The sequence below is a fragment of the Macaca mulatta genome, chromosome 7 (assembly GCF_049350105.2).
Source record: "Macaca mulatta isolate MMU2019108-1 chromosome 7, T2T-MMU8v2.0, whole genome shotgun sequence".
Taxonomy (NCBI): domain Eukaryota; kingdom Metazoa; phylum Chordata; class Mammalia; order Primates; family Cercopithecidae; genus Macaca; species Macaca mulatta.
This window is the reverse complement of record NC_133412.1, coordinates 146672954-146812994: the sequence shown is the minus strand read 5'-3', so window position 1 is coordinate 146812994 and position 140041 is coordinate 146672954. Positions and strand designations below refer to the sequence as shown.

At 46.8% G+C, this 140041-nt stretch overlaps 6 protein-coding genes, 1 long non-coding RNA gene and 2 pseudogenes across 11 annotated transcripts; 3 read left to right on the top strand and 6 right to left on the bottom strand.

Moving 5' to 3' along the window:
• Nucleotides 1–12643: 12643 nt before the first annotated feature.
• Nucleotides 12644–20160, bottom strand: ACOT6 (acyl-CoA thioesterase 6). Of its 2 annotated transcripts, XM_028850216.2 has the most exons (3): nt 19515–20160; nt 15647–15849; nt 12647–13301 (listed from the first exon to the last, which is right to left on the bottom strand). In XM_028850216.2, the coding sequence occupies exons 1-3, from the start codon at nt 19969–19971 to the stop codon at nt 12696–12698; spliced, it is 1266 nt and encodes a 421-aa protein (XP_028706049.2). In that variant the 5' UTR covers nt 19972–20160; the 3' UTR covers nt 12647–12695. The 2 variants fall into 2 exon arrangements, with proteins under 2 accessions (NP_001165423.1, XP_028706049.2); NM_001171952.1 differs by lacking the exon at nt 19515–20160 and having other exon boundaries at nt 12644–13301; nt 15647–15664.
• An 11269-nt stretch (nt 20161–31429) lies between these two features.
• Nucleotides 31430–36106, bottom strand: ACOT4 (acyl-CoA thioesterase 4). Its single transcript, XM_001091182.5, has 3 exons — nt 35346–36106; nt 33870–34072; nt 31430–32143 (listed from the first exon to the last, which is right to left on the bottom strand). The coding sequence occupies exons 1-3, from the start codon at nt 35800–35802 to the stop codon at nt 31538–31540; spliced, it is 1266 nt and encodes a 421-aa protein (XP_001091182.1). The 5' UTR covers nt 35803–36106; the 3' UTR covers nt 31430–31537.
• Nucleotides 36107–49550: 13444 nt separating this feature from the next.
• On the bottom strand, nt 49551–56901 carry ACOT2 (acyl-CoA thioesterase 2). The gene is made up of 4 exons (XM_015144070.3): nt 56524–56901; nt 55826–56420; nt 51944–52146; nt 49551–50295 (listed from the first exon to the last, which is right to left on the bottom strand). Exons 2-4 carry the CDS (start codon nt 56406–56408, stop codon nt 49690–49692), a joined length of 1392 nt encoding a protein of 463 aa, XP_014999556.2. The 5' UTR covers nt 56409–56420; nt 56524–56901; the 3' UTR covers nt 49551–49689.
• Nucleotides 55807–59042, top strand: LOC144330363 (uncharacterized). The gene is made up of 2 exons (XR_013396442.1): nt 55807–56727; nt 57881–59042. It is a non-coding gene; the product is annotated as an uncharacterized LOC144330363 (long non-coding RNA).
• Nucleotides 59043–62653: 3611 nt separating this feature from the next.
• On the top strand, nt 62654–69517 carry LOC106995266 (protein SET-like; annotated as a pseudogene).
• A 13885-nt stretch (nt 69518–83402) lies between these two features.
• LOC144329420 (acyl-coenzyme A thioesterase 1) lies at nt 83403–90495 on the bottom strand. Its single transcript, XM_077941391.1, has 3 exons — nt 89383–90495; nt 85128–85330; nt 83403–84153 (listed from the first exon to the last, which is right to left on the bottom strand). Exons 1-3 carry the CDS (start codon nt 89837–89839, stop codon nt 83548–83550), a joined length of 1266 nt encoding a protein of 421 aa, XP_077797517.1. The 5' UTR covers nt 89840–90495; the 3' UTR covers nt 83403–83547.
• On the top strand, nt 90445–134973 carry HEATR4 (HEAT repeat containing 4). 3 transcript variants are annotated; one of them, XM_077941388.1, is made up of 16 exons: nt 90445–90574; nt 90755–90948; nt 106206–107158; nt 108385–108572; nt 110238–110378; nt 114666–114869; nt 116711–116854; nt 119350–119511; nt 120518–120678; nt 122240–122344; nt 125916–126034; nt 128756–128936; nt 130024–130093; nt 130825–131014; nt 132179–132257; nt 134443–134973. In XM_077941388.1, exons 3-16 carry the CDS (start codon nt 106278–106280, stop codon nt 134827–134829), a joined length of 3012 nt encoding a protein of 1003 aa, XP_077797514.1. In that variant the 5' UTR covers nt 90445–90574; nt 90755–90948; nt 106206–106277; the 3' UTR covers nt 134830–134973. The 3 variants fall into 3 exon arrangements, 2 of the variants coding, with proteins under 2 accessions (XP_077797514.1, XP_077797515.1); XR_013396440.1 differs by lacking the exons at nt 90445–90574; nt 130825–131014 and having other exon boundaries at nt 90633–90948; nt 134443–134602; XM_077941389.1 differs by lacking the exons at nt 90445–90574; nt 130825–131014; nt 134443–134973 and having other exon boundaries at nt 90633–90948; nt 132179–132327.
• LOC100423316 (nucleophosmin pseudogene) lies at nt 92279–93422 on the bottom strand (annotated as a pseudogene).
• RIOX1 (ribosomal oxygenase 1) lies at nt 123532–138850 on the bottom strand. 2 transcript variants are annotated; one of them, XM_077941390.1, is made up of 4 exons: nt 136449–138850; nt 135474–135650; nt 128754–128915; nt 123532–123857 (listed from the first exon to the last, which is right to left on the bottom strand). In XM_077941390.1, the coding sequence occupies exon 1, from the start codon at nt 138763–138765 to the stop codon at nt 136837–136839; it is 1929 nt and encodes a 642-aa protein (XP_077797516.1). In that variant the 5' UTR covers nt 138766–138850; the 3' UTR covers nt 123532–123857; nt 128754–128915; nt 135474–135650; nt 136449–136836. The 2 variants fall into 2 exon arrangements, with proteins under 2 accessions (XP_077797516.1, XP_001090820.1); XM_001090820.5 differs by lacking the exon at nt 123532–123857 and having other exon boundaries at nt 128492–128915.
• Between the last annotated feature and the right edge of the window lie 1191 nt (nt 138851–140041).

Here is a 140041-nt window from a genome sequence, read left to right as displayed (position 1 = left end):
AATAAAATACCTAGGAATCCGACTTACAAGCCATGTGAAGGACCTCTTCAAGTAGAACTACAAACCACTGCTCAATGAAATAAAAGAGGACACAAACAAATGGAAGAACATTCCATGCCCATGGATAGGAAGAATCAGTATTGTGAAAATGGCCATACTTCCCAAGGTAATTTATAGATTCAATGTCATCCCCATCAAGCTACCAATGACTTTCTTCACAGAATTGGAAAAAACTACTTTAAAGTTCATATGGAACCAAAAAAGAGCCCGCATTGCCAAGGCAATCCTAACCCAAAAGAGCAAAGCTGGAGGCGTCATGCTACCTGACTTCAAACTATACTACAAGGCTACAGTAACCAAAACAGCATGGTACTGGTACCAAAACAGAGATATAGACCAAAGGAACAGAACAGAGCCCTCAGAAATAATACCATACATCTACAACCATCTGATCTTTGACAAACCTGACAAAAACAAGAAATGGGGAAAGGATTCCCTATTTAATAAATGGTGCTGGGAAAACTGGCTAACCATATGCAGAAAGCTGAAACTGGATCCCTTTCTTACACCTTATACAAAAATTAATTCAAGATGGATTAAAGACTTAAATGTTAGACCTAAAACCATAAAAACACTAGAAGAAAACCTAGGCAATACCATTCAGGACATAGGCATGGGCAAGGACTTCATGTCTAAAACACCAAAAGCAATGGCAAAAAAAGCCAAAATTGACAAAGGGATCTAATTAAACTAAAGAGCTTCTGCACAGCAAAAGAAACTACTATCAGAGTGAACAGGCAACCTACAGAATGGGAGAAAATTTTTGCAATCTACTCATCTGACAAAAGGCTAATATCCAGAATCTACAAAGAACTCAAAACAAATTTACAAGAAAAATAACAAACAACCACATCAAAAAGTGGGCAAGGCCAGGCGCGGTGGCTCAAGCCTGTAATCCCAGCACTTTGGGAGGCCGAGACGGGCGGATCACGAGGTCAGGAGATCGAGACCATCCTGGCTAACACGGTGAAACCCCGTCTCTACTAAAAAATACAAAAAACTAGCCGGGAGAGGTGGCGGGCGCTTGTAGTCCCAGCTACTCGGGAGGCTGAGGCAGGAGAATGGCGTGAACCCGGGAGGCGGAGCTTGCAGTGAGCTGAGGTCCGGCCACTGCACTCCAGCCTGGGTGACAGAGCGAGACTCCGTCTCAAAAAAAAAAAAAAAAAAAAGTGGGCAAAGGGTATGAACAGACACTTCTAAAAAGAAGATATTTATGCAGCCAACAGACACGTGAAAAAGTGCTCATCATCACTGGCCATCAGAGAAATGCAAATCAAAACCACAATGAGATACCATTTCACAACCGTTAGAATGGCGATCATTAAAAGTCAGGAAACAACAGGTGCTGGAGAGGATGCGGAGAAATATGAACACTTTTACACTGTTGGTGGGACTGTAAACTAGTTCAACCATTGTGGAAGACAGTGTGGCAATTCCTCAAGGAGCTAGAACTAGAAATACCATTTGACTCAGCCATTCCATTACTGGTTATATACCCAAAGGATTACAAATCATGCTGCTATAAAGACACATGCACACATATGTTTATTGCAGCACTATTCACAATAGCAAAGACTTGGAACCAACCCAAATGTCTATCAATGATAGACTGGATTAAGAAAATGTGGCACATATACACCATGGAATACTATGCAGCCATAAAAAAGGATAAGTTCGTGTCCTTTGTAGGGACATGGATGAAGCTGGAAACCATCATTCTCAGCAAACTATTGCAAGAACAGAAAACCAAACACCGCATGTTCTCACTCATAGGTGGGAATTGAACAATGAGAACACTTGGACACAGGAAGGGGAACATCACACACCGGGGCCTGTTGTGGGGTGGTGGGAGAGGGGAGGGATAGCATTAGGAGATATACCTAACATAAATGTCGAGTTAATGGGTGCAGCACACCAACATGGCACACGTATACATATGTAACAAACCTGCACATTGTGCACATGTACCCTAGAACTTAAAGTACAATAAAAAAAATTCAGTATTGCATGTTAACAAAGATTATTTATTTCTTTTTTTGAAATGGAGTCTTGCTCTGTCACCCAGGCTGGAGTTCAGTGGCATGATCTCGGCTCACTGCAACCTCTGCCTCCCAGGTTCAAGTGATTCTCCTGCCTCAGCCTCTTGAGTAACTGGCATTACAGGTGTGCGACACCATACGCAGCTAATTTTTTTTTTTTTGTATTCTTTTAGTAGAGATGGGGTTTCACCATGTTGCTCAGCCTGGTGTCAAACTCCTGACCTCACGTGATCCACCGGCCTTAGCCTCCCAAAGGGCTGGGATTACAGGCATGAGCGACCGTGCCTGGCCAGATTACTTATTCCTTTTTTTTTTTTTTTGAGACCGAATCTCGCTCTATTGCCCAGGCTGGAGTGCAGTGGCGCCATCTCGGCTCGCTGCAACCTCCGCCTCCTGGATTCACACCATTCTCCTGCCTAAGCCTCCCCAGTAGCTGGGACTACAGGTGCCTGCAACCACACCTGGCTAATTTTTTGTATTTTTGTCTTTTTTTTTTTTTTCCTCTTTGTGGAGAACGGGGTCTCGCTATATTACCCAGGCAGGTCTTGAACTCCTGGGCTCAAGCTATCCTCCCGCCTCTGCCTCCCTGAGAGCTGGGATTATAGGCGTGAGCCACCGTGCCCGGCCAATTTTTTGTATTTTTAGTAGAGACAGGGTTTCACTGTGTTAGCCAGGCTGGTCTCGATCTCCTGACCTTGTGATCCCCCCACCTCGGCCTCCCAAAGTGCTGATATTACAGGTGTGAGCCGCCGTGCTTGGCCCCAGATTACTTATTTCTTATCACTTTAAATCTAAACTTTCCACCTTGGGTTATGAAACCTCCATCATGTGACCCTGACATACCATTAACTTTCTTGTAGTCCCTTTCATGCAGCTCTGCACTCTTCCAGTCTCTCCTCAGGTTGGAAGGCACTAGAGCCAAATGGTCAGTGAAGGCATGGGCTTTGGCCTTGGACTGACTTAGCTCTCCCACTAAGCAGGCATGTTTCTTAATTCTCTTGGATCTCCATTTTCTCATCTGAAATAATAATTGTTAATACAGGCATACCTGGGAGATATTGCAGATTTGCTTCCAGACCACTACAATAAAGCACATATCGCAATAAAGTGAGTCACATGAATTTTTGGTTTCCTAGTGCATATAAAGGTTTATAATATACTGTAGTCTATTAAGTTGCAATAGCATTATGTCTAAAAAAAGTACGTACCTTAATGAAAAAACACACCTCTGCTAAATAATGCTGATGATTCTCTGAGACTTCAGTGGGTCGTAATCTTTTTGCTGATAGTTTTGCCTCCATGTTGAAGGCCACAGACTCACTAGGGTGGTGTGGTGGTTGCAGAAGGCTGGTGTGGCTGTGGCAATTTTTTTTTCTTTTTTTTTTGGAAACAGTCTCGCTCTTGTTGCTCAGGCTGGAGTGCAGTGGCGTGATCTCGGCTCACTGCACTCTCCGCTTCCCGGGTACAAGGAATTCTCCTGCCTCAGCCTCCCAAGTAGCTGGGATTACAGGCGCCCACCACCATGCCCGGGTAACATTTTTGTATTTTTAGTAGAGACGGGGTTTCACCATGTTGGCCAGGCTGGTCTCAAACTCCTGACCTCAGGTGATCCACCAGCCTCGGCTTCCCAAAGTGCTGGGATTACAGGCATGAGCCACCACTGTAGAATTTTTTTTTTTTTTTGAGATAGAGTTTCACTCTTGTTGCCCATACGGGAGTGCCATGGCCTGATCTCAGCTCACTGAACCTCCACCTCCTGGGTTCAAGTGATTCTCCTGCCCCAGCCTCCCAAGTAGGTGGGATTACAGGCATGTGCCACCATGCCTGGCTAATTTTGTATTTTTAGTAGAGACAGGGTTTCTCCATGTTGGTCAGGCTGGTCTCGAACTCCTGACCTCAGGTGATCCGCCTGCCTTGGCCTCCCAAAGTGCTGGGATTACAGGTGTGAGCCACCACACCCAGTGGCTGTGGCTATTTTTAAAAATAAGACTATGGGCTGGGCACACTGGCTCATGCCTGTAACCCTAGTATTTTGGGAGGCTGAGGTAGGAGGATTGCTTGAGGCTGAGTTCAAGACCAACCTGGCCAACCTAGCAATATCCCATCTCTATCAATTTTGTTTAAATTTTAAAAAAGACTATGTGATATTGCGAAATATATATTTGGTCGTAATCTTGTTTTGTGACATACGACTCCTAAAAGCTTTAGAATCTCCAACGTATTATCTTTCCTGTGTTAATGAGTTGATTGATGGCTGGTAGCCCCTAGGTAGCTTCAGGATGAGGGCTGGTCACCAGAAACACCAAGGCAGGATTAAAGAGTTGAAGGTCAGACACAGTGGCTCACGCCTATAATCCCAGCACTTTGGGAGGCCAAGGTGGGCAGATCACTTGAGGTCAGGAGTTCGAGACTAGCCTGGCTAACATAGCGAGACTCCGTCTCTACTAAAAATACAGAAATTAACCAGGCTTGGTGGCACCCACCTGTAATCCCAGCTACTCGGGAGGCTGAGGCAGGAGAATCGCTTGAACCCAGGAGACGGAGGTTGCAGTGAGCTGAGATCACAACACTGCCCTCCAGCCTAGGCAATGGAGAGTAAGATTCCGTCTCAAAAAAAAAAAAAAAAAAATTGTTGGGACTTTCAGCCCCATTGTAATCCTCCCAAACCTTGGAGAGGAGGGAAAGTGTTACAGTTAAGCTGATCACCAATGGCCAATGATATAATCAATCATGCCTAGATGATGAGGCTTCCATAAAAATCCAGAAATGGGTTCAGAGATCTTCTGGATAGCTGAACACATGGAGGTTCCTGGAGAGTGACATGCCCAGGGAGGAGACATGGAAGCTCTGTGTCCCTTCTCCCCATACATCTCTTTATAGGTATCACTTGTAATATCCTTTATCGTAAACCAGTAAGTGGAAGTGTTTCCCAAGTTCTGTGAGTCACTCCAGCAAATCAAACCCAACGAGGGGGTCATTGGAACCCCAGTGTGAAGCCAGTTGGTCAGAAGTTCCAAAAACCTAGACTTAAGACTGGTGGGAAGAGACTGGTCTTGTGGGACCTACCCCTCAACCTATGGGATCTGATGTTATTTCCAGGTAGACTGTGTCAGAATTGAATTGGAGGACACCCAGCTGCTGTCTACTGCAGAACTGTTTGCTTGCGTGGTGTGTGGGGAGACACCTCCTACATTTGGTCACAGAAGTATTCTGTGTTGATTGTTGTGTTGAGTGAGAGAATTGCACCAGGGATAGACTTCTCACTAACTATGAAAGTCTGTTTTGGCCAGGCGCGGTGGTTCACACTTGTAATCCCAGCACTTTGGGAGGCTAAGGCGGGTGGATCACCTGAGGTCAGGAGTTCAAGACTAGCCTGACCAACATGGCTAAACCCTGTCTCTACTAAAAATATAAAAATTAACGAGGTGTGGTGGCGCATGTCTGTAATCCCAGCTACTCAGGAGGCTGAGGCAGGAGAATCACTTGAATCTGGGAGGCAGAGGTTGCTGTGAACTAAGATCGCACCATTGCACTCCAGCCTGCGCAACAATAGCAAAACTCCATCTCAAAAAAAAAAAAAGGCTATTTGTTGTTAGTGGTTTAGTGTAGCCACCTTCATCAGTTATCTCAGCTAGATCTTCTGGATAACTTGCTGCAGCTTCTACATCAGCGTTTGCTGCTTCACCTTGAACTTTTTTTTAAAGACAGGGTCTTACTACGTTGCCCAGGCTGGTTTTGAACCTCTGGGCTCAAGTGATCCTTCTTCCTCAGCCTCCAGAGCCGCTGTGACTGCAGGCATGCACCATCACACCTGGCCAACTTGCACTTTAATGTTATGGAGATGGCTTCTTTCCTTAAATTTCATAAGCCAACATATGCTAGCTTCAAACTTTTCTTCTGCAGCTTCCTAGCTTCTCCCAGCCTTCATAGAATTGAAGAGAGAGTTAAGGCCTTGCTCTGGATTGGGCTTTAGCTTAAGCTTGCCCAACCTACAGCCTGTGGGCTGCATGCAGCCCAGGATGGCTTTGAATGTGGCCCAACACAAATTTGTAAACTTTCTTAAAACATTATGAGATTTTTGTGCGATGTTTTTTAAAGCTCATCAGCTATTATTAGCGTTGTTGTATATTATGTGTGACCTGAGACAATTCTTCTTCCAATGTGGCCCAGGAAAGACAAAAGATTGGACACCCCTGCTGTTTAGCTGAGGGGAATGTTGTGGCTACTTTGATCTTCTATCCAGACCACTAAAACTGTCTCCAAATCAGCCATAAGGATGTTTTACTGTGTTCACTTAAGTAGGACTTTCAATTGCCTTCAAGAACTTTTCCTTTGCACTCACAACTTGGCTAACTGCTTAGGGGAAGAGGCCTGGCTTTCAGCCTATCTTGGCTTTCCATACGCTTCATCATTTCTAGCTTTTGATTTAAGTTGAGAGACCTGAGACTCTTCCTTTCAGTTGAACACTTAGAGGCCATTGTAGGGTTATTAATTGGCCTAATTCCAATATTGTTTTGTCTCAGGGAATAGGGAAGCCTGAGGAGAGGGAAACAGATGGGAAAGTCCAGTTGGTGGAACAGTCAGAACACACACAACATTTATTAAGTTCACCATCTTATGTGGGTGCAGTTTTTGGAGCCCCCAAACAATTACAGGAGTAACATCAAAGATCACCGTAACAGATATAATAATAATGAAAAAGGCTGGACATGGTCGCTCATGCCTGTAATCCCAGCACTTTGGGAGGCCAAGGCTGGCAGATCACCTGAGGTCAGGAGTTCGAGACCAGACTGGCCAACATGGTGAAACTCTGTCTCTACTAAAAATACAAAAATTAGCTGAGCATGGTGGCATGAACCTGTAATCCCAGCTACTCAGGAAGCTGAGGCAGCCTCAGCCTTGAACCCAGGAGACGGAGGTTGCAGTGAGCCGAGATCGTGCCACTGCACTCCTGCCTGGGTGACAAGAGTCCATCTAAAAAATAAAATAAATAAAATAGGCCTGGCGCAGTGGCTCACACCTGTAATCCCAGCACTTTGAGAGGCCAAGGCGGGCAGATCACAAGGTCAAGAGATTGAGACCATCCTGGCCAACATGTTGAAACCCCACCTCTACTAAAAATACAAAAATTAGCTGGGTGTGGTGGTGGGCGCCTGTAAGTCCCAGCTACTTGGGATGCTAAGGTAGGAGAATCGTTGCATCCAGGAGACGGAGGTTGCAGTGAGCCGAGATCACACCACTGCACTCCAGCCTGGCAACAGACCAAGACTCCATCTCAAATATAAATAAATAAGTAAACAATAATGAAAAGACCGAAGTATTGTGAGAATTACCAAATGTGACAAAGAGACACAAAGTGAGCACAAGTTGTTGAAAATGGTGCTGATAGACTTTCTTGACACAGGGTTGTCACAGACCTTTAACTTGTGGAAAATGTAATAAAGCAAAGCCCAATAAAACAAAGTCTACCTGTATTTGAAAAGTAAAGTATGTTAAGTACCTTACATGGATTGTCTAATTTAATCACAACAGCCCCATGAAGTAGCTACTATTATTATGCCCTTTTCATAGATGAGGCATATAGACAGAAACCCCAGGCTGCACTCCTTTCTAAACTGTGTGAGCCCGGATTCGGCTGGAATTTACGTCTACTGTAGAAGCATCCTCGAAGATATTACCTGTCTTAGTGCATTTGTGTTGCTATAAAGAAGAGTTAGTTTAAAAAGAGGTTTTTTGTTGGGGTGGCGGGGAGCAGTCTTGCTCTTGTCACCTAGGCTGGATGGAGTGCAGTGGTGTGATCATGGTTCACTGTAGCCTTGTCCTCCTACACTAAAGTTGTTCTCCCACCTCAGCATCCTGAGTACATGGGACTACAAGTGGGTACCACTGCACCTGGCTAATTTTTGTTAAAAAAAATTTGGGGGGGCAGGGCGTGTTGGCTCACGCCTGTAATCCCAGCAATTTGGGAGGCCGAGGCAGGTGGATCACCTGAAGTCAGGAGTTTGAGACCAGCCTGGGCAACATGGTGAAACCCCCATCTCTACTAAAAATACAAAAATTAGCCAGGCGTGGTGACGGGCGCCTGTAGTCCCAGCTCCTCAGGAGGCTGAGGCAGGACAATCGCTTGAATCTGGGAGACAGAGGTTGCAGTGAGCCAAGATTGCGCCACTGCACTCCAGCCTGGGCAACAGAGCAAGATGCAGTATCAAAAAAAAAAAATTGTAGAAATGGGGTTTCACTATGTTGTCTGGGCTGGTCTTAAACTCCTGGTCCCAAGCAATCGTCCCGCCTCAACCTCCCAAAATGTTGGGATTACAGGCACGAGCCACTGGCCCTGGTCACAAAGAGGTTTATTTGGCTCACGGTTCTGCAGGCTGTACAAGAAGCGCAGTGCCCGCATCTGCTTCTGGTAAGGGCCTGAGACTGCTTCCACTCACCACAGAAGGGACAGAGCCCTAGTGTGTGCAGATCACATGGCGAGAGAGAAGCAGGAAAGAGGGGAAGGAAGTGCCAGGCTCTTTTTCACAATCAGCTCTCAGGGGAACTCTTGTGGGAACTCACAGAGAGGACTGCACCAAGACATTCCTGCGGGGTTGGCCCTCATGACCCAAACACCACCCATTAGGCCCCACCTCCAACACTGGGATTCAAATTTCTCTTTATTGTTTAGAGATAGGATCTTGCTCTGTCACCTAGGCTGGAATGCAGTGGCATCATCATAGCTAGAATTCCTGGGCTCAACCAATCCTCCTGCCTCAGCCTCCCAAGTAGCTGGGACTACAAGTGTTTGCTACCATGCCTGGTTAATTTTAAAAACATTTTTAGTAGAAACAGGGTCTTGCTACTTTGCTCAAGCTGGTCTCAAACTCCTGGCCTTGAGCAATCCTCCTACCTGGGCCTCTCAAAGTGTTGGGATTACAGGCATGAGCCACCATGCCCACCTGTGGATCAAATTCCAACATAGGATTTGGAGAGGACAACATCTAAACTATAGCACCACCCTTTATATCACTTAATGTTTCTTAGTACAACTATCTTTGGAAGAAACTGATTTCTAAGTTTGGCTTTTATTTTATGAAAGTTGTAAATTTTGCATAACTAATTAGGTTTCCTTCTTTGCATAAACCACTATAAGGCTGGGCATGGTGGCTCATGCCTGTAATCCCAGCACTTTGGGAGGCTGAGGCGAGCGGATCACCTGAGGTCAGGAGTTCGAGATCAGCCTGACCAACATGGTGAAACTCAGTATCTACTGAAAAAATACAAAATTAGCCAGGCATGGTGATGCATGCCTGTAATCCCAGCTACAGGGAGGCTGAGGCAGGAGAATCGCTTGAACCTGGGAGGCAGAGGTTGCAGTGAGCCGAAGTTGCACCACTGCACTCCAGCCTGGGCAACAAGAGTGAAACTCTGTCTCAAAAAAAGCAAAAAACAAACAAACAAACAAAAAACCCACTATAAAATACATGACTGAATGAGTTGTCAATCCAGGCAAGGGCGTAGGATTCCATAATAAGCACTGTTATTGTTAAGCCTCATTTCCAGCTTAACTTTATGGATAACTTTTCTCTTTCTCCCTTCTACTTCATATTGCTTTACTCCATTTTGAATGGCTTGATAACAACCTGAGATTCTTTTGAAATAAAAATCTCAAACCAGGCGCGGTGGCTCATGGCTGTAATCCCAGCCAAGGCGGGCAGATCACCTGAGGTCAGGAGTTCGAGACCAGCCTGACCAACATGGAGAAACCCTGTCTCTACTAAAAATACAAAATTAGACAGGTATGGTGGTGCATGCCTGTAATCCCAGCTACTAGGGAGGCTGAGGCAGGAGAATCACTTGAACCCGGGAGGCAGAAGTTGCGGTGAGCTGAGATTGCACCACTGCACTCCAGGCTGGGCAACAACAGCGAAACTCCATCTCAAAAAAAAAAAAAAATCTTGGAGACAGGTGGCCACATACAGTCACCTCTCAGGGAAAAGCAAGCAAATATCTTTAGTCAGTGTATGCCATTTCTAGGTTGCTTTATCTGTAAGGAAGAAATTGAGGTCTAGGGCTGTCCTGCCCTAGTGCTTTAATACATATAGATGTAGAGTCATCATCCTCCTGCATGACTTCTGGGACTACCTTTTTGGCCTTTGCTTTCTTATCCTCCCTGCCACTTTCCTCCTATCTTCCTCCTGTGATCTCACACCCCAAGAGCATCTCTACAGTAGCAGATCCACCTGGGAGTGAGTTAAAGCACAGGCTCCCAGAATTCACATCATAGAAAATTAAGACTACACAGTCCAGGGGCAGTGGCTCATGCCTGTAATCCCAGCACTTTGGGAGGCCTAGGGGGGCAGTTCGCTTGAGCCCAGGAGTTGGAGACCAGCCTGGGCAACATAAGGAGACCTCATCTCTACAAAAAATAAAAAAAGGTGTGGTGGTGCTTGCCTGTAGTCCCAGCCACTCGGGAAGTTGAGGTGAGAGGATCATTTGAGCCCAGGAGGTTGAGGCTGCAGTGAGCCGTGATCATGCCACTATACTCCAGCCTGGATGACAGAGTGAGACTGAAGAAAGAAAAGAAAAGAAAAGAAAAGAAAAGAAAAGAAAAGAAAAGAAAAGAAAAGAAAAGGGAAGGAAAAGGAAAGGAAAATTATACTACATGGTGAATGACTATACTCAACACAGAGTTTAACAACTGATCAAAATTAAGTTACCTCTAAGGAACTTTTCTTTTCATCGTTAAGATCTAATGGGCATTTGCTTGGATAGACTCAAATTGGTGAAGGATTTTGTACGTACTCAGAAAATCATGGGATGTGCCGTGAAATCACAGGAAAACTTTCTTATGCTCAAAGAAGACTCTCTGCTCTGGTCTGTTATGACTCTAGATAGTTTCCAGTATATTGCAGTGGGTTGAGGCAGACAGGTCCCAGTCCTTCTCAGGAGGAGGGTAATTGGACTAGATGGTTGTGGGATGAAGTCCGATTTGGTAGGTATAACATGACATCAAAGATGAAGGCCATTGCCTGCAAAGTATTGTCCTGAAAATCTTGGCAGCAAGGAATTCCTCCAGGCAAGCAATGCCCATATAGTGACTGGGAATCCCCTGGCAAACATAAAGGAAGTATATCCACAGGTATAATGCTCCTGGTCTTCAGATTAGGGTTCAGAGACAAGGGTTTTTTGTTTTTTGAGACAGAGTTTTGCTCTTGTTGCCCAGGCTGGAGTGCAGTGGCGTGATCTCGGCTCACTGCAACCTCCACCTCCTGAGTTCAAGCGATTCTCCTGCCTCAGCCTCCCAAGTAGCTGGGATTACAGACGCCCGCCACCTTGCCCGGCTAATTTTTTGTATTTTCAGTAGACACTAGGTTTCATCATTTCATCATGTTGGCCAGGCTGGTCTTGAAATCCTGACCTCAGGTGATCCACATGCCTTGGCCTCCCAAAGTGCTGGGACTACAGGCATGAGCCACCACGCCTAGCCCAGGGAGAAGTCTTGAGTAAACATTCAGCCATGTGTATGGGCAAGAATGAGGTAGAGCCGGGCGTTGTGGTTCAGACCCGTAATCCCAGCACTTTGGGAGGCTGAGGTAGGTGGATCACCTGACATCAGGAGTTCGAGACTAGCCTGGCCAACATGGTGAAATCCCATCTCTACTGAAAATACAAAAATTAGCTGGGCATGGTGGCATGAGCCTGTAGTCCCAACTACTTGGGAGGCTGAGGCAGGAGAATCGCTTGAACCTGGGAGGCAGAGGTTGCAGTGAGCCAAGCTCATACCATTGCACTCCAGCCTGGGCAACAAAAGCGAGACTCCATCTTAAAAAAAAAAAAAAAAAGAGAGAGAGAGAGAATGAGGCAGAGTCCATTCCTTAAGGCACTCGTGTGGGCAGGTTCCCAAGACTCAGACATGGTCAGTTAGGGCCAAAGGGGATATGAGACTCCAGAGCAATACCAAAGGTCAGTCCTCAGAAAGGGGACACGAGGCCAAAGCTGGGCCAGCAACTGGGAATTGGGAAAGCACTTCTTACATTTCTCTTGCTTAAGGTGAAGACCGGTCCTACAAATAAGATCAAGGTTAAGCCTATGTGGACCCAGCGGTGAAGGAAGGCAGGTTGCAAAGGTTGAGAATCAGGGAGAACCAGACAAAGAAGCTGAGATGGTTGCTTCGTCACAAAAAAGGTTGCTACGGGCTCTGGGAAACCCAACACAGGCTGGGTGTGGTGGCTTACACCTGTAACCCCAGCACTTTGGGAGGCTGAGGTGGGCAGATCACCTGAAGCCAGGAGTTCAAAACCAGCCTGGCCAACATGGCGAAACCTTGTCTCTACTAAAAATACAAAAATTAGCTGGGTGCCGTGGCATGCGCCTGTAATCCCAGCTACTCGGGAGGCTGAGGTCAGAGAATAGCTTGGACCTGGGAGGTGGAGGTTACAGTGAGCCGAGATGACGCCACTGTACTCCAGCCTATGTGACACAGTGAGACTTGAAGGAAGGAAGGAAGGAAGGAAGGAAGGAAGGAAGGAAGGAAGGAAGGAAGGAAGCCCGCCCAACACTAGTTGTATGAACAGGATTTTTATTAATGGTATCTGGTCTGTGGCTACAATGTTATATTTTGCTGTGCTTGACACATTTTTTACCATTGAGATGTTTATGGAAGAAAGTTTGAATTTGCTGCCAGGCATCTACCTGTGCCTTTGAGTGAGCCTTTGGCTCACCTCCATAGAATACTGCCTCACCCAAAACGGCATGCACAGAGGCTCTAGAAGGAGGAAAATAAGGTGGGTCAATACAGTGACCTGTTTCTGGGTAACAGATTATCTGGGGTCTTTCTTTCCCGTGAGCTTGTAGCCTTTCAGAGGCTATCTGAGCGTAGAATTCACTCTTCCAGTTTTGATCATCCATGCCAACAATAAACAGGAAGGGCCCCTGGGCCTTTTCCAATGGAATAAGACTTTGGTGATTGCGTTCCTCCAGGGGATTGCTCCAAGTGTCCATAAAAGTGAGAAATCCTGACTTAGTGATTTTTACTTTTCCTAGATCATCGACAAGTTTAGGAATAATCATATCCTTGTAATGTAGAGGAGTTATTGTGTTGGCTACACAGGCATTGATAAGAACAGTGGCTGTGATGCCCTTCAAGAAAGAAGCCATTGAGAGACACAGGTCACCTCCTTTGGAAAATCCAAGAAGCCCAATACTAGGACCTTTCACCTGTTGAGGAAAAAGAGAAGGAAACAAGCTTAGAGTTCACAAATGGAGGACACAGACAGTGATTTTACATTCTCCAAGTAGCTTTCTTTCTTTTTTTTTTTTTTCTTTTTTGAGATGGAGTCTCGCTCTGTCCCCCAGGCTGGAGTGCAGTGGTGCAATCTTGGCTCACTGCAACTTCCGCCTCCCGGGTTCAAGCGATTCTCCTGCCTTAGCCTCCCGAGTAGCTGGGATTACAGGTGCCCGCCATCACGCCTGGCTAATTTTTGTATTTTTAGTAGAGACAGGGTTTCACCATGTTGATCAGGCTGGTCTCAAACTTCTGACCTCAAGTGATCCACCCGCCTGGGCCTCCCAAAGTGCTGGGATTATAGGCATGAGCCACCATGCCCTGACAGTAGCTTTCTTAACTATTATTTGCTTTCCTTCCTTATCCAACAATCTGCAAAGTTCAAATATGTCTTCTAATAAGCAAATCAACTGATTTCCTAGTAATGGATCATCCCCTAATATTTATGAGGACTGGGTCAGGAGTATACACAGAGGCCCAGACACCCGATACCTAAATATTTCAAAATTATAAATCAAATGAACAAACTGTTAAATACAGTATATTATTTTCTTCTGCCTTGATAAATATACCACCATAACAATTCATAAGGTCAGGCTCAAATTTAAAATCCTGGAATCCACTGGAGTTCTGTACTGGAATGTGACACACAGGAGAGGCCTGCCCCTGGGCCCTGCACCACACTCCTTCTCTTCCATCACTGGCTCCTTCATGGACCTTAAGGGGCCTCTCACACATGTGTGTGGACACCCCAACCTGCATGTTTAAGGCCTAGGTATATACACATTGACGAACCCAGAAAAGAGGCTTAGGGCCTGGAAGCAGGATCAGAGCTGTTTGGCAGAGAATTCTGGGGTGCCAGATCCCAAGAGCATTGGGGGTTATAGGGGAAAGAACCCTGAAGAACATCTTATATCTTAACATTAGAATGTCTGGGTCTCTTTAAACTTGGATGATAACAAAGAGTATATATCATTCAATTTTTAGTTATACCAAAATTTTTTGTTGCTGTGGTTTTTGTTTTGTTTTTTTTTTTGAGATGGGGTTTAACTCTTGTTGCCCAGTCTGGAGTACAATGGTGTAATCTCGACTCACTGCAACCTCTGCCTCCTGGGTTCAAGCAATTATCCTGCCTCAGCCTCCCGAGTAGCTGGGATTACAGGTGTGCACCACCATGCCCAACTAATTTTTGTATTTTTAGTAGAGATGGGGTTTCACCATGTTGGCCAGGTTGGTCTCAAACTCCTGACCTCAGTGATCTGCCTGCCTTAGCCTCCCAAAGTGCTGGGATTACAGACGTGAGCCACCACACCTGGCCAAAATGTTTTTTTTTTTTTTTGAGACAGAGTCTTGCTCTGTCGCCCAGGCTGGAGTGCAGTGGCGTGATCTCGGCTCGCTGCAAGCTCCGCTTCCTGGGTTCAAGCGATTCTCCTGCCTCAGCCTCCCAAGTAGCTGGGACTACAGGTGCCCGCCACCATGCCAGGCTAATTTTTGTATTTTTAGTAGAGATGGGGTTTCATCATGTTGGCCAGGCTGGTCTCGATCTCCTGACCTCAAGTGATCTGCTCGCCTCTGCCTCCCAAAGTGCTGGGATTACAGGCGTGAGCCACCGCACCCGGCCCAAAATGTTTTAATTAATTGATTATTTCTGTTATCAGATAAGGACTTTCTGTACAAAACCATAATACCATTATCATACCCAACAAAATTAATAACGATTATTTCATATAATCAAATATACCATTCTTATTCAAATGTCTCCAGTTGTCTCAAAAAATATCTCTTTATGGTCATTTTCTCTATATACATTTATGTTAATCTTATTAAGGAGGAAAATTGAACTCCAGAGAGAGTAACTGCTTTATTCAGAATCATAAGGCCACTCTGTGGTAGACACAGAGCCAGAACTCTTTTTAGTCCTGTGCTCTTTGAATTTTGGTACACAATTACAAAGACAACTAAATAGTCAAGTCTTAAGGGATTAGAGATGGGAGAAAATGGAAATAATAATCCTAGTATAAAAACTTCTTTTGAGACAGGGGTCTCACTAAATGTTGCCCAGGCTGGTCTTGAACTCCTGGAGTCAAGCAATCCCTCAGCCTCAGCCTCCCAGGTAGCTGGGACTACAGGTGCACATCACCATGCCCAGCTTCCATCCTAGTAGTTTTTGAAGGAGACTTGGTGTCTCCTGGCATGTTTCTAGTTCCCAGTGTTGGGATTCCGCCCTGCGTCAGCTCTGCCCCCTCTCTTCTACACTCAGGTGGCCACCAGAACGCACCTCTGGATGCTGCAGCATCAAGTCCACGGCTTCTTCAAAGTACTCCAGACGTACATCATTCAGATCTGCAGGGAGGTCTTCAAATCGGAAATAAGCCAGGGCAAGCACAGCAAAACCGTGTCCGGCCAGGAGGCTGGCCCTGTATTCACAAAGGCCACCGCCACTCCCAAACAGATCAATGACCCCAGGAAAGGGCCCCTTGCCTGGAGAACATCACAAATCACAAGGAGCTTTAGAGTCTCAAAAGACAGCAAGCAAACAAGTTTTTGAAGCCAAGGAGATTGGGGGTAGACAGATTGGCAGAAAAAGAACAAAATGTCTTATGTTCTCAAACAATAATAATAATATAGAGGGATAAAAAACTGCATATCGGGTACAATGTACACTACTCAGGTGACAGGTGCACTAAAATCTCAGTGCTCATCACTGTACAGTTCGTCCATGTAACCCCAAACCACTTGTACACCAAAAGGTATTGAAATTAATTTTTTTTTTGACAGTCTCACTCTGTCGCCCAGGCTGAAGTGCAGTGGCGCAATCTTGGCTCACTGCAACCTCTGCCTCCTGGGTTCAAGCAATTCTCCTGCCTCAGCCTCCCAAGTAGCTGGAATTACAGGCATGCACCAGACACCCAGCTAATTTTTTTGTATTTTCAGTAGAGATGGGTTTTGCCATGTTGGCCAGGTTGGTCTTGAACTCCTGACCTCAGGTGATCTGCCCACCTTGGCCTCCCAAAGTGCTGGGATTACAGGCATGAGCCACCGCAACTGGCCTAAAAATTTTTAATGATATAAATTATTATCACACCACTGCACTCCAGCCTGGGCGACAGAGCAAGACTCTGTCTCAATAATAATAATAATAATAATGATAATAATAGAAATTATTTTCACAAACAAAGATAAACCAAGTTAGAAATAACATAATGAGGCCAGGCGTGGTGGTTCATGCCTATAATCTCAGTGCTCTGGGAGGTCAAGATAAGAGGATCACTTGAGGCTGGGAATTCAAGACCAGCCTGGGCAACATAACAAGACCCCTGTCTCTACAAAAAATTTTAAAAAACTAGTTGGACATGATGGCACATGCCTATAATCTTAGCTACTCAGGAGGCAGAGGCGGGAGGATCATCTGAGCCTAAGAGTTCTAGTTTGTGGTGAGCTATGATCACACCACTGCACTGTAGCCTGTAGATCACTGTAACCTTGAATCCCTGGGCTCGAGTGACCCTCCAGCCTCAAGTAGCTACCCTCCCAAATAGCTAGGCCCCATTTTTAATTTTTTGTAGAAACAGGGTCTCACTATGCTGCCTGGGCTAGTCTCGAACTCCTGGCCTCAAGCAATCCTCCCATCGCAATGCTCCCACCTTGGCCTCTTCAAGTTCTGGGATTTTAAGTGTGAGCCACTGCACTCAGCCTGTTTTTTTTTTGCTTGTTTGTTTTTTTGTTTTTTTTTTTCTTGAGACAGGGTTTCACTCTTGCTGCCCAGGCTGCAGTGCAATGGTGCGATCTCACCTCACTGCAACCTCTGTCTCCCCCCAGGTTCAAGCGATTCTCCTGCCTCAGCCTCCCAAGTAGTTGGGATTACAGGTATGAGCCACCACACCAGGCAAATTTTGTATTTTTAGTAGAGATGGGGTTTCACCATGTTGGTCAGGCTGGTCTCAAACTCCCGACCTCAGGTGATCTGCCTACCTCAGCCTCCCGAAGTGTTGGGATTACAGGCGTGAGCCACTGCGCCCAGCCTTGTTTGTTTCTTTTTGTTTCGTTTGTTTTTTGTTTTCTATCAGACAGAGTCTCTCTCCGTTGCCCAGGCTGGAGTGATGTGGTATGATCTCGGCTCACTGCAACCTCTGCCTCCTGAGTTCAAGTAATTCTCCTGCCTCAGCCTCCCAAGTAGCTGGGATTACAGGCGCCCGCCACCATGCCCGGCTAATTTTTTGTATTTTTAGTAGAGACGAGGTTTCACCATCTTCTCCAGGCTGGTCTTGAACTCCTGACCTCATGATCCACCCACCTCAGCCTCCCAAAGTGCTGGGATTAGAGGCATTAGCCACTACGCCTGGCCGCCTTGTTTGTTTTTAATGAAAGGTTTTAGTTGATTCTTAGTATGTGTTGTTTTTCTTTTTTTTGTTTTGTTTTGTTTTTTTTGAGACAGGGCCTCGCTCTGTTGCCTAGGCTGAAGTCTAGTGGCGTGATCTTGGCTCACTGCAACCTCGGCCTCTCAGGTTCAAGCAATTCTCTCACCTCAGCCTCCCTAGTAGCTGGGACTACATGTGTGAGCCACTATGCCTGGCTAATTTTTTTTGTATTATATTATTAGTAGAGGTGGGGTTTTGCCATGTTGCCCAGGCTGGTCTTGAACTCCTGGCCTCAAGTGATCCACCCACCTCAGCCTCCCAAAGTGCTAGGATTACAGGTGTAAGCCACTGTGCCTGGCCCAGACACTATGATTTATTGAACTCTTACTATAACCTTGCAAAAGCCTCTAGGAACATGGATATTTAGAAACCTGTAAGACCCAATTCCAGCCCCAGGAATTCACAGTGTAGTGGGCAGCCACGAGTTAAGGCTAAGAATTGCTGAAGAGCCGTAAAAATAAAGCAAGTTTTCTTGTTTTTGGAGAATCATCACAGAATTCAGTTTAAGGATTCTGTGTGCTGTTGCAACTCTAGAATTTTTTGTTGTTGTTGCTGTTTGAGGCAGGGTTTCACTCTGGTGTCCAGGCTGGAATGCAGTGGCGTGATCTCGGCTCACTGCAACCTCTACTTCCTGATATCAAACAATCCTCCCACCTCAGCCTCCCAAGCAGCTGAGACTACAGGCGTGCACCACCATGCCTGCCTCAATTTTTTTTTTTTTTTTTTGTAGAGACAGAATTTCACCATGTTACCCAGGCTGGTCTTGAACTCCTGGGCTCAAGTGATCTGCCCACCTCAGCCTCCCAAAGTGCTGGGATTACAGGCCTGAGCCACTGTGCCCGGCTCAGCATTTTTATATGGTAGAGGTTTAAATCAGGAATTTAGTTAGAAGGGATTAATCAGGAGCCTTCTTTCTGGGTTACCTTTACCTAGCAAATATCTTGTGTTTACTTAGACTAGGGTTCCTCAACCTCAGTAGTACAGACACTTTGAGCAAGACAATTCTTTGTTCTGGCGGTTGTCCCGTGCATTGTGGAATGTTTAGCAGCATCCCTGGCCTCTGCCTGCTAGATGCCAATAGCACCTCTCCCTTCAGGAATGACAACCACAAATGTCTCCAGATATTGCCAAATTTCCCCCAGGGAAGGCGGCAAAATCACTGCAGGTTGAGAACCAAGTACAACAATGTTTATGATAGAAGGGAGAGGACTGTCAGGCAGTTTTGTGTGTGTTTTTAAACAATTAAAGGGTATTGCCACTATTGTGGATTTTAGCTTCTTTGGAAGTTTGATGTGAACTGAGGCAAAAATCATTCTTGCACATCAGCTTAAGGTTTTGCCCATATCGTATTCAAACAAAACCACACGGCTGGCACATAGTGGCTCTCAATAAATATATAATAAGTTGAATGCACTATTCAGCACAGAGCGAAAGTGGCAGTGCCTCCAGGGAGGGACGTGAAACTTAAAAAAGAAAGACTGGAGCAGCTACTCAGGAGGCTGAGGCGAGAAGACTTGAGCCCAGGAGTTCGAGGCTGCAGTGTGAGCTACGATCCAGCCACGGCACTCCAGCCTGGGCAACAGTGGGAGCCCAGAGACTCAGAATCCATGACAGACTCTGGAGCGAAGGAAAAAGTTCAGGGATGTTCCACAATCACGTGATTCCCAGGACAGGAAAAGGGCAGGTGGGGGTCGCAGAGCTCGACCAAGTTTTGGGCAGACTACTCACCCGGCGGCAGGAAGAGCGCGGCGCGCACCCGGCCCGCGCGCACCGGCTCGCGCCGCACCCCCGGCTGGAGAAAGTCGCGCTTGTTCTGCGCCCTGCACAGCAGCCGCCCGGGCTCAGGGCCGTGGCCGTCCAGCACTTCCAGCTCCACGGCGAAGGGCGTCCGCACGTCGCGCTTCACCAGCCGCACCAAGGCTTTCTCGGGCTCCAACGCCCAGAGCAGCCCCATGGGCTCGAGCCCCGCGAAGCTGCCGCCCAGCGCGGGCGCGCGCTCCAGGTCCAGCTCGCCGCGGGCGTCGGCGCGGTAGCGCGCGTGGGCCCGGAAGAGCGCGCCCTTCTCGTCGTGCAGGGACGCGCGCAGCGTCACCCGCTGCTCCGGGGCCAGGCCGCGCACGGTGATGAGCACGGGCTCGTCCCAGCAGCAGCGGCCCGCGGGCTCCAGGATCAGCGTCGCTGCCATCCTGACCTGGGTAGAAGAGGGACGACTCAGCTCCCCGGCGTCAGTGGGCGGGCCTGGCGGCTTTGCCCAGTGCTTGAAAGGAGTCGAGGGCGGAACCCTTAACACTACTCCCAGTGGTTGGACTTGGGGACAGGCTCCAGGCCGCTGCGTGGAGCGCTAGAATTTGTGCAAATACACCAGTGTCCCAAATGAAGGAGTATCTGTTGAAATAAGAGTTAATGACCAATCCGGCCGGGCGCGGTGGCTCATGCCTGTAATCCTAGAATTTTGGGAGGCCCAGGTGGGCGGATCACACTGGAGGTTAGGAGTTCGAGACCAGCCTGACCAACACAATGAAACCCCATCTCTACTAAAAATACAGAATAGCCAGGTGTGGTGGCGCATGCCTGTAATCCCGGCTACTTGGGAGGCTGAGGCAGGAGAATTGCTTGAACCCAGGAGGCAAAGGTTGCACTGAGCCAAGATCGCACCATTGTACTCCAGCCTGGGCAACCAGGGCAAAACTCCGTCTGGGGAAAAAAAAAAAAAAAAAAAAAGAGAGCGAGTTAGTGGCTATTCCTTATTCCTGCAATCCAATGTGGTGAGTGTCGAAATAGAGGCACAAAAACCACTGAGAACTAAAGGACTGAGAGAGATACAGTTTAAGAATCTAGATTTTGAAAAAGCATCCCAGGTGATTGTTCTCAGGTGACCCCTTGGAGAAACATGTTCGTAATCCATCCTTTACCCCTCAGTCCCTTACCAAGCCTTTTTTCCAGAGCTAATGGTACCTGGAGCAAAGCTGATGTTTAGGGAGGCAGACCTAGCCGAGTTCCGGTCTGACCCTGATCCTTAGTATTAATACCTGGTGATCTTTAGCAAGAAACATAACCCTCTAAATATCAGTTTTCTTATCTGAAAAGGCTTATTGTGACCATTAAATGCGCTAATGTGTAAAAACACTACACTGACACACCTGTAGGGTTAGTACCCAGTGAAAGTTTTGTTTCTTATCTCACAAATCTAATCACTGGCAGAGTCCCTTTTGGGTTGTGTGCATACAGAGTTCTGGCAATAAGCAAGTGGCACTCTCAGCCTGTGTAACTGAGGAGAGTTTTATAAAGGTACTATCTACAAAGGCATGGGCAAGATTCAGAAACAAAAACAATGAAACAAGATTCGGTGTAGAACCCTGAATCTGAAGGTTCAAGGGAAGGGGGCAGTCTGATAGGAGATGTAGCTTTTCTAGAAGAAACCTATGGTTTGTGGCAGGAAGGAGGAGACTATAATACCCCTTGACTCTCCTCTTGTTTTTCATTATCTTGCTAATGCCTCTCTTTGGCCAAACCCAACCACACAGCTCAGCCTAGCTGGGAACATAGCAGGGTGGAGAAGGAAGAAGAGCATATAGTGATGGCCAGCTCAGTAAACATGTATACACTGAGCAAAAAGGTATTAGACTATATGAAGCAAGTTCACTGTATGCTGGTTACCAACTTGTCTGAGTCCAGTGAGAAAACACATTCATATATTTAATACAACAATTTACATGAACCGGATTTCTTACTTACAGATAGGCAGCAAAGAATGACAGAAGCCTAAGAATCATTGGAAAGCAGTCCCCCAAGACTCAGGAATGCTGCCTAGGTGATGGAGTCTCATGTGCGTGTGCCCCATTTGCACTGCAGCTGCCCTGAGTTTTGTACTCTGGGGTCATGTGACTGCTGGGCTAAAGCATTGAAAGACATCCTATTTGTAGGGAGGGGCTGAAATAGAGCCAGGGCCATTCTAGTCAGTCCGTCCCTATCTCAGGATGTTACATTCCCAGCACATTCTATGCTTGAAAACTACTAGTGAGAAAGGGGAGAACTGAGTCAGTCCAAGGCCAACCAGAGAACTGCCCGGCAGTCCATCCCCAACCCAGATACCTGCTTTAGCAAACCTAGTACATTTCATATGCCCTCCAGACCCCCAGGATCTGGAGGCAGAGGTTTGCTCATATTAATATGGCACCTTGGTTGGGCATGGTGGCTTATGCCTGTAATCCCAGCACTTTGGGAGGCCGTGGGGGGCGGATGACTGGGGGTCAGGAGTTTGAGACCAGCCTGGCCAACATGGTGAAACCCTGTCTCTACTAAAAATACAAACATTAGCTGAATGTGCCGGCATGCACCTGTAATCCCAGCTATTCAGGAGGCCGAGGCAGGAGAAATGCTTGAACCCAGGAGGTGGCAATTACAGTGAGCCGAGATCTCGCCACTGCTCTCCAGCCTGAGCGATAGAGCAAGACTCTGTCTAAAAAAAAAAAAAAAAAAAAAAGCGACACCTTGACTGACACAATCTCAGTGCAACATTATTAAGCCATGGCCAGAATACATTGCACTAGGCCCAGGAGACTACTATAATAAGCGGGATGATCAGGCTTGTTTGGAGCTGTGGCCTACGCCCAAGTCCTAGTGATCCAGGTAAGAAGTTGTTAAAGAGGTCCAAGAAAGATTCTTTAGGTAGCCACTCTGACTGCAACCAGTAGGCCTGCTTCCAGATCTCCTCTACCTATGTCTCCACCATGCCTGAGGTGTTTATCCAGGTATGCCAGGAGATGTTGGCAGTGGCACACACTTCTCCCAGTTAGTCTAAAAAAAAAAAGGCTAGAGGAATTCTGTTGTTTAAAACAACACAGCCGGGTGCGGTGGCTCATGCCTGTAATTCCAGCACTTTGGGACGCTAAGGCGGGTGGATCACGAGGTCAGGAGTTCGAGACCAGTCTGGCCAACATGGTGAAACCCCGTCTCTACTAAAAATACAAAAAAATTAGCCTGGAGTGGTGATGCGTGCCTGTAGTCCCAGCTACTCAGGAGGCTGAGGCAGGAGAATCGCTTGAACCCGGGAGGCAGAGGTTGTGGTGAGCCGAGACCGCACCACTGTATTCCAGCCTGGGCAACAGAGTGACTCCGTCTCAAAAATAAATAAATAAATAATAAAAAATAAAAATAAATAATAAAACAACCTTCCGAAGGGAGTTGAAGGATGTCCCTGGGCTGCCAAGGCAGTGGCACTGGAAGCAGCAATATCAAGCAGTTTTCCTATCATTTTCTTCATGAGCACTGACTCCTGTGTATGGTACCAAAAATGTCATAGAGGACCTAAACCTAGAATCAGCCATGACCTGACAGGTTCCTAATAAGCATGGCGCAAACTTTTAGGCTACTGGCCCAATAATGTATCTTGTACACAGGGGTAATATGCAGGAGCACCCCCAGCATGCCCCATGTCCAGGATCCCATCATCTGCCAACTTTCCAGGTATGACATTGTCCATCCCATGTTTGGCTCACTCCCAGATCACCCACAGAGAAAGAGGCAGCTTTCAGATGCACACTGAATTATTTTATTCAGCGACCCAGTCATGGCTATGGAGGATTGGCATTCACCAGCCAGTTCTCACTGATGGCATAGTGACATGAGCTCAGTCTCCCCCATACAATCAATATCGTTCATGAAACCTGTCACAGAGGGCTAGCATTACACCTGATATGACTTGGCTGTGTCCCCACCCAAATCTCATCTTGAATTATAGTTCCCATAATCCCCACATGTCCTGGGAGGGACCTGGTGGGAGGAAATTGAATCATGGGGGTGGTTAATCTCACGTTGTTCTGGTGATAGTGAGTGAGTTCTCCTGTGATCTGATGGTTTTATAAAGGCTTTCCCCCTTTTGCTCAGCACTTTTTGTTGCCACCATGTGAAGAAGGACATATTTGCTTCCCCTTCTGCCATGACTGTAAGTTTCCTGAGGCCTCCTCAGCCATGCTGAACTGTGAGTCAATTAAATCTCTTTCCTTTGTAAATTATCCCATCTCAGGTATGTCTTTATTAGCAGCGTGAGAACACACTAATACAGTAAGTTGGTACCACAGAGAGTGGGGCACTGCTGTAAAGATACCCAAAAATGTGGAAGCGACTTTGGAACTGGGTAACAGGCAGAGGCTGGCACCGTTTGCAGGGCTCAGAAGAAGACAGGAAAGCTTGGGAAAGTCTGGAACTGCCTAGAGACTTGGAGTGCTCAGAAGTAAGAAAGATGTGAGATGGCTTTCACCAAAATGCTGATACTGATATGAATAATGAAGTCCAGGCTGAGGTGGTCTCAGATGGAGATGGGGAACTTGCTGGGAACTGAAGTAAAGGTCACTCTTGCTATGCAAAGAGACTGGTGGCATTTTGCCCCTGCCCCAAAGATCTGTGGAACTTTTAACTTGAGAGAGATGATTTAGGGTAACTGGCAGAAGAAATATGTAAGCAGCAAAGCGTTCAAGAGGAAGCAGAGCATAAAAGTTTGGAAAATTTGCAGACTGACTATGCTGTGGAAAAGAAAAACCCTGACTGGGCACAGTGGCTCATGCCTGTAATCCCAGCACTTTGGGAGGCCAAGGCAGGTGGATCACGAGGTCAGGAGTTCAAGATCAGCCTGGCCAAGATGGTGAAACCTCGTCTCTACTAAAAATACAAAAATTAGCCAGGTGTGGTGGCGGGCGCCTGTAATCCCAGCTACTCGGGAGGCTGAGACAGGTGAATTGCTTGAACCTGGGAGGCGGAGGTTGCAGTGAGCCGATATCGCACCACTGTACTCCAGCCTGGGCAACAGAGTGAGACTCTGTCTCAAAAGAAAAAAAGAAAAAAGAAAACCTCGCCGGGCATGGTGGCTCACGCCTATAATCCCAGCACTTTGGGAGGCCGAGGCAGGTGGATCACCTGAGTTCAGGAGTTTGAGACCAGCCTGGCAAACATGGTGAAACCCCGTCTCTACTAATAATACAAAAATTAGCCAGGCATGGTGGTGCATGCCTGTAATCCTAGCCACTTGGGAGGCTGAGGCAGAATTGCTTGAACCCGGGAGGCAGAAGTTGCAGTGAGCCCAGATCGCAACATTGCACTCCAGCCTGGGTGACAAGAGCGAAACTCTGTCTCCAAAAAAAAAAAGAAAGAAAGAAAAGAAAAGAAAACCCTATTTTCTGGGGAGAAAATCAAGCTGGCTGCAGAAACTTGCATAAGTAATGAGGAGCCTAATGATAATCACCAAGACAATGGGGAAAATGTCTCCAGGGCATGTCACAGAACTTCATGGCAGCCCCTCCCATCACAGGCCTGGAGGCCTAGAAGTGAAAAATGATTTCTTGGTCTGGGTCTAGAGTTCCCCTGCTGTGTGCAGCCTTGTGACTTGGTGCCCTGTGTCCCAGTCACTCCACCTCTGGCTAAAAGGGGCCAAGGTACAGAGATTGAGCCACTGCAGTCCAGCCTGGGTTACAGAGCGAGACTCCATCTCAAAAAAAAAAAAAAGGAAACTAGCAAATGAAAAATCTTACAACTACTGGATTTTCTTCTGTCTGTGTAGTTGTATATATGTGTTATGTGTGTGACGTTTGCATAAAAGGACTCTAATTAATTGGCTTAAAGAAAAATAAGTACCTGCTGGGCACGGTGGCTCCTGCCTGTAATCCCAGCACTTTGGGAGGCCAAGGCAGGCACATCACGAGGTCAAGAGATCCAGACCATCCTGGCCAAAATGGCGAAACCCCATCTCTACTAAAAATACAAAAGTTAGCTGGATGTGGTGCTGCGGACCTGTAGTCCCAGCTACTCAGGAGACTGAGGCAGGAGAATCGCTTGAACCCAGGAGGCAGAGGTTGCAGTGAGCTGAGATCAGGCCATTGCACTCCAGCCTGGGTGACAGAGCAAGACTCCGTTTCAAACAAACAAACAAACAAACAAAAAACAAGGATCAAGACTGTCTCAAAAAAAATGAAATAAGATTTTTTAAAAAGCATAATTATATTGTTATTGTAGCACAGAAATAACCAGATCTCCTTGTTAAAAGTGTTTTAACTATTACTATTTAAAGTCATTTGAATTCCATGGTCTAAGACAAATTACCTGTAAAAACCCGTTGGTTATCAGTGCTATGCACCTAAATTAGAGAAATAGCTGGTATTCAAGAGGACATAAGTCCAGTGTTAAGCATGGACTCATGGAGAACCAGGACGGCTGCCTTGTCCTTCTTGAGTCCCTAAAGATTTTGTTCTTAAAAGTTATGCTTTCTATGATTCATCATGGAAAAGACAAAATGATCCAATTTAAATATATATTGGTGTGCTGACTTATAAATTGCTAAAATAGTTCTTTTTTGAGACAGAGTCTCACTCTGTTGCCCAGGTTGGAGTGCAGTGGCACAATCTCAGTTCATGCAACCTCCGCCTCCCAGGTTCCAGTAATTCTCCTGCTTTAGCCTCCCAAGTAGTGGGGATTACAGGCATGCACCACCATGCCCGGCTAATTTGTGTATTTTTAGTAGAGATGGGGTTTCACCATGTTGGCCAGTCTCGAACTCCTGACCTCAACTGATCTGTCCGCCTCAGCCTCCCAGAGTGCTGGGATTACAGGCCTGAGCCACTACACCTGACCTGCTAAAGTAGTTTATAACCAATGTTTGGTTTGTCACATCCATATTTTTGGGAAGACAGTCAAAGCTTCAGGTACATTTACCTGATGGGTCATTTAAACATTTACAGAAAGATTGCATTTAATTGTCATTTTCTTTTTTTTGGAGAAGAGTCTCGCTCTGTCATCCAGGCTGGAGTGCAGTGGTGCAATCTCGGCTCACTGCAATTTCCACCTCCTGGGTTCAAGCAATTCTCCTGCCTCAGCCTCCTAAGTAGCTGGGATTATAGGCACGCACCACCACACCCGGCTAATTTTTGTATTTTTAGTAGAGAAGGGGTTTCGTCATGTTGGCCAGGCTGGTCTCGAACTCCTGACCTCAGGTGATCTGCCACCTTGACCTCTCAAAGTGCTGGGACTACAGGCGTGAGCCAGCACGCCTGGCTGAGAAGTTCTTAAACAGATTTCTAGAGGTGTATTTTGTCTAGTGGAGTGAAACCCACTGAGATTTTTAGAAAACTCCACAAAGTTTTTAAGAAAATTGTTCTGGCTGGCTGGGCGCAGTAGCTCATGCCTGTAATCCCAGCATTTTAGGAGGCCTAGGCAGATAGATCACCTGAGGTCAGGAGTTCGACACCAGATTGGCCAACACGGTGAAACCCTGTCTCTACTAAAAATACAAAAATTAGCCGGGCGTGGTGGTGGGTGCCTGTAATCCCAGCTACTTGGGAGGCTGAGGCAGGAGAATCGCTTGAACCCGGAAGGCAGAGGTTGCAGTGAGCTGAGATTACATCATTGCACTCCAGCCTGGGAAACAACAGCAAAACTCAGTCTCAGAAAAAAAAAAAAAGAAAATTGTTCTGGCTGAAGAATAACTCCAGTTCCACTGTGAGCTGGAACTTAAAAGGTAGAGAATACAAAATTAAAAGAGAAATTTGAACTCCCCTTTTCCATGTAGGAGGCAGGTTAATTTAATCGCTAATTCATTTTCTTATGAAAAATAAAGGTTTCGACTCAGGAGGCAGAACCAAATGCTACAGAGAGCAACTCACAGAGAGTAAATTGAACGCTAATGAAGGAATTGGCAGCATGTTCTCAGGTGTGTTTCAGAGTCGCTACAGGCTAGTGACAGCTGTGTGCCACATTTTCCCCATTTTTGAACAGAAGTGTCTATAGGAGTTATCTTACACTTCTCCCACCGTTATATTATGAACATGCTTCTGCGAGGATAGCTAACTTGTTTGTTTCAAAGCTGTTCAGATTGAGAAGAATGATATTCAAGGAGCTATACCCAAGGGACTGTTCTGAGCCTCATCTATACCTGGACCTGATATAAATGATGAAATCTTGGACCTTCAGCCCGAGTGTGATGCTATAATGAAATGAGGGATTTTGCAGGGAGAGGGTTTAGAAGAGAGATGGGTGTATTTTACACGTGGAGGAATGTATGGCCAGAAGGCAGACTTATTTTCCAAAGATGGTTACAATTATTTCCCATTCCACATGCTCTTCTCCAGAACCTTTCCACTCTTCTTTCAAAAGGCAGACTATGTTCTCCTTGAACTTTGGTTAGCCTTTGACTGCCTTGTTCAATAGAGCATGGCAGACTGATAGTATGTATAATAGCTTCCAAGACAAAGCTGAACAAAGGTCAATGCAAGTCTGCCTTACTTGGTGTGCTCACTCTTGGAGACTCTACTTTTATGGCAGGGAGGTTGGTGCTGGCTGTCAATTGGGAACTCAGGAAGGGATATGATTTAGGGGGTTCTTAAATTCTCTCCATCTGGGCCTTCTTGCTAATTACTTGGGCTGACTTTCAACCCCTCAGTCAAATTGCCCCAGCCCGTGCCACTTGGAACAGTGGTGATCCATTCCTACCAAGTCCTGTCCCATTTGCAGACTCCTGAGAAAAATACATGGTTAGTGTTTTAAGCTGCTGTTTTAGGGTGGTTTGCTACACAACAATAGATAACTGAAACACACCTGAAAACAGTCACATAAAACAAAAACGATCTATTTTGCTCACAAATCTGCAGTTTGGACAGGGCTTGAGAGGGACATCACTGCTCAGTGGAGGTTATGTGAAGTCTCCACTGAGATTTAAATGGCTGGGGGCTAGAATGATCTGGAGGTGTTTTTCACTCATATGTTTGGCACTTGGGCTGAGATAACTGAGATGCTGACCACAACTGAGACTGTCACAGGAGTGCCTGTGGTTGACTTATACATATATTTTAAGCTTCCTCACAGCATCACAGCATCACATCCTCAAGGTTGTCAAACTTCTTTTAGTTTTTTTTTGAGACAGAGTCTCGCTGTGTTGCCCATGCTGGAGTGCAGTGGTGTGATCTTGACTCATTGCAACCTCTGCCTCTCAGGTTCAAGAGATTCTCCTGCCTCAGCCTCCTGAGTAGCTGAGATTACAGGTACCCGACACCACACCTGGTTAATTTTTTGTATTTTTAGTAGAGATAGGGTTTCACCATGTTGGTCAGGCTGGTGTCGAACTCTAGACCTCAGGTGATCTGCCCTCCTCGGCCTCTCAAAGTGCTGGGATTATAGGCATGAGCCACGGCGCCTGGCCCAAACTTCTTACATAGTGGCTCAAGCTCCAAAGGCAGGTGTTCCTGGCAAACAAGGTGGAATCCTCATGGCCTTATATGACCTCGCCTGCAAAGTCAGGTAGCATCACTGCCGCTCTGCTCTACTGACTGAAACAGTCACAAGTTCATCCAGATTTGAAGGGAGGGGACATAGGTCTCCCATCTCTTGATGAGGGAAATGCCAATGAATTTACAGCTATGTTTTAAAATTACCATAAACAAGCCTGGTGCAGTGGCTAACACCTGTAATCCCAGCACTTTGGGAGGCTGAGGCAGGTGGATCACTTGAGGTCAGGAGTTCAAGACCAGCCTGGCCAATATGGCGAAACCCCATCTCTACTAAAGAAATACAAGGCCAGGTGTGGTAGCTCATGCCTGTAATCCCAGCACTTTGGGAAGCTGAGGCGGATGGATCACGAGGTCAGGAATTTGAGACCAGCCTGGCCAATATGGTAAAACTCTGTCTCTACTAAAAATAGAAAAATTAGCCAGGCATGGTGGCAGGCACCTGTAGTTCCAGCTACTCGAGAGGCTAAGGCAGGAGAATTGCTTGAACCCAGGAGGTGGAGGTTGTGGTGAGCTGAGATCGCACCATTGCACTCCAGCCTGGGCTACCGAGTGAGACTTCGTCTCCAAAAAAAAAAAAAAAAAAGAAAGAAAGAAAGAAAGAAAAAGAAATACAAAAATTAGCTGGGCGTGCTGGCACATGCCTATAGTCTGAGCTACTTGGGAGGCTGAGGCAGGAGGATCACTTGAACCCAGGAGACAGAGGTTGCAGTGAGCTGAGATTGTGCCACTGCACTCCAGCCTGGCCAACACAGCAGGACTCTGTCTCAAATAAATAAATATATAATGGCTGGTCATGGTGGCTCACGCCTGTAATCCCAGCACTTTGGGATGCCCAGGCGGGCAGATCACGAGGTCAGGAGATCGAGACCATCCTGGCTAACATGGCAAAACCCTGTCTCTACTAAAAATACAAAAAATTAGCCGGGCGTGGTGGCGGGTGCCACCAGCTACTCGGGAGGCAGAGGCAGGAGAATGGCATGAACCCGGGAGGCGGAGCTTGCAGTGAGCCGAGATTGTGCCACTGCACTCCAGCCTGGGCGACAGAGCGAGACTCCGTCTCAAAAAATAATAATAATAAATAAATAAATAATAAAATTACCATAAACAGTTTTACTGTGATAAGCATGGTTTTTCTTTGTATTTATTCTGCCCGGCATTTACAGTTCTTCTTGAATGTCTTTTATATCAGTTTTGGAAATTTCTCAGTCATTATCTTTTCAAATACACTTATATTAATAAATGCTAGGTAAGCCGGGCGAGTGGCTCATGCCTGTAATCCCAGTAATTTGGGAGACTGAGGCAGGTGGATCACTTGAGGTCAGGAGTTAGAGACCAGCCCGGCCAGCATAGTGAAACCCCATCTCTACTAAAAATACAAAAATTAGCCAGGCATGGTGGCATATGCCTGTAGTCCCAGCTACTCAGGAGGATGAGGCAGGAGAATTGCTTGAACCCAGGAGGCAGAGGTTGCAGTGAGCTGAGATCGTGTCACTGCACTCCAGCCTGGGCAACAGAGTGATTTTGTCTCAAAAAATAATAATAATAATAATAAATGCTACGTAGTGTTGATATCAAGGAGAGAAAGGAATGATTCCTCCAGGATTACCGCAGTATGATTTTCCAAGGTCTATTTTTTTGAAACAAGGTCTCACTCTGTTGCCCAGGCTAGAGTACAGAGATGCAATCACGGCTCACTGCACCAAACTTGACCTCCTGGGCTCAAGCAATCCTACCACCTCAGTCTCTCGAGTAGCTGGGACTACAGGTGTGCACCATGTTTGGCTAATTTTTGTAGGGATTGGGTTTTGCCATGTTGCCTAGGCTGGTCATGAAATCCTGAGCTCAAGCGATCTGCCCCCTTTGACTTCCCAAAGTACTGGGATTATAGGTGTGAGCCACTGTACTCTGCCCCAAGGTCTGCTCTTAGAAAAAGGAAGTGAGAGGGAAAATAGATCGTAGTCATTCACCCTTGGAAGAGAGTATAGACTTAACTATTCTAGAGACAGGTCTCATCTCCTCCTGTCAAAGGATTCTTCTCCGACCTTTATAATGAAAAGGTCAGCTGCCTTTCCTCATATTAACACCCCTCTGTATGTTTCTGGCCAAAGAAAATTCTACCCTGCTACTGAAGGTTGAACAGCAAACATTAGGTGACCATTCTTTCACAGTGATGGAAAAAGTCACCAGCTTTAAAGCTCACCTATGACTTAAAACATTAACTAAAAGAAATCTAGAAGGAAACACAAATGTTAACTGGTGGGAATGCTTTTCACTTATATGTGTCATATGCCTCTTAATCTTCTACAACAAGCAAGTTACATTAGTAAAACTAATGACAAAGCTTATTCAACAGAGTTACGTAAAATACACCACTAATGACAAGGACATGGCTTTAATGTTATCCAGGAGACAGCTGATTCACATAGGGTTACTGAACACTAGAACCTGATCTTGAATCTCTCATGTCAACAATAGACAAATGCATTACAATTTAGGGAAAGCTGTTTTCTGGGTACCTCCCAGGTGTTTGCAGAAGAAGGCTAGAATCTGCTTCCAGGCATCTACCTGGGCCTTAGAATGAGCCGTGGGCTCCCCACCCCACATCACATGTTTGTTTACTAATTCGTGAAGGGAAGCTGGGCACAGGGGGAAGTAAGGAGGCTCGATGTAATGCCCAGTCCCAGGGTAACAGATGATCTGGGGTTTTTCCTTTCCATGGGCCTGTAACCGTTCAGAGACTTTTTGGGCATACAACTCACTCCTCCAGTTATGGTCATCCTGACCGACGATGAGCAGGATGGGCCCCTGGGCCTTCTCTACTGGAATCATGCTGGAGTTCTCATACCCTCCTACGAGATCATTCCTTATATCCACGATGTCCATGAGGCCCGAGAAAGCTACCTTGATTCTCCTCAGGTCATAGCCCAATGGTGGAATGCTACTGAGCTTATAGTTGATGGCTTTGTTCCCACTGATCCCAGATCCATTGATGGAAACCGTGGCTGAGACATTCTTCAAGAATGAGGCCATTGAGAGACAAATATCAGCTCCTAAAGAAATGCCCAAAAGCCCAATGCCTGGGCCTTTTACCTGGAAGAAAAGAAGAGAGAAGAATCGAGTCAATAACTTATCCAGACTGGGCGCGGTGGCTCACACCTGTAATCCCAACACCTTGGGAGGCGGAGGTGGGCGGATCACTTGAGGTCAGGAGTTTGAGAACAGCCTGGCCAACATGGTAGAACCCTGTCTCTATTAAAAATACAAAAAAAAAAAAAAAAAAAAAAAAATTAGCAGAGTGTGGTGGCATACACCTCTAATCCCAGTTACCCAGGAGGCTGAGGCAGGAGAATTGCTTGAGCCTGAGAGGCAGAGGTTGCAGTGAGCTGAGATCGCGCCAGTGCGCTCCAGCTCGGGTGACAGAGCGAGACTCTGTCTTTTAAAAAAAAAAAAAAAAAGGCCGGGCGCGGTGGCTCAAGCCTGTAATCCCAGCACTTTGGGAGGCCGAGACGGGCGGATCACGAGGTCGGGAGATCGAGACCATCCTGGCTAACATGGTGAAACCCCGTCTCTACTAAAAAAATACAAAAAAAACTAGCCGGGCGAGGTGGCGGGTGCCTGTAGTCCCAGCTACTGGGGAGGCTGAGGCAGGAGAATGGCGGGAACCCGGGAGGTGGAGCTTGCAGTGAGCTGAGATCCGGCCACTGCACTCCAGCCTGGGCGGCAGAGCGAGACTCCGTCTCAAAAAAAAAAAAAAAAAAAAAAAACTTATCCAATTCAAAAACATTTTCCTAAAATGCAAACAGAGATGCTGCTAGCTTTAATCTGGGAATCATCCACAAGAAAATCAACCTCAGCTGACAAGTGAGTTTCTTCTCATGTGCAGACTATCTGGCTGAACACATGGTAAACAAATCTTAAAATCACTGAAAACCTTGGAAACTGATTTATAAACATTTCAGAGAATTATCCGCTAGAGAATGCTGAGCCACGGAGCCCATCAAGTTCAGGACCACATTCAGGTAGGTCTGACTGAAGTCTTCATGTGGCAATGCATCCAATAGTGTGGAACCAAGTTCTGTTCCAAGATGTGAGTCATTTATCAAATGATTACAAAGCCAGACTTCAGAGTAAGTAATTAAGTTCATTCTTGGCTTCTGAAAGGGGTGGACAAGTTCTGACCAAAATCTGAGAACATACTCTGACATCAGGAAATTAAAATTAAAAAACAAGCATGCGGCCAGGTGCGGTGGCTCAAGCCTGTAATCCCAGCACTTTGGGAGGCCGAGATGGGCCGATCATGAGGTCAGGAGATCAAGACCATCCTGGCTAACACGGTGAAACCCCGTCTCTACTAAAAAATACAAAAAACTAGCCGGGCGAGGTGGCGGGCGCCTGTAGTCCCAGCTACTCGGGAGGCTGAGGCAGGAGAATAGCGTAAACCTGGGACGTGGAGCTTGCAGTGAGCTGAGATCCGGCTACTGCACTCCAGTCTGGGTGACAGAGCGAGACTCGATCTCAAAAACAAACAAACAAACAAAAAAACAAGCATGCAAAGACAATGGATTAGAAATTCAATTTGCAATATACAGATAATATTTAATATTACTAAATAAAATCTCATGTGGATTTTACAATTAATTCTATACCACAAATTCATCTGACAGAAAAAGTGGAAATAGGCACCTTAAGCCAAGGAAGTCTCCAGAAGAAATCTTTGTGAAAGAGAACAGAGCAGCATTTCTGCACGTGGTACAGGTTATACTCTCTATGGAGATATTTCTAGAAAGACTGATTAAATAAATGACATGAGGAGAACCTGGGGATGTTGAAGCATGTAGCACAGGGCTTCTTCGAAGTACTCCAGGGATATGTTGTCCATGTTCTTGGGGAGATCTTCAAAGTTATAATAAGCTAGAGCCAACGTAGCAAAGCCATGGCCAGCAAGGAGGCTGGCTCGATATTCCAACAGGCCCCCTCCAATACCAAAGATGTCAATGATCCCTGGGAAGGGTCCAGGTCCTAGAGAACAAAATATTATAGATGTAAGCCATTATACAATTTACAAAATGTGCTTTCCTGGCTGGACACAGTGGTTCATGCTTGTAATCTCAGCACTTTAGGAGGCCAAGGCAGGAGGATCGCTTGAGGCCAGGATTTCAAGACCAGCCTGGACAATGTAGTGAGACCCTTTTTAAGAAAAAAAAAATTAGTCGAGTATGGTGGTGCATGCCTGTAGTCCTGCCTACTTGGGAGGCAATGGAGGGAGGATCACTTGAGTCCTGGAGGTCGAGGCTGCAGTGAGCTATGACCGCACCACTGCACTCCAGCCTGGGCAACAGAGACAGACACTGTCTCAGGAAAAAAAAGAAAGAAAAGAAAAGAAAACAATTGAAACGAAATTTTATGTTCTGTTGCATCAGCCCTCTGGTTTTTAGTGTACTGATATTTCAGATGTCTATGTAGAAAGGGAGGAAAGAAAAAGAAATACCCAGAGATGGTTTTAGGTGAGAAAGGCAGTGGAGTCTGAAGTATGACCTGTGATAAAGCAGGACATGAAGAAGTGGAGAAGAGACTCAGTGTGCCTAGAACACTAAAGAAGGCGACATTGGTAATAGCCTCATTCACTGTCATCATTCTGCCTTAGACAAGTCAGGCTGATGCCTGTAGAGATCTGTAGGGTAGTGATTAATAGCAAAGTGGATAATGTACCTGACGACCTGAACCGCTTTTTCAAATGCAGAATAACAATACCAACTTCATTGGAATATTATAGAGACCAATATAATGCAAGTAAAAGCCGTAGTACCCAGCCTAACAAAAAATTCTTTTTTTTCTTTTTTCTCTTCTTTTTTTTTGTGAGAGTCTGGCTCTGTCACCCAGGCTGGAGTGCAGTGGTGCGATCTCGGCTCACTGCAACCTCTGTCTCTCAGGTTCAAGTGATTCTCGTGCCTCAGCCTCCCCAGTGGCTGGGACTACAGGCGTGTGCCACCATGCCGTACTAATTTTTGTATTTTCAGTAGAGTCGGGGTTTCACCATGTTGGCCAGGCTGGTCTCGAACTCCTGATCTCAAGTGATCCGCCCATCTCGGCCTCCAAAGTGCTGGGATTACAGGCGTGAGACACCACGCCCAGTACCAAATCCTCTATTTTGGTAGAGTGGCCACCGACATAGTCAATGCTAGCTTCTCTGACCTTGCTCCGAAACCAAATCAGTGCTAAATCAGCCCTGGAAAGAAAGCAACGGAGACTCAGGCCACCGACGCTCACATCTCCCGCCAGCATCCCAGCTCACCTGGCGGCAGGAAGAGCGTGGCGCGCACCCGGCCCGCGCGCACCGACTCGCGCCGCACCCCCGGCGGGAGGAAGAGGCGCTCGTGCCGCGCCTGGCACAGCAGCCGTCCGGGTTCGGGGTCGTGGCCGTCCAGTACCTCCAACTCCACGACAAAGGGAATCTCTACGTCCCGCTTCAGGAAGCGCCAAAAAGGCTTCTCGGGTTCCAGGGCCCAGAGCAGCCCCATGGGCTCGAGTCCCGCGAAGCTGCCGCCCAGTGCGGGCGCGTGCTCCAGGTCCAGTTCGCCGCGGGCGTCGGCGCAGTAGCGCGCGTGGGCCCGGAAGAGCGCGCCCTTCTCGTCGCGCAGGGACGCGCGCAGCGTGACCCGCTGCTCCGGGGCCAGGCCGCGCACTGCAATGCGCACCGGCTCGTTCCAGCAGCAGCGGCCCGGGGGCTCCAGGATCAGCGTTGCTGACATCTTGGAGCCGGAGCGGGGAATCCAAAGGTCGAGGCCCGAGGCCTGTCCAAGATCGTGGCAAGCGCGCCGAATGTCCAGAGGGCGTCTGGCGTCCCTTGGTGCCGGGACCTGCCGGTGGCTGGCTGAGCAGTCCCAGAAAGCGCTTGGGACTTCAGACCGGTTAACCCGGCGCTCCAGACTCGTCTGAGGCAAAAGTAGCCAGGCTCTTCTCCAGGATCGTCTCCTCGGGCCCCGGGGCGCGCAAGGTGTGGCGCCCAACCCACCCCTTAGAAAGCCTCTCTGCCTCACAGCACCCTCGGTTGTTGGAATGAAAGTTGTTGGTTGATCGATTTGTGGTGAAACCAGAGGCGAATGAGATCAAGCCAAATTCCAGCCTTTCATGGGTTCCATGGAAGGTTTTGTTTGTTTTTAACTTTTTTTTTTTTTGAAACGGGAGTCTCACTCTGTCGCCCAGGCTGGAGTGCAGTGGCGCTTCGGCTCACTGCAACCTCTGCCTCCCGGGTTCAGGCTATTTTCCTGCCTCAGCCTCCTGAGTAGCTGGGATTACAGGCACGCGCCACCACGCCCGGCTTATTTTTGTATTTTTGGCAGAGACGGCGTTACACCATGTTGGCCAGGCTGGTCTTGAACTCCTGACTTCAACTGATCTTCCCGCCTCAGCCTCCCAAAGTGCTAGGGATTACAGGCGTGAGCCGCTGCGCCCTGCCTGCTTTTTGTTGTTGTTGTTGTTTTTATTTGAGACAGGGTCGCTGTCATCCAGGCTGCAAAGCGGTGGCTCGATCTCGGGTCACTGCAGCCTCGACCTCCCAGGCTCAACTGATCCTCCTGTCTCAGCTTTTGGAGTATCTGTGACTACAGACAGCGCGCCACCAATGCGGCGCTAATTTTTAAATGTTTATTTTTAGAGAGGAGGTGTCACCATGATTCCCAGGCTGGTCTCAAACTCCTGAGCACAATCTATCCTCCCGCCTCTGTAATCTCAAAGTGCTAGGACTGTAGGTGTGAGCTACCTACCGTGCCTGGCCCTCCATGTCAGTTTATTTAAAAAGCTTTTTAATGAAATATAATATAGGCCGGGCACAGTGGCTCATGCCTGTAATCCCAGCAGTTTGGGAGGCTGAGGCGGGCAGATCACTTGAGGTCAGGAGATCAAGACCAGCCTGGCCAACATGGTGAAACCCTGTCTCTACTAAAAATACAAAAATGAGCGGGGCGTGATGGTGCACACCTGTGGTCTCAGCTACAGGGGAGGCTAAGGCAGGAGAATTGCTTGAACCTGGCAGGCAGAGGTTGCAGTGAGCTGAGATCACACACCACTGCACTCCAGCCTGGGTGACAGAGCGAAACTCTGTCTCAAAAAAAAAAAAAAAGAAAGAAAGAAAAGGAAAGAGAAGAAAGGAAGGAAGGAAAAAGAAAGAAAAGAAAAGAGAAAAGAAGGAAAGAAAAAGGAAGGAAGGAGGAAGGAAAGAGAAAGAAAAGAAAGAGAAACAAAGACAGGGAAAGAGAGAAAAAAGAGGGAAGGAAGGGAAAGAAAGAGAAAGAAAGGAAAAAAGCAAGCAAGCAAGCAAAACTATTGGAGATAGTAAAAAGATAAGTAGTTGCCAGGGGTTGTGGGAAGGGAGGGATGAATAGTTGGAACACAGACAATTTTGAGGGCAGTGAAACTATTCTATATGATACTATAATGGTGGATATATGTCATTATATGTTTGTCCAAAACTATAGATGTAGAACAATCACCAAGAGTGAACCTTAAAGCAAACTAGAGATTTGGGGTGATAATGATATGTCAGTGATGGTTAATCAGTTGTAACAGGTGGACCATTCTGGTGGGGGATGTTCATAGTGGAGGTGAGGGAACTATGCATGTCTTGGGGGGCACAGGGAGTGTATGGGAAATCTCTACCTTCTGCTCAATTTTGCTATGAACCTAAAACTGCTTTAAAATATAAGATGTAAAAAAAAATAAGTAAACCACCCAGATAGCTCAGTTGGTAGAGCATCGGACTTTTATTTTTTATTTATTAATTTTTTTTGAGAAGGAGTCTCACTTTGTCGCCCAGGCTGGAGTGCGGTGGCGCGATCCCGGCTCACTGCAAGCTCCGCCTCCCGGGTTCACGCCATTCTCCTGCCTCAGCCTCCCGAGTAGCTGCTGGGACTACAGGCGCCCGCCACCGTGCCCGGCTAGTTTTTTGTATTTTTTAGTAGAGACGGGGTTTCACCATGTTAGCCAAGATGGTCTTGATCTCCTGACCTCGTGATCCGCCCGCCTCGGCCTCCCAAAGTGCTGGGATTACAGGCGTGAGCCACCGCGCCTGGCCCCTGAGCATCGGACTTTTAATCTGAGGGCCCAGGGTTCATGTTCCTGTTCCTTAATTTTTTTTTTTTTTTTTTTTTGAGACGGAGTCTCGCTCTGTCACCCAGGCTGGAGTGCAGTGGCCGGATCTCAGCTCACTGCAAGCTCCGCCTCGCGGGTTTACGCCATTCTCCTGCCTCAGCCTCCCGAGTAGCTGGGACTACAGGCGCCCGCCACCTCGCCCGGCTAGTTTTTTGTATTTTTTAGTAGAGACGGGGTTTCACCGGGTTAGCCAGGATAGTCTCGATCTCCTGACCTCGTGATCCGCCCGTCTCGGCCTCCCAAAGTGCTGGGATTACAGGCGTGAGCCACCGTGCCCGGCCTCCTTAATTTTTTTTTAACTTTTTAATTAAACACAAAAAAGAAAAGTAAATTTATTGGATGGAAAATCAAGAGTAGGTGTGGCTTAACATTTGATTGATCCAATGGCTAAATGATGATGACACCAGGAACCTCTTCTTTCTGTCTTCTCTGCCATTAATAACATCATAAGGTGGCTGTCAGCTAATTGTGGCCTCATCCTTTTTTGCTCATATTGAGTAGGAGGGAGAAGATTCAGATTTCTAAGAAAGGTCTAAGTCACATATTTTCTCCTGTCATGGAATGTTGAAATTGGCTTAAACCAAATGGAGATTGCCACCATTGCCCCTGGGATCAGAGTGGAGTTAGCATTCCCCGGAACCCACAGCTGCAGGGGGAGGGGCAATAAAATCAGCAATTCTCCTAAAAGAGAGAAGTGTAATATATGCTGAGCAGGTACCTGACAATATGAGTGTGGCGGAGGAACTTCTCATGATGGTACTGATGGCTTTTTGAAATCCAGGGCAAGAAAGGATGCTTTTAATATTTAGAGAAATAGGCTGGGCTCGGTGGCTCACGCCTGTAATCCTAGCACCTTGGGAGGCTGAAGCAGGTGGATCACTTGAGGTCAGGAGTTCGAGACCAGCCTGGCCAACATGGTGAAACCCCGTCTCTACTAAATATACAAAAATTAGCCAGCGTGGTGGTGTGCACCTGTAATCCCAGCTACTCGAGAGGCTGAGGCAGGAGAATCGCTTGAACCCAGGAGGCAGAGGTTGCAGTGAGCCAAGATCACACCATTGTACTCCAGCCTGGGCGACAAAAATGAAACTCCATCTCAAAACAAAAACAAAAACAAAAAATATTAGATAAATAAAATATGGGTCTAATAGGAGTTATGATTATTAATGGGGCAAATTAAGGAATTTGGAAGTTGGAGACTGACTTTGACAAGACGGGTGTATTTAGATTTGAACACAGAATTTGACATAAAATATATGTTGGAAAACAAGAAAATAATTAAGCACATTAGCAGTATTTTGCTGCTAGATAATTCTCCCCCAGTTTATCTTCAATCCTCAAAATCAAGTGGCAATGGGAGGTCCCGTGGAAACAAGTCAGGGGAGATAAGGTAAATCCACTGGTGTTCCTAGCAGAAATTTTACTGATAATCAGAATAGTAATAAGTATTGAAATAAAGCAAAAACAAGTGGATGGGCCAGGTGTGGTGGCTCATTCCTGTAATCCTAGCACTTTGGGAGGCCAAGGCGGGCAGATCACTTGAGGCCAGGAGTTTGAGACCAACCTGGCCAATGTGGCAAAACCCCGTCTCTACTAAAAATGCAAAAAGTAACCGGGTGTGGTAGCCCACGCCTGTAGTCCCAGCAATGTCCCGGGAGGCTAAGGCAGGAAGATTCCTTGAACCCAGGAGGCAGAGGTGGCAGTGAACTAAGATGGCATCACTACACTCCAGCTAGGGTGACAGAGCAAGATTCTGTCTCAAAAAAAAAAAAAAAAAAAGTGGATGTTGCCAAAAGGGGAGCGGGGGGAGCAAGAAGTCTGTGTCAAAATATATCTTATTTTTGATAAATCTCCAAACAAGTGTGCAAATACTCCTGTCAGTAGGCTTAATCAACAGTCTATCTTGACACCCTGAAGCTAATGCAGAGAAAAAATGCCCAAGAATAACTGGCAGCTGATCTATTTGTTTTTTTTTACACCAGGCAGAGAATCATCTAATTTTTCTATATTAGGGAGGAAATTGAGTAAACTCAATATTCTGTGGTAATATCACCATAAAACTGAGACAAAAATTGAAACAAATAATTGAACACTCATGGACTTCAGTATGGAACTAAAAAACAAAATGTTTTGCCAGGCATGGTGGCTCACACTTGTAATCCCAGCACTTTGGGAGACCCAGGTGGGAAGACTGCTTGAGGCCAGAAGTTTGAAACCAGCCTGGGCAACAGAGCAAGATTCCAGCTCTACAAAAAATTAGGCAGGTGTAGTAGTGCATACCTGCAGTCTCAGCTACTCAGGAAGGCTGGGATGGGAAGATGGCTTAAGCCCAGAAGTTTGAGGCTGCCATTGAGCTATGATCACACCAATGCACTGCAGCTCTGGGCATCAGAACAAGATTCTGTCCCTAAAACACTTTTTTTTTTTTTTTTTTTTTTTTGAGACAGCATCTCACTGTGTCGCCCAGGTTGGAGTGCAGTGGTACAACTTGGGTCACTGCAACCTCCACCTCCTGGGTTGAAGCAATTCTCATATCTCAGCCTCCCAAGTAGCTGGGACTACAGGCGCATGCCACCTCGCCCAGCTAATTTTTTGTATTTTTAGTAGAGGCAGGGTTTTACCATGTTGGCTGGTCTGGTCTCCAACTCCCGACCTCGGATGATCCGCCTGCCTCGGCCTCCCAAAGTGCTGCGATTACAGGCATGAACCACTGAGCCTGGCCTCTAAAAAAAATTTTTTTTTCTTTTTGAGACGGAGTTTCGCTCTTATTACCCAGGCTAGAGTGCAATGGCGCGATCTCGGCTCACCGCAACCTCTGCCCCCGGGTTCAAGTGATTCTCCTGCCTCAGCCTTCCTGAGTAGCTGGGATTACAGGCATGTGCCACCACACCCAGCTAATTTCGTATGTTTAGTACAGACAGGGCTTCTCCATGTTGGTCAGGCTGGTTTCCAACTCCCAACCTCAGATGATCCATCTGCCTCGGCCTCCCAAAGTGCTGAGATTACAGGAGTGAGCCAATGTGCCCGGCCTAAAAAAATTATTTTAAGTAAAAATAAAAACTAAATGTTTTCCTTGAGAAAAGAAGAAATCACACTGGTTTGGCAGTTTACATGTTGGTTTTTTTTTTTGAGACAGAGCCTCACTGTGTCGCCCAGGCCGGAATGCAGTGGCACAATCTCGGCTCACTGCAACTTCTGCCTCCTGAGTTCAAGCAATTCTCCTGCCTTAGCCTCCCAAGTAGCTAGGATTACAGGCACCCACCACCACACCCATCTAATTTTTGTATTTTTAGTAAAGGCGGGTTTCACCATGTTGGCCAGGCTGGTTTCAAACTCCTGACCTCAGGTGATCCACCTCTCTCGGCCTCCCAAACATTATAATAAAAGTAATCTTTTTACTATCGATAAAAAGCCTTTGGGCTGGGTGCCGTGGCTCACACCTAGAATCCCAGCACTTTGGGACTCAGAGGTGGACAGATTGCTTGAGGTCAGGAGTTTCAGACCAGCCTGGCCAACAGGATGAAATCCCATCTCTACTAAAAATATAAAACTTAGCCAGATGTGGTGGTGGGCGCCTGTGATCCCAGCTGCTTGGGAGGCTGACACAGGAGAATCGCTTGAACCCGGAAGGTGAAGGTTGCAGTGAGCCGAGATCGCGCCACAGCATTCCAGCCTGGGTCATAGAGTGAGACTCCGTCTCAAAAACAAACAAAAAACAAGGCCTATAAACTAAAGCTGACCTCTTGCCTGTGTAACTGGAGTTGATTATGTATTTCACTGACAGGTACTGGTCATAAACCTGTTTATCAGTGTTTTCAGATGTAGAACAGAGTAGAATGAATGATCCTCTATCAGACCCTAAAACGCCTAACCTTTGTCCCCACCTCATAGTCATCTTAGCTTAGCTACAGCCTCACTGAACAGCAATGAGAATCTTAAGAATGTAACTGCTGCTTCCCCAACTGCTTCTCCCACCTTTTGTGCCACACGTATCCCCGTTAGAAAATGGTGCCTCACTGAACCTCCTTCACGACATATTCTTGGTCTATGTGGAGTCTGTGTTCCTCAGCTTAAGTCCTGAAACTTGGCTCAGAATAAATCTAACTATGATTTCTCTAAGTTCTAATGCTGTTATTTTACTTTTCAATCAACATTATAAAAGTTGTTTGTCAGAGGCCGGGCATGGTGGCTTACACCTGTAATCCCAGCACTTTAGGAAGCTGAGGTGGGATCACTTGAGCCCAGGAGTTCAAGACTAGCCTGCGTAACATAGGGAGACCCCATATCAACAAAAAATACACACACACACACACACACACACACATATTAGCTGGGCATGGTGGTACACGTGTAATCCCAGTTACTAGGCAGGCTGAGGTGAGAGGATCGTCTGACCCGGGTAGTTCAAGACTGCAGTGAACTGTGATGGCACCACTCCACTCCAGCCTGGGCAACAGTGAGACCCTGTCGCAAAAAGAAGAAGAAAAAAAAAAAAAAAAAAAAGGCCGGGTGCAGTGGCTCACGCCTGTAATCACTTCAGGAGGCTGAGGCGGGTGGATCATGAGGTCAGGAGATCGAGAACATCCTGGCTAACACGATGAAACCCGGTCTCTACTAAAAATACAAAAATTAGCTGGATGTGGTGGCCCACTCCTGTAGTCCTAGCTACTTGGGAGGCTGAGGCAGGAGAATTGCTCCAACCTGGGAGGCGGAGGTTGCAGTGAGCTGAGATCACACCACTACACTCCAGTCTGGGCGACAGAGTGAAACTCCATCTAAAAAACAAACAAACAAACAAACAAAAATTAGCAGGGCGTGGTAGTGGGCGCCTGTAATCCCAGATACTTGGGAGGCTGAGGCAGGAGAATAGCTTGAATCTGGAAGGCAGAGGTTGCAGTGAGCCAAGACCACACCAACACTGTACCATTGCACTCCAGCCTGGACAACAGAGCCAGACTCCGTCTCAAAAAAAAAAAAAAAAGAAAAAGAAGTTGTTTGTCAGGAATTCTCATTGGTTTAGAGATATAACATCATTTAGTGATTGGCTATATACTGTTTAACTCTAGGGTGTATGGCATTTCTCTCTTTTCTTGAGAAGGAGTCTCACTCTGTCACCCAGGCTGAAATGCAGTGGTGCGGTCTCAGTTCACTGCAACTTCAGCCTCCCAGGTTCAAGTGATTTTCGTGCCTCAGCCTCCCGAGTAGCTGGGACTACAGGCATGCACCACTATGCCCAGCTAATTTTTTTTCTTTTTTTCTTCAAGATGGAGTTGGGATTATAGGCATGAGCCACTGCGCCCGGCCAAAACTGCATTCTTTAGTGAGTTCCTGTGGGGTCCTTCTGACAAGCTGGCATCAGCAGTTTCGTTGGTGGCTGATGTGACACCTCAGTTCTTGTCTTCTTGATTTAAAAGAATTTAAATGAGACACACAGCGAAAGAAGTGCAGCATAATTTGTTGCAAAGGAAAAAGAATATTTTGAAAGTTACGTGCAGAATGGACGGTATACCATGAGAGAGAGAGGATTCAAGGCAGGCTGCTCATAAGGGTGAGCCAGCAGACACTGGCAGTAGGGAGACTCCCTATATGGGAGTCTTACATGATTATTCATAAGGTGGTGGGAAGAGGTGTTGCTAGTAGGCATGTTCTGGGTGCACATGCGCAGTAGCGGTACATGCTTGTTCATATGTCACATGCCTCACTAGCATATTACATCTCCACGTAGGGCTGTCTTCTACTATTATAATGAGCAAAATATCCGTTTGAGGACAGGTAACATCAAAATGCTCATGCTGTCTATGGGGGAAATTCCCTACTGAAGATAGCTTTGCTTGAATGAGCGCAATTACAATGCGAATGCTGAGGCTCACTGTGTTGACTGTGCGGGTGCCATGGTCGCTGCATCCCGAGAACACGGTCACTTCCTTAACTACCTATCCTGCTTCAGTTTCACTGGTGCGCAGGACCTGAAAGAATATCTAGAATGGAAAAGTTAACGTTTTATAATGTTCAAGCTGGCCGGGCGCGGAGGCTCAAGCCTGTAATCCCAGCACTTTGGGAGGCCGAGACGGGCGGATCACGAGGTCAGGAGATCGAGACCATCCTGGCTAACACGGTGAAACCCCGTCTCTACTAAAAAATACAAAAAAACTAGCCGGGCGAAGTGGCGGGCGCCTGTGGTCCCAGCTACTCGGGAGGCTGAGGCAGGAGAATGGCGTAAACCCGGGAGGTGGAGCTTGCAGTGAGCTGAGATCCGGCCACTGCACTCCAGCCTGGGCGACAGAGCCAGACTCAGTCTCAAAAAAAAAAAAAAAAAAAAAATAATGTTCAAGCTGTTATCTATAGAGCAGTGAAGGGGAACTATGACCTCATGACAGGGTCTATGTGACTCTGGAGCAACAGGCAGTAAACAACTCTGAGCAAGTGGGTCAGAGAGCAGTTGACCCCATGACCAATGCTGTGTGTGAGACAAGCTGGGCTGATTTGCATGTTGCCCCCTCCCTTCTTCCCTGAGTAATTTTATAAAGTTGATAGGGAAGGTTTCAGTGGGATCTTGGCCAGTCTCATAAAGGAGGCTGTTCTGAGGGGCTGGGAAGGAGGCCTCATGAGAGGAGGAAGGGCTCCCAGGGAAGGGCTTGGGCCAGGGTGCCTGATGCTGGGGTGGAGTGGAGGGCACTACTAGCTTCAGCATGTGCAAAGAAGAAGGCTTGGGGATTCTGAGTGGTTGGGGTGGTACTGTGGGAGGGGGATCACCTGCAGAGAAGGGGCAACAGGAGGTGGGAGGCCCTGGTAAAGATTCAATTCCCCAAGTGGCCCAGATGCTCTCAAAATGGCTTGCCTCAGGCACTGTCCACCACCAAAAAAATCTCAGCACTCTCTCTTGCTATTTAATCAGATAAAGCCCCAGGATCTGAAGCCCCAGGTTCAGATCCTGCCTTGCCATTGGCTTGCAGGCTCTATGACCTTGGCAAATGGCTTTGCCCCCTGCTTCAATTTCTTTTTTTTTTTTTTTTTTTTTTTTTTTTTGACGCGGAGTCTTGCTCTGTGCCCCAGGCTGGAGTGCAGTGGCGCGATCTCAGCTCACTGCAAGCTCTGCCTCCCGGGTTCACGCCATTCTCCTGCCTCAGCCTCCCGAGTAGCTGGGACTACAGGTGCCCGCCACCACACCCAGCTAATTTTCTTGTATTTTTAGTAGAGACGGGGTTTCACCGTGTTAGCCAGGATGGTCTCGATCTCCTGACCTCATGATCCGCCCGTCTCGGCCTCCCAAAGTGCTGGGATTACAGGCTTGAGCCACCGCGCCTGGCCATCAATTTCTTTTTCTGCAGAATGTGACAGGAATGTTCGCTACTTCCCGGGGATGTTTAAAACATTAAATAATAATCAGCTCTCCATGTGGTACACTTGAAATATGCCTTTAAAAACCATGCCCATTGGACTTGGGTATTGGTTACGTGATGTTTCCCTCTAAAATTATTCATGATGGTCAGGTGCAGTGGTGCATGCCTGTAATCCCAGCACTTTGGGAGAGGCCACGGTGGGAAGATTGCCTGAGCCCAGGAGTTTAAGAACAGCAGGGGCAACATAAGGAGACACCATCTCTTTTTTTCTGAGACGGAGTTTTGCCCTTTCGCCCGGGCTATAGTGCGGTGGCATGATCTCGGCTCACCACAACCTCCACCTTCCGGTTTCAAGTCATTCGCCCACCACAGCATCCCGAGTAGCTGGGATTACAGGTGCCCGGCACTGCGCCCAGCACCACGCCTGGCTATTGTTTGTATTTTTAGTAGAAATGGGGTTTTACCATGTTGGCCAAGTTGGTCTCAAACTCCCGACCTCATGATCCGCTCGCCTGGGCCTCTCAAAGGGTTGGGATTACAGGTGTGAGCCACTGCACCCGGCCTTTTCATTTTTATTTTTTGAGATGGTGTTTCGCTCTTGTTGCCTAGGCTGGAGTGCAATGGTGTGATCTCGGCTCACTGCAACCTCCGCCTCCTGGGTTCAAGAGATTCTCCTGTCTTAGCCTCCCAAGTAGCTGGGATTACAGGCGCGTGCCACCACACCTGGATTTTTTTTTTTTTTTTTTTTTTTTGAGACGGAGTATCACTCTGTCGCCCAGCCTAGAGTGCAGTGACACGATCTCGGCTTGCTGCAAGCTCCGCCTCCCAGGTTCATGCCATTCTCTTGTCTCAGTCTCCCGAGTAGCTGGGACTACAGGAGCCTGCCACCACGCCCCGCTAATTTTTTGTATCTTTAGTAGAGACGGAGTTTCATCATATTGGTCAGGCTGGTCTCCAACTCTTGACCTCAGGTGATCTGCCCGCCTTGGCCTCCCAAAGCGCCGGGATTACGGGCATAAGCGACCGCACCCGACCTCTATTTTAAAATAAATGAATCATTGTGGAGCATGTGAGTTTAATGAACTTTTCTGTATATTTTACAAAGTTCACAGTGTGCATGGGTTGAAAATGAAAAGAAAGATGCCTGTCAAATAACTAATAAAGACTAACTAGGCTGGGCCCGGTTGCTCATGCCTGTAATCCAAGCAGTTTGGTAGGCCAAGATGGGCGGATTGCTTGAGCCCAGAAGTTGAGACCAGCCTGGGCAACATGGTGAAACCCTGTCTCTGCAAAAATACAAAAATGAGCTGGGCATGGTGGCATGTGTCTGCAGTCCCAGCTGCTCAGGGGGCTGAGGTGGGAAGACCACTTGAGTCTTAGAGATCGAGACTGTAGTGAGCCGCGATCATGTCACTGCCACTGCACTCTAGCCTGGGTGACAGAGTTAGATCCTGTCTCAAAAAAAAAAAAAAAAAAAGAAGACGACGAAATGTCAAGAGGCTGATAGGTAATGTGAACCCCCGTGGTGCTTAAAAAATTTTTTCATGTTATTAAAACATTTTTTTGCCAGGTACAGTGGATCACGCCTATAATTCCAGCACTTTGGGAGGCCAAGCCGGGTGGATCACCTGAGGTCAGGAGTTCAAGACCAGCCTGACCAACATGGCAAAACACCATCTCTACTAAAAACAAAAAATTTAGCTGGGTGTGGTGGTGGGCGCCTATAATCTCAGCTACTTGGGAGACTGAGACAGGAGAATCACTTGAACCTAGGAGACAGAGGATGCAGTGAGCCAAGATCAAGTCATTGTAGTGTAACCTGGGCAACACAGTGAGACTCCATCTCAAAAAAAAATTGTTTTTATAAGATGGTGTCCCACTATGTTACCCAGGCTGGTCTTGAACTGCACTCAAGCAATCCTACTGCCTCAGCCTCCCATGTAGCTGGGATTACAGGCATGTGCTTCTACACCCATCAACTCATCTGTGGTGCTTCTGAATCTAAAATTCACGAGCCCGAATTTCTAAGAATGGGCAACAGGGTCCCTAAGGTCTCAAAAGGGCTTCAGCAGACTCAGGTTTGGGATCCAGCATCTACTAATAAACTTTTGCACTTTTCTAAGAGAGTCACATATAATTGCAAGAGAAAAGATAAAACAGTATGAACTGAAATTTTGTGTTGTGCCCTGGCATCTTGGGGTGGAACTTGGCCAGGCCAGCTATGAGCACTGTCCCAGATTGCATCATCTCTAAGAGTTCTCAGAGCCTCGGGTCGTGTGTACTCTAAATGGGGCTCCGTGCCCTGCACTGGCTTTCTTGTGGAAGTTTGGACAGACGTGGCACCAGCTGCATTGGTGGGTTGCAGAGTACCACAGGAGGTAGCTTCATCTCAGGATATCAGCTCTCTACTGTAGATCTGGTTATATTCTACTGCTACAAAACCATTAATTCCTTCAGAAAAAAGGTGCCTGAAGCTGGCAGCGGTGGCTCACACCTGTAATTTCAGCACTTTGGGAGGCTGAGGCAGGAGGATTGTTTGAGCTCAGTAATTCAAGACTAGCCTGGGTAACACTGGGAGACCCCATCTGTACAAAAAATTAAAAATTAGCCAGGCATGGTAGTGTATGCCTGTGATCTCAGCTGCTAGGGAGGCTGAGGTGGGAGGATTGCTTAAACCTACAAGGTTGAGGCTGCAGTGAGCCGTGACTGTGCCACCGCACTCCAGCCTGGGCAACAGAATGAGACCCTGCCTCCAAAAAAAAAAAAAAAGGAAAGAAAAGAAAATAAAGGGTTTTTTTCCTTTAAATACAACTAAGGTTTAAGAAAACCAAGTTTATTGTGGAACTATTTATATCAAGTGTTATAAAGATTGTCTTTTCTTTTCTTTTTTTTTTTTTTGAGACAGTGTCTTGCTGTCGCCTGGGCTGGAGCGCAGTAGCACGATCTCGGCTCACTGCAATCTCTGACTCCCGGGTTCAAGCAGTTCTCCCATCTCAGCCTCCCAAGTAGCTGGGACTATAGGCATGCGCCACCGTGTCTGGCTATTTGTTTGTTGAGACAGGGTTTCGCCATGTTGCCCAGGCTTGTCTTGAACTCTTGAGCTCAAGCAATCCACCGGTCTTGGCTTCCCAAAGTGCTGGCATTACAAGTGTGAGCCACCACGCCAAGCCTGAATTGTTTTCACGTGTCATTATTAAAATCACTTATGTAATTCATCTAAATAATGTTTTATCAGCTTTTGAAACAATTAAATCCTGAAGGTCTTTATGTATAAACAGGAACGTAGAATTTATTTGCACTAGGAGAATCCTTATTAATTGAAGGAGAAGATATCAAAGAACTAAATATGTATTTGTTTTGAAAATTTTTTAGTGGTTTTATATCAAACTAGTAATCAGGTTATAGGCAGGATGTTAACTTCCGTTCTTAAAGGAGAAACTCAAACCTGATATACTTTTTATATTATGTGCTTTTCTTCAACAGTAGGTAATCATTAAATTAATTAATTAATTTATTTGTGAGGCAGAGTCTTGCTCCGTTGCCCAGGCTGGAGGGTAGTAGTGCAATCTCTTCTCACTATAACCTCCACCTCCTAGGTTCAAGCAATTCTCCTGCCTCAGCCTCCCGAGTACCTAGGACTACAGGTGCGTACCACCACGCCCGGCTCATTTTTTGTATTTTAGTAGAGACAGGGTTTCACCTCATTGGCCAGGCTGGTCTCAAACTCCTGACCTCAAGTGATCCGCCCACCTCGGCCTCCCAAAGTGCTAGGATTACAGGTGTGAGCCACCATGCCTGGCTCATTTGTACACATTCAGCAAATAACTATTGAACTCCATTTATGTACCAGACACTGTTAATTGATGTTACTCACTTTTCCTTTCAGAACTAAAGCTTTATCAGTTGTGTGTTCAGATAGGGAGACTTTTTCCATTTCTTGTGTTTTCTACAGTTACTCCCTTCCCAAACTGATCAAGTGTACAGTTTATAAAAATCTTCAAAACTCATTCTTACTGGTAAATTCATTTTAATAATGAGGGGGAGAAACTTTAAGTAGTTATTAAAAAGAAAAGAATGAATACACATACACACACTAAATGTGGCAGATGTTTCCAGGAGAGATTAGCAACAGAGAGGATCAAATAAAAATTACAGTTTTGCTGGGATTGTCCCCTCTTGGCCACCCAAGTGTTTGTGGAAGAAAGTCTGGAGTTGTTTCCAAGCATCCACCTGAGCCATGGCATGAGCCCTGGGCTCCCCTCCGAAGATAATAGCACTGCCCACCAAGGCATGCAGGGAAGCCCGGCACAGCGGGAAGTAAGGAGGCTCAATATAGTGTCCCGCCCCTGCGTAACAGATGATCTGGGGCTTTCTCCTCCCATGGGCCTGCAAGCGTTTACAGGCCTCATTAGCATAGAACTCACTCTTCCAGTTGTGGTCATCCTGACCTACCAGGAACAGGAAGGTGCTCTCTGCCCTTTCCACAGGAATGAAGCTCTTCTGGTCAGGTCCTTCCAAAGGGCTGTTCAGGACATCCACAATGTCTGCATAGCCATCTTTGGTCACCTTGATGCGATTTCTGTTGACGCCCACCGGGGGCAGGGTCTCACCCTTGTAGTGTAAGGTTCCCCCAACATTGGCCACAGAGCCATTGATGATGACAGCAGCCGTGATGCCCTTCAGGAAAGAGGCCATGGAAAGGCAGAGCTCACCCCCTTTGGAAACTCCAAGCAGCCCAACTCCTGGACCTTTTACCTGAGAAAGGGACAAGGAAAAAGAAGAATGACTCCACAAACAGTGAAACACAGTGAGTTGTGCCCACCCTGGAAGTTACTTGAACCTGAGTCTGAATCTGGGTTCTACCATTTACCCAGATTTGCAGCTTTGGGAATTTACCCCCACTCTATCTCTTCCTTTCCATAATTTCTCCATCACCACTCTTGGTGATAACCATGTGGAAGATCTATCAACCACTCCGGTTTCTCAGTTCCTTAATCTCGTATCTCCCATGATGTTTTTCTCTCTCCCACCTGAGCCACCCATTCCCACTGTCATAACTAAACTGAGTCATCATCAACAAGTACATCATCTCATGACCGGGTGTGGTGGCTCACGCCTGTAATCCCAACACTTTGGGAGGCTGAGGCGGGTGGATCACTTGAGGTCAGGAGTTTGAGACCAGCCTGGCCAACATGGTGAAACCCCGTCTCTACTACAAATACAAAAATTAGCCAGGCAGTAGTGGCATGCACCTGTAGTCCCAGCTACTCGGGAGCCTGCGGCAGGAGAATCAATTGAACCCGGGAGGTGCAGGTTGCAGTAAGCCTAGATCATGCCATTGCACTCCAGCCTAGGTGACATAGCAAGACTCCATCTCAAAAAAAAAAAAAAAAAGAAAAAAAAACATACTGGAATTTAAAATTGTGTAATACCAACTATGAGTATATTCATTAGCAGAAAATATAGTAACATAGAATTGCATAGAAACTGTCTTTAAGAGGCCAAGTGTGGTGGCTCACACCTGTAATTCCAGCACTCTGGGAGGCCGAGGTGGGCAGATCACTTGAGGTCAGGAGTTTGAGACCAGCCTGGCCAACACGGCAAAATCCCATCTCTACTAAAAAAAAAAAAAAATACAAAAATTAGGCCAGGCATAGGGGCTCATGCCTGTAATCCAGCACTTTGGGAGGCCAAGGCGGGTGGATCATTTGAAGTCAGGAGTTCAAGACCAGCCTGACCAACATTGTGAAACCCCACTTCTACTAACAACACAAAAATTAGCTGGGATGGTGGCAGGTGCCTGTAATCCCAGCTACTCGGGAAGCTGAGGCACAAGAATCACTTGAACTTGGGATGTGGAGGCTGCAGTAAGCCAAGATCACAACACTGGACTCCAGTCTGGCAACAGAGTGAGACTCCATCTCAAAAAAAAAAAAGAAAGAAACTGTAAGAAGTGACTTAAGGCCGGGCGCGGTGGCTCAAGTCTGTAATCCCAGCACTTTGGGAGGCCGAGACGGGCGGCGCACAAGGTCGGGAGATTGAGACCATCCTGGCTAACACGGTGAAACCCCGTCTCTACTAAAAAACATACAAAAAACTAGCCAGGTGAGGTGGCGGGCGCCTGTAGTCCCAGCTACTCGGGAGGCTGAGGCAGGAGAATGGCGTGAACCTGGGAGGCGGAGCTTGCAGTGAGCTGGGATCCGGCCACTGCACTCCAGCCTGGGCTACAGAGCGAGACTCCGTCTCAAAAAAAAAAAAAAAAAAAAAAAGAAGTGACTTAAAAAGGTAGTGTGTGTTGGGGTAGGGAATGGCTGCCATGAATGGGCCAACTTCTGTGAACACGCAGACCATTCAAGAAGAGACCTGATACATCATAGCCCGTAAATCTGAGAGAAGAACTAACCTCAGGATGACTGAGCAAGTAGTTCACGGCTTCTTCAAAGTACTCCAGATGGAGGATGTCCATGGTCTTGGGGAGGTCTTCATAGTTATAATAAGCCAGAGCCAGCACAGCAAAACCCTTCCCAGCCAGCAGACTAGCCCGATACTCCAGCAGGCCACCTCCAGTTCCGAACATGTCCACAATCCCAGGAAAGGGCCCAGGTTCTTGGGAAGAAACAAAACAAAACGCAAAGCTAAGCTATTCCTGAAACAGCTGGATGGTTTCTTATCAAGTTAAATACACACTTACCATACATGTGACCCAGCAATCCCACTCCTAGGTTATATTCCCACGAGAAATGAAAACCTGTGTTCGTCCAGAAACTTCTGGCAAGTGTTGATAGTGACTTTACTCATTATAGCCAAAGACCGGAAACAACCCATATGTCCTTTGACTGGTGAATGAATCCATTTAATGGTGCGCCACCAAGAAACAGCAAGAAAGACTGCTACGTACAAGACACAAATGCCTCTCCAGTGCACTCAACAGAATGCACTTATTCAACGGAGACAGACTCAAAACGGTACTCATTCCAAATGACTCCACCCACTGAATATTTTTACCATTTAAAGGTTTGTATTTCACACAAGAAAAATAAATAATGCAGGCCGGGTGCAGTGGCTCACTCCTGTAATCCCAGCCCTTTGGAAGGCTGAGACGGGTGGGTCACCTGAGATCAGGAATTCGAGACCAGCCTGGCCAACATGATGAAACCGTCTCTACTAGAAATACAAAAATTAACCGGGTGTGGTGGCGGGCACCTGTAATCCCAGCTACTCGGGAGGCTGAGGGAGGAGAATCACTTGAACCCGGGAGGCAGAGGTTGCAGTGAGCTAAGATTGCACCACTGCACTCCAGCCTGGGGGAAAGAGCCAGATGCTGTCTCAAGAGAAAAAAAAAAAAAAAGAATGTAAACACCTTATGGGCAACACTTCAAGAAACAGTTCAGTGCTGATACCCTCAAGCCATCAAAGTCCCACAGACCCCCTACCCCCTGTGCCCTTTCCTCACTTTCCAGTATCCTGGACTTTCTGTGTATCACTCTCTTGGTTTTTATAGTATTAACACTTAGATATGTACCTTAATATTTTATTTTGCCTATTTTTTGAATTTTATCTAAATGGAATGACACTGAATGTGTTCTCCTAGGGTTTGACTGTTTCACTCAACAGTGGTTTGGAGATTCATCCATGTTCTTTTTTTCCTTTTATTTTGTATATCTTGATAGATGTTGATTCTTGTAGCTGTAGTTCAATCACTTTGACTGCTGGAAATATACTTCAGTTTATTAATCTGTTCTATTGTTGATGGACATTTGGGCTGCTTCCAGTTGGCTTTGCTCTTTTTTTAAATTAACCCAGACTGCTCATCTGCAATGGCTTTCCTCTCATAAGGAATATGCCTCCTGGTGCACATGTACCAGTAGAATAAGATACTTAACTGTGTAAGTTAAGACACATTGTTTCCCAGAGTAGATGAACATGTTCACTCCTTCTAGCAGCGTGGAGTTTCCTTTCCTCCACACACTGGTCAGCAATTGGTAATGCTGGCTTCTAAAAGTCTGCCACCTCTGAGGGTGTGAAATGTACTCTGTTGTTTTATTTTGCATTTCTTTGATTATTAATAAGGATAAGCATCATTTCATTTCTACATTGGCTGATTGCTCTTTATGTAATAAAAGTATCCAGTAACCTCAAATTTCCATTGGACAGCAAGAGGCCTTCCTGTTGTAAATGCTAATTTACATAAACCTGAACATACTGTGGGAGTTGAAAGAAAAGTTGCAAAAATGAGAAACTTTTAAAAGAGCATTTGTGGGCCCCATGTCCCTAGGATCCCGAGAAACCCCAGTGCCCCAGCAGCCATGAGCACAGCCCAGGCGTGTGCTGATGGACAGGGACCGCGTGCTGGCAGCTTCCAGACGGCCTCCTGCGGGGCTTCAGCCGTCCCTCCTCAGGGAGCTGCCTGTGACACTGCAGCAGCGCCGCAGCTTCCTGGTCTGGAAGCAGTACCGCACCCTGCTGCCCGACCTGGTGGATAAAGAGGCCCATGGGTGTGAAGCCCTAGGCTTTTCCCTAGACGCGGAGCCCAATCACGGAGGGCCTTGCGAGAGATGAAGCACATGCAAAACACAGAGGTCTACATACTGCACCAGCCCCTGCCCAAGTATGACCACTGTGTGCGTGAGAAGCACCGCTGGGTAGAGCAGCACCTGGAGCCCCAGCTTGTGGAGCAAATCATCCTGACAACGGACAAGACCGTGGTCTTTGGGGACTTGCTCACTGATGACAACCATACCATTCGAGGCCAAGAGGAGAGGCCACAATCAGTACCTGGTCCTACCCTGCACAAGGTGGTGGCTGCCCTCCTGGAGTGACAACAGTGGGGAGATCATAGACAGGCAGCGGGGAGCTAGGCAGCAGGAACGAACAGGCCCTGCAGGGGGCAGCATCTGCAGCTGGAGCAAGGGCAGGCAGGCAGGCACCGTAACCTCCGTGCCCTCACAGGCCCAGCCACCTGGCACCTCCTGGCTGCCATGGAAATACAGTGAGAAAACCAGTCGGAATTTTTTGTTTAAAAAAAAAAAAAAAGTGGCTTCCTGGTCAATACATAAGAACATTAAAAAATTGAAACTACCCTTTTTTTTGGTGGTTGTGGTTGTTTTTGTTTTTTTTTAGATGGAGATTCACTCTTTGTCCCCCAGGCTGGAGTACAATGGTGTGATCTTGGTTCACTGCAACCTCTGCCTCCCGGGTTCCAGCGATTCTCCCGCCTCAGTCTCCTGACTGGCTGGGACTACAGGTGTTGCACTACCACGCCTGGCTAATTTTTGTATTTTTAGTAAAGACAGGGTTTTCACCACGTTGGCCAGGCTGGTCTTGAACTCCTGACCTCAGGTGATCCGCCTGCCTCAGCCTCCCAAAGTGCTACAGGTGTTAGCCACCAGGCACGGCCTGGTTTTTTTGTTTGTTTGTTTTCTTGTTTGTTTTTAATATTGTAAGTGTCTTTTCCCTTTCCTTACAATTTTTGTTGTTGTTGTTGTTTTTTGTTTGTTTTTTGAGACAGAGTCTTGCTCTGCCACCCAGGCTGGAGTACAGTGGCGCGATCTCGGCTCACTGCAAACTCTGCCTCCCGGGTTCAAGTCATTCTCCTGCCTCAGCCTCCTGAGTAGCTGGGACTACAGGCTCCCGCTACCACGCCCGGCTAATTTTTTGTATTTTCAGTAAAGACCGGGTTTCACGGTGGTAGCCAGGATGGCCTCTTCATCTCATGACCCGCCCACCTGGGCCTCCCAAAGTGCTGGGATTATAGGCCTGAGCCACCGCGCCCCGCCCTTACAATGTCTTTTAACTGAACACTAGGTTGAGGGACCTCTCAGTTTTGGAGTGGCAGAGGCACGTCCCCAACCAGCCTTCCATTCCATTCCTGTCTCCTCACACTAACCTTCGGAATGTTGGAAGCCACATCCTTTCTCCGTGTGAAAAGCGCAGGCACGAAAAAATAAAAAATAAAAAAGTAAGTGTAACTCCCCTCAGAGGGCCGGGCGCGGTGGCTCACCCTGTAATCCCAGCTCTTAGGGAGGCAGAGGTGGGAGGATAGCTTGAGACCAAGACCAAGAGTTCAAGACCCGCCTGGGCAATATAGTCCGAGGGTGTGTGGGGGAGGTGAGAGACACAAACAAAGTGAAAAGAGCGAACACACACACACACACACACGGTGTGTGGGGGAGGGGAGAGACACAAAGTGAAAAGAGCGAACACACACACACACACACACACACACACAGTGAAAAGCACAGGAACAGGGTTGGGCAGACGGGAAGTATTAGCAGAGGTGACTCACCTGGCGGTAGGAAAAGAGTCCCGCGCACCCGGCCCGCGCGCACCGACTCGCGCCGCACCCCTGGCGGGAGGAAGTCGCGCTCGTGCCGCGCCCGGCACAGCAGCCGCCCAGGCTCGGGGTCGTGGCCCTCCAGCACCTCCAGCTCCACCGCCAAGGGCGTTCGCACGTCGCGCTTGACCAGCCGCAGCAAGGGTTTCTCGGGCTCCAAGGCCCAGAGCAGCCCCATGGGCTCAAGCCCCGCGAAGCTGCCGCCCAGTGCGGGCGCGCGCTCCAGGTCCAGCTCGCCGTGGGCGTCGGCGCGGTAGCGCGCGTGGGCCTGGAAAAGCGCGCCCTTCTCGTCTCGCAGGGACGCGCGCAGCGTGACCGGCTGCTCCGGAGCTAGGCCGCGCACCGCGATTCGCACCGGCTCGTCCCAGCAGCAGCGGCCGGCGGGCTCCAGGATCAGCGTCGCCGCCATCCGAGCAGGAACCCTAATGATCCGGCCAACCTGCTTCATCTGTGGAGACCTCAGCAACTGCGCCCAACTCTTCAGGCTCCATGGGTACAGCCGGGACGCTCGAAGGACAGCAGGAGATGAGGCCATTTTGAATTTGACCTGGCAACAAGTGAACGGAGGTGGGGAGAAAGAAGCTTGTTAGAGATCATCTAAGGCTACCGTCGCAAGCTAAGCGCCCACTAGGGCACAGGAGTCTGCTAACCTGAGCTGGGAAGGCCGGAGTCCAGCCTATCAGCCCGAACAAATACAGACACACTTGAACTTGCTTAAAGTCGGCTGTGTTGAAACCTCCACTTTATGTTGGAAAGCAACTTCCTAGTTTTGCTTTTCAGAAGCTTGCTGGCCGGCGGAATGGGCAGTCTCGAGGCGCCAAACTCCTGATGGCGAAGAGGAATGCAGGACTGAAGTTGGTTTTGATCACTTTGTTGAATAATTCACACTCATTACTAATCATAGAGCTTTTCTGTCAAAATCTGCACCATGGTGTTTTGCTTGTGTGTTCTCTGTATATGCCTATCCTCCACATCAATCCCACACCGAAGGGTGCTGGCTTCTTCCTGTGTGACCTCTGAGCTTCATTCCTTACAGGTGTAAAAATAGTCAAATGAGGTAATAGTTATTTCTCGAACTCCTGACTTTGTGATCCGCCCACCTCAGCCTCCCAAAGTGCTGGGATTTTCAGGCGTGAGCCACTGCGCTCGGCCAGTAGTTATTATCTTCTTACACTGGTTTCTCATTTTTGTTCCAATCAGTCAACTTTTTTTAAAAAAAAGAAAGGAAAAAAAAAAAAAAAAAAAAAAAACCAGGGTCGGCCGGGCGCGGTGGCACACGCCTGTAATCCCAGCACTTTGGGAGGCCGAGGCAGGCGGATCACGGGGTCAGGAGATCGAGACCATCCTGGCTAACACGGTGAAACCCCATCTCTAATAAAAACACAAAAAAATTAGCCGGGCGTGGTGGCGGGCGCCTGTAGTCCCAACTACTCGGGAGGCTGAGGCAGGAGAATGGCGTGAACCCAGGAGGCGGGGCTTGCAGTGAGCCAAGGTCGCGTCACCGCACTCCAACCTGGGCGACAGAGAGAGACTCCGTCTCAAAAAAAAAAAAAAAAAAAAAAAAGACAGAGTCTCACTACTTTGCCAGCCTGGAGTACAGCGGCGGTTTACCATCACTGCACACTTACAAGCCCCAAACTCCTGGGCTCAAGCCATCTTCCTGCCTCAGCCTCTCAAATACCTCAAGGGATTACTGGCGCTCCCCATGCATCGGGCTTTTTTCTACTTTTTCATAAGCTATTGGTTCCAACCAGAGGGTTGTTTGGTTTTTTTTCCATCAAACTTAGCTTTAGACCCCTCCCAAGCCCTTGTACCTGATTTTATAATTTCCCATCTTTGTAATTAGAGAAACCTATAAATGCATAAGCTTCACACCCACAAAACCTGTTTGCCTCTGCTTCTAATACAGCTGTCCTCAAGTTAAGCCTTTTATATCTCATTCCAAATGCTCATGTCCCATGTCATTAATCTTACAATTTCCTGTTTGTTCTAATTACCTTTGTATAGGTTCTGTGGCACACCAAGTATATTCGGTGCACAGAAGTCTCAGGAACTAAAGAAAGTAAATAATAGTGTGTCCGGAATTGGTTCCTTCCAGTGGGTTCCTGGTCTCGCTGACTTCAAGAATGAAGTTGCAAACCCTCGCAGTGAATGTTACAGTTCTTAAAGATGGTGTGTCCGGAGCTTGTTCCTTCCGATGTTCAGATGTGTCCCGAGTTTCTTCCTTCTAGTGGGTTGGTGATCTCGCTGACTTCAGGAGTAAAGCCACAGACCTTCACAGTGAGTGTTAAGAGCTCATAAAGGCAGGGCACTCCAGAGTTGTTTGTTCCTCCCAGTGGGTTCGTAGTCTCACTGGCTTCAGGAATGAAGCTGCAGACCTTCGTGGTGTTACAGCTTTTAAACGCAGTACGAACCCAAGAGTGAGCAAGAGCAAGATTTACCGTGTAAGAGCAAAAGGACCCCACAGCAAAGAAGAAAACCCACTCTGTTTGGCACTGCTAGCTGGGCAAACCAATGGTGGTGACAGGGCAAGCTTTTATTCCCTTATTTGGCCCTGCCCACATCCTGCTGATTGGCCCGTTTTCCAGAGCGCTGACTGGTCCGTTTTACAGAGTTCTTATTGGTCCATTTTACAGAGTGCTGATTGGTCCGTTTTTTACCAAGTGCTGATTGGTGTGTTTACAAACCTTTAGCTAGAGACAGAGTGCTGATTGGTGCATTTACAATCCTTTAGCTAGACAGCGAAGTTCTCCAAGTCCTCCCAACCCAGAGGCCCACCTTCTTCACCTGTCAATAGTAACTAATTGTTAATACTTACAAGAACCCTATTAGTAAATTAAGGCCCAGATAATATAACTAATTTTCTGAAGATAACACAGCTAGAAAGTGGAAATTGGCCGGCGGGGTGGCTCAAGCCTGTAATCCCAGCACTTTGGGAGGCCGAGACGGGCAGATCACGAGGTCAGGAGATCGAGACCATCCTGGCTAACACAGTGAAACCCCGTCTCTACTAAAACATACAAAAAACTAGCCAGGCGAGGTGGTGGGTGCCTGTAATCCCAGCTACTCGGGAGGCTGAGGCAGGAAAATGGCGTAAACCCGGGAGCGTTGCAGTGAGCTGAGATCTGGCCACTGCACTCCAGCCTGGGTGACAGAGCGAGACTCCGTCTCAAAAAAAAAAAAAAAAAGAAAAAGAAAGTGGAAATTGGGCAAGGTGGCTCCTGCCTGCAATTCCAGTTTACTTGGAGGCTGAGGTGGCAGGATTGCTTAAGGCCAGGAGTTTGAGACCAACCTGGACAACACAGCAAGACCCTGTCTCTAAAAAGCAAAAGGGGCCAGGCGGGGTGGCTCACGCCTGTAAACCCAGCACTTTGGGAGGCCGAGGCAGGCGGATCATGAGGTCAGGAGATCAACATCATTCTGGCTAACACGGTGAAACCCCATCTCTATTGAAAAAAAAGAAATACAAAAAATTAGCCGGGCGTGGTGGCAGGCACCTGTAGTCCCAGCTACTCGGGAGGGTGAGGCAGGAGAACGGCGTGAACCCGGGAGGCAGAGCTTGCAGTGAGCCAAGATCGCGCCAATGCACTCCAGCCTGGGCGACAGAGCGAGACTCCATCTCAAAAAAAAAAAAAAGAAAGAAAGGATAAAGAAAAACGGAGAGGATTCATACCTTTGAAATCTGATTCTCAAGCCTGGGCTCTGAACAGCTATGCTTTGACTGTCTCTCACAGGATGTTGAAGAAGATTTGGAAAAGAAACTCATATATTGGTGGATGTATAAACTGGTATGACCTTTTCATGGCAATCTATGCAAAAATATATAAAAGATCCATTCTCTCTGACTCACAGTTCCATGTCTAGGAATTTCTTTTAAGTAAAGCTTCATGAATTGTGTAAATATTTGGCTACAAGGATGCTTATCATATCATTTTAATAGAGAAAAATTAGAAACAAGTTAGCAATATGAATTTGGTTTAACCGGTTTAATTGTGATGTCATAAAGGAAAGCAGCGTAACCGTTTAAAGTTATATAGCAGAAGAATATATGATGAGCATTTTACCATGAAACTGATGAAAAAAGGTTAGAGAACAGTATAAATATACTTTTTGCCAAGATATTAACATATTTTTTAAAAAGACTAGTCAAACACTACCCCAGTTGCTGGGTGCAGTGGTGCATGCCTGTAGTTCCAGCTGTTCAGAGAGAGGCCTAGGCAGGAGATTGCTTGAGCCCAGGAGGAGCCCAATACCAGCTTGGGCAACAGAGCAATACCTCATCTCTTAAAAAAAAAAACAAAACAAAAAAAAACAGAATAGATGAGACATGAAAATCAAAGAACACACACATCTAACTACTTCAAACTGTTGTTTCTTGAGCCTTGCAGTTTTATGCATAGTATTTGTTTGTTTGTTTGTTTAAGACGGGTGTCTCACTGTGTTATCCAGGCTGGAGTGCAGTGGTGCAATCATAGCTCACTACAGCCTCAACCTCCCAGGCTTAGGCAGTCCTCCCACCTCAGCCTCCCGAGTACCTGGGACCACAGGCATGCACCACCACACCTGGCTAATTTTTTAGACTGTTTGTACAGACGGGGTCTCCCTATGTTGCCTGGTCTCAAACTCCTGGCTTAAGCAATCCTCCCACCTTGGCCTCCCTGAGTATTGGGATTATAGGCGTGAGCCACCCCACACTCAGCCACCTTTCTTTTTTTAATTTTTTTTTTTCTTCAAGACAGAGTCTTGCTCTGTTGCCCAGACTGGAGTGCAGTGGTCTGATCTCAGCTCACTGCAACCTCTGGCTCCCGGGTTCCAGCTATTCTCCTGCCTCATCCTCTTGAGTAGCTGGGATTATAGTCACGCACCACCATGGCCAGTGATTTTTGTATTTTTAGTAGAGTCAGGGTTTCACCACGGCGGCGCATCACTTGAGGTTAGGAGTTCAAGAACAGCTTGGCCAAAGTGCTGAAACCCCATCTCTACTAAAAGTACAAAAATTAGTGGAGTGTGGTGGTGTGACCTGTAATGGGAGGCTGAGACAGGAGAATTGCTTGAACCCGGGAGGCAGAGGTTGCAGTGAGCCGAGATCACACCACTGCACTCCAGCCTGGGAGACAAAGTGAGACTCTGTCTCAAAAAAAAAAAAAAAGACCAAAAAATCCATGAAACCACCATAAATAAGATGCAATTTCACAAAGCTCAGTTTACAAAGAAGGAAATTTAATAAATAGTTGAAGATACCCCTGTGAACGCACAAGTTCTCTGAGTAGACTCATGGAATTCTAAAGAGTTGGTTGCTTGGAGACTGATAGAAACAGCTTTGGAGCCTAAGAAACCAAGGAAGGCTTAAGATGCAGAACCTTGCTTCTGTCTGAGGACTGCCTTGTAGGAGGCCATTTGGAAAGTAATTTTGAAACACTGCTCCTTTGCCAGTGTCTGAAAGGTGCTGGATGGCGTCCGCTGGAAGATGAGAGGCAACCTGAGGTAGCTGAAAAACCTTTGGATTAGGTGTGAAAAGAGTCAGTATTACTTCAGATACTAACCAGTATGGTGATCTTAATTTTGTCTCTTCTCTCTGGGCCCTAGTTTTGGGATTTATAAAATCAGGACATTAGGCCTGGTGCAGTGGCTCATGCCTATATTCTCAGCATTTTGGGAGGCCAAGGTGGGAGGATCGTTTGAGTCCAGGAGTTCAAGACCAGCCTGAGCAACATAGCGAGACTCTATCTCTACAAAAAAACAAAAAAAAATTTAACCGAGAGTGGTGCTGTGTGCCTATAATCTCAGCTATGTGGGAGGATCACTTGATCCCAGGAGGTCAAGGCTGCAGTGAGCCCTGATTGTGCCACTGTACTCCAGGAGAGTGAGACCCTGTCTCAAAAAAAAAAAAAAAAAAAAAAAAATCAAGGCATTAGACCAGGTCATCTTTATAGCAGAGTTTCCAGAGCAATCTCTGGAGACAGCCGTATAGCTGTGTGAGTGCGTGGTGAGAAATTAGAAAGTAGAGGGGAAAAATGAGGGGAACTTTTTGAGGGCAAAAAGGGATTAAGGGGGATTTGAAACAAGCCAGGTTAAGCAGCTGTTCCCTAATCCCACTCTCTCCACTAACCAGGCTTCCTTCATACACCCCACTGACATCCTTTGGGCTGTGCTTTCTTTAAATGTAATGTGTATTACACCTGAGAGCTTGTGAAAATGCAGATTTCTAGGTCTCACTTGCAGCGTACTGAATCAACATTCTGGGAGCAGGACACAAGCGTCTGATGCAAAAGGTTCTTTACCCATGTCTATTCCAGGCGCAGTCCCAGCATTTTGGGAGGCTAAGGCAGGAAGATCGCTTGAGTCCAGGAGTTTGAAACCAGCCTGGACAACATAGTAAGATCCTGTCTCTACGAAAAAAAGTTTTAAAACATTAGCCAGGCATGGTGGTGGGCACCTGTTGTCCCAGCTACTAAGGACGCTGAGGCAGGAGGATTGCTTGACACTGGGAGGCAAGGCTACAGTGAACCATGATTGTGCCACCGCACTCCAGCTTGGGTGACAGAGTGAGGCCCTGTCTCAAAAATAAATAAATAAACAAAAAACTATATCTAACAAACACCACCCCAGAAGCTGACTGCACATTCCTGGACTCCACCTCAGAACTTCAGAATTAAAATCTGTTGGTAGAGATGAAACTATTTTTTTTAAAAAAGCTTTCAGAAGATACTGATACTAAGGCTTACTTCTTTTTAGTCTTTTCTTTCAAGGCAGTTTCCTCTATTTTAATAACAAGGGAGAATGCAAGATATTACTCCTTTTAGCATACATTACTCAACCTACTTTGACCACTTGTACGGGATAAAGGTATCAGACCAGAGGGTGAGGGTAAGGGACTGATGAGCAAACAGAAAAGTAGAAAGAAATTTGGAATCTCTGAGATACTACCCATTTGAGTTGAGTTCTGCATTCATAAAATATTAGAGGCAGGAGAGGAATTTAGTCCAACTCCTCCGTTTTCCAGTTTGGGGATCTAGGAAGTTCATCAGGTTTTAACTAGAGGCATGTGGCCTAACCCTTCCAACCCCATTCCTACCCTTCTAGCCCAAGTGCCTAGAAATGCAGATAATGCTGGTGGGTTGCTCATTCCATGGCCTGGTCTGCAGTTATGCCAGGATTGACTTATTCTATTTTTTCTGCTGTCTGTGTCCAAAAGGACCCAGGACCAGGCACTCTGCTTTTGGTTCTAGAGGGCTATTTATTGGGAGTGGGGTGCTGCCTCATAATGCTGGTCACGTAATGTGTAAGTTTAGATAATAAGGAGCCTCCAAACTCCATTAATAAGTCCTTTCTTCCTTCTCTAAGCACCCTCTCTTTTAATTACTGAGTGCCCCATACCCCTAAATTCTTCCGGAAGCGCCCAGTGCATCTAACTGTGGGACCCAGAGACTTGCCTTCTAAGGACAACAGTCCATCCTCTAAACTAATAATAACAATTCCTCACACATATAATTTAGTTTGCAAAGAACTTTCATACGTGCTTCTAATTTTGAGCTTCATATCAATCAACAGTAAATTAGAACAGGTATCAGACTCAATTTTCAGATTGGCAAACTACAGATATTAAATTATTTGCCCGAGGTAACATGACTGGGAAGTGCAGAATTTGGCCTTACACCCGTCCCGTGACTCAAAGACAGACAAAGACAAGCCGGAACAAGCCTCTTTTGATCAGACCCTCGTAACATTTTGTTCTGTCCCCATTCCTTTTCAAAACAGACCTATCATGTGTTCCCTTCCTTCTTAATAAGCCATCATATCAGATGATATAATAACTATTCCTTAAGGTTTTTTTGTTTTGTTTTGTTTTGTTTTTTTGAGATGAAGTTTTGCTCTTGTCGCTCAGGCTAGAGTGCAGGGGTGCGGTCTTGGCTCACTGCAACCTCTGCCTCCCGGGTTCAAATGATTCTGCCTCAGCCTCCTGAGTAGCTGGGATTACAGGCGCCCGCCACCACACCCAGCTAATTTTTTGTATTTTTAGTAGAGATGGGTTTCGCCATGTTGGCCATGCTGGTCTTGAACTCCTGACCTCAGGTGATCTGCCCACCTCAGCCTCCCAAAGTGTTGGGTTTACAGGCATGAGCCACCACGCCCAGCCTCCTTAAGAATTTATAATAATTGATAATGGTAATATTGTATTTTTTCTGGGATGTTTGCATTGTAACTAAAGATTCTTTGTGTCACAGGCTAAAGGACATTTATCTGGGGACATCCTAAATCACTCCTTTTTTTTTTTGAGATGGAGTTTCGCTCTTGTTACCCAGGCTGGAGTGCAGTGGCATGATCTCAGCTCACTACAACCTCTGCTTGTCAGGTTCAAGCAACTCTCCTGCCTCAGCCTCCCAAGTAGCTGGGATTACAGGCGTGTGCCACCATGCCTGGCTAATTTTGTATTTTTAGTAGAGATGGGGTTTCACCATGTTAATCAGGCTGGCTGGTCTCGAACTCCTGACCTTGGGTGATCCGCCCGCCTCAGCCTCCCAAAGTGCTGGGATTATAGGCCTGAGCCACCGCACCTAGCCAATCACTCCTTATAGGTAGTCATCTGGGGATTAAACCAGTCCTCATCCCACTTTTCAAGTGTTTAGGATCAAATTGCCCCCTGCCTTAGAAGCAAAATGTGGACACACTGATGTGTTAGGAATGTAAAATGTTTCAGAAGAATATGCAAGGCAGGAGAATATTAATGTTGTTTTCATTTGACTATTCATATTCAACCAGTGAGGAACTCCTCTTAACAAGAATCTTATAGGACAGGTCTGGTGTTGACAAAATCTCTCACTTTTTTTTTTTTTTAACTAAAAATATCCTTATTTCTCCTTCATGTTTGAAGGCTGTTTTTGCTGTATATAATATTCTAGATTGGAAGTTTTTTTCCTTCAGCACTTTGTCACCCCGGTCTCTCCTGGCCTGTAAAGTTTCTGCTGAGAAGTCTGCGACCGGCCATATTGGAGCTCGTTTATGATGTTACTAACATGTCCTTCTTTTCTCTTGCTGCTTTTAGGATCCTTTTTTAGACTTGACCTTTGAGAGTTTGATTATTATATGCCTTGAGGTAGTCTTATTAAGGCTGAGTTGGCTTGGTGTTTTATGACCTTCTTATACCTGAATATTCATATCTTTCTCTAGTTTTAGAAAGTTCTCTGTTACTATTTCTTTAAATAAACTTTTTACATTGCTCTCTCCCTCTACATTCTTTTAAAGACCTGTAACTTCAACTTGCCCTTCTGAGGCTATTTTCTAGTTCTTGTAGGCATACTTTCTTTTTTATTCTTTTTTTCCTTTTACTCCTCGGACTGGGTATTTCCTTTTTTATTTTTTATTTATTTATTATTTTTTTTGAGACAGAGTTTCACTCTTGTCGCCCAGGTTGGAGTGCAGTGGCATGATCTCGGCTCACTGCAACCTCCCCCTCCTGGCTTCAAGCAGTTCTCCTGCCTCAGCCTCCTGGGTAGCTGGGACTGCAGGCGCCCACCACCACGCCTGCCTAATTTTTTGTATTATTTAGTACAGATTGGGTTTCACCGTGTTAGCCAGGATGGTCTCCATCTCCTGACCTCGTGATCTGCCCGTCTCGGCCTCCCAAAGTGCTGGGATTACAGGCCTCAGCCACTGTACCCGGCCGGAACACACACAATTTTTAGAGCAGTGAACTATTCTATATGATACTATAATGGTGGATACATGTCATTATACATTTGTCCAAAATTATAGATGTAGAACAATCACCAAGAGGGAACTCTAAAGCAAACTAGAGATTTGGGGTGATAATGATATGTCAGTGAAGGTTAATCAGTTGTAACAGGTGGACCATTCTGGTGGGGGATGTTCATAGTGGAGGTGAGGGAACTATGCATGTCTTGGGGGGCACAGGGAGTATATGGGAAATCTCTGTACCTTCTGCTCAATTTTGCTATGAACCTGAAACTGCTTTAAAATATAAGATGTAAGAAAAAAATAAGTAAACCACCCAGATAGCTCAGTTGGTAGAGCATCGGACTTAATCTGAGGGTCCGGGGTTCATGTCCGTGTTCCTTAATCTTTTTTAAAACTTTTTAATTAAATTAAACACAAAAAAGAAAAGGAAATTTATTGGATGGAAAATCAAGAGTAGGTGTGGCTTAACATTTGATTGATCCAATGGCTAAATGATGACACCAGGAACCTCTTCTTTCTGTCTTCTCTGCCATTAATAGCATCATAAGGTGGCTGTCAGCTAATTGTGGCCTCATCCTTTTTTGCTCATATTGAGTAGGAGGGAGAAGATTCAGATTTCTAAGAAAGGTCTAAGTCACATATTTTCTCCTGTCATGGAATGTTGAAATTGGCTTAAACCAAATGGAGATTGCCACCATTGCCCCTGGGATCAGGGTGGAGTTAGCATTCCCCGGAACCCACAGCTGCAGGGGGAGGAGCAATAAAATCAGCAATTCTCCTAAAAGAGAGAAGTGTAATATATGCTGAGCAGGTACCTGACAATATGAGTGTGGCGGAGGAACTTCTCATGATGGTACTGATGGCTTTTTGAAATCCAGGGCAAGAAAAGACATTTTAAAATTTAGAGAAATAGGCCGGGCTCGGTGGCTCATGCCTGTAATCCCAGCACCTTGGGAAGCTGAAGCAGGTGGATCACTTGAGGCCAGGAGTTCCAGACCAACCTGGCCAATGTGGCAAAACCCCGTCTCTACTGAAAATGCAAAAAGTAGCCGGATGTGGTGGCCCACGCCTGTAGTCCCAGCAATGTCCCGGGAGGCTAAGGCAAGAAGATTGCTTGAACCCAGGTGGCAGAGGTGGCAGTGAACCAAGATGGCATCACTACACTCCAGCTAGGGTGACAGAGCAAGATTCTGTCTCCAAAAAAAAAAAAAAAAGTGGATGTTGCCAAAAGGGGAGCGGGGGGAGCAAGAAGTCTGTGTCAAAATATATCCTATTTTTGATAAATCTCCAAACAAGTGTGCAAATACTCCTGTCAGTAGGCTCAATCAACAGTCTATCTTGACACCCTGAAGCTAATGCAGAGAAAAAATGCCCAAGAATAACTGGCAGCTGATCTATTTTTTTTTTTACACCAGGCAGAGAACCATCTAATTTTTCTATATTAGGGAGGAAATTGAGTAAACTCAATATGCTTGGTAATATCACCGTAAAACTAAGACAAAAATTGAAACAAATAATTGAACACTCATGGACTTCAGTATGGAACTAAAAAATAAAATGTTTTGCCAGGCATGGTGGCTCACACTTGTAATGCCAGCACTTTGGGAGACCCAGGTGGGAAGACTGCTTGAGGCCAGAAGTTTGAAACCAGCCTGGGCAACAGAGCAAGATTCCATCTCTAAAAAAAAAATTAGGCAGGTGTAGTAGTGCATACCTGCGATCTCAGCTATTCAGGGAGGCTGGGATGGGAAGATGGCTTGAGCCCAGAAGTTTGAGGCTGCAATGGAGCTATGATCACACCAATGCACTGCAGCTCTGGGCATCAGAGCAAGACTCTGTCCCTAAAACAATTTTTTTTTTTTTTTTTTTTTGAGACAGCGTCTCACTGTGTCGCCCAGGTTGGAGTGCAGTGGTGCAACTTGGGTCACTGCAACCTCCACCTCCTGTGTTGAAGCAATTCTTGTTTCTCAGCCTCTCAAGTAGCTGGGACTACAGGTGCCCGCCACCACTCCCAGCTAATTTTTTGTATTTTTAGTACACCTGATCCGCCTGCCTCGGCCTCCCAAAGTGCTGGGATTACAGGCATGAACCACTGAGCCTGACCTCTAAAAAATTCTTTTTTTTTTTCTTTTTGAGATGGAGTTTCACTCTTGTTGCCCAGGCTGGAGTGCAATGGCGCGATCTCGGCTCACCACAACCTCTGCCTCCGGGGTTCAAGTGATTCTCCTGCCTCAGCCTTCCTGAGTAGCTGGGATTACAGGCATGCACCACCATGCCCAGCTAATTTTGTATGTTTAGTAGAGACAGGGTTTCTCCATGTTGGTCAGGCTGGTCTCCAACTCCCAACCTCAGGTGATCCAACTGCCTCGGCCTCCCAAAGTGCTGGGATTACAGGTATGAGCCACTGCGTCCAGCCTAAAAAAATTATTTTAAGTAAAAATAAAAAATAAATGTTTTCCGTGAGAAAAGAAGAAATCACACTGGTTTGGCAGTTTAAATGTTTTTTGGTTTTTGTTTTTTTTTTCCTTGAGATAGTCTCATTGTATCACCCAGGCTGGAGTGCAGTTGTGCCATCTCAGCTCACTGCAACCTCCGCCTCCCAGGTTCAAGCAATTCTTCTGTCTCAGCCTCCCAAGTAGCTAGGATTACAGACACCTGCCACCACATCCGCCTAATTTTTGTATTTTTAGTAGAGGCAGGGTTTCACCACGTCAGCCAGGCTGGTTTCAAACTCCTGACCTCAAGTGATCCACCTCTCTCGGCCTCCCAAACATTATAATAAAAATAATCTTTTTACTATAGATAAAGACTTTGGGCTGGGTGCGGTGGCTCACACCTATAATCCCAGTACTTTGGGACTCAGAGGCAGGCAGATTGCTTGAGGTCAGGAGTTTCAGACCAGCCTGGCCAACGTGGTGAAATCCCATCTCTACTAAAAATACAAAAATTAGCCAGGCGTGGTGGTGGTCACCTGTGATCCCAGCTGCCAAGACTGCCGCCTGCTCTGGGACTGGAGTAGACATCAGCCTCTGCAGGCTTGTCGAAGAAGGGAGAAAAAGAACAGCAAGAGCAATTGAACACATTGGTGAAGTATAAAATGAAATAGACAGACTTAATGAACAAGCCAGTGAGGAGATTTTGAAAGTAGAACAGAAATATAACAAACTCCACCAACCATTTTTTTAGAAGAGGTCAGAATTGATCGCCAAAATCCCAGATTTTTGGGTGACAACATTTGTCAACCATCCACAAATGTCTGCAGTGCTTGGGGAGGAAGACAAAGAGGCACTGCATTATTTGACCAGAGTTGAAGTGACAGAATTTGAAGATATTAAATCAGGTTACAGAATAGATTTTTATTTTGATGAAAATCTTTACTTTGAAAATAAAGTTCTCTCCAAAGAATTTCATCTGAATGAGAGTGGTGGTCCATCTGCAAAGTCCACTGAAATCAAATGGAAATCTGGAAAGGATTTGACTAAACATTCAAGTCAAACACAGAATAAAGCCAGCAGGAAGAGGCAGCATGAGGAACCAGAGAGCTTCTTTACTTGGTTTACTGACCATTCTGATGCAGGTGCTGATGCGTTAGGAGAGGTCATCAAAGATGATATTTGGCCAAACCCATTACAGTACTACTTGGTTCCTGATATGGATGATGAAGAAGGAGAAGGAGAAGATGATGATGATGATGAAGAGGAGGAAGGATTAGAAGATATTGATGAGGAAGGGGATGAGGATGAAGGTGAAGAAGATGAAGATGATGATGAAGGGGAGGAAGGAGAGGAAGATGAAGGAGAAGATGACTAATAGAACACTGATGGATTCCAACCTTCCTTTTTTTAAATTTTCTCCAGTCCCTGGGAGCAAGTTGCAGTCTTTTTTTTTTTTTTTTTTTTTTGTCTCTTGTGCTCAGTCGCCCTGTTCTTGAGGTCTCTTTTCTGTACTCTATGGTTCCCAACTTATTTGGGGGGAAATACCTTGAGCAGAATACAATGGGAAAAGAGTCTCTACCTCTTTCTGTTCGAAGTTCATTTTTATCCCTTCCTGTCTGAACAAAAACTGTATGGAATCAACACCACCGAGCTCTGTGGGAAGAAAGAAAGCCCTGCTCCCTTCGCTCTGCTGGAGGCTGGAGGGTGCTGGGCCCCTGTGTAGTAGTGCGTAGAATTCTAGCTTGTTTCCTCCTTTCTCTGTATGTTGGGCTCAGAGAGTACACTGTGTCTCTATGTGAATATGGACAGTTAGCATTTACCAACATGTATGTGTCTACTTTCTCTTGATTAAAAGAGGAAAAAAAAAAAACGTTAAAAAATGGGGTTATAGAAGGTCAGCAAAGGGTGGATTTGAGATGTTTGGGTGGGTTAAGTGGGCATTTTGACAATATGGCTTCTCCTTTGGCATGTTTGATTGTGATATTTGACAGACATCCTTGCAGTTTAAGATGATACTTTTAAAATAAATTCTCTCCTAATGATGACTTGAGCCCTGCCACTCAATGAGAGAATCAGCAGAACCTGTAGGATCTTATTTGAAATTGACATTCTCTATTGTAATTTTGTTCCTGTTTATTTTTGAAGTTTTTGTTTCACTGGAAAGATTATGCTCAGTTTTAAATGTTAAAAGTGTACAAGTTGGCCGGGCGTGGTGGCTCAAGCCTGTAATCCCAGCACTTTAGGAGGCCGAGACGGGCGGATCACTAGGTCAGGAGATTGAGACCATCCTGGCTAACATGGTGAAACCCCATCTCTACTAAAAAATACAAAAAACTAGCCGGGAGTGGTGGCGGGCGCGTGCAGTCCCAGCTACTCGGGAGGCTGAGGCAGGAGAATGGTGTAAACCCGGGAGGCGGAGCTTGCAGTGAGCTGAGATCCGGCCACTGCACTCCAGCCTGGGTGACAGAACCAGACTCCGTCTCAAAAAAAAAAAAAAAAAAAAGTGTATAAGTTGCTTTGTTACAATAAAACTAAATATGTACACATAGGGGGAAAAAAAGTTGTTTGTCAGAGGCCGGTCATGGTGGCTCACACCTGTAATCCCAGCACTTTAGGAAGCTGAGGTGGGATCACTTGAGCCCAGGAGTTCAAGACTAGCCTGGGTAACATAGGGAGACCCCATATCAACAAAAAATACACACACACACACACACACACACACACACACACACACACATTAGGTGGGCATGGTGGTACATCCGTGGTCCCAGTTCCTAGGGAGGCTGAGGTGAGAGGATTGCCTGAGCCCAGGAGTTCAAGGCTGCAGTAAACCGTGATTGTGCCACTCCACTCCAGCCTGGGCAACAGTGAGAGCCTGTCGAAAAAAACAAAAACAAAAACAAAAAACCAGCCAGCACAGTGGCTCATGCCTGTAATTCCAGCACTTCGGGAAGCCAAGGCAGGGGATCACGAGGTCAGGAGATAGAGACCATCCTGGCTAACACGGTGAAACACCGTCTCTATTAAAAATACAAAAAATTAGCCAGGCATGGTGGTGGGCACCTGTAGTCCCAGCTACTCGGGAGGCTGAGGCAGGAGAATGGCATGAATCCAGGAGGCAGAGGTTGCAGTGACCTGAGATCATGCCACTGCACTCCAGCCTGGGGAACCGAGGGGAGACTCCATCTAAAAAAAAAAAAAAAGTTGTTTGTCAGGAATGATCATTAGTTTACAGATATAACATCATTTAGTGATTGGCTATATACTGTTTAACTCTAGGGTGTATGGCATTTCTTTCTTTTCTTGAGAGGGAATCTCACTCTGTCGCCCAGGCTGAAATGCAGTGGTGCGATCTCAGCTCACTGCAACTTCAGCCTCCCAGGTTCAAGCAATTCTCATGCCTCAGCCTCCCAAGTGGCTGGACTACAGGCATGCACTACTACACCCGGCTAATTTTTTTTTCTTTTTTTTCTTCAAGATGGAGTCTTTCTCTGTCGCCCAGGCTGGAGTGCAGTGGTGCGGTGTTGGTGTGGTCTTGGCTCACTGCAACTTCTGCCTTCCAGGTTCAAGCTATTCTCCTGCCTCAGCCTCCCAAGTGACTGGGATTACAGGTGCACGCCACCACACCCTGCTAATTTTTGTTTGTTTGTTTGTTTGTTTTTTAGATGGAGTTTTGCTCTGTCGCCCAGGCTGGAGTGCAGTGATGTGATCTCGGCTCACTGCAACCTCCACCTCTTGCGTTCAAGCCGTTCTACTGCCTCAGCCTCCCAAGTAGCTGGGACTACAGGCGAGGGCCACTACATCTGGCTAATTTTTGTATTTTTAGTAGAGACCAGGTTTCACCACATTGGCTAGGCTGTTCTCAAACTCCTGACCTCGTGATCCACCCGCCTCAGCCTCCCAAAGTGCTGGGATTACAGGCGTGAGCCACCGCGCTTGACCTTTTTTTTTTTTTTTTTGTATTTTTAGTAGAGATGGGGTATTACCATGTTGGCCGGGCTGGTCTCAAACTCCTGACCTCATGATCCGAACTCCTGACCTTCAGCCTCCCAAAGTGCTGGGATTACAGGCGTGAGCCACCGCACCCAGCTTAGTTTTTGTATTTTTAGTAGAGATGGGGTTTCACCATATTGCCAAACTGGTCTTGAACTCCTGACCTTGTGATCTGCCCACCTCAGCCTCCCAAAGTGCAGGATTACAGGTGTAAGCCACCATGCCCGGCCTGGGTATATGACATTTCACGCCTCTTTGGCATTGCTTAATCTAGAGCCCACATTGCAAGTGGTTTCAAGAGATAATTAGTTCAACTAGGAGTGAGATGTGACAGCTATCATATTTTAAGTGCTTCTCTGGGCCTCATAATTTAAAGGGGCTTGCATTTCTCAGATAAAACGGCTTTTTTTTTTTTTTTCCTTGCTCATGACTATAGTTAATAGTGTATTGTATACTTGAAATTTCCTAAGACAGTAGATCTTAAGTATTGCTATGGTCTAAATGCTGGTGTCCCCTACCCAGCCAAAATTCAAATGTTAGAACCCATCAAAGGGCAAAATTGCAATTAATTTAGTTCAAAATCTCAATTGAAAAAAAAAATTCTTAATTGGCTTTATTGCGATTCTAAGATCAGGCAACACTTTATTCCATAAAACAGAGTAAGTTTCAGATGAGCTGAGCAGCAGTTGGCTTTTATAGACAGAGAAGAGCTGAAGACAGCAGAAGCAAAGAACAAAGAGCTTCCTGGTCATTTCAAAACTATTTTTCTTGTAAGGTGGGCATCAAGGAGACAGAACAACAGAAAAGTAACTGATTAGTTACTTCAGGCTAATTTTGTTTTACTTTTTCATTATTGTTATTTTTTATTTTTAATAGAGACAGGGTCTCACTGTATATAGCTCAGGCTGGTCTGGAACTCCTGGGCTCAACAATCGGCCTCCCAAAGTGCTAGGATTGCAGGTGTGAGCCACCGCGCAGGACAAGGCCTTTTTTTTTTTTTTTTTTTTTTTTTTGAGCTGGAGTCTCACTCTGTTGCCCAGGCTGGAGTGCAGCAGCACTATCTCAGTTCACTGCAACCACTGCTTCTCTGGTTCAAGCGGTTCTCCTGCCTCTGTCTCCTGAGTAGCTGAGATTACAGGACCCCACCACCATGCCTGGCTAATTTTTTTTTATTTTTCATAGAAACAGGGTTTCACCATATTGGGCAGGCTGGTCTCCAACTCCTGGTCTCTAGTGATCCGCCTGCCTTGGGCTCCCAAAGTGCCAGTATTACATGCGTGAGCCACCATGTCCAGCTGGCTAATTCTTTTGTGTAAGGATTAAAGCAGTGGGGAACCTCATTGTCATGACAATTGAAGATCAAAACTGGCATGTTTGGGAAATGGGCTGTTATTTCTCTCCTGATTTCTCAAAAGACCAGGTAACACTTCAGTTTAGGTTGGGTGAAACTTTAGCATGGGTGACGCCAATTTGGTTTTTAGTCTTGTCTGTTGGGGCCTAGTGCTAGAGCCTAGTCCAAAACAATGGCCTTAGGGGCGCATGCCTGTAATCCCAGCTACTGGGGAGGCTGAGGCACAGGAATTGCTTGAACCTGGGAGGCGGAGGCTGCAGTGTGCCAAGATTGCGCTGCTGCACTCCAGCCTGGGGGACAGAGCAAGACTCTATCTCAAAAAAAAAAAAAAAAAAAAAAAAGCAAAACAGCGGTCTCCTATACTTTTTTTTTTCATTCGCTTCCCAGTGTATCCTCCACAGCAATAATTTTTATTTAACAAACCTAATACCCAATGTGATAGTACTATTTTATTTTTATTTTTTTGGAGGTCTAGTCCCACCAGTTGCCCAGGCTGGAGTGCAGTGGCGCGATCCCGGCTCACTGGACCTCGGCCTCCTGGTTTCCAAGTGATTCTCCTGCCTCAGCCTCCCCCGAAGCTGGGATTACAGGTGAGCACTACCAAGCCCGGCTAATTATCTTTTGGATTTTTAGTAGAGACAGTGTCTCACCATATTGCCCAGGCTGGTCTTGAACTCCTGAGCCCAGGTAATCTGCCCACCTCAACCTCCCAAAGTGCTGAGATGACAGGTGTGAGCCACCATGCCTAACCTCAATGTGATAGGTGGGGACTTGGCACCTGGGGGAGAACAAGGGGAGGCACAGGACCCCAGAAAGTGTCCTGAGCAGGAGGCTTGTGTCCTTGGGGGCGGGGCACCAGCCCTGGTGCTGACCTGTCCTTGCCCTGACCTGGGCCTGTCCTGCTGGGCCAGGCAGGGGCTATGGCAAATGAGCGAGACAAGGTGGCCAGGCCATGAGCCAGGAACAGTGGGAGTCAGGAATGCCGGAAAGTGTGTGCCCGGGTGGGGAAACCCTCGATAGGGCCCATGCGGGATGGAAGGGAGCTGGTGGGGGAGCTGCCCACAGAGACAGGCCTGGGTGGCACTCAAGAGGTGTGGGGGTCAGGGCCCCAGACTCATGGCATGAGACAGGAATGGGTGTTGGGGGTCTGGTTGAGGGTGTTAACAAACTGCCAGGCTGGAGCTGGGGGTGTCTGGAGGGCCCAAGGTGTTATGGGATCAGGAAGTGGGGGACACTGGAGTGTTTATGGGGTGCTAGAACACCTGTGGGATGCACTGGTCTAAGTTGGGGGTGACAGTGGTTGGGACGTGGGAAGGTTGATTTGTATAGGCACAGGGGATTGTGGGAATGGGGGCTGGGAGGGTCTCAAAAATGGGGCCCAAGCTCAGGAGCAGGCAAATGAGGATGAGGGAGGGGATGCTGAAGGTTAGAATGAAGGCTCTGCCTCCTCTGAGCTTGGAGCCTGGGAAAGGGGCCAGGGTGGGTTTATGATGGTACAGGCAGTGCTGGGGGCTCCCAACAGGCCCCAGGCAAGGAAGAGGCTGCAGAATGCCCACTGTGCCATTGCAGAGCAATTACACTGAGACAGCAGTGTTTGCAGCACAGAAAGAGCTTCATGATCACAGGGCACCTAGCAAGGTGATGGGAGGAGACCCTCAAATCCATCTCCTTGAAGAATTCTGGGCTGGGGTTGTTACCAGTGGAAAGCGTCTGAGTTACTGGTGGCGAATCTGTACAGGTCTGCAGCAACTTCAGTTCTTGCCTCCTCGGAAGAAAGAATTTGACTGAGGGGCATAAGGCAGAAAAAGAGATGGAGTTACGTTTCAGAGCAGGAGTGGAAGTTTATTTAAAAAGTCTTTAGAAAATGAAAGAAAGGAAAGTTTACTTGGAAGAGACCCCACTGGGCACCTGAAGGTCAAGAGCCCCGTTTAACTGTGATCCTAGGACTTTATAGGCTCGCCTCTTTCTCATGATTCTTCTCTTAGGGTGGGCTGCCCTCATGCTCTGTGCCCTCCTTACCCTTGGGAAGAGAGCATGCACAGTGTATTTAGGAAGTTGTATGCATGCCCATCTGAGGCTTTCTTCCCTTTTCCAGTGGAGTGTCCTGGAAAGGTCATACCTTGCCATTTTGTCTATTTTTTTTTTTTTTTGATGGAGTTTTGCTCTTGTTGCCCAGGCTGGAGTACAATGGCATGGTCTCAGCTCACTGCAACCTCCACCTCCTGCGTTCAAGTGATTCTCCTGCCTCAGCCTCCTGAGTAGCAGGGAATACAGGTGCGTGCCACCACACCCAGCTAATTTTTGTATTTTTCGTAGAGACGGGGTTTCACCATGTTGGTCAGGCTGTTCTCGAACTCCTGACCTCAGGTGACCCACCCACCTCAGCCTCCCAAAGTGCTGGGATTACAGACGTGAGCCGCCGCGCCCGGCCTGCCATTTTGTCTCTTAATGCACATGCCCAGGAAGTTGCTTCTCCCTGGTGCCTGCATTCAATTAACACTTTAATGTTAACAGCTGTGGATCATCAGGAGCTTGTCTCACTCTGGTGCTCTGGCATGGACTGTGAGTTTTCATTTTTAGAGAGGCAATGGGATAACTGTCAAACCATCACCTGACATTCCTAGTGGGTGAGGGAGAAAAGCCCTCTCCTTCCCTGCTCATGTCTATCTAACTACCTGTAACAGGGTTTTTAAAGGGATCATGGAGGGTGAAGGGCTAGAAAATTGGGGTCATTGATTGGTTGGGGTAAAGGGGATTAAATTTTCAGGAGGTGGAAACTGCTTTCTTTTTTTTTTTTTTCTGAGACGGAGCCTCACTGTGTCACTCAGGCTGGAGTGCAATGGTGCAATCTCAACTCACTGTAACCTCTGCCTCCCGGGTTCAAGTGATTCTCCTGCCTCAGCCTCTCAACCTCCAAGTAGCTGGGACTACAGACACATGCCACCACACTTGGTTAATTTTTTCATTTTTTAATAGAGACGCGGTTTCACTACCTTAGCCAGGCTGGTCTCGAACTCCTGACCTCGTGATTCGCCCGCCTTCATCTCCCAAAGTGCTGGGATTATAGGCATGAGCCACCGCACCCGGCCAAAACTGCATTCTTTAGTGAGTTCCTGTGGGGTCCTTCTGACAAGCTGGCATCAGCAGTTTCGTTGGTGGCTGATGTGATACCTCGGTTCTTCTTGATTTAAAAGAATTTAAACGAGACACACAGCGAAAGAAGTGCAGCATAGAGTAATTTATTGCAAAGGAAAAAGAATATTTTGAAAGTTACGTGCAGAATGGACGGTATACCATGAGAGAGAGAGGATTCAAGGCAGGCTGCTCATAAGGGTGAGCCAGCAGACACTGGCAGTAGGGAGACTCCCTATATGGGAGTCTTACATGATTATTCATAAGGTGGTGGGAAGAGGTGTTGCTAGTAGGCATGTTCTGGGTGCACATGCGCAGTAGCTGTACATGCTTGTTCATATGTCACATGCCTCACTAGCATATTACATCTCCACGTAGGGCTGTCTTCTTCTATTATAATGAGCAAAATATCCGTTTGAGGACAGGTAACATCAAAATGCTCATGCTGTCTATGGGGGAAATTCCCTACTGAAGATAGCTTTGCTTGAATGAGCTCAATTACAATGCGAATGCTGAGGCTCACTGTGTTGACTGTACGGGTGCCATGGTCGCTGCATCCCGAGAACACGGTCACTTCCTTAACTACCTATCCTGCCTCAGTTTCACTGGTGCGCAGGACCTGAAAGAATATCTCGAATGGAAACGTTAACGTTTTATAATGTTCAAGTTGTTATCTATAGAGCCTTGAAGGGGAACTATGACCTTGTGACAGGGTCTATGTGACTCTGGAGCAACAGGCAGCAAACAGCTCTGAGCAAGTGGGTCAGAGAGCAGCTGACTCCATGACCAATGCTGTATGTGCGACAAGCTGGGCTGATTTGCATGTTGCCCCCTCCCTTCTTCCCTGAGTAATTTTATAAAGTTGATAGGGAAGGTTTCAGTGGGATCTTGGCCAGTCTCATAAAGGAGGCTGTTCTGAGGGGCTGGGAAGGAGGCCTCATGAGAGGAGGAAGGGCTCCCAGGGAAGGGCTTGGGCCAGGGTGCCTGATGCTGGGGTGGAGTGGAGGGCACTACTAGCTTCAGCATGTGCAAAGAAGAAGGCTTGGGGATTCTGAGTGGTTGGGGTGGTACTGTGGGAGGGGGATCACCTGCAGAGAAGGGGCAACAGGAGGTGGGAGGCCCTGGTAAAGATTCAATTCCCCAAGTGGCCCAGATGCTCTCAAAATGACTTGCCTCAGGGACTGTCCACCACCAAAAAAATCTCAGCACTCTCTCTTGCTATTTAATCAGATAAAGCCCCAGGATCTGAAGCCCCAGGTTCAGATCCTGCCTTGCCATTGGCTTGCAGGATCTATGACCTTGGCAAATGGCTTTGCCCCTTGCCTCAATTTCTTTTTCTGCAGAATGTGACAGGAATGTTCTCTACTTCCTGGTGGTGTTTAAAATATTAAATCATAATTAGCTCTAATAGCTAACACATTGAAGCCTGATGCCCAGGGCGCGATGCATGATTGTTAATTCCTCCCAACAAGATGCGATTGTTGTTATACCCATTGTATAGATGAGGAAATTGAGGCCTGGGACCCCTGAGATACACACACACACACACACACACACACACACACACACACATCACGAGGCGTTTGGGAAGTGACTGTCATGATGGTGGCACCCTCATTAATGGGATTGGTGCCCTTATAAAACAGGTTGAAGAGAACTGCCTCACTCCTTCCACTAGGTAGGACACAAGATGGTGCCATCTATGAGGAACAGGCCCTCACCGGACACCAGATCTGCTGGTGCCTTGATCTTGGATTTCCTAGCCTCCAAAACTGTGAGCAATACATTTGTTTTTTGTAAATTACCCAGTCTGAAGACATTTTGTTACAGCAATTGAACAGACTAAGACAAGTGTCCTCACTACCGAAAAAAAAAAAAAAAAGAGAGAGAGAGAAAGATGTGAGGTGACAGATAGGTTAATTACCTGGATTGCAGGAATCCTTTCACAGTGTGTTCATATACACATATCAAAACACCATGTTGGGTTGGCACAATGGTTCCCGCCTATAATCCCAGCACTTTGAGAGGCCAACGTGGGAGTGTAACTAAGCAGGTTAGCAGCTTAGCCTCAAATCTTAAGACTTTTTTTTCCTTTCCCCCTTTCTCCTCCCCCAACGAGTCTCAAGATACAACTCTGAGACCAGCTGCATACGTGTTTCCTTTCATCTTGAAATACAGCCTCGGAATGTGCTGAACCTCCACGCCCTTTCTTTTCCCATTCTATGCTTTCATGCTTCGTGCACATGTATTTACCTAGATGCTTGTTAAGTACACACCATTACCTGGTCATACATTTCCTTCAGCTTCAGGGCTGGATCTGGATATGGACCAGACACCTCTAGCCACAATGATGGCACTGGCTCCTTCACCAGATGAAACAATACTTCAAGACAAGCCATTGGAGCAGGTCACGCTACCCGACAACTCCTAGTTCTGCTGCCTCTTCTGCACTCCAAACTCTCCAAAAACTCCTGGATTCCCTTCACAAATTGAAGAGTGGAAATATTTGCAAATAATTACACTCACTCCTCCCCTTGCTAGCATGGATAATAAAACTCACTCTCTTTATCACACCTCACTCTTATTATATTGGCTTCTTTTTACAAGTGGCAAGCAGTTGGACCCTTTTACTGATTACAGGAGGATCACTTGAGGCCAGGAGTTCGAGACCAGCCTGGGCAACATAATAAGACCCTGTTTCTGCAAAAAGTTAAAAATTAACTGGGCATGGTGGCAAGTGCCTATAGTCTCAGCTACTCAGGAGGCTGAAGTGGGAGGATGGGTTGAGCCCCCAGGGGTTTGAGGCTGCAATAAGCTATGATAGTGCCACTGCACTCCAGCCTGGCCAGAGCCTGACTCTTAAAACAAAAACAACCCTCACCCCCACCCATCACTGTGTACACTTTATTTTTTGAGATAGGGTCTCACTCTGTTGTCCAGGCTACAGTGCAGTAACAACCTTGGCTCACTGCAACCTCCACTTCCCAGGTTCAAGTGATTCACCCACCTCAGCCTCCCAAGTAGCTGGGACTATAGGTGCACACCACCACGCCTGGCAAATTTTTGTATTTTTTGGTAGAGATGGAGTTTTACCATGTTGGCCAGGCTGCTCTCGAACTCCTGACTTCAAGTGATCCACCCACCTCGGCCTCCCAAAGTGATGGAATTACAGGCGTGAGCTACCGTGCCTAGTCCACGTTGTACACTTGAAATATGCTTTTAAAAACCATGCCCATTGGACTTGGGTATTGGTTACGTGGTGGTTCCCTTTAAAATTATTCATGATGGTCAGGTGCAGTGGTGCATGCCTGTAATCCCAGCACTTTGGGAGAGGCCAAGGTGGGAAGATTGCCTGAGCCCAGGAGTTTAAGACCAGCAGGGGCAACACAGGGAGACACCATCTCTTTTTTTTTTTTTTTTTTTGAGACTGAGTTTCGCCCTTTCGCCCAGGCTGGAGTGCGATGGCATGATCTCGGCTCACCACAACCTCCGCCTTCCGGTTTCAAGTCATTCGCCCACCACAGCGTCCCAAGTAGCTGGGATTACAGGCGCGTGCCACCACACCTGGATAATTTTTATTTTATTTTATTTTATTTTATTTTATTTTATTTTATTTTATTTTATTTTATTTTATTGAGACGGAGTATCGCTCTGCAGCCCAGGCTAGAGTGCAGTGACACGATCTCGGCTCACTGCAAACTCCACCTCCCAGGTTCACGCCATTCTCTTGTCTCAGTCTCCTGAGTAGCTGGGACTACAGGAGTCCGCCACCACACCCCGCTAATTTTTTGTATTTTTAGTAGAGACGGGGTTTCATCATATTGGTCAGGCTGATCTCCAACTCTTGACCTCAGGCGATCTGCCCGCCTTGGCCTCCCAAAGCGCCGGGATTACAGGCATAAGCCACCGCACCCGACCTCTATTTTAAAATAAATAAATGAATCATTGTGGAGCATGTGAGTTTAATGACCTTTTCTGTGTATTTTACAAAGTTCACAGTGTGCATGGGTTGAAAATGAAAAGAAAGATGCCTGTCAAATAACTAATAAAGACTAACTAGGCTGGGCCCGGTTGCTCATGCCTGTAATCCAAGCAGTTTGGTAGGCCAAGATGGGCGGATTGCTTGAGACCAGGAGTTTGAGACCAGCCTGGGCAACATGGTGAAACCCTGTCTCTGCAAAAATACAAAAATGAGCTGGGCATGGTGGCATGTGTCTGCAGTCCCAGCTACTCAGGGGGCTGAGGTGGGAAGATCACTTGAGCCTTAGAGATAGAGACTGTAGTGAGCCGAGATCATGTCACTGCTACTGCACTCTAGCCTAGGTGACAGAGTTAGATCCTGTCTCAAAAAAAAAAAAAAAAAAAGAAGAAATGTCAAGAGGCTGATAGGTAATCTGAACCCCTGTGGTGCTTTTTAAAATTTTTCATGTTATTAAAACATTTTTTTGCCAGGTACAGTGGATCACGCCTATAATTCCGGCACTTTGGGAGGCCAAGCCGGGTGGATCACCTGAGGTCAGGAGTTCAAGACCAGCCTGACCAACACGGCAAAACCCCATCTCTACTAAAAATACAAAATTTAGCTGGGCATGGTGGTGGGCGCCTGTAATCCCAGCTACTTGGGAGGCTGAGGCAGGAGAATCACTAGAACCCAGGAGGTGGAGGTCGCAGTGAGCCAAGATTAAGCCATTGAAGTGTAGCCTGGGCAACACAGTGAGACTCCGTCTCAAAAAAAAATTGTTTTTATAAGATGGTGTCCCACTATGTTACCCAGGCTGGTCTTGAACTCCTAGGCTCAAGCAATCCTATTGCCTCAGCCTCCCATGTAGCTGGGATTACAGGCATGTGCTTCTACACCCACTGGCTCATCTGTGGTGCTTCTGAATCTAATATTCACCAGCCTAAATTTCTAAGAACGGGCAATAGGGTCCCTAAGGTCTCAAAAGGGCGTCAGCAGACTCAAGTTTGGGATCCAGCATCTACTAAAACAGGTTTTAACTATTGCACTTTTCTAAGAGAGTCACATATAATTGCAAGAGAAAAGATAAAACAGTATGAACTGAAATTTTGTGTTGTGCCCTGGCATCTTGGGGTGGGACTTGGCCAGGCCAGCTATGGGCACTGTCCCAGATTGCATCATCTCTAAGAGTTCTCAGAGCCTCGGGTCGTGTGTACTCTAAATGGGGCTCCGTGCCCTGCACTGGCTTTCTTGTGGAAGTTTGGACAGACGTGGCACCAGCTGCATTGGTGGGTTGCAGAGTACCACAGGAGGTAGCTTCATCTCAGGATATCAGCTCTCTACTGTAGATCTGGTTATATTCTACTGCTACAAAACCATTAATTCCTTCAGAAAAAAGGTGCCTGAAGCTGGCAGCGGTGGCTCACACCTGTAATTTCAGCACTTTGGGAGGCTGAGGCAGGAGGATTGTTTGAGCTCAGTAATTCAAGACTAGCCTGGGTAACACTGGGAGACCCCATCTGTACAAAAAATTAAAAATTAGCCAGGCATGGTAGTGTATGCCTGTGATCTCAGCTGCTAGGGAGGCTGAGGTGGGAGGATTGCTTAAACCTACAAGGTTGAGGCTGCAGTGAGCCGTGACTGTGCCACCGCACTCCAGCCTGGGCAACAGAGTGAGACCCTGCCTCCAAAAAAAAAAAAAAAAACAGAAAGGAAAGAATAATAAATTAAGGCTTTTTTTCTTTTAATTACAACTAAGGTTTAAGAAAAATCAAGTTTATTGTAGAACTATTTATATCAAGTAATATAAATATTGTCTTTCTTTTTTTTTTTTTTTTTTTGAGACAGTATCTTGCTGTCACCCAGGCTGGAGCACAGTAGCACGATCTCGGCTCACTGCAACCTCTGCCACCCAGGCTCAAGCAGTTCTCCCACCTCATCCTCCCAAGTAGCTGGGACTATAGGCATGCGCCACCGTATCTGGCTATTTGTTTGTAGAGACTGGGTTTTGCCATGTTGCCCAGGCTTGTGTTGAACTCCTGAGTTCAAGCAATCCACTGGTCTTGGCCTCCCAAAGTGCTGGCGTTACAAGTGTGAGCCACCACACCAAGCCTAAATTGTTATTTAATTTCACATTTATCATTGTAAAAATCACTTATGTAATTCCTCTAACTAATGTTTTATCAGCTTTTGAAACACTTAAATCCTAAAGGTCCATATGTATAAACAGGAACGTAAAATTTATTTGCACTAGGAGAATCCTTATTAATCCAAGAAGATATCAAAGAAAAAAGTATTTGTTTTGAAAATTTTTAGTAGTTTTATATCTAACTAGTAATCAGTTTATAGGCAAGATGTTAACTTCCATTCTTAAAGGAGAAACTCAAATCTGATATACTTTTTATATTATGTGCTTTTCTTCCACAGTAGGTAATCATTTAATTAATTAACTAATTAATTAATTTTTGAGGCAGAGTCTTCCTTTGTTGCCCAGGCTGGAGGACAAGAGCGCAATGTCGGCTCACTGCAACCTCTGTCTCCCGGCTTCAAGCAATTCTCCTGCCTCAGACTCCCGAGTAGCTGGGACTACAGGTGCACGCCACCACGCCTGGCTCATTTTTTGTATTTCTAGTAGAGATGGGGTTTCGCCCCGTTGGCCAGGCTGGTCTCAAACTCCTGATCTCAAGTGATCCGCCCACCTTGGCCTCCCAAAGTGCTAGGATTACAGGTGTGAGCCACCACGCCTGGCTCATTTATACTCATTCAGTAAATAACTATTGAACTCCATTTATGTACCAGACACTGTTAATAGATGTTACTCACTTTTCCTTTCAGAACTAAAGCCTTATCAGTTGTGTGTTCAGATAGGAAGAAGAGACTTTTTCCACTTCTTCTGTTTTCTACAGTTACTCCCTTCCCAAACTGATCAAGTGTACAGTTTATAAAAATCTTCAAAACTCATTCTTACTGGTAAATTCATTTTAATAATGAGGGGGAGAAACTTTAAGTAGTTATTAAAAAGAAAAGAATGAATACACATACACACACTAAATGTGGCAGATGTTTCCAGGAGAGATTAGCAACAGAGAGGCCACATGATCAATAAAATTTACACTTTTGCTGGGATTGTCCCCTCTTGGCCACCCAAGTGTTTGTGGAAGAAAGTCTGGAGTTGTTTCCAAGCATCCACCTGAGCCATGGCATGAGCCCTGGGCTCCCCTCCGAAGATAATAGCACTGCCCACCAAGGCATGCAGGGAAGCCCGGCACAGCGGGAAGTAAGGAGGCTCAATATAGTGTCCCGCCCCTGCGTAACAGATGATCTGGGGCTTTCTCCTCCCATGGGCCTGCAAGCGTTTACAAGCCTCATTAGCATAGAACTCACTCTTCCAGTTGTGGTCATCCTGACCTACCAGGAACAGGAAGGTGCTCTCTGCCCTTTCCACAGGAATGAAGCTCTTCTGGTCAGGTCCTTCCAAAGGGCTGTTCAGGACATCCACAATGTCTGCATAGCCATCTTTGGTCACCTTGATGCGATTTCTGTTGACGCCCACCGGGGGCAGGGTCTCACCCTTGTAGTGTAAGGTTCCCCCAACATTGGCCACAGAGCCATTGATGATGACAGCAGCCGTGATGCCCTTCAGGAAAGAGGCCATGGAAAGGCAGAGCTCACCCCCTTTGGAAACTCCAAGCAGCCCAACTCCTGGACCTTTTACCTGAGAAAGGGACAAGGAAAAAGAAGAATGACTCCACAAACAGTGGAATACGGTGAGTTGTGCCCACCCTGGAAGTTACTTGAACCTGAGTCTGAATCTGGGTTCTACCATTTACCCAGATTTGCAACTTTGGGAATTTACCTCCCCTCTATCTCTTCCTTTCCATAATTTCTCCATCACCACTCTTGGTGATAACCATGTGGAAGATCTATCAGCTAACTACTCTGGTTTCTCAGTTCCTGAATCTCATATCTCCCATGATCTTTTTCTCTCTCCCACCTGAGTCACCCATTCCCACTGTCATAACTAAACTGAGTCATCATCAACAAGTACATCATCTCAAGGCCGGGCGTGGTGGCTCACACCTGTAATCCCAACACTTTGGGACACTGAGGCGGGTGGATTACTTGAGGTCAGGAGTTTGAGACCAGCCTGGCCAACATGGTGAAACTCTGTCTCCACTAAAAAAAAAAATACAAAAATTAGGCCGGGCATAGTGGCTCATGCCTGTAATTCAGCACTTTGGGAGGCCAAGGCGGGTGGATCATTTGAGGTCAGGAGTTCAAGACCAATCTGACCAACATTGTGAAACCCCACTTCTACTAAAAATACAAAAAATTAGCCGGGCATGGTGGCAGGTGCCTGTAATCCCAGCTATTGGGAGGCTGAGGCACAAGAATCACTTGAAATTGGGAGGTGGAGGTTGCAGTGAGCCAAGATTGCACCACTGGACTCCAGCCTGGCAACAGAGTGAGACTCCATCTGAAAGAAAGGAAAGAAAAGAAAAGGAAAGGAAATAAAAGAAAAGAAAAGAAAGTGAGAAAGAAAGAAGAAAGAAAGAGAGAAACTGTCTATAAGAAGTGACTTAAAAAGGTAGTGTGTGTTGGGGTAGGGAATGGCTGTCTGTGAACACGCAGACCATTCAAGAAGAGACCTGATACATCATAGCCCGTAAATCTGAGAGAAGAGCTAACCTCAGGATGACTGAGCAAGTAGTTCACGGCTTCTTCAAAGTACTCCAGATGGAGGATGTCCATGGTCTTGGGGAGGTCTTCATAGTTATAATAAGCCAGAGCCAGCACAGCAAAACCCTTCCCAGCCAGCAGACTAGCCCGATACTCCAGCAGGCCACCTCCAGTTCCGAACATGTCCACAATCCCAGGAAAGGGCCCAGGTTCTTGGAAAGAAACAAAACAAAATGCAAAGCTAAGCTATTCCTGAAACAGCTGGATGGTTTCTTATCAAGTTAAATACACACTTACCATACATGTGACCCAGCAATCCCACTCCTAGGTTATATTCCCACGAGAAATGAAAACCTGTGTTCGTCCAGAAACTTCTGGCAAGTGTTGATAGTGACTTTACTCATTATAGCCAAAGACCGGAAACAACCCATATGTCCTTTGACTGGTGAATGAATCCATTTAATGGTGCGCCACCAAGAAACAGCAAGAAAGACTGCTACGTACAAGACACAAATGCCTCTCCAGTGCACTCAACAGAATGCACTTATTCAACGGAGACAGACTCAAAACGGTACTCATTCCAAATGACTCCACCCACTGAATATTTTTACCATTTAAAGGTTTGTATTTCACACAAGAAAAATAAATAATAATATGGCCAGGCCCGGTGGCTCACGCCTGTAATCCCAGCACTTTGGGAGGCTAAGGCGGGCGGATCACGAGGTCAGGAGATTGAGGCCATCCTGGCTAACACGGTGAAACCCCATCTCTACTAAAAATACAAAAAAAACTAGCCAGGCGTGGTGGCGGGCACCTGTAGTCCAAGCTACTCGGGAGGCTGATACAGGAGAATGGCATGAACACAGGAGGCAGAGCTTGCAGTGAGCTGAGATTGCGCCACTGCACTCCAGCCTGGGCGACAGAGTGAGGCTCTGTCTCAAAAAAAAAAAAAAAAAGAATAATAACGCAGGCTGGGTGCAGTGGCTCACTCCTGTAATCCCAGCCCTTTGGGAGGCTGAGACAGGTGGATCACCTGAGATCAGGAATTCAAGACCAGCCTGGCCATCATGGTGAAACCCCGTCTCTACTAGAAATACAAAAATAGCCAGGTGTGGTGGCGGGCACCTGTAATCCCAGCTACTTGGGAGGCTGAGGGAGGAGAATCGCTCAAACCCGGGAGGCGGAGGTTGCAGTGAGCCAAGATTGCGCCACTGCACTCCAGCCTGGGGGAAAGAGCGAGATGCTGTCTCAAGAGAAAAAAAAAAAAAGAATGTAAACACCTTATGGGCAACACTTTAAGAAATAGTTCAGTGCTGATACCCTCAAACTATCAAAGTCCCACAGACCCCGTGCCCTTTCCTTACTTTCCAGTATCCTGGACTTTCTGTGTATCACTCTCTTGGTTTTCTTTATAGTATTACCACTTAGATATGTACCTTAAACAATATTTTATTTTGCCTATTTTTTGAATTGTATCTAAATGGAATGATACTAAATGTGTTCTTCTAGGGTTTGACTGTTTCACTCAACAGTGGTTTGGAGATTCATCCATGCTGATTCTTTTTTTCCTTCTTTTATTTTGTATATCTTGATAGATGTTGATTCTTGTAGCTGTAGTTCCATCACTTTGACTGCTGGAAATATACCTCAGTTTATTAATCTGTTCTATTGTTGATGGACATTTGGGCTGCTTCCAGTTGGCTTTGCTCTTTTTTTAAATTAACCCAGACTGCTCATCTGCAATGGCTTTCCTCTTATAAGGAATATGCCTCCTGGTGCACATGTACCAGTAGAATAAGATACTTAACTGTGTAAGTTAAGACACACTGTTTCCCAGAGTAGATGAACATGTTCACTCCTTCTAGCAGCGTGGAGTTTCCTTTCCTCCACACACTGGTCAGCAATTGGTAATGCTGGCTTCTAAAAGTCTGCCACCTCTGAGGGTGTGAAATGTACTCTGTTGTTTTATTTTGCATTTCTTTGATTATTAATAAGGATAAGCATCATTTCATTTTTACATTGGCTGATTGCTCTTTATGTAATAAAAGTATCCAGTAACCTCAAATTTCCATTGGACAGCAAGAGGCCTTCCTATTGTAAATGCTAATTTACATAAACCTGAACATACTGTGGGAGTTGAAAGAAAAGTTGCAAAAATGAGAAACTTAAAAGAGCATTTGTGGGCCCCATGTCCCTAGGATCCCGAGAAACCCCAGTGCCCCAGCAGCCATGAGCACAGCCCAGGCGTGTGCTGATGGACAGGGACCGTGTGCTGGCAGCTTCCAGACGGCCTCCTGCGGGGCTTCAGCCGCCCCTCCTCAGGGAGCTGCCTGTGACACTGCAGCAGCGCCGCAGCTTCCTGGTCTGGAAGCAGTACCGCACCCTGCTGCCCGACCTGGTGGATGAAGAGGCCCATGGATGTGAAGCCCTAGGCTTTTCCCTAGACGCGGAGCCCAATCACGGAGGGCCTTGCGAGAGATGAAGCACATGCAAAACACAGAGGTCTACATACTGCACCAGCCCCTGCCCAAGTATGACCACTGTGTGCGTGAGAAGCACCGCTGGGTAGAGCAGCACCTGGAGCCCCAGCTTGTGGAGCAAATCATCCTGACAATGGACAAGACCGTGGTCTTTGGGGACTTGCTCACTGATGACAACCATACCATTCGAGGCCAAGAGGAGAGGCCACAATCAGTACCTGGTCCTACCCTGCACAAGGTGGCGGCTGCCCTCCTGGAGTGACAACAGGAGGGAGATCATAGACAGCCAGCGGGGAGCTAGGCAGCAGGAACGAACAGGCCCTGCAGGGGGCAGCATCTGCAGCTGGAGCAAGGGCGGGCAGGCAGGCACCCTAACCTCCATGCCCTCACAGGCCCAGCCACCTGGCACCTCCTGGCTGCCATGGAAATACAGTGAGAAAACCAGTCGAAATTCTTTTTATTAAAAAAATGGCTTCCTGGTCAATACATAAGAACATTAAAAAATTGAAACAACTTGAAAATTTTTGTTGTTGTTGTTGTTGTTTTACTTTGTTTTGTTTTGTTTTTTAGATGGAGTTTCACTCTTTCTTGTCCCCCAGCCTGGAGAGCAGTGGCGTGATCTCAGCTCACTGCAACTTCTGCCTCCCGGGTTCCAGCGATTCTCCTGCCCTGGAGAGCAGTGGCGTGATCTCAGCTCACTGCAACCTCTGCCTCCCGGGTTCCAGCGATTCTCCTGCCTCAGCCTCCTGAGTAGCTGGGACTACAGGCGTGCACCACCCCGCCTGGCTAATTTTTGTATTTTTAGTAGAGAGTGGGTTTCACCATGTTGGCCAGGCTGGTCTAGAACTCTTGATCCGCCTGCCTCGGCCTCCCAAAGTGCTAGGATTACAGGCATTAGCCACTGCGCCCGGCCTGTTTTTTGTTTGTTTTTAATATTATAAGTGTCTTTTCCCTTGCCTTACAATGTCTTTTCTTTTTTTCTTTCTTTTTTTTTTCTTGAGACGGAGTCTAGCTCTGTCGCCCAGCCTGGAGTGCAGTGGCGTGATCTCGGCTCACTGCAAACTCCGCCTCCCGCGTTCAAGCCATTCTCCTGCCTCAGCCTCCCAAGTAGCTGGGACTACAGGCTCCCGCTACAACGCCGGCTAATTTTTTGTATTTTTAGTAGAGACGGGGTTTCACCGTGGTAGCCAGGATGGCCTCGATCTTCTGACGTCGTGATCCGCCCGCCTTGGCCTCCCAAAGTGCTGGTATTACAGGCCTGAGTCACCGCTCCCGGCCCTTACAATGTCTTTTAACTGAACACTAGGTTGAGGGACCTCTCAGTTTTGGAGTGGCAGAGGCACGTCCCCAGCCAGCTTTCCGTTCCATTCCTGTCTCCTCACACTAACCTTCGGAATCTTGGAAGCTACATCCTTTCTCTGTGTGAAAAGCGCAGGCACGAAAACATAAAAAATAAAAAAGTAAGTGTAACTCCCCTCAGAGGGCCGGGCGCGGTGGCTCACCCTGTAATCCCAGCTCTTAGGGAGGCAGAGGTGGGAGGATAGCTTGAGACCAGGAGTTCGAGACCCGCTTGGGCAATATAGCCCGGGGGTGGGGGTGGGGCGGGGAGAGACACACACATACACACACACACACACATACACGCGAAAAGCGTGGCGGGAGGGACGAGGGGAGACACACACACACACACACACACACACACACACACACACACACACACACACGAAGTGAAAAGCGCAGGTACAGGGTTGAGCAGACGGGAACAAGTATCAGAGGTGACTCACCTGGAGGCAGGAAAAGAGTCCCGCGCACCCGGCCCGCGCGCACCGGCTGGCGCCGCACCCCCGGAGGGAGAAAGTCACGCTCGTGCCGCGCCCGGCACAGCAGCCGCCCGGGCTCGGGGTCGTGGCCCTCCAGCACCTCCAGCTCCACCGCCAAGGGCGTTCGCACGTCGCGCTTGACCAGCCGCAGCAAGGGTTTCTCGGGCTCCAAGGCCCAGAGCAGCCCCATGGGCTCAAGCCCCGCGAAGCTGCCGCCCAGCGCGGGCTCGCGCTCCAGGTCCAGCTCGCCGCGGGCGTCGGCGCGGTAGCGCGCGTGGGCCTGGAAAAGCGCGCCCTTCTCGTCTCGCAGGGACGCGCGCAGCGTGACCGGCTGCTCCGGGGCTAGGCCGCGCACGGCGATTCGCACCGGCTCGTCCCAGCAGCAGCGGCCGGCGGGCTCCAGGATCAGCGTCGCTGCCATCGGAGCAGGACCCTAAATGACCCGGTCAACTTGCCTCATCTGTGGAGACCCCAGCAACTGCGCCCAACTCTTCCTCCAGGACTGCAGTAGCAGGCTAAGCGCCCCCTAGGGCAGAACTGTCTGTTAATGTGAGCTGGGAAGGCCAGAGTCCAACGGATCGGCCGGAGTCCTGCCGATCAGCCATACCAAATACAGACACACTTGAACTTGCTTAAAGTCTCCTGTGTTGAAACCTCCACTTTATGTTGGAAAGCAGCTTCCTAGTTTTGCGTTTCAGAAGCTTGCTGTCTCGCGGAATGAGCTGGACCAGGGCTAGTTGGTCCCAGCTACTCGGGTGGCTGAGGCAGGAGAATGGGGTGATCCCGGGGGGCGGAGCTTGCAGTGGGCCGAGATTACACCACTGCCCTACAGCCTGGGCGACAGAGTGACAATCCGTCTCAAAAAAAAAAAAAAAAAAAAAAAAGAACCAGGCAGCTAGCAGCCTCCAGGCGCCAAACTCCTGATGGCGAAGAGGAATGCAGGACTGAAGTTGGTTTTGATCACTTTGTTGAAGAATTCACACTCATTACTAATCATAGGGCTTTTCTGTCAAAATCTGCACCATGGTGTTTTCCTTGTGTGTTCTCTGTATATGCCTATCCTCCACATCAATCCCACACCGAAGGGTGTTGACTTCTTACTAGCTGTGTGACCTCTGAGCTTCATTCCCTACAGGTGTAAAAATAGTCAAATGAGGTAATAGTTATTAATTTCTCGAACTCCTGACTTTGTGATCTGCCCGCCTCGGTCTCCCAAAGTGCTGGGATTTACAGGCGTGAGCCACTGCGCCCGGCAAATAGTTGTTATTTTCTTACACTGGTTTCTCATTTTTGTTCCAGTCAGGCAAGTGTTAACTCTTTTTTTTTTTTTTTTAAGAGACAGTGTCTCACTATGTTGCCAGCCTGGAGTACAGCGGCCGTTTACCATCACTGCACACTTACAAGCCTCAAACTCCCTGGGCTCAAGCCATCTTCCTGCCTCAGCCTCTCAAACACCTCAAGGGACTACCGGCGCTCCCCATGCATCGGGCTTTTTTCTACTTTTTCATAAGCTATTGGTTCCAACCAGAGGTGGGTTTTGTTTGTTTTGTTTTGTTTTGTTTTGTTTTGTTTTCCATCAAGCTTAAGCTTTAGACCCCTCCCAAGCCCTCATACCTGATTTTATGATTTCCTATCTTTGTAATTAGAGAAACCTACAAATGCATAAGCTTCAAACCCACAAAACCTGTGTTTGCCTCTGCTCCTAATAAGGCTGTCCTGGAGGTAAGCCTTTTTATCTCGTTCCAAATGCTCTCATGTCCCATGTCATTATCATACAATTAATTCCCTGTTAGTTCTAATTACCTTCGTATAGGTTCTGTGGCATACATCAAGTATATTCTGTGCATAGAAGTCTCAGGAACTAAAGAAGGTAAATATAATAGTAGCTAATTGTTAATACTTACAAGAACCCTATTAGTAAATTAAGAGAATTTAACTGATTTTCTGAAGATTGTACAGCTAGAAAGTGGAAGTTGGGCGAGGTGGCTCACGCCTGTAATCCCAGTTTACTTGGAGGCTGAGGTGGCAGGGTTGCTTAAGGCCAGGAGTTTGAGACCAACCTGGATAAGACCCTGTCTCTAAAAAGAAAAAAGGGCCTGGTGTGGTGACTCACGCCTGTAATCCCAGCACTTTGGGAGGCCGAGGCGGGCGGATCACGAAGTCAGGAGATCAACACCATCCTAGCTAACACGGTGAAACTCCGTCTCTACTAAAACAAAACAAAACAAACGAACAAACAAAAATACAAAAAATTAGCCGGGTGTGGTGGCAGGAGCCTGTAGTTCCAGCTACTTGGGAAGCTAAGGCAGGAGAATGGTGTGAACCCAGGAGATGGAGCTTGCAGGAAGCTGAGATGGCCCCACTGCACTCCAGCCTGGGTGACAGAGTGAGACTCCATCTCAAAAAAAAAAAAAAAAAAAGAAAAGAAAAAGGGAGAGGACTCATACCTTTGAAATCTGATTTTCAAGCCTGGACTCTGAACAACTATGCTTTAACTGTCTCTCACAGGTTGGAAAAGAAACTCATATATTGGTGGATGTATAAACTGGTATGACCTTTTCATGGCAATCTATGCAAAAATATTTAAAAGATCCATTCTCTCTGACTCACAGTTCCACATCTAGGGATTTCTTTTTTTTTTTTTTTTTTTTTTCCCCAATAGAAACCGTGCTACTTTATTAAAATACTGAGTTTTATTCCACATGTATATTTTTGTCTCCTCACCATTTCCATGTCTGACCACCACTACTACTATGTCCTATCATAACATTCCATACATACTTAAAACCTAGCAAAGGGTGGAGTTCCATCTTTAAAAACTAAACAGGCATTTTGGACAACACATTCTTGGCAATGGAATCTGGACAACATTTATCAAATATGGTAGGGAAAGTTCTCAGTCTGCATTATAAAAAGGACAGCCAGATATCAACTGTTACAGAAATGAAATAAGATGGAAAATTTTTAACAAATTGTTTTAACTATTTTCTTAAAGAGACTTCCTCCACTGCCAGAGATCTTGAATAGCCTCTTGGTCAGTCATCTGGAAGCAATTCTTCACATAATTGATGAACTTGACTTCCACTTTGGGAAGAGAACCACCTTTTTCTATACTTGCTTGCATCTTTGCTTTAATGTCTTCTACAGAACTAGGTCCTTTTGGTGTTTTAGGAGTTTTTTCCTGTTTTTTGAAGGATTCTTGTCGTTTTGATCTTGGTGCTGATGATGGTTTTGAGTCTTTTCCATTATGATTTGACTTTTGTGCATTTTTGGCTGGAGTATCTCATATGGATTTCTTCACTGGTGCTTTTTCTTCAGCTTCCTTATCAAAATCATCATATCATCTTCATCATCATTATCTTCATCATCATCATCATCTTCAGCAGCAGCAAGTTTTACTTTTTCTGTGGAAACTTGCCACCACCTCCAGGGTCAAACTGCTTTCCAGATATACTTAAGAGTTTCACATTCTCCTTCTCTTCATCTTCTGACTCTGCATCTTCCTCCACAGCTACTAAATGCTGTCCACTAATATGCACTGGCCCTGAACCACACTTCAACCTTAAGACCACTGGTGGTGTTATTTCAAAGCCCCCAAGGGAAACCGTTGGCTGTTCAGACATTTTCAAAGTTGCCAGTGTTACTTTAATTGGACTGCCTTCGTAATTCATTGCCTCTGTTTCAACAATGGGCAATTCATCCTTTGCACCAGCCCCTAAACTGACCGTTCTTAAAGATAACTGGTACTCATTTTCATCATTATCCACCTTAAAGTGATCATCTTTGTCAGCCTTTAGTTCATAACTGACAAGATAGTTCTGGGTCCTCAGGGGCTCACGTCCATGTCCATCAAATGTTCCATCAGGTGGCGGCACGCACTTAGGTGGGAGAGAAGGTGGACGGAGATAAACGAACGCTGCTCCAGAGAACAGCCGCGCAGGATGGAATCATACCCTAGGAATTTCTTTTAAGTAAAGCTTCACGAATGTGTGTAAATATTTGGCTACAAGGATGGTTATCATATCATTTTAATAGAGAAAAAATTAGAAACAAGTTGGCAATATGAATTTGGTTTAACCAGTTTAATTGTGATGTCATAAATGAAAGCAGTGTAGCCATTTAAAGTTATATAGCAGAAGAATATATGATGAGCATTTTTCCATGAAACTGATGAAAAAAGCAGGTTAGAGAATAGTATAAATATACTTTTTACCAAGATATTAACATATTTTTTAAAAAGACTAGTCAAACACTACCCCAGTAGCTGGGTGCAGTGGTGCATGCCTGAAGTTCCAGCTGTTAGGAGGGAGGCCTAGGCAGGAGATTGCTTGAGCCCAGGAGGAGTTCAATACCAGCTTGGGCAACAGAGCAATACCTCATTTCTAAAAAAAAAAAAAAAAAAAAAAAAAAAGCAGAAAAGAAAGATAAGACATGAAAATTAAAAAACACACACATCTAACACTTCAAACTGTTATTCCTTGAGCCTTGTGGTTTTATGCATAGTATTTGTTTATTTGTTTGTTTTTTAAGACGGGTGTCTCACTGTGTTATCCGGGTTGGAATGCAGTGGTGCGATCATAGCTCACTACAGCCTTAACCTCCCAGGTCCTCCCACCTCAGCCTCCCGAGTACCTGGGACCACAGGCATGCACCACCACACCTAGCTAATTTTTTAGATTATTTGTACAGATGAGGTCTCCCTATGTTGCCTGGTCTCGAACTCCTGGGCTTAAGCAATCCTCCCACCTTGGCCTCCCTGAGTGTTGGAATTATACACATGAGCCACTACACTCGGCCGTGTTTCTTTTTTTAATTCTTTTTTTTTTCAAGGCAGAGTCTTGCTTTGTCGCCCAGGCTGGAGTGCAGTGGTATGAGCTCAGCTCACTGCAACCTGTGGCCCTCAGGTTCCAGCAATACTCCTGCCTCAGCCTCTTGAGTAGCTGGGATTATAGTCACGTGCCACCACAGCCAGCTGATTTTTGTATTTTTAGTAAAGATGGGGTTTCACCATGTTGGCCAGGCTGGTCTTGAACTCCTGACCTTGTGATCTGCCCGCTTCAGCCTCCCAAAGTGCTGGAACTACAGGCATGAGCCACCGTGTCTGGCCTTAACTCTTATTTTTTTAGAGACTAGGTCTTGCTCTGTCACCCAGGCTGGAGTGCAATGGCACCATGATAGTTCATTGCAGCCTTGCACTCCTGGGTTCAAAGGATCCTCCCACCTCCTCTTCCCAAACAAGTGACCCTCCCACCTCATCCTCCCAAAGTGCTGGAATTACAGGCATGCATGGCCTCATTTTAACTTTTTTTTTTTTTTTTTTTTTTCCAGAGACAGGGTCTTGCTACGTTGCCCAGACTGGTCTCGAACTCTGGCCTCGAGTGATCCTTCTGCCTTGGCCTCCCAGAGTGCTAGTATTACAGGCAGGAGCCGCTAGAACAAGCCCATTTTAACCATTTTTAAGTGTACAAGTCAGTGATATTAAGTACATTACATTGTTGTACAACTATCACCATTATCCATTTCCAGAACTTTTGGAGTCTCACTCTGTCCCCTAGGCTGGAGTGCAGTGGCACTCTGCAACCTCCGCCTCCCGGGTTCAAATGATTATCCTGCCTCAGCCTCCCTAGTAGCTGGGAATAGAGGCGCCCACCACCACACCCAGCTAATTTTTGTGTTTTTAGTAGAGATGGGGTTTCACTGTGTTGGCCAAGCTGGACTCGAACTCCTGACCCCAAGTGATCTGCCTGCCTCGGCCTCCGAAAGTGCTGGGGTTATAGACGTGAGCCACCAGGCCTGGCTCAGAACTTTTACATCATTCCACAATGAAACTCTTTACCCATTAATCTATTGTGGGAACCCACCCCCAATATTTCAACGTAGGTTCTCTTTTCCATAAGTGTCAGCCGGCTGAGAAATAAAGAGAGACAGTACAGGCCGGGCGCGGTGGCTCAAGCCTGTAATCCCAGCACTTTGGGAGGCCGAGACGGGTGGATCACGAGGTCAGGAGATCGAGACCATCCTGGCTAACACGGTGAAACCCCGTCTCTACTAAAAAAATACAAAAAAATAGCCGGGCGAGGTGGTGGGCGCCTGTAGTCCCAGCTACTCGGGAGGCTGAGGCAGGAGAATGGCGTGAACCCGGGAGGCGGAGCTTGCAGTGAGCTGAGATCCGGCCACTGCACTCCAGCCTGGGCGACAGAGCGAGACTCCGTCTCAAAAAAAAAAAAAAAAAAAAAAAAGAGAGACAGTACAAAGAGAGGAATTTTACAGCTGGGCTGCCAGGGGTGACATCACATATCAGTAGGACTGTGATGCCTGCCTGAGTCTCAGACCAGCAAGCTTTTATTAAGGGTTTCAAAAGGGGAGGGGGTGTAAGAACAGGGAGTAGGTACAAAGAGCACATGCTTCAAAAGGCAAAAGCAGAACCACTAATAAGGGTCTAACAAAGATCACATGCTTCTGAGGGAACAGGACAAAGAGCAAAAGCAGAACCACTCACAGGGGCCCAACAAAGATCACAGGCAGAGGGCAAAAGCAGAACCACTGATAAGGGTCCAACAAAGATCACAAGGCAAAGGGCAAAAGCAGAACCACTGGTAAGGGTCTATGTTCAGCAGTGCACGTATTGTCTTGATAAACATCTTAAACAACAGAAAACAGGATTTGAGACCAGTGAACCAGTCTGACCACAAATTTACCAGGGTGGAGTTTTCCCAACCCTAGTAAGCCTGAGGGTACAGCAGTAGACCAGGGCGTATCTCAGTCCTTATCTCAACAGCACAAGACAGACATTCCTAGAGTGGCCATTTATAGACCTCCCCCCAGGAACACATTCCTTTCCCAGGGTATTAATATTAATATTCTTTGCTAGGAAAAGAATTTAGCGATATCTCTCATACTTGCGCATCTGTTTATAGGCTCTCTGCAAGAAGAAAAATATGGCTCTTTTTGCCTGACCCCGCAGGCAGTCAGACCTTATGGTTACCTTCCCTTGTTCCATAAAAATGGCTGTTATTCTGTTCTTTTTCAAGGTGCACTGATTTCATATTGTTCAAACACACGTTTTACAATCAATTGTATAGTTAAAACAGTTATCACAGTGGTCTGAGGTGATGTACATTCTCAGCTTACGAAGATAACAGGATTAAGACATTAAAGACAGGCATAAGAATTTATAAAAGTATTATTTGGGAACTGATAAATGTCCATATTAAGATGAAATCTTCACAATTTATGTTCCTCTGCCACGGCTCCAGCCAGTCCTTCCATTCGGGGTCCTTGACTTCCCGCAACATTAAACAATAACTCCTCATTCCCCCCTGCCACCAGCCCCTGGCAACCACTATTCCACTTCCTGTCTCTGAATTAGACTACTTTAGGTACCTCATAAAGTGTAATTATACAGTATTTGTCCCTTCGTGTCTGGCTTCTTTTGCTTAGCATATGGTCTTCAAGGTTCTTCCATATACTTACAGCATATCATAACTTCACTCTCCCCAGAAATTTTGCTCTGTCACCCAGGCTCTGGAGTGCAGTGGCAAGATCATGGTTCACTGCAGTCTCAACCTCCCAGGTGCAAGTAATCCTCCCATCTTAGTCTCCCGAGTAGCTAGGACTACAAACATGTGCCACCTCACCTGGATACTTTTTAAGTTTTTTGTAGAGATGGGGGTCTCACTTTGTTGCCCAGGCTGGTCTTGAATTTCTAGATTCAAGCAATCTTCCTACCTCAGCCTCCCAAAGTGCTGGGATCATAGCCATGCACCACCTCACCCAGCCATTTCATTCCTTTTTTTTGAGACAGAATTTCACTCTTGTTGCCTCAGCTGGAGTGGAGTGGTACAATCTTGGCTCACTGCAACCTCCCGGGTTCAAGTGATTCTTTTGCCTCAGCCTCCCGAGTAGCTGGGACTACAGGTGTGTGTCACCACACCTGGCTAATTTTTGTATTTTTAGTAGAGACAGGGTTTCACTGTGTTGGCCAAGCTGGTCTCAAACTCCTGACCTCAAAGTGATCCTCCCGCCTCAGGCTCCCAAAGTGCTGGGATTACAGGCATTTGCCACCTTGCCTGGCCCATTTCATTGCTTTTTTTTTTTTTTTTGAGACGAAGTCTCGCTCTGTCACCCAGGCTGGACCACAATGGCATGATCTTGGCTCACTGCAACCTCCACCTCCTGGGTTCAAGAGATTCTCCTGCCTCAGCCTCCCGAGTAGCTGGGATTACAGGCGCCCACCACCATGCCTGGCTAATATTTGTATATTTGGTAGAGATGGGGTTTCCCCATGTTGACTGGGCTGGTCTTGAACTTCTGACCTCAGGTGATCCACCCCCTTGGCCTCCCAAAGTGCTGGTATTACAGGCGTGAGCCAGTGCACCCGGCCCATTTCATTCCTTTTTAAGGCTGAATAACATTCTGTTGTGTATCTTCCACATATTGTTTATCCATTCATTCATCGATGGACATTTGGATTGTTTCCACCGTTTGGCTATTGTGAGTATGCTGTTATGAACATGGGTATACAAATATCTGTTAAAGTCCCTGCTTTCAATTCTTTTGGATATATACCCAGAAGTAGAATTGCTGGATAACATAGTAATTCTATATTTAATTTTTTGAGGAACCTTCAACAAGGTTTTGATTTATTTTATTAGAGACAGGGTCTCCCTCTGTCACCTGGGCTAGGGTGCAGTAGTGCCATCATAGCTCACTGCAGCCTCAAACTCCTGGGTTCAAATGATCCTCCTGCCTCAGCAGGGTTATAATATTTTATTTTTTTTAGTCTTTTCTTTTCTTTTCTTTTTTTTTTTTTTTTTTTGAGATTGAGTCTTACTCTGTTGCCTAGGCTGGAGTGCAATGGCCCGATCTCGGCTCACTGCAAGCTCCACCTCCTGGGTTCACGCCATTCTCCTGCCTCAGCCTCCCGAGTAGTTCGGACTTCAGGCGCCTGCCACCACGCCTGGCTAATTTTTTTGTATTTTTAGTAGAGATGGGGTTTCACCGTGTTAGCCAGGATGGTTTTGATCTCCTGACCTTGTGATCCGCCTGCCTCGGCCTCCCAAAGTGCTGGGATTATAGGCGTGAGCCACTGCGCCCAGCCTAGTGTTTACTTTTCATACCAGAAAACGTACTCTCTTGCTCTTTTATGGGGGTCCAATCGTCTGAGTGCAGCTTGAGCCCAAGTGCTAAAGTCCATATTCAGGTTAGTCAGCAGCATCAGTCTTGCCTGGAACCAAGAGACAGACCACCTGAATAGCACGACCTGGGTCAACCAGACAGAGCCTTAGGCCCGGAAATCTTTCCTGCTGTCAGGATAAATTACTTTGTTCACAACGGGACTCCTGAAGATCAGAATTTCTGTATCTGTAAGATTTCTATAACTCAAAGAATTTCTGTACGTGTGAAATTATACTATTAGAAATACAAGATTGAAGAGTCTCCTTGTAAAAACTAGTGTTAATGGCTAATAATCTAGCCAGGATTTGGAGATCAGGGAAAATTGGATTGAACTGTGTGGACAAAGGAGATTAAGTAGCAGTGGAGCAGCTGAAAGGGGAATGGAAAAGTCCATGGACAACTTCTACTTTTACCATCTGTACTATCAGCCTGGTAATCTGATGCCTGCCAGAGCTATGTGGTCATGTGTTCCCTGCTTTGCTTCTTTCTCCGGATTTTTAAACCCCTGTGGTGGGAGAATATGGAGCTGCATATATCCAGAGGGTTTTTTTATTTTTATTTTTTGAGACTGCACTTCATTCTTGTTGCCCAGGCTGGAGTGCAATGGCGTGATCTTGGCTCACTGCAACCTCTGCTTCCTGGGTCCAAGCGATTCTCCTGCTCAGCCTCCTGAGTAGCTGGAATTACAGGCATGTGCCACCAGACCCAGCTGATTTTCTTTTTAAATTTTCTATTTTTAGTAGAGACGGGGTTTCACCATGTTGGTCAGACTGGTCTCTAACTCCTGACCTCAGGTGATCTGCCTGCCTCAGCCTCTCAAAGTGCTGGGATTACAGGCGTGAGTCATTGCGCCTGGCTGAGGTTTATTTTTCAAAGAATGACCAAGCGGCTGGGTGCAGTGGCTCACAGTTGTAAATCCCAGCACTTTGGCAGGCCAAAGTGGGCGCATCACTTGAGGTCAGGAGTTCAAGAACAGCCTGGCCAACATGGTGAAACCCTGTCTCTACTAAAAGTACAAAAATTAGTGGGTCATGGTGGTGTGGCCTGAAATGGGAGGCTGAGGCAGAATAATTGCTTGAACCCGGGAGGCAGAGGTTGCAGTGAGCTGAGATCGCACCACTGCACTCCAGCCTGGGCGACAAAGTGAGACTCCGTCTCAAAAAAAAAAAAAAAAAAAAAAAAACCCCAAAAAATCCATGACCGTCGTTCAATAAATAATCAATAAATAAGATGCAATTTCTCAAAGCTCAGTTTACAAAGAATGATATTTAATAAATAGTTGAAGATACCACTGACTGAACGCACAAGTTCTCTGAGTAGACTCATGGAATTCTAAAGAGTTGGTTGCTTGGAGACTGATAGAAACAGCTTTGGAACCTGAGAAACCAAGGAAGGCTTAAGATGCAGAACCTTGCTTCTGTCTGAGGACTGCCTTGTAGGAGGCCATTTGGAAAGTAATTTTGAAACACTGCTCCTTTGCCAGTGTCTGAAAGGTGCTGGATGGCGTCCGCTGGAAGATGAGAGGCAACCTGAGGTAGCTGAAAAACCTTTGGATTAGGTGTGAAAAGAGTCAGTATTACTTCAGATACTAACCAGTATGGTGATCTTAATTTTGTCTCTTCTCTCTGGGCCCCAGTTTTGGGATTTATAAAATCAGGACATTAGGCCTGGTGCAGTGGCTCATGCCTATATTCTCAGCATTTTGGGAGGCCAAGGTGGGAGGATCGTTTGAGTCCAGGAGTTCAAGACCAGCCTAAGCAACATAGTGAGACTCTATCTCTACAAAAAAAAAACAAAAAAAAATTTAACCGAGAATGGTGCTATGTGCCTATAATCTCAGCTATGTGGGAGGATCGCTTGATCCCAGGAGGTCAAGGCTGCAGTGAGCCCTGATTGTGCCACTGTACTCCAGAAGAGTGAGACCCTGTCTCAAAAAAAAAAAAAAAAAAAAAAAAAATCAAGGCATTAGACCAAGTCATCTTTATAGCAGAGTTTCCAGAGCAATCTCTAGACACAGCCGTATAGCTGTGTGAGTGCATGGTGAGACATTAGAAAGTAGAGGGGGAAAATGAGGGGAACTTTTTGAGGGCATAAAACGGAGAAAGGGGGATTTGAAACAAGCCAGGTTATGCAGCTGTTCCCTAATCCCACTCTCTCCACTAACCAGGCTTCCTTCATACACCCCACTGACACCCTTTGGGCTGTGCTTTCTTTAAATGTAATGTGTATTAAACCTGAGAGCTTGTGAAAATGCAGATTTCTAGGTCTCACTTGGAGCGTACTGAATCAACATTCTGGGAGCAGGACACAAACGTCTGATGCAAAAGGTTCTTTACCCATATCTATTCCAGGCGCAGTCCCAGCATTTCGGGAGGCCAAGGCAGGAAGATCGCTTGAGTCCAGGAGTTTGAAACCAGCCTGGACAGCACAGTAAGACCCGTCCCTACAAAAAAAAGTTTTAAAACATTAGCCAGGCATGGTGGTGGGCACCTGTTGTCCCAGCTACTGAGGACGCTGAGGCAGGAGGATTGCTTGACACTAGGAGGCAAGGCTACAGTGAACCATGATTGTGCCACCACACTCCAGCTTGGGTGACAGATTGAGGCCCTGTCTCAAAAATAAATAAATAAACAAAAAACTATATGTAACAAACGCCACCCCAGAAGCTGACTGCACACTCTTGGACTCCACCTCAGAACTTTAGAAGCAAAATCTGTTGGTAAAGATGAGAGTATTATTATTATTATTATTTTTTTTTTTTTTTTTTTGAGACGGAGTCTTGCTCTGTCATCCAGGCTGGAGTGCAGTGGCCGGATCTCAGCTCACTGCAAGCTCCGCCTCGCGGGTTTACGCCATTCTCCTGCCTCAGCCTCCCGAGTAGCTGGGACTACAGGCGCCCGCCACCATGCCCGGCTAGTTTTTTGTATTTTTTAGTAGAGACGGGGTTTCACCAAGTTAGTCAGGATGGTCTCGATCTCCTGACCTTGTGATCTGCCCGTCTCGGCCTCCCAAAGTGCTGGGATTACAGGCTACTCCATAGGCAGAGCAGCCTTTCTACTCGATTTTTATGATTTCAATCTCTTTTTGAAATTGACAGAATTCTGAATTCCTTCTCTGTGTTATCTCAAAGTTTGAGCTTCTTCAAGACCACAATTTTGAATTCCCTGTCTGGAAAGCTCACATATCTCTGTCACTCCTGGATTATTTAGTCCATTTCCATCCAGGAAAATAAAGTTTTCCTGGATGTTCTTGATGCTGTGGATGGTCATCAATGTCTGGACATTGAAGAGTTAGGTATTTATTCCAATCTTTACAGTCTGGACTTATTTGTACCCATCCTCCTTGAGAAGGCTTTCTATATATTCAAAGGGGATTAAGTGTTGTGACTTAAGCCTGTGGTCTCTGTAGCTGATGTATACCAGGGGGTGCCCTAAGCCTATGACCCCTGCAACTGTTGCCAACTCCTAGATACTCCTGGATCCTTGGTGGCCTTGGGTAAGATAAGGGAGAATTCCCTGGTTACCCAGGCAACATTTCTCTCTTTCTTGTCTTTCCCCCAATCAGGAATCTCTCCCCCAACTGGGCTGCCTGGAGTTGGGGCAGGGGTGACATGAGCACTCCCGTGGCCACCACAGATGGTAGTGCACTGAGTCACACCTGAAGCTTTGCAGACCAGTACAGTATTGGATCCTGCCCAAGACCTGTGGCCAGAACTGTTTAGTTACCACTGATATTTACTCAAAGTCCAAGGGCACTTTAGTCAGCAGGTGGTGAATCCTGCCAGGATAAATCTAACCCATCAGAGCAGTGGATTCACTTCTGGCGCAGGGTAGGTCTGGAAACGTAGTGTAGGAGCAAAGGCCTGGAATCAGGAGCCTCAGGATTCTGCCTGGTGCTTTATTTTCCTGTGGTTGAGTTGCTACTCAGGCTGCAAGACAAAGTCTCCTGAGTTTGTACTCCTTGAGTACTCTTCCCTCTCCTTTCCCCAAGCGGAAGGACTCTCTCCCTGAGCTGCCCTGCCTGGAGTTGGGGGAGAAATGATGTAGGCACTCCCTTGGCCACCACAGCTGGTGTCACTTGGGGTCATACACACCCAAAGTCCCCTGCCTCCATGACCAGTGCAGCTCCAGGGTTTGCCTAAGGGATATAGTCTTGTGACCTGACTGTCACTCGTGTATTCAGGGCCCCAGGCCACTTTGGTCAGCTGGTGGCAGAACCAGCTGGGGACTCAGGTCTGTCCCACTCCGGCTGAGGATTCTCCTCTGGCCCAGAGCTGATCTAAATGCGTCCTCTGTGGGAGCCAGCAGAATTCTATTCAGTGTAGTGCAGTGCTGTGACAGGGCAGCAGTGAGTTCCAATGCAAAATCCCACACTCCTCTCCCTCCCCCACATGCACAGATTCTCTCTCCAAGCTGTTGTGCCAGGGGTGAGGGAGGGGGGCATAGGCGATGCAGGACTGTCTTTCCCACCCTCTTCAGTGCCTGTTTTCTTGATACGATGTGAAAACCAGGTACTGTGATCACTCATTTTTTGTTTCTTATGAAGATGCTTTTTTTTTTTTTTTTTTTTTTTAAATAAGGAGTCTCACTGTTGCCCGGGCTGGAGCACAGTGGCACTATTTCATCTCATTGGAACCTCTGCTTCCCAGGTTCAAGTGATTCTCCTGCCTCAGCCTCCCAAGTAGCTGGGATTATAGGCCCCTACCACCACACCCAGCTAATTTTTGTATTTTTAGTAGAGATGGGGTTTCTCCATGTTGACCAGGCCAATCTTGAACTCTTGACTTCAAGTGATTCGCCTGCCTTAGCCTCCCAAAGTTCTGGGATTATAGGCGTGAGCCACAGCATCCAGCCTGAAGGTACTTTTCTTGCAGGGACAGTTGTTCAGTTTGGTGTTCCTGCATGGAGACAATCGCTGGAGGGGTCTGTTTGGCCATCTTGCTCCAGCCTTTCCATTTTTAGCCAGTGGGAGTAGCCACTGTTTCAGGAGAAAACATCATCTTGTGACCACCCTCTTTCTCTTAACTTGCCTTCATGAAGACATTGCCTTCATGGTTGTGAAGAGATGAAGCAATTACATTTAGCCTTATGTACAAAAAGTCCTGGAGTGATAGCATATTAATCATGTGTCACTTAATTTGAGGGAGGTTATCGATTCTGGCCTAATAGCATCTAGATGAAAGTTGAGACTTCGCTGAGCACTGTAGCTCACACCTGTAATTGCAGCACTTTGAGAGGCCAAAGCAGGCAGATTGTTGACCCCAGAAGTTTGAGACCAGCTTGGGCAACATAGTGAGACCCCATCTCTATTAAAAATAAAAAACAGATAGCTGGGTGTGGTGGTGCATGCACCTGTAGTCCCAGCTACTTGGGAGGCTGAAGTAGGAGGATTACTTGAGCCCAGGACGTTGAGGCTGCAGTGAACTATGATCATGCCAGTGCTGCACTCCAGCCTGAGTGACAGAACTACAGCCTGTCTCAAAAAAACAAAACAAAACAAAAACAAAAACAAAAAAAAACACACACAAAAAAAGAACTTGCCCTTAACAGAAAGAAATACAATATGGTCACTTTTTTTTTTTTTTTGAGACGGAGTCTCGCTCTGTCGCCCAGGCTGGAGTGCAGTGGCCGGATCTCAGCTCACTGCAAGCTCCGCCTCCCGGGTTCACGCCATTCTCCTGCCTCAGCCTCCTGAGTAGCTGGGACTACAGGCGCCCACCACCTCGCCCGGCTAGTTTGTATTTTTTTAGTAGAGACGGGGTTTCACCGTATTAGCCAGGATGGTCTCGATCTCCCGACCTCGTGATCCGCCCGTCTCGGCCTCCCAAAGTGCTGGGATTACAGGCTTGAGCCACCGCGCCCGGCCAATATGGTCACTTTTACACATGGAAGACAATAAGAGAAATCATGCCCTAGGGAGAGAGGCTATGTGCTGGGTGTTAAGGAGGAAAGAGAAACAAGTCAGATCTGGTCTGTGTGGGCACCTTGGATGCAGGGCAGGAGTTGACACTAGCAGGATAGAAAGACATGGAATAATGGTCTCTCCTTCATCCTTATACGTAAGGATGCCTACCTGCTCCTTGGAGAGGCAAGGCCAACAAAGTGAGTGGTAGGGAGTGGTGCTTGGGCCATGGCCAGTGTGGCATGGGGGTTAAGTGCTCCAGAGTTGTGATTTAGCAGGCTAGGTTTGAAACCTGACTCATCTGCTTACGGGCTATGTGATCTGAAGCAATTTACCTACCTCTCTGAACCTCAGCTTCTTAAAATAGGAAATGAAGATCATAATATCTTCCCTACATAAAACCCTCAGCGAGGTATTCCAAAACTATCATTATTAGGCCAAGCGAATGCTTCAAAAGGAAAACAAAACTAAACTAAACTAACATTAAATCTAAGCATTTGTTATCTACAATGTTTGCCATGCTAGCTAAAATCTGGAAAGAACCCATCCAATAATTCATGAAGAGTCAAAACCATTTACCTATTTGATAAAATACGTTACAGCTATTATATATATATATATTTTATTTATTTATTTATTTTGAGACGGAGTTTGGCTCTTATTGCCCAGGCTGGAGTGCAATGGCGTGATCTTGGCTCACTGAATCTCCCCCGCCCTGGGTTCAAGCGATTGTCCTGCCTCAGTCTCCCAAGTAGCTGGGATTATAGGCACATGCCACCAGGCCCAGCTAATTTTTTGTATTTTTAGTAGAGACAGGATTTCACCATGTTGGCCAGGCTGGTCTCAAACTCCAGACCTCAGGTGACCCACCCGCCTCGGCCTCCCAAAGTGTTGGGATTATAGGCGTAAGCCACTGTGCCTGGCCTACAGCTATTAAATATTTTAACAATAAAAACTATGTAGCAATAGGTGTGCTGGATGACTCTGAAAGACAGAAGACATGGGAGACATGGTCACTGGGCAATGGAGTTAGAGTCTCAAATATTTAACAATGCAAGGTGTCATAGGATTAACAGTTAAAGTAAGTGGTACAGAACAGGAGTAATTTATAAACTTGGGTATGACCTGGTGGCCTGGATAGGTCAAGAAAGAGTTATGGAGCAGGACAAATTGAGCTGGGCCTGGAAATTGGATAGAATTTGTGTCAAGTATGAAAGGCCATTTCATGTGGAGGACACAGAAGGAAGCTCCATTATGTGGAGAGAGGATACTCAGAGAACAGCCAGGAGACTGGACTGGCTCAAGCAGAGGTTATACGCCAGGACAAAGTCATAAACTGAGGCCAAAGTCATGGAGAACACTGAATGCCATGCTGAATAGTCTGAACTTTATGCTATAAGCCTTTTGAACGAAAGAAAGCAACATTTGAAGACAAACTGGAAGCATGGGACACTGCTGAAAAGCAGTCATCCCTCACACGGAGATGAGGGTCTGAGCTTTGGGAACAAGTGTAAGAACCAGAAACAAGGGTCTGATACATGAAATATTTAGGATGTTGTACCATTTTCTTCTTTTGTTCTTCTAACTCACATGGCTTTTCCTTACCCCCTTTCCATCTGTTTTTCAAGTTATTCTCTTTCTGAACTGCTATGGGCTACCAATTTTGGCTGCCCTAGAGCTCTCATCAGTTCCTCCCATTCCCTTAACAGGTGCCAGGTCTCATCTCCAGGCCTTGCCTCTAGGCCAGGCAGCGTGGAAGGAAGCATTTGCTGCAACGCAGTATGACCAGGACCCAGAAGGGAAAGATCTTTCTCCCCCATTGCTTCTATCAGTCACTGCCCCCACGGCTGGGATGGGGCATGATTTTAAACTACTCAAAACTGAAAGGCAAGCAGGAGTGTGCCTCTGTCTCCAATGTGCCTATGGTCTTCTCCAGCTCACAGTACTGTCTACACCGCAAGAGCCAATATTTGAAAATGGCTGCTGCAAACCTCAGCTTCTCTCAGGAGGTGGTGTGGCAGCGAGGACTGCCCAGCATTCCTTATAGCCAGTACAGCTTTGACCACCTCTACAACACCAATGACATCATCCATACTCCCCAGATCAGGAAGGCCCAGCCTCGGAAACCTGTTCGCCTCAAGTTCCTGAGTTCCTCAAGTCTCTTAACAGGAGACACCTCCCTGGCTGTGAAGACAGAAAGCTCTGCCAATCCTGAAAAGAAGCTGAAGAAATCAAAGCCAGCCAGCACCGTCCGGGAAGCACCCCGCCCTCTCATCCATCATCCCTGCATGCATCCAGATATGCTGGGTCGGCCACCTTCTCCAGATGTGAACCTGGAGGAAAGAGAAGCCTGGCTTCCGCCTCCTGAGAAGGAGGCCAGAGCGTGGGAGGACACTGTGCTGGAAAAGCTGAACAAGCGCACAGCCCGATGGATTCAGAATAAGCGTCCTCAAAGGCCTGGGGCATCCCCCAGCAAGTGGCAGAGCTTCCTGCGACAGCAGTACGACTGGAGTCACATCCGGGATGAACTTACCTCTGCCAGCGACCTGGAGCTCCTGAAACAGCTGGAGGCAGAAGAGGCAGCAGAGTTTGAGGATCAAAGTGTCATCCTGCCCCCACAGGAAAAGAAGAAACCAGAGCTGCTGCTTCCTGTTTACTACAGGTATACTGGCCAGGGCCTCAAGTGCACCCTTGATAATCCCTGACTCCCCTTCAGGGACTCCCAGGGGGACTCACACTCCCGATTTTAGAATGCACTCTCATCAATTTCATGTTCTCCACCACCGGCCTGCTCTCTGAGAGCTCTGCAAAGTAAGGTTTCTCAGTCTGCACTGCTGACATTCTGGGTTGGATAATTTTTGTTGTGGGAACCGCCCTGTTCATTATGGGATGCCAGCAGCATCCCTGGCTCATACCCACCAGAGCACAACCTCCTGAGACAACCAAAGATGTCTCAGACACTGCCAAATGTCTCCAAGAGAGACAAAGTCATTCCCAGCTGGGAACCACTGCTCTTAAAGGGATTGGTTCTCAACCTTCTCCAGCAGACTTTGCCATCAGACTGCTGGTGTAGTTACCAACCAAGTGCTCCCAGAAATGTATCCTTGGTGGATTGAGGAAGGCAGGAACCTCATAGCACTGAGGTTTGGTCCTGCCTCACTCTGAATAAGGAACCAGTGTGTCACTGACTCAAACACTGACTAGCTGCAGGACAGAGAACCAGACAACCTGAGAGAAGATGACGACTACATGTTTCTTAGATTGCTTCCACCTCATTTATAGCTAGAGGAAACACCGGAGCTATTACACTATCCCTGATTTCCAAGAGTGAACGAAAAATCAGTGGAAATCCATTTATTTATTCATTTATTGGACAAATATAAATTATGTTCTTGCTACTTTCCAGGTACTCTGCAAAGTGCTGGGAATACAATGTAAAAGCAATAGACACAGACATGTACCTTTAAGGAGCTTACAGCCTGTTCACCACCAGGTAGATGGACATTAAATAACCACACACAGAATAGACAGAGTGAGATGACGAAGGAGGTAGGATCCTTTCCCCAAGGCCATGCCGCCTCTAAGGGTATGAATGTTTAAAAAGGGTTATGCTGGAGCACAGCCACTCTGCCATGCTGCTTGGTGGATGCAGAAGGTGTGGATCCTTCAGGAACCAGGCAGGGCGGCTGTAGACAAGCCCTTCTGACAGCTCCACATTCAACTGGCACCATGGCGACAAGGCTAAAAGTTAAACATTGGTGTTCTGCGATGCTCACGTGTATAGGAGCGGAGCTTAAAGAGGAAAGGGAACAAGCTGTGGATTTAATGGAAAGGGGCATCCACCTCCTACTCTTTCCCCCTTTTCCCTCCTTTCTCACCCCTGCCAAGATTGCCCAGTTACTTCCAACAAGCAGAGACAGTTGAAATCATACCTGACAACAAGACCACTGAGGATATCCATGAAAAGAGGAGCCTCTCCCAGCCCCAAACCCAGAGCCACTTTCGCCAGGTGACTCCCCGAGCTGGAAAGTTTGCCTACTGCACAGATAACACCTTTGAACAGGAGATTTACTTTGGTAATAGAGCTGGGCCCCTGTGGTAGGGGCACAGGGGGACATGGGCCAGGGAGGTGGAAGATCGCTGGGGGTTGGAAACAGTTGTGGGTATGGAGAGGCCCTGGATGACCCAGATTTTCATGTCATGACCCACACCCACACCAGCACAGGAGTCGGGTCGGGGAGTGATAGCTAATAGGGAGGGCACTGCTGTCTCTCCCTGCTTTCTCTATCCCTCCATCTTACTGAAGAGGCAACGAAGGGTGGAACTGTAAAGTAGGCAAGACTTTGGGAACAATCCATCTCTTCTCTGTCCACCCTTCTCCCTTCTCTCACTTCGAGATATGATCCCACCAGGTGCGATGTTGGGAAAAAATCAGGGCTTTGGAGTCAGGCACATTTGAGTTTAAATCCTGGCTCAGTATTTTTTTAGTAAACTTCAGTAAATTACATAATTACTCTCAGCCACAAGTACCTTATTTGTGAAGTGATGTTAAGAAAAATGCACTTTGAGTAGAGTAGATGAGAAAGCATCCGTAATGCTTCTTGCCCAGTGTCTGTTTAAGGTGTTCAGTAAATGTTCGCCACCTTCTCCTTCGCTACTGCTGTCCCTTAGATGCCTGGGCTTCCGGGATACCCGATCTAGGTCTTTGTGTGCCTAGCTGTTTCTTCTTCCCAAGCCCCATCTTGTTCCTAAACTGCTGCAGCTGAAAGTCTTCTCAAAGTGTTTAACAAAATTACTCTAAGGTATTCATCACTGATGGGATTAATTAGGTGCCTCTTTTTTAGTATCTAGCTTTTCATAAGGGATAAGGCCTCTAAGTGGTTACATAGGTTCTTCTCTTTTCTTTTTCTTTTTTTATTTTTTGAGACAGAGTCTTGCTCTGTCGCCAGGCCGGAGTGCAGTGACACAATCTTGGCTCACTGCAACCTCTGCCTCCACCTCCCAAGTAGCTGGGATTATAAGTGCGCGTCACCACGCCCAGCTAATTTTTGTATTTTTAGTAGAGACGGATTTCACCATGTTGGCCAGAATGGTCGCAATCTCTTGACCTTGTGATCTGCCCTCCTCGGCCTCCCAAAGTGCTGGGATTACAGGCGTGAGCCACCGCTCCTGGCCGGTTCTTTTCTTATTTTTGAAATGGTTTCACTCCCACTGCCTAGGCTGGAGTGCAGTGGTGCTATCTCCACTGCAACCTCTACCTCTCAGGCTCAATTGATTCTCCTGCCTCAGCCTCCTGAGTAGCTGTACCCAGCTAATTTTTGTATTTTTGTAGAGATGGAGTCTTACAATGTTGCCTAGGCTGGTCTTGAACTCCTGACCATGTGATCCACCCACCTCGGCCTCCCAAAGTGCTGAGATTACAGGTGTGAGCCACCGCACCCAGCCACAGGTTCTGCCTTAGGAAGGAAAGCACCATCCTTGGCTCCTAGGCCTCTAATGAGGTGACTAGCTATGACATTTCTTTCTTTCTTTTTTCCCCACTGACACTACGGTGACTTATCACTGTGATATTTCCAAGCAATGGTCACCTTCAAGGGATGCCCCAGAGTATGGCAGTCATGGATCCCAGGGGCTTAGATTAGTGCAAATGGAAGTTGGGTCTGATCCTGGTGATTGGGAACCCGGGGAGAAAGGAAAGAGGGAGTTCACAGGAGACTCATTGTTTCTTTGTCTGTTCACAGATGAAGTCCAGATCATCCACCAGATTGGTGCAAAGAGAGACCAGATTGTCCTGGAAAACCTAAATCGGTACAATAAGCAGCTATCTAAGGTCTTCCCTGAAACTCCAGAAAAGTGGAGTGCCCAGGCAATTCCTGAAGCACGTAAGCAGGAAGCTAACAGGGAAGGCAGGGGTTAATAATGGGAATGGGGCTGCTTCCCATCATTACCCACTATTCATGTGCTAGAGTTCCCAGTTCATGGGCTGAAGCACCATTAGCATCTAGGCAATCCCCTTTCTACGTACTAAAAATAATCTCATGAAATTATAAAATACTAACTATAACTAGGAAGAGCCTCACAGGAACATACAATCATTTGAGATCTGATATAACTTAGGTATAACCAAGTGGTTTAGGGCCAATAGTTAGCAATAAGGCAGCTCCTATCTCAATGCTAACAGGGAAAGTGCAGCTAACGGGGAAAGTGCATCAAACTCCTGAGCCAGCATTCTGCCCTTTTCCCTGGGGCTGCCTTTACCCTCCCACTCCACACTCAGCCCACCCATACCTGAACTTTCACAAGTTCATCATTCTTCACTCTGTAAGACAAAGAGGGAAGAAGGTGGCCAAGAAATTAGCTTATGAAACAAAATGTGCACATCCTCCACAAGACTCCATTTCCCATAACTCTTTGCAGGATTACTGTTCAGATGGGCCCAGTGGTGTGCAGAAACTAACAGCAGTTGTCACCCCTTCTTTTTTTTTTTTTTTTCTTTTTTTGGAGACAGAGTCTTGCTCTGTCGCCCAGGCTGGAGTGCAGTGGCATGATCTCGGCTCACTGCAACCTCCATCTTCCTGGTTCAAGCAATTCCCCTGCCTCAGCCTCCAGAGTAGCTGGAATTACAGGTGCGTGCCACCACGCCTGGCTGACAGGGCTGCCTGGCCTCCTAGCTGTGCCTTTGCACCCACTTGGCAAGAAGTCCTTCCCTGGGCCCAGTCTACCCTTGGAGGCACAGGCACATTCTGCCCCGCCAGACAGCTGTGGATAGCCACAGGATTTCCACACAAGCTGGCTTTTTTTGTTTGTTTGTTTTTGAGACAAAGTCTCACTCTGTTGCCCAGGCTGGAGTGCAGTGGCGTGATCTTGGCTCACTGCAACCTCCATCTTCCTGGTTCAAGCAATTCCCCTGGCTCAGCCTCCAGAGTAGCTGAGACTATAGGCGCGCGCCACCATGCCCAGCTAATTTTTGTATTTTTAGTAGAGACGGGGTTCACCATGTTGGTCAGGATGGTCTCGGTCTCTTGACCTCGTGATCTGTCCACCTCGGCCTTCCAAAGTGCTAGGATTACAGGCGTGAGCCACTGTGCCCAGCCTCTTTTTCTTTTCTCCTTCCTTCCTTCCTTCCTTTCTTCCTTTCCTTCCTTCCTTCCTTTCCTTCTCCCTTTCCTTCCTTTCTCTCTGTCTCCCTCTCCTCTCCTGTCCTCTCCTCCCTCCCCCTCTCCCTCTCCCTCCCCTTCCCTCTCCCTCTTCTCTTCTTTTCTTGACAGGCTGAGCGCAGTGGTACAATCATGGCTCACTGCAGCCTTTACCTGCCTGAGTTCAAGCGATCCTTCCACCTCACTCTCCTGAGTAGCTGGAACTACAGGTGCATACCACTATACCCAGCAAATTTTTGTAGAGACAAGGTCTTACTGTGTTGCCCAGGCTGGTCTCAAACTTCTGGGCTCAAGTGATGCACCCTGTTCAGACTCCCAAAGTGTTGCAACTACAGGCATGAGCCACTCTCCCAGCCAGGGGATTCCTTTTCAATAACAGCTTTATTGGGCTTGAATTTACATACTATAAAATTAATCCTGTCAAACCATACAATTTGATGAGGCAGGCAGATCACTTGAGCCTAGCAGTTTAAGACTAGCCTAGGCAACAAGGTGAGACCCCGTCTCTACGAAAAAATACAAAAATTAGTGGGGCGTGGTGGCACACACCTGGAGTCCCAGGCACTCTCGAGGCTGATGCAGGAGGATCAGGGCATAGGGTCTCACTATGTTGCCCAGGCTGGTCTCAAACTCCTGGCCACAAGGGATCCTCCCACCTCAGCCTCCCAAATAAAGATCTGGGATTATAGGCACGAGCCACTGTGCCCCGCCAAGAGTCATTACTTTGTGTGCTCCCTTTAGATCAGCAGTCCTCAACCTTTTTGGCACTAGGGACTGGTTTTGGGGAAGACAACTTCTCCACAGACCAGCGGGGTGGGGATGGTTTCAAGATGAAACGGTTCCACCTCAGATCATCAGGCATTAGATTATCATAAAGGGTGCACAACCTAAATCCCTCACATGTGCAGTTCACAATAAGCTTCATGCTCCTATGTGACTCTAAGGCCACTGCTGATCTGACAGAAGGCAGAGCTCAGCGGTAATGCTTGCCTGCCCACCGCTCACCTCCTGTTGTGGTGGCCCGGTTACTTACAGGCCATGAACTGGTATAGGCCCATGGCCTGGGAGTTAGGGACCCCGGCTTTAGATGACTGTTGATGTGGAAGGTGGCTAGTGGATGTGTTTCTATCCATATATAACCCAAAGGACTGGAACTAAAGTAAATGTTGGCAGTTGTATTTTTTATTCCCATGGGGTTAAATATCAGAGATCTAAGACTTGCTCACCACAAATCCATTTTAACTCCTTGAGCAGAGGGATATAGGAGAAATGGGGTTAATTCAGCTATTTCTCACCTCTTCAGGAGGGATTTCAAGTCGGCTGAGAGAAGTCGGGGAGGGTCACATGGCAAAGTGTGAGCTGGCCTGTCAGAGGTGGTCCCACAGCTCCTAGTTGCACATACCCTACCTCACAAAGGAGGGAGGCCTCAGTAGAGTGGCTGAGTCCCCAGCACGTCCCAAGCTGGTGGGGACCATGTGGAGGAGATGCACTATATGGGCATCTTCGCTAAACTGCCCTGGAGTCTCACAGAAATCTTTTTTCTTTTTTCTTTTTTTTTTTTTTTTTCTTTTGAGATGGAGTCTCTCTTTGTCACCCAGGTTGGAGCACAATCTCAGCTCACTGCAACCTCTGCCTTCCCAGTTCGAGTGATTCTTCTGCTTCAGCCTCCAAGTAGCTGGGATTACAGGTGCCCGTCACCACGCCTGGCAAGTTTTTGTATTTTTAGTAGAGATGGGGTTTCACCATGTTGGTCAGGCTGGTCTCTAACTCCTGACCTCAAGTGATCCACCTGCTTTAGCCTCCCAAAGTGCTGGGATTACAGGCGTGAGCCACTGCACCACGCCTCACAGTACTCTTTTTACATTAGAAGAAGGAAATGTTATGCCTTCCTTGCTCAAAGGAAAGAATTGATTCAGAGCAAATCTAAACATGTTAAGAGTTGGAATGAAATCTTGGAAAAAACCAGGAATGGCTGATAGTGACTGATTAGAACATGAGACTAATAGGCAGTGTGAATAATGAATTTAGTATGTCTGGAAATGTTTTTATCATTTTCCCTTCCTCTTCTCCCTACAGCTTTTTTTCTGAGAAAGAGGCTTTCTAAATTTGACACCATGAAAAACATTAAGTTCAGAAAATGTAACTATAGCTTTTTTTTTTTTTTTTTTTTTTTTAAGAATGGAGTCTCGCTCTGTCATCCAGGCTGGAGTGCAGTGGCATGATCTTGGCTCACTGCAACCTCCGCCTCTCCGGTTCAAGCGATTCTCCTACCTCAGCCTCCCAAGTAGCTGGGACTATAAGCACATGCCACCACGCCCGGCTAATTTTTTGTATTTTAGTAGAGACAGGGTTTTCACTGTGTTAGCCAGGATGATCTCGATTTCCTGACCTCACGATCCACTCACCTCGGCCTCCCAAAGTGCAGGGATTACAGGCGTGAGCCACCGCGCCTGGCCAACTATAGCTTTTCTAACTATATTTAATATTTATGGTTTTTTCTGTTCTCAAATTTCTGTTGTCATGAGGAAAAACTCAGAGATGTTAAAATCTTTAAATTTTCACAGCTTATAGCACCATTACTCTCCCCAAATTAAAAACATTAAAAGGAAAACTTAATACTTTAGAAATAATGGCCAATGACACTAAATTGCAATGTATCAAATATTGAATTTTATGAGCAAATCTCATTACGTATAAACATATTTATGTTCCTAAAGATTTAGGTTCCTAAAGATAACCCTTAAACTCATAAAAAGGTTTGTAGATATCTCAATTTCCCCCCACAAATCTCTCGCCCCCATCATCATCATGGCTTACCATGTCTGTAGTCAGGACTTTCCATAATTCCCTGTGTGTTTGTACTCAGTTCCCCATATAATTATGGGGAAATTCACTCTTGAGGGTTTTGCTTTGGTATTAGTCAGGAATGAGAATAGGATGCAAGCTGGGGCCACTGTGTGGCAGGGCCTAAGGCAGTGGGGTAAGAAGACCTCACACTGCCATGTTGCACAGCTTGCAGACCTGTGCAAGGAGCCCTGCGCTGGACTGCTTTGCCCACGCCCGCCAAGGATATTCTGCAGCAGGTGGGTGAGGAGGATGTGCCTATTAAGACCAGGAGATTGAAGAAGCAGGCAAAATCACTGCAGGAGGATGTGACCTGGGAACTGGTGGTCCTGCGGAGGATGCTGAAGGAATGGAAGACTGCCTGGGCTCTGAGTGAGTGAAGGGAGGTCCTGAGATACTGTATGTTTGTGAGAAGTGGTTCTCATCTGGGACTAGGCTTTCTCAGTCTTTGAAAAATCCATCCCTCCTTTGTGAAATGTAAAAATCTGGTTCACACATTGGGTGTTAGATGAACTTCAGTTGACATATATCTGGGTGCTTTTTGCATGGGTGGGTATTACTTCAGTAATTTGTAGAAACTCATTACACTGAAGACTCTTCAGAGGCAGGGATCCTATCTTTTTTTTTTTTTTTTTTTTTGAGACAGAGTTTCACTCTTGTTGCCTCGGCTGGAGTGCAATGGTGGGATCTCAGTTTACTGAAACCTCGGCTTCCTGAGTTCAAGTGATTCTCCTGCCTCAGCCTCCTGAGTAGCTAGGATTATAGGCACCTACCACCACGCTTGCTTAACTTTTTGTATTTTTAGTAGAGATGGGGTTTCACCATGTTGGCCAGACTGGTCTCGAACTCCTGACCTCAGGTGATCTGCCTGCCTTGGCCACCGCGCCAGCCCTTTTTTTTTTTTCCAAGATGGAATTTCACTCTGTCTCCCAGGCTGGAGTGCAATGGCACTTGATTTTGGCTCACTGCAACCTCTACCTCCCAGGTTCAAGCGATTCTCCTGCCTCAGCCTCCCGAGTAGCTGGGACTATGGGCATGTGCCACGATGTCTGGCTAATTTCTGTATTTTTAGTAGAAACAGGGTTTCACTATGTTGGCCAGGCTGGTCTCGAACTCCTGACTTCAGGTGATCTCCTGGCTTTGGCCTCCCAAAGTGCTGGGATTACAAGCGTAAGCCACTACACCCAGGCGACCCTATCTTATTGATTTCCAAACTTTATGTAAATGATGCATGAAGGGAAGAACAAAATATGCTGTCCAACCGTTGTCCATGTTGTCGTTGACTGTGGTATCAGTAACCCCTCTCCAAAATTCATTCGTAGAGTTGGGGCTATCCTATACTTACTTTGCCTTCAAAGATAGGAGAGTAGAAGTCTGAGTGCCTGGGACAAAGTAATGGTCTGGCAAGGACTGTTGAAAGCTATGGTATTTGAGAACTCAACAGCTGTTGGCTTTCAGAACATGATAGACAAGTTTAGTTAGTGCAGGAAAAAGAGAGGCGATCCATTAGGTAAACTGGATCAGATAAACAACAACAAAAAAGACTGAAGGAAGCACCTACAGATAGTAGGAGCTTTGAAATAAAAGTCTGATACCTGCCAAAAGAGTAGTTAGCAACTAAAATGAAGAAGATGTCGAAAGCCAAATGGAAGTGCCCTCAAAGACAAAGAACCTAATGAAAACCACAATAATTAACACTCATTGAACCTTCATTATCTTGTCAGGCATTTTGCTAAACACTTTGTCTAGTTAACTCATTTAACACTAAGAGTAACTCAATATGTGGATTCTAGTATTATGCCCGTATTACAAATAAGAAATCTCAGGCTCAGGGTTAAGTAACTTATCCACAGTCACACAGCTAATAACTGCGATCCCAAACCAGGTATGTCTGAAAACAAAGTACCCTTAACTACTTTGTTTTATTGTCCCTTTTATTTCCCAGATGGTTACAACAAAAACTTATTTAACGAAAGCGAGATAGATACGATGGGGTTGGGAGAAGTTTTATCTGGGAACTTACCTGAAGAGGGTACAAGGATCATCAGAGAAATAACTCCCTAAAGACCCCATCTCTGGGCCCTTTATTCTTCTGACCTAATGTTTTGCTTGAATTATTCTGGGTGAAGGGCAGACTTCTTGTCACCTGCCTGCAGCACAATATCTAATCCTAACTAGGTGGTTCTCTTTTCATTTCCCTCACTGTGGCTCAGTCATAGAGTGGCACCATGAGACAGTGGAGAACCTGCTTCGGAGCTTGGGAGACCTGCATGATGACGTTCGGATCCAAGCTATCACCACATGTGCCACAGCTGCTTTGGAACGGCCCCGGATTGCCACCAGCCAGAGGGACTCAGGTGAGAGCTAAAGCTGAACTGCTTGAGAACATAAGCAACTCATAAAGCCATGGAACATCTGGACTGGTAGGGACCCAGGGCTGATCTGAGATTATTTTACAAATGTGGAAACCAAGACTCAGAGACTGGCCTATATATACATGCTTATCAGCAATAGACATGAGATTAAAATTCCAGACTTCTAGTCCAGTAATTTTTGAACTACATTTCATCACCTTTTGTTTGCTCAGTGGCCTGCAGGGAAGTTAACATTTCCCACCTTGAAGATCCCATTCTTTCCTTTTGTTGGTAGAGACTGTGTCTTGCTATGTTGACCAGGCTAGTCTTGAACTCATGGCCTCAAGTAATCCTCCCACCTCAACCTCCCAAACTGCTGGGGTTACAGGCATAAGCCACTGTGCCCAGCCAAGATCCCATGCTTTATTGATTGACTGATTGATTGATTGATTGATTTAGAGACAGAGTCTTGCTCTGTCGCCCAGGCTGGAGTGCAGTGGCGCCATCTCTGCTCACTGCAACCTCCGCCTCCCAGGTTCAAGCAATTCTCCTGCCTTAGTCTCCCGAGTAGCTGGGACTACAGGCATATGCCACCATGCCTGGCTAATTTTTTTGTATTTTTAGTAGAGACAGGGTTTCACCAGGTTGGCCAGGCTGGTCTTGAACTCCTAACCTCAAGTGACCCACACACCTCAGCCTCCCAAAGTGCTGGGATTACAGGCATGAGCCACCGCGCCTGACAAAATCTTAAAATATGATTCATGGGCTCAGCTGTGCCATTCCTTGGGCAGTTAGCTAACCTCTCTGAGCTTCAACTTCCTTATCTATAAAATGAGAGTAGTGGCAAAGGGATAACAAACCTTTCCCCTTCCTACTTGAGAATTTGAACTTCAGTTAAATGCCCACCTGTTCCCCTAAAAACCTGATAAGAACACCTTTATAGGCAACATTGGTTATGATATAAACCCTGATTGATAAATTACATTGGGACTGAGAAGAGTTATAAGTGAAATATAAATACTTGATAGGGACACTATAGTTTGGGCCTCCCTGGATACTATAACTTATAACAGGCCAGCCCTTTGTGGACCCTAGAATTGTGTCTATGGAATTTTTATAAGAGATATTAGTTCCTGTAAAGCATAATTTCACCCAGTGAATAAACAATATGTTCCTGTGCTGTCCCCAAGACTCTGTGGAATGCTCAAGACAGCCTTAAGAACTCCAGCCAAGGCCAGGCGTGGTGGCTCACACTTGTAATCCCAGCACTTCGGAAAGCCGAGGCAGGTGGATCACCTGAGGTCAAGAGTTCAAGACCAGCCTGGCCAACATGGTGAAACCTCGTCTCTACTAAAAGTACAAAAATTAGCCAGGCATGGTGACAGGTGCCTGTAGTCCCAGATACTCGGGAGGCTGAGGCAGAAGCATCGCCTGAACCCAGGAAGCAGAGGTTGCAGTGAGTCAAGATTGTGCCATTGCACTCCAGCCTGGGCAACAGAGCAAAAACTCTATCTCAAAAAACAACAACAACAACAAAACAAAAAACAAAAAAACACCACCAGCCAATAGGGATGCCTGATGCTGCTGCCCTGTTGACAAACTATGCTCCTGTCCCATATCCTTCTGGTGCCATGCATGGCCCATGACAGTCTTATGAACCTTAATGTTTAGTTGAACCAAAAAAGACTCCCTGGTGAGCTCTACGATACCTACCTTGCCTAATTCAACCAACATTGAAAGACAATGAGATAATCAATGTGAAAACACTATATTATAAAGCACTACCTAAATATAATTGTTCTTACAAATATAAAGGCTTGGCTGGGCGCAGGGGCTCACGCCTGTAATCCCAGCACTTTGGGAGGGCAAGGAAGGTGGATCACAAGGTCAGGAGATTGAGACCATGCTGGCTAACACCGTGAAACTCCGTCTCTACTAAACATACAAAAAATTAGCCGTGCGTGGTGGTGGGCGCCTGTAGTCCCAGCTACTTGGGAGGCTGAGGCAGGAGAATGGCGTGAACCCAGGAGGTGGAGCTTGCAGTGAGTGGAGATCACACCACTGCACTCCAGCCCAGGCGACAGAGCAAGACTCTGTCTCAAAAAATATATTAAATACATAAATAAATAAATATCTATATCTATCTGTCTATCTAAATAAAGGCTCATGGGGCAAATTGGTTGCTTTTAATCACTAAAACTAATGGTGTAGTTCACTGTAGCATAGCTGGAAACATTCTCCTTCAGCTTGAATATAGCTGTTTAGAGGCCAGATGATGAAGGACTGGGAACTGGCATACCAGCACAGAGTTGAGCTTTAACACCTTGAGCATAAAATCCTGCCCATCTCAAGGGCTCAGCTAAACTGTAATTATGTTATATAGCACTAAGCAACTGCAACCGGGACTGAGGTTGGCCACCACGTGGCTGTAGAAAGGAAGCTGTGTGTGAGAAAAGCAAAGGAGCTAGTACTCTCTTACCTGGCTCTTTTGATCACAGACCAGACCATCCAGGACTTGCCGGAGGTTCTACTGCCTGCCCTAGAGGCTGCTCTTTGTGACAAGAATGCCAATGTGCGGATGGCAGCAGCAATATGCCAATATGCCATACAGTCACATAATCCCCTTGCCCAGAACATCATGCAGACTGCCCTTCTGAAGGGTGAGTAACTCCGTTACTTCTGACTTGGAAATATGGGATAGACATCTCACTATCAGCTTTCCCAGTCCTTTCCTCTCCACTGTCATGCTCTGCAATGTCTGCTATATTGGGTTTAGATTTATGTCAGACCATTTGAAAATTAAGGCCAGACGCTGTCGCTCACACCTGTAATCCCAACACTTTGGGAGGCCAAGGTGAGAGGATCACCTGAGCATAGGAGTTCTAAACCAGCCTGAGCAATATAAGAAGACCCCATCTCTATAAAAAATTTTAAAATTAGCCAGGTGTGGTGGTGTGCTCCTGTAGACTCAGCTACCTAGGAGGCTGAGGCAGACCTATGTATACATGCTTATCAGAGTCAGCTTGAGCCCAGGGGGTTGAAGCTGCAGTAAGCCACGACGGTGCCACTGTACTCCAACCTGGGTGACAGAGCAAGACCCTGTCTCTTAAAAAAAAGGAAAAAAAGAAAATTTTTCTTTCTAGGTACTTTAACAAAACAGATATACTGCCACCAAGTGGTAGCTGGACTAAATTTTTTTTTTTTTTTCTAGACAGAGTTTCACTCTTGTTGCCCAGGCTGGATGGAGTGCAATGGTGGGATCTTGGCTCACTGCAACCTCCACCTCCTGGGTTCAAGCAATTCTCCTGCCTCAGCCTCCCAAATAGCTGGGATTACAGGCGCGTGCCACCATGCCTGGCTGATTTTTGTATTTTTAGTAGAGATGGGGTTTCACCATGTTGGCCAGGCTGGTCTTGAACTCCTGACCTTAGGTGATCCGCCCACTTTGGCCTCCCAAAGTGTGGGGATTACAGGTGTTAGCCACCGTGCCCAGCCAATATGATTCTTCTAAATATGGTTTAAATAAGGAATTGTATTTCTAGACTGAGTGGGGTACAAGGAAGTGAGATATCAGGTGGCTAGCAGCCTTGGGTATCAATTCAAAGGCTGTTCTCTAGGGAGAAAACACATCACCATTCTGAACTCTTTTTCACCCAACTGTGGCAGGTAACAGTGTGGATAGCTGGGCTGCAGCTCAGTGCTTGGCTCTGGAAGGTACTGCCACTTACCCTGTCATTAAGAGGATCCTCCACCAGCTGTTTACAAAGAGGAATGAGGACACTGAGGAACAGTCTTATATCCTCCTGAGCCATCTGAGTGAGAAGACAGTATGTGTCCATTACTGGGTCAGAGAAAGAAACAGTTTTGGGGAGCAATTAGGTCTTTGAGGTCAGTGAATGTAAGCCATCTAACAGGCAGCTGGGGCCGGGGCAGTGGCTCATGCCTGTAATCCCAACACTTCAGGAGGCCGAGGCAGGTGGATCACTTGAGGTCAGGAGTTTGAGACCAGACTGGCCAACATGGGTGAAACCCCATATCTACTAAAAATACAAAAATTAGCCAGGTGCAATGGTACACACCTGTAGTCCCAGCTATTTAGGAGGCTGAAGCATGAGAATCGCTTGAGCCTGGGAGGTGGAGGTTGCAGTGAGCTGAGATCACGCCACTACACTCTAGCCTAGGTGATAGAGCAAGATTCTGTCTCAAACAAATAAAATACAATAAAATGCAGCTGGGCTGGGCATTGTCACTCACACCTTTAATCCCAGCACTTTGGGAGGCTGAGGTGGGAGTATCCCTTCGGTCCAGGAGTTCAAGAGCAGCCTGGGCAATATAGTGAGACTCTGTCTCTACAAAAAAAGAAATAAAATTAGTCAGGCATGGTGGTGTGTGCCTGTAATCCTAGCTACTCAGGAGGCTGAGGTGGGAGGATCACTTGAGCCTGGCAGGTTGAGGCTGCAGCGAGCTGAGATTACACCACTGTACTCCATTCTGAGCGACAGAGCAGGACCCTGTCTCAAAAAATTAATTTTTTTTTGTTTGTTTTTTTGAGACGGAGTCTGGCTCTGTCACCCAGGCTGGAGTGCAGTGGCCGGATCTCAGCTCACTGCAAGCTTCGCCTCCCGGGTTTACGCCATTCTCCTGCCTCAGCCTCCCGAGTAGCTGGGACTACAGGCGCCCGCCACCTCGCCCGGCTAGTTTTTTGTATTCTTTAGTAGAGACGGTGTTTCACTATGTTAGCCAGGATGGTCTCGATCTCCTGACCTTGTGATCCGCCCGTCTCGGCCTCCCAAAGTGCTGGGATTACAGGCTTGAGCCACCGCGCCCGGCCAAAAAATTAATTAAACAATTAGTTAATTAGATAAAATGCAGTCGGTTGGGTTGATGATCTCAAGCATAAGGTAGAATAAGCATGAGTAAAGCTGGGTGTAGAGGTATATACAAGGGGAAGTCACAACAGTTAGCTGAGAGAAAAGTCAGAATTAGGTTGCAAATGATCTCTATTTGCATATGCAAGAAGAGTTGTGACATGTAGAATTTGCTTCTGCTAGAAGTTTACCATTGAAAACTGCAGAGACCTACATTTGTGTTTAGTTACTTTCAATAGTAATGTGAAAGTCATAAGCTTGAGGTATATAAAAATCATTTTAGTAGTAAAAACAAAGTCAGGAAAGGAAGGTCCCAGTTTTCTGTTTAGGTTATTAAATTTGTATTTTATTCCCCAATTTATGATCCCAGAGTCAGTTGGCTGAGACGGAAACATGCCCCATCTCTTGTGAGTCCACTGGTGACATTAATTATGCAGGATGCCATGTCAGAATGTACTTCAAGGTTCTAGTATCTCTAAAAGTGATTGTGAATATCCATACAAGTCTTCCATTTCCTCAGACCCTGATACACACCATGCTTGCTGTGGAGCTGAACAGCTGTCAATGGAAGAACCGGATTGTGGCCTGCCAGGTTTTCTCCCGGATCAGTGGAAAAGTCTGCTTGGTAAACCTCTTTCTTTTCCTCCAGGACAGAAAGCCTAAAAGAGGCTGAGCTACAGAGGCCTTCTACTTTTTGCTGCTATGTAGTATCCCATTCTTACCAAACAGATCTCTGTTCCCACATCACTACTTCTTACTTCTAGCCCAGAATTATCTTCAAATGCCAGCATGTCTGTCTAGAAGCCAATGCTTCTCAGTGCAGTGCTGGTCCACAAACTGCTGGTAACTGATCCACAATGAAATAGCACAAAAACTGACAGGAGATTAGAAACGTTTATAGTAGGCTGAGTGTGGTGGCTCACATCTGTAATCCCAGCACTTGGGGAGGCCAAGGCGGGGGGATCACGAGGTCAGGAGCTTGAGACAAGCCTGACCAACATGGTGAAAACTCCATCTCTACTAAAAATACAAAAAGTAGCTGGGTGTGGTGGTGGGCGCCTATAATCCCAGCTACTCGGGAGGCTGAGGCAGGAGAAATGCTTGAACCCAGGAGGCTGAGGTTGCAGTGAGCCAAGATCTCACCACTGCACTCTAGCCTGGGTGACAGAGGGAGACTCCATCTCAAAAAAAAAAAAAAAGAAAAGAAAGAAAGAAACGTTTACAGTAATTTGATATTGCCTCAATATCAACAGACTTTATCAGTCAATGGCGTATTTTCCTCCCCCCAAAATTGGTTCTTCATCAAAGATCATTCGAGAAGCACTGACTTAAACTACCCAAAAACCCATCTAAATGAGTGTCTGTGGTGGTTCTCTGAGTGTTTGGCACACACATATAAAACACAGTCCCGGCTGGGCGCGGTGGCTCACACCTGTAATCCCAGCACTTTGGGAGGCCAAGGCAGGTGGATCAGAGCTCAGGAGTTTGAGACCAGCCTGGCCAACATGGTGAAACCCCATCTCTACTAAAATACAAAAATTAGCTAGGTGTGGTGGCTGGCACCTGTAATCCTAGCTACCTGGGAGGCTGAGGCACAAGAATTGCTTGAACCTGGAAGGGAGAGGTTGCAGTGAACCGAGATCGTGCCACTGCACTCTAGCCTGGGCGACAGTGCGAGACTCTGTCTCAAAAAACAAACAAACAAAAAACCATCATCCCAGCTTTCACAAAATTAACACTATGGTAGGAATAAGACTCATATATACAGATGATTCAAGAACAAGCAATAAATACAAGGTACTCTTTTAAAACTTTTCAGAGAGAGAGATTAGTTTGGGTTAAATTTATTGCTTAAAGTTCTGTGAAGGGGTCCGGTGCAGTGGTTCATGCCTGTAATCCCAGCACCTTGGGAGGCTGAGGCGGGTGGATCACTTGAGACCAGGAGTTCGAAACCAGCCTGGTCATCATGGCGAAACCCCGTCTCTACTAAAAATACAAAAATTAGCTGGGCATGGTGGCACACGCCTGTAATCCCAGCTACTTGGGGAGGAGAATCGCTTGAACCTAGGAGATGGAGGTTTCAGTGAGCCAAGATCACGCCACTGCACTCCAGCCTGGGCGACAGAGTAAGACTCCATCTGAAAAAAAAAAAAAAACCAACTGTCAGTGAAGATGGTGGGGCTCAGCTAGAACTGTAGAGGGAATTCCAGGCAACACTTTGTTTTTGCCATTATTTCCCAATCATCTTCAGGTGTCCAAATGGGTGCCTTCCCTTCTTCCTATGTGCTACTTCATCTTTTCCTTATAACTTTGGGTATCTCCAGAATAGCCTAGAACATTGCCATTTCCATGATAAGTGACCCTCCACTCTGTAACCCTGACATTTTGATATGGGAAGCACAAAATCTGGCCACTCAATAGAGTAATCACCTGAAAACGTTTTGGACTTGGGTTAGTTCTGTCTCAAGTGCTATAGCACCCTGCTGCTAAAGTCCTGGACCAGCAGCACAGGCATCACCTAGGAGCTTATTAGAAATGCAAAAATCGGCCAGGCACGGTGGCTCACACCTACAATCTCAGCACTTTGGGAGGCAGAGGAGGGCAGATCACCTGAGGTTGAGAGTTTGAGACCAGGCTGACTAACATGGAGAAAATCCGTCTCTACTAAAAAAACAGGCCGGGCGCGGTGGCTCACGCCTGTAATCCCAGCACTTTGGGAGGCCAAGGCGGGCGGATCACAAGTTCAGGAGATCGAGACCATCCTGGCTAACACAGTGAAACCCTGTCTCTACTAAAAATACAAAAAATTAGCTGGGCGTGGTGGCAGGCGCCTGTAGTCCCAGCTACTCGGGAGGCTAAAGCAGGAGAATGGTGTGAACCCAGGAGGCGGAGGTTGCAGTGAGCTGAGATCGCGCCACTGTGCCCTAGCCTGGGCAACAGAGCAAGACTCTATTTCAAAAAAAAAAAATTAGCCAGGCGTGGTGGCACATGCCCATAATCCCAGCTACTCAGGAGGCTGAGACAGGAGAATCACTTGAACCCTGGAGGTGGAGGTTGCAGTGAGCCAAGATCGTGCCATTGCACTTCAGCCTAAGCAACAAGAGTGAGACTCCATCTCAAAAAAAAAAAAAAAGAAATGCAAAAATCTCATCTTAGGCCAGCTCAATCCGAAACTGCATCTTAACAATATCACTTTAACAACATCTGATTCATCTGTACCTTCACCTCCTTGGCACTTGGCACTTAGAATTGTCAACTGAAAGTAAAAAGACATGCAGAGCTAGCAGGGGCTGAGGTAAAGATGATGAGGACTTCACGGCAGACTGCTGGAGCTAAGAAAGGCAGTATGTCTATAAGTCTTTTCACTCATTCAGTAAGCATGCAGTTTCTGACCACGTCTGGCGCGCTAGGCACTATGCTACCACTGGGGTGCAGGGCTAAGTCTTCCCTTAGTAAATGTTGTAAGTAGCTAGAACAGAAGCAGCTATGAGGTGTTGTGGGGATTTCCTGTGCTTACAAGGGGCAAAGAAGACTTCGCTAAGGAGATGTTTTTATTTTTTAAAATTTTTAATAAAAGATCAGTGTGATAGGAAGGAGATGCTTTTGAGCTAAATCGTAAAGGAAGAGTACAAAGACATCAAGTACCAGGTAGGAGTAGAGAAGGGAGATACTTCTAGCAGGGAGAACAGCATGGGCACATTTATGCAATCATTGTGTAGTAATCTTTGCCCATTCCTCTCTGAAAGAAGTGCACTTATAGAGTGACCAACTATTCTGGTTTGTCCAGGCAATGGGACTTTCAGTACCAAAACCAGGAGAGTCCCAGGCAAACTGCAATGAGCTGGTCACCTCATCAAGTATCATTTTCAAATTTTAAGTCTCCCAGGTACAGATTATGTTTGCACTGATACCATATAGTTTAAAGGATGAGCTTGGGAGAGAGAGCTGGGTTTGAGTCCTGGTTCCAGCACTCACCAGGTTAACCTTGGACAAGTTGATCAAAGCCTCCATTCTGTCATCTGTAAATGGTAGCAATATCTGCCCCGCTGGATTCTTTGGGAGAGTAAGGGATGGGAAAAAACACTCACGACAATCCTCATTAGTACAGTGATGGGTAAAAAAAGAAAAAACAGCACAACGCCAAGCACAAAATTAACGTTCAGTAAGTGATAGCTAACTATCATATCTACTTATAGGATATGAAACATAAGTTGATCCAGCTGATGTGGAATGACTGGAATAAGGAAGTGAGGCGAGCAGCTGCGCAGGCGCTGGGGCAAATGAGCCTTGGGAAAGAGGTGCACGACATAATCAGGTAAGACCCAGTCAACATGAGGAGACACTCTTCTAAATTCTTAGAAGTGTTTAGGAAGCAGGCCGGGCATGGTCGCTCCCAACACTTTGGGAAGCTGAGGATGGCAGACCACGAGGTCAGGAGATTGAGACCATCCTGGCTAACACAGTAAAACTCTGTCTTTACTAAAAATACAAAAAAATTAGCTGGGCATGGTGGCACACACCTGTTGTCACAGCTACTTGGGAGGCTGAGGCAGGAGAATCACTTCAACCCGGGAGGCGGAGGTTGCAGTGAGCAGAGATAGCGCCACTGCACTCCAGCCTGGTGACAGACCAAGACTCCGTCTCAAAAAAAAAAAAAAAAAAAAGAAAGAAAGAAAGGAAAAAGTGCTTAGGAGGCCTGGGATTCAGCCACCCAGCATTTGTTTAGCTCCTCTGTACAGACCCTGGACCAGGTCCCACTGTAAAAAATTAACAGTCCCTACAAACAAACAACGTGACTAGGGAAAGAATCATTGAGTGCCCAGTAGGCGTGAGGCAATGGTTTGGGTGTTGGAGGGTGTTCGAAAGTATGATGCAATTCTGATGACCACATGCAAAATTACAAACACCTAATTAAAAATACCAAATCATTAAAAACTAGAACAAATGCCATATACCATAACTGCTGGAGCAGAAAAATGGAATACTTAGCGTGGCTAGAGGTGTAAGGCCAAGTTTCACAGAGGGATTGCACAGGAGGGCCAGCCCAGTGGCACACATCTATAATCCCAACACTTTGAGACTCCGAAGCAGGAGGCTCAATTGAGCCCAGGAATTCGAGACCAGCCTGGGCAACATAGCAAGACCTTGTCTCTACTAAAAATAAAAAAAAAAAAATTGGCCGGGCACGGTGGCTCATGCCTGTAATCCCAGCACTTTGGGAGGCCAAGGCAGGCGGATCACGAGCTCAGGAGATCGAGACCATCCTGGCTAACATGGTGAAACCCCGTCTCTACTAAAAATACAAAATGGCGTGGTGGTGGGCGCCTGTAGTCCCAGCTATTCAGGAGGCTGAGGCAGGAGAATGGCGTGAACCCAGGAGGCGGAGCTTGCAGTGAGCGGAGATCGTGCCACTGCACTCCAGCCTGGGCAACAGAGTGAGACTCCGTCTCAAAAATAATAATAAAAAATAAAAATAGGCCGGGCGCGGTGGCTCAAGCCTGTAATCCCAGCACTTCGGGAGGCCGAGACGGGCGGATCACGAGGTCAGGAGATCGAGACCATCCTGGCTAACACGGTGAAACCCCGTCTCTACTAAGAAATACAAAAAAATAGCCGGGCGAGGTGGCGGGCGCCTGTAGTCCCAGCTACTCGGGAGGCTGAGGCCGGAGAATGGCGTGAACCCGGGAGGCGGAGCTTGCAGTGAGCTGAGATCCGGCCACTGCACTCCAGCCTGGGCTACAGAGCGAGACTCCATCTCAAAAAAAAAAAATAAATAAAATAAAATAAATAAAAATAAAAATAAAAATAAATTAGCCAGTGTGGTGGTGTATGCCTGTAGTCCCAGCTACTTGGGAGGCTGAAGCAAGAGGATTGCCAGGGTCCAGGAAGTCCAAGGCTGTCATGAGCCATCATCATGCCACTGCATTCCAGCCTGGGCAACAGAGAAAGACCCTATCTCAAAAAAAAAAAAAAAAAAAAAAGAGAGAGAAACTGCATAGGAGCCAGGCAGAGTGGGTAAGTGCCTATAATCCCAGCTACTCAGGCTGAGGCAGGAGAATCACTTGAGGTCAGGAGTTCAAGACCAGCCCGGGCAATAGCAAGACTCCATCTCTAAAAATAATTTAAGGCCGGGCATGGTGGCTCACACCTGTAATCCCAGCACTTTGGGAGGCTGAGACGGGAGGATCACAAGGTCAGGAGATTGAGACCACCCTGGCTAACACAGTGAAACCCCGTCTCTACTAAAAATACAAAAAAAATTAGCCGGGTGTGGTTGTGGGCACCTGTAGTCCCAGTTACTCGGGAGGCTGAGGCAGGAGAATGGCGTGAACCCGGGAGGCAGAGCTTGCAGTGAGCCGAGATGGCACCATTGCACTCCAGCCTGGGCGACAGAGCAAGACTCTGTCTCAAAAAAAAAAAAAAAAAAAAGAAAAAGAAAAAGAAACCCCGTCTCTACTAAAAATACAAGAAAAACAAAATTAGCCAGGCGTGGTGGTGGGTGCCTATAGTCCCAACTACTCAGGAGGCTGAGGCAGGAGAATGGCATGAACCCAGGAGGTGGAGCTTGCAGTGAGCCAAGATTGCACCACTGCACTCCAGCCTGGGAGACAGAGCAAGACTCCGTCTCCAAATAATAATAATAATAAAATAAATAAAAATAATTTAAACAAACAAAAAGACTACATAGGCATTCTAGGCTGGAAGCCAAATGCAGAAATAATCATGGCACACGTGAGGGCGATGGAGAAGAGAACTTGACTGTGAAAAGAGGTGCAAGTTGACATTTTCCTTTATTCAGTCATTCAATGTAACTGAAAGCCCTGCATTACCTAATTACCGAATAGCTATGAATTAGGGATTCAAGTAAAGAAGACAATCGAGCTCTGTACCCAGTAAAACTTACCTTATGAGCATAAGGCTAACTGGGATTGACAGCCTACAGAACTCGGATTTTATCAGGAGGGCATACATTGGGGTTGGGAGTTAGGTACTGAAAGTTTAAGGAAGCGAAAGAAAAGCAACTTGTGCCTTACAGGGTCAAGCTGGGTCAAGGAAATTCCCAGGAGCGTGTGGAAGCTCTCTCCCTGATAGGTGAGCTCAAGCTTATGACCGCCAAGCTTCTCCCAAGCTTCCTGCACTGCTTCTCTGATGACTTCACAGCAGTCCGGCGGGCAGCCTGTTTGGCAGCTGGTGCCCTGCAAATCCGCGACAAGATGGTGAGTCAGGGAAACATATTCTTATCGTACCTGATTGACCTGAAGAGGGCATTACCTTCCCTGGTTGTGCACAGTATGCTCAACATTCTGCAGGGACACAGAATGAGAGATCGGAACTGGGAAGGGGGTACATAAGCCACTTCAAACAGGACCGTTTCAGGGGCGTGCAATCTTTTGGCTTCCTTGGGCCACACTGGAAGAATTGTCTTGGGTCACACATAAAGTACACTAACACTAACGATAGTTGATGAGCTTTAAAAAAAAAAAAGGTCCATGCATAAATCTCATGTTTTAAGAAAGTTTACGAACTTGTGTTGGGTCACATTCAAGGTCGTTCTGGGCCACATATTGGACAAGCTTGGTTTAGCTCCCAGCCAGCCCAGACTTCAGTTCTAGAGCACACCCCTGAATCCTGTTCTCACCTCAGTTAACTAGCTTCTCATTACCTGGGTGCTGATGGGCTTTAGGATCAACTCCCACAAATGGAGTTATAATTCCGTTATTAGGGAAAAATCTATTTGAAGTGTTCAAGAGAAGCCATATGGCTACAGATCTGTAGACTGAGAAAATCAATAGCAGATAATTCAGCTAATCTACTCACTATGCATACAGGTTGGTACTTTAGGCTCCAGCTCATTTGTCACCAGAATTGATAGGTCATTTTTCAATTATAGCTCCTTTTAGAGATAAGTGGTGTCCCTGTTTCTGATTCATTATTTTGTTTTGTTTTGTTTTTTTGCTTTTTTGAGATGGAGTCTCGCTCTGTCACCTAGGCTGGAGTACAGTGGCACGATCTCAGCTTACTACAACCTCCACCTCCCGGGTTCAAGCAATTCTCCTGCCTCAGCCTCCAAGTAGCTGGGATTACAGGCATGTGACACCATGCCCGGCTAATTTTTGTATTTTTAGTAGAGACAAGGTTTCACCACATTGGCCAGGCTGGTCTCAAACTCCTGACCTCAAGTGATCCGCCCACCTTGGCATCCCAAAATGCTGGGATTACAGGTGTGCGCCACTGCACCCAGTTGCTTCTGGTTCATTCTTGCTCTGGTCCTCCCCACTTAACACTGCCTTTTATCCATCCCAGGTGCTTGAATGCCTCCTGAACCTGATGCAGAGAGATCCTTACTGGAAAATCAAGGCCTTTGCCATTCGAGGTATTATAGAAGTAGTGTCCCAAACTCTTAAACCTTAAATACCTTTCCCTATGCAAGTATAAATGATCCCCAGAAACTCTCTAATAAAGGGGTGAAGTGCAGGAGAGGTAATGATCTTAGCTTCTCAGAAGTTCCTTGTCTGAGAAGAGAAAGATAATTTTCTTCTTCAATTTTTAGTGAAAGATCCTGAGTCTAGGTATATGTCAATCTTAAGTTAAAGACAGGGCTGACAAGACAGTCCCAGCCAACAGAATTAAGGATAACATCCAAGTATGTATCCACTGCTGGATGCATCTTGCTTTCCTTGGATATCTCAACTATTACGCTCTATAAGGCAGATCAGTTTCAAGACTGCTACAGCCCTAAAACCCTGCCCCTTAATCAGCCTAGTTTCTTTTTAGAATCTTTGGCATTGCTTCTCTTTTTGACATAGATAAATAATTGTGCCTCCTTTCCCCATCACCCTGCTGGGACTAGGTGGATCTTCCATGTTATCTGTTCTATATTTCATCCCCGAAATAGGCAAATATCCTAATGAGCAAGGATGGGATGGAACATCCCTCTTCTAGGAATTCTTTGGAGGTAATGTCCCACTCTAACCTACCCTTAAAATTATAATGGTGATTACCATCCAAAAGGGAAAGTACTGTTTGCAAAACTCAGTTTATTTCTGGATGCTAGAATATAGTAAGCTCAGTCTTCAGGGACATGCTGCCCTCTAATCTCTGCAGCTTTGGGACACATTGGGCAAGTAAGTCCCAAGCTGACGGATCTTCTGCTCTGGGCTATTCACTATGAAGAGTCACCAGGTGTACGGCTGGAAGCTTGCCGTAGCATCCTAGCCCTGAAACTTCAAGGGGACCGGGTCAGGGACACCTTCCTAGACGTGCTGCTCCTGGAGAACCACGATGCTGTTCTAAAGTAAGCACTAAACCTCTGGCTCCCACCATGACCTTATACGGCCAACTCTCACATCTTTGCTCATTGAATATATTCCTGACTTTCCAGGCTGCCTAATGGCAGTAAAAGCACAGTCTCACCTGCGCATTCACCACTCACCCACATAGGTAACAGAAAAACTGGCCTAAATTAGATTGAAAGTCAAACTTACGTAGTTCATGCATCTTTTCTCCCCACCAGGATGGTTTTAAGTTATTCATACATTCAACTAACATTTATCAAGTGCCTATTGGAACAAGTTTTAGAGTGAAAAAGACCAGGGTTTGAATTCCAGCTCTGGCATGCAAGAGCTATGTGAGCCTGTGTAAGGTATTTAAACTCTGTGAGCCCATTTTTTTTCAATCTATCAAATGCAGGTGATAGTCTACATTATAGAGTTGTGGTGACAAGTAATGAGATGACATGTTTAGCGCCTGTCATAAAGGTGTTCAGTAAATGCTACCTATTGGCACCTTCAAATATATTGTCTTGGCCAGATGCAGTGGCTCACATCTGTAATCCCAACACTTTGGGAGGCCGAGGCAGATGGATCACCTGAGGTCAGGAGTTTGAGACCAGCCTGGCCAACACTGCAAAACCCGTCTCTACTAAAAATACAAAAATTAGACGGGCATGGCAAGGTGTGGTGGCTCACACCTGTAGCGCCAACACTTTGGGAGGCCAAGATGGGTGGATCACCTGAGGTCAGGAGTTCTAGACCAGCCTGGTCAACATGGTAAAACCCCATCGCTACTAAAAATATAAAAATTAGCTGGGCATGGTGGTGCACACCTATAATCCCAGCTACTCAGGAGGCTGAGGCAGGAGAATCGCTTGAACCTGGGAGGCGGAGGTTGCACTGAGCCGAGATCACGCCATTGCACTCCAGCTCTGGGCAACAGAGCAAGACTCCATCTCGGAAAAAACAAAAAACAAACAAAAAAACCCACAAGTATATTGTCTCAAAAACTGTATAGTATTCCTATAAGCTAAGCATTACACCATTTTTGCATATAAGGCTCAGAAAACTGCACAGTTAGGATTGGAACTTGGGATTCTTAACTGATCCAAGTCCTGTATTTTCTATCCCCATACTTCTTTAAAGGGCAGGGTAGAATAATCTAAGAAGTCCTTCTTATCTTTCAGAGAAGTGTACCAGACAATGAAGATACTCAACTTAGGAAATGAAGGAAACCAAGAAATGCTTCAGGAGATCAAGAACAGGGTAAATAAGTGCAAGCTCTGTTTTCAAGAGAAAATTCAGGGCTCTCAAGAGTTCCTCAGACCCTGTCCTCCTCAAATATGTACATACCCTTTTTCCCACCATAGAAATACTTTCAAAAACCCCAGACACAGATGCCGCATCATTTGAAAATGCAGGCCGGGCGCGGTGGCTCAAGCCTGTAATCCCAGCACTTTGGGAGGCTGAGACGGGCGGATCACAAGGTCAGGAGATCGAGACCATCCTGGCTAACATGGTGAAACCCCGTCTCTACTAAAAATACAAAAAACTAGCCGGGCGAGGTGGCGGGCGCCTGTAGTCCCAGCTGCTCCGGAGGCTGAGGCAGGAGAATGGCGTGAACCCGGGAGGCGGAGCTTGCAGTGAGCTGAAACCCGGCCACTGCACTCCAGCCTGGGCGACAGAGCGAGACTCCGTCTCAAAAAAAAAAAAAAAAAAAAGAAAATGCAAAGCACCTGTGCACAATTGGGTTATAAGGTCTTACTAGTAAAGACAAAAACAAAGCAAAAATCCTATTAGTCCTATCAAGCAGCGCTCAAAAATCAGTTTATTGTTATTGTTTCAGAAATACTATTTCCCTCCCTTCCGGTTTTCTCCCCATCATCCCCAAACCCAAGTTGTTTATTTTTCCTTTTTTGCAAATAAGCATAGAGAAGGAATAAGGGACAAGAGCTGGCCCCCTAGATTTTCTTCTTAATTTTTCTGAATTCCTAATCTGGGTTCTCTCACCAGAGAAAATCTCTAGCTGAAAGGATTAATATAATTTTTCCTTTTTTTTTGGAGGGGGGGACAGTCTCGCTCTGTCGCCTAGGCTGGAGTGCAGTGGTGTGATCTTGGCTCACTGCAACCTCCACCTCCTGGGTTCAAGTGATTCTCGTGGCTCAGTCACCAAAGTAGCTGGGATTATAGGCATGTGCTACCACGCCCAACTAATTTTTTTGTGTTTTTAGTGGAGACAAGGTTTTGCTATGTTGGCCAGGCTGGTCTTGAACTCCTGGCCTCAAGTGATCCACCCTCCACCCGCCTCAGCCTCCCAAAGTGCTGGGATTACAGGCATGAGCCATTACGCCTGGCCTGGATTGTTTTAATTTTTCAAAACTGTTAGATGAGATGAAGGAATAGAGGAGAAAGGACTTTGAAAAGGTAATTCAAGAAACCAACTTCACACCAAGCAAACATTTCTTTCTTTCTTTTTTTTTGAGACAGAGTCTCGCTCTGGGGCCCAGGCTGGAGTGCAGTGGCCGGATCTCAGCTCACTGCAAGCTCCGCCTCCCGGGTTTACGCCATTCTCCTGTCTCAGCCTCCCGAGTAGCTGGAACTACAGGCGCCCGCCACCGCGCCCGGCTATTTTTTTGTATTTTTTTAGTAGAGACGGGGTTTCACCATGTTAGCCAGGATGGTCTCGATCTTCTGACCTCGTGATCCGCCCGTCTCGGCCTCCCAAAGTGCTGGGATTACAGGCTTGAGCCACCGCGCCCGGCCACATTTCTTTCTTTCTTTCTTTCTTTTTTTTGAGACGGAGTCTCGCTCTGTCGCCCAGGCTGGAGTGCAGTGGCCGGATCTCAGCTCACTGCAAGCTCCGCCTCCCAGGTTTACACCATTCTCCTGCCTCAGCCTCCGGAGTAGCTGGGACTACAGGCGCCCGCCACCTCGCCCGGCTAGTTTTTTGTATTTTTTAGTACAGACGGAGTTTCACTGTGTTAGCCAGAATGGTCTCGATCTCCTGACCTCGTGATCCGCCCGTCTCGGCCTCCCAAAGTGCTGGGATTACAGGCTTGAGCCACCGCGCCCAGCCCTGAAGTAAAATTTTCATGAACAGGTATAAAAAATCTCCAACCAATATCATAAGAGAACAATGTTCTCAAGCATTTATGTACCGCCTACTACTGATAAGCATATGCAATTAGTTACTTCTTTTTTTTCTAGAGACAGGGTCTCACTTTGTTGCCCAGGCTAGAGTGCAGTGGCATGATCACAGCTCACTGTAGCCTTGAACTGTTGGGCTCAAGTGATCCTCCCTCCTCAGCCTCCCACAATTATTTTATTAATTTTTTTTGTTTTGTGATAATTTGCTGCCTAGTACAGGTGTTGTTTTGCATTATTTGTTCATTTTTTGATAATTTGCTGCCTAGTACAGGTGTTTTGTTTTGCATTATTTGTTCTAATTTAGATTAAAACACTAAGCCAAAAGGACTTGCTGATACAGAAAATACTCAAGCTGGAGATAGTCATGGGAAAAGTGAGGGAGGAAGCAAAACGCGTTTACTTGAAACCCAAAGGAGAACAAGAACCACTAACACTCCAAACTTTACTCCAAGAAACTTTTCAGGGTAGGTTTCCTAGGGGTGAGTTCTATGCCTTGATTCCTTTAATAAGCCTCTTCCAGGATCTGGATGTTTTGGGACTTAGTAGCAAGGCTTGGAGGAAGAAAGAGTCAGGAAAGGGTCCTTCCCTCTTGGCTACCATCCACTCAGTCTTTGTTATTTTTTTTTGTTCCCCAGGTTTTTATTCATATATTTTCTCCCTTAAAAAAAAAAGTTATCTCTACTTGAACTGATTTAAAGAAGGACATATCAGAAAAACACAAGTCTTTATAAAACACTACTACCACGTATGTTTGATTAAGCACCCAAAAAAGCTTTATGAGCTTAACCTTAATAGTGGTAGTGGCTGGTGGTCGGGCATGGTGGTGCACACCTGAAATCCCAGTGCTTTGGGAGGCCACGATGGGAGGATCACCCCAGGCCAGGAGTTCAAAACCAGTCTGGGCAACATAGCAAGACCCCTCCATCTCTACAAAAATAAATAAATAAATAAATAAAAATTATCTGGGTGTGGTGGCACACACCGGAAGTCCTATCTACTAAGGAGGCTGAGGTGGGAGGATTGCTTGAGCCCAGGAGGTTGAGGCTGCAGTAACCCAAGATCTCACCACTGCACCCCAGCCTGGGCAACAGAGTGGGACCCTGTCTCAAACAAACAAAAAATAGTGCTTATCTCTGGAAAGTGGGGTTGGAGGGAGAACTATCATTTTTTACTTAATGTATGTCTATGCTTTTGTAACTTTTTAAAAAAGACCTTATAAAGTTCTCAACCTTAAACAACAGAAAACTATCCATTATGGTGATAGACTCTTAAGAGTCCCAGACACAACCTAAATGATGAAGGTGCAGAAATCAAGCTGTACCAAAATATACTTACAAAATCTGTGTGTCCGAGCATAGCAGCAACCTCAGGTCACTCAGCCAGCTGCCTACCAGCTACCACCCCAAACCCAGGTCTTCTGGTTCCGAGTCCAGTGCTCTTTCTGGTACATCAGGCACTTTTCCACCAACCATGAGAATATTCACTTGTCAGATTTGGGGAAGTTTCTTCCAACTGCCAGAATAAAAATGAGAGTGGAAAGTAACTTGAACACCAGCCTTCCTTCATGGCCAGCTTGCTAAAAGTTGGTTGCCGAAGGTCCATGAAGGCACAACTAGGTGACATGCTGCCCTTATGACAGCAGTGCCAGCCATGGATGCAAGCAAACAGTGAGCAAAAACATACCATGCTCTTAAAATTGAACTAGCTAGTACGAAATAATTTTTCTATTAGAATTGGGTTGCATAATTAAATAGCATAAATTATCCCCAAAGTTAGTGAATTGGTCCCAATCAGATGAGATTTTTGAGATCGAGTCTCGCTCTGTTGCCCAGGCTGGAGTGCAGTGGCACGATCTCAGCTCACTGCAACTTCCGCCTCCCAGGTTCAAGCGATTCTCCTGCCTCAGCCCCCTAGTAGCTGGGATTACAGGCATGTGCCACCATGCCTGGCTAATTTTTGTATTTTTACTAGAGATGGGGTTCTGCCATGTTGGCCAGGCTGGTCTCAAACTGCTGACCTCAGGTGATCCACCTGCCTTGGCCTCCCAAAGTGCTGGGATTACAGGCACGAGCACCGCACCTAGCCTGAGATTCTCTTCCTTAAGAGATTAACATGCTCCTTTTACATTCTACAACCACCCCAAGTTGCTTTTCACTTCAGCCATTGTAGATTTTCCCTATCTTCCTCCTGCTCCTGCATGTCTTCAAACCATCCCACATAATAATCTAGCATTAGAAAAGGGAAACATTCTTTGGCACTTTAATAACTTTTCTAAGGTTCATACAAATTTAACAATAACAGGATACTGACCCCAACCCTCCCTCCAAACAATGAAAAAGAACTCAGATGAAAGATCCAAATTCCAAAAAAAATCTAATGTCGGTCTCAAGCAGAATGACATGATCAGTGCCACCCAGTACACTGAAGCCTGAGGGTGATGAAGTTGGTGCTCTGAAATGATCACGGATCAAGGGTTTTTTTCCACCTCCAACTTCTCCTTTTCCTTTTGTACCTAGATGAGATGGTTCTTCCTAGAAGACCTTCTGAGGTTTGTGACATTGAAGCAGTCATAAAGGTAAATGTGAGCACACTGATGGTTATCAAGGTAAGAACATGAGTTTCAAAAAAAGAAAAAAAAAAAAAGTAGCAGTGGCAGGGGAGAATCACTACTGCCTTGTTTCCAGCAATCAGCAAGAAACTAATTTAGGGCTAGAGGCATCTTGGTGAGCAGCAGCCCCTTATCATACAACATGGTTGCCAAGGAAAGCTGGTCCTCCACACTGTCACAGGGCAGGTCCCCCACTCTCACAAACTCTGGGTAAGAACGAAGCAACAGTTCCATGGCATCAGCTTGCTGGGGGTATATTTCCAAGCATTTGGGTTCTTCCAGATGATACACACGGGAGTTTTCCACTGTGTAATAGAGAAACAAATGGCCCCCCTCACCCACCAGCCGAGCTATCCCATCCTGAAGCATGTGGACTTCTGTTTCTGTTGTCAACTGGGCCCCCACATTTACAGGTTCTCCAGCCTCCCAGCGAATTGGAAGCCCGTAAACACTTAGTGCCCTCTCCCTATCAGTCAAAACAGGGGGCAGAGAATCGTGGATGAAGTCTTTGGCTCTCTGGTCGGCCACAGCATCGACAGGAGCAAAGTGTCCCAGGCGGGCAACCAAGACCCGCACCTTCTCCATGAAAGCGGTTCTTCGCGGATCCTTAGAATCTGAATGCTGGGCCCCCATGTAATCCATGAAGTCTCGGGGCAGACCCCTCCGAAACTCCACATTTTCTTCCATTGCAGCCTGCACGGCCAGAGGCAGTATGGCCTCTAAGAAGTCACCCCAGGTATTGCGCTGGTACGTGGACAAGGTGAGGTGCAGAGAGTGGACTCCATCCTGGCATTCAGCTTGGTGAATGAAGCCCCGAGGAAAATACAGCAAATCTCCAGGTTCCAGCACGGTCTGCAGCACCGGCTCACCGAGGTCATCCTGACTGAAGTTGGGGCTGGATGTCAGAGCCAGTTCCTCGGTTGGGACTCGGGGTCGGTATACACGCCAGAGTTTCCTACCTTCCAGCTGCAGCACGAAGGCCTCGATGTCGTCATAGTGGGGGGCAAAGCCCTGCGAGTTAGGTGGCGTGAGGTAAACGTTGGAGCCTGCCATGCTTCCAAACTGCTCTTGAAGCACAGCCAAAAACTGCCACACAGTGGTAGAGAAAGCCTGCGGACAGAGGAGGCGCAGGGAGCAGCCGGCCTGGTACAGGGACCACGCGGCGGCGGGCAGCGCGCGGCCGGGTGGGTTCAGGGTCTCGCGTCGCCCGTTGATGTAGCGAGCGGCGTCCAAGTGCTGGCCGAATTGCACCTCCTCGTTGCGCAGCATCAAGTCCAGGTCGGCAGTAGAGAAAAGTCCCTGGTAGTAGGTGTGGTCCTGCCGCCGCACCAGCACTGCCTCCCGCTCCCATAGGCGCCGGTAGAAGTGATCTGGCGGCATGGGCGCGATGAGCCACTCAAAGAGGCGCGCCGCTCGCCGCCGGCTGCTGGGGATGCGGTTCAGCTCGGCCAAGACGCGCCGCAGCGGGGAGTCCCAAGCCGGCTCCCCACCCGTGTTATCCACCTGCGGCCCTGACGCCGTCGCAGAGGCCCCGGACGACTGGGCGGCCGCGAAGTGCTGCGCGGTACACAGCAGGGCCGAAGTCTCCATCACCCGGGCCGGCGCGGCGGGCACCTCCACCAGGCCTGCGGGCGGCGCGGAAGCCGGCACCAGGCGCGCCGGCGGGGTCTGCAGGGAGCGCGCGGCGGGCGAGGCCTCCAGCAGCTCTGCGGGCCCCAGGTGGCCGTATGGCTCTCGCCGGGCTGCGTCCGGGACGGCCGCCACCGCCGCCCCACCGGGTAGCGTGTCCCCCAGGTCTTCGGCCGTCGACTCCACCCTCGAGTCCTCCGAGTCCTTGCTAGGCAGCGTCTGCGCCCTCAGCACCTGCGCCATGGTGGGTACAGTACCTCTCACTTGCCTTCGTATCTTCCTGGGCCTCAAGGGCAGGGCCAGGACCGACCCGCTGTGTGGCTGAGACTTGCGCCGGCGCCTCGGCCGCCCGCGCCTCAACGGCCCTGCACTGGCCTGGAGCCCATCCATGGCTAGACCAGACTAGATCGTCTTCCCCCTCCGGCCGGGGCCGAGGCTATAGAGGTTCCTGAATGCAGCGGCTGCGGTGCACTCTGGGAAGGGGGCGCGGCCTCCAGCCACCTTGGGGTTGGCCACGCCCACTATTCTTCTATTCGGTCCCTCCCGCTCTCTTTCTTTATATGTTTGGCTTCAAACTATAGCGGCAAGAACCCTTGCCAAACAAACAAGGAATCTACACTCAGAGAGCAATTTAAAAATCAAGTTGCAGCCAAGCGCGGTGGTTCACGCCTGTAATCTTAGCACTTTCAGAGACCGAGGTGTGTGGATCACCTGAGGACAGGAGTTCGAGACCAACCTGACCAATATGGTGGAACCCCGTCTCTACTAAAATTACAAGAATTGCTCAGGCGCGGTGGCTCACGCCTGTAATCCCAGCACTTTGGGAGGCCTAGGCGGGCGGATCACGAGCTCAGGAGATCGAGACCATCCTGGCTAACAAGGTGAAACTCCGTCTCTACTAAAAAAGAAAAATACAAAAAATTAGCCGGGCGTGGTGGCGGGCGCCTGTAGTCCCAGCTACTCGGGAGGCTGAGGCAGGAGAATGGCGTGAACCCAGGAGGCAGAGCTTGCAGTGAGCCAAGATGGCACCACTGCACTCCAGCCTGGGCAACAGAGCGAGACTCCACCTCAAAAAAATTAAAAAAAAAAAAATATCCCAGCACTTTGGGAGGCCGAGACGGGCGGATCACGAGGTCAGGAGATCGAGACCATCCTGGCTGACACTGTGAAACCCCGTCTCTACTAAAAACTACAAAAAACTAGCCGGGCGAGGTGGCGGGCGCCTGTAGTCCCAGCTACTCGGGAGGCTGAGGCAGGAGAATGGCGTGAACCCGGGAGGCGGAGCTTGCAGTGAGCTGAGATCCGGCCACTGCACTCCAGCCTGGGTGGCAGAGCGAGACTCCGTCTCAAAAAAAAAATAAAAAATAAAAAAAATAATAAAATAATAATAATAATAATTACAAAAATTAGCCAGGTGTGTTGGCTTGCACCTGTAGTCCCAGCTACTTGGGAGGCTGATACAGGAGAATTGCTTGAACCCGGGAGGTGGAGGTTGTAGTGAGCCGAGGTCGCGCCACCGCACTCCGTCTCAAAAAACAACACGAAGCACAAAATCAAGTTACTAGAGACTCCCCAGGAGAAATGGCTACTTGACTGTTCTTTCCTTCTAGTCTTTGCATATTGCAGTGTTCCTTAGATGTCCTCATTTCTGAACAGGATGTTCCAC

What these genes read in the sequence shown, in the direction of transcription:
- ACOT6 (XM_028850216.2), bottom strand. Translation starts at nt 19,971, where the DNA reads ATGGCAGCGACGCTGATCCTGGAGCCCGCGGGCCGCTGCTGCTGGGAC. An exon ending in CGCGCTCTTCCTGCCGCCGG is followed by an intron (nt 15,850 to 19,514) that starts GTGAGTAGTCTG and finishes GATGTTCTCCAG; the next exon opens with GCAAGGGGCCCTTTCCTGGG. An exon ending in TGATGCTGCAGCATCCAGAG is followed by an intron (nt 13,302 to 15,646) that starts GTGCGTTCTGGT and finishes TTTCCTCAACAG; the next exon opens with GTGAAAGGTCCTAGTATTGG.
- ACOT4 (XM_001091182.5), bottom strand. Translation starts at nt 35,802, where the DNA reads ATGTCAGCAACGCTGATCCTGGAGCCCCCGGGCCGCTGCTGCTGGAAC. An exon ending in CACGCTCTTCCTGCCGCCAG is followed by an intron (nt 34,073 to 35,345) that starts GTGAGCTGGGAT and finishes TTTGTTCTCTAG; the next exon opens with GACCTGGACCCTTCCCAGGG. An exon ending in ACATGCTTCAACATCCCCAG is followed by an intron (nt 32,144 to 33,869) that starts GTTCTCCTCATG and finishes CTTTTCTTCCAG; the next exon opens with GTAAAAGGCCCAGGCATTGG.
- ACOT2 (XM_015144070.3), bottom strand. Translation starts at nt 56,408, where the DNA reads ATGGCCTCATCTCCTGCTGTCCTTCGAGCGTCCCGGCTGTACCCATGG. An exon ending in GACTCTTTTCCTACCGCCAG is followed by an intron (nt 52,147 to 55,825) that starts GTGAGTCACCTC and finishes TTTCTTCCCAAG; the next exon opens with AACCTGGGCCCTTTCCTGGG. An exon ending in ACTTGCTCAGTCATCCTGAG is followed by an intron (nt 50,296 to 51,943) that starts GTTAGTTCTTCT and finishes TCCCTTTCTCAG; the next exon opens with GTAAAAGGTCCAGGAGTTGG.
- LOC144329420 (XM_077941391.1), bottom strand. Translation starts at nt 89,839, where the DNA reads ATGGCAGCGACGCTGATCCTGGAGCCCGCCGGCCGCTGCTGCTGGGAC. An exon ending in GACTCTTTTCCTGCCTCCAG is followed by an intron (nt 85,331 to 89,382) that starts GTGAGTCACCTC and finishes TTTCTTTCCAAG; the next exon opens with AACCTGGGCCCTTTCCTGGG. An exon ending in ACTTGCTCAGTCATCCTGAG is followed by an intron (nt 84,154 to 85,127) that starts GTTAGCTCTTCT and finishes TCCCTTTCTCAG; the next exon opens with GTAAAAGGTCCAGGAGTTGG.
- HEATR4 (XM_077941388.1), top strand. Translation starts at nt 106,278, where the DNA reads ATGACCAGGACCCAGAAGGGAAAGATCTTTCTCCCCCATTGCTTCTAT. An exon ending in GAAGACTGCCTGGGCTCTGA is followed by an intron (nt 114,870 to 116,710) that starts GTGAGTGAAGGG and finishes ACTGTGGCTCAG; the next exon opens with TCATAGAGTGGCACCATGAG. An exon ending in CAAGGCCTTTGCCATTCGAG is followed by an intron (nt 130,094 to 130,824) that starts GTATTATAGAAG and finishes TAATCTCTGCAG; the next exon opens with CTTTGGGACACATTGGGCAA.
- RIOX1 (XM_077941390.1), bottom strand. Translation starts at nt 138,765, where the DNA reads ATGGATGGGCTCCAGGCCAGTGCAGGGCCGTTGAGGCGCGGGCGGCCG.